We start from the raw sequence: 116,279 nt of genomic DNA, 5'->3' as shown, positions 1-116,279 counted from the left end.
ATTTGAGCTCCAATTTAATTGCTTTAGCCACATATGGATATAAAAAATTGCTAATCATATTGCAAATCATCGGGAAAAACTACAATGTATTTTCTACATGCATCTGCATGCAACAAACTATAATCATTGTATTCTCAAAGAAAAACCAAAAAAAAGGTCTACTTACTCGCTTTTTCTGCAACTTTCAGCTGCATCACAGATTTTGCCCAGTGTGAGCAAATTCCATCCTCTGGGGAAGACTGAGAGATGTGTGAAATCTCTCCAGAAAAGCAAATAGGAGGATTTTTTTTTTTTTTTTTTTCAAGGTCTTGATATTGTACTTTGTGTTTTTTTTTATTTAGTTTTTCTACTGTGAATGTGTGTGTGTGTGTGTGTGTGTGTGTGTGTGTGTGTGTGTGTGTGTGTGTGTGTGTGTGTGTGTGTGTGTGTGTGTGTGTGTGTGTGTGTGTGTGTGTGTGTGTGTGTGTGTTTTTCCATATATGCTGTCACATTTACATCAAGCAGCCTGGTCACTCATTGTCACATTCAACAGTGGAGAAACACTTCTATTTTCTTGTATTATATCATTCCTGCTTATAAGCAGCAGAATAGGTCACTCTGTTGAGCACACTGTCAGTGAATACCACACACTTTTAGGTTTGCACAGATTCCAATAATATCCACTATTTTAAGTGTTGCAGGACCCTTTAATATTCTAATTTTTTGCCCCTTCAAGCCAACTCTGTGTTTTCACAGCTTATCATATATGGATGAATATATGACTCACGACAAATACCTTGCAAATGGAAAAATAGCTTTTGGCAACATGTGCAGGACCTCTAACTCAAAACACAGGTGGACATATTGGGATGTTTCCAGACACTGCAAATAAAATATATACTGATTTTGTAAGTGCTAAAAATCTTTCTACCTTTAATATACTGTCAACTGCTTGTAGACTTTTGTATTTTACCACTCTGTGATTTTAAAGCTTCCATACTTTTGTGGTATTTGTGCAGTTGTTTTTATGATTATGATATTTGGATGAGGTCACTGATTATCCACTATCTAAGTGGTAATTAAATTGGAGAACAGGCTGCCATAGGCAGCTGTTATTGTTCCACACCTTCTGAAATGTTGCCCCTTCTTCTCCCCCAGACCCTACTGTTTTTTGTCAGGCTTAATTTGCAAACAGGGCCCTGGCTCGAGGCTGGAGATGGAGATGGAGGAGGAGGCCGCTGGCAGTTATGGCAGGGGCCCCCGAAGGGGCAAAAAACGGTTCCTAAAGAGTGGGAGGCAGGAATTCCACAATCCCAGCCGGCCTGACTGAGGGATCTGCCTGTTAAACATTCAGCTTTTTCTGCTGGCGAAGTGCCCTTTGAAATCCAGCTGCAACTGTGTTGGAAAAAAAAAGAAACAAGAGAAATAGGAGGGGAGGGGGTTGGAGAATGCAACAAAAAAGGGAGGGAAAGGGAAGATGAAGGAGAAGAGACAGAAGAGAAAGAGAGGAAGAGAGCGGTCGAAGGGTGTGCAGTGTCTGCTGAGAGTGTGAGAGAGCGTCTGAATGGGCGTGCTCCACCAGGGCCTCACCCCCCACTGCAAGGGACCTCCATAGATTATCCTTCATCTGAGCTTGTCCGTCTTGACCCCACCGACCCTGAGGCCCGCTCTCTGTCTTCCCCTCTCTCTCTCTTTCACACACACACACACACACACACACACACACACACACACACACACACACACACACACACACACACACACACACACACACACACACACACACACACACACACACACACACACACTTTGCCTCATTCGCTCATTAGTTTCTCCACACACCCTCATTGTTTCCCCCGTGTCACTCGCTCTTTCTCTCTTACCTCTCTGCCACTCACTAACATCGAACACACCAACACTGCTGACCCTCCAGCTCCAACCCCGCCTGACACCGCCACACACATTCCCCAAACACACACACACACACACACACACACACACACACACACACACACACACACACACACACACACACACACACACACACACACACACACACACACACACACACACACAAACCTGGATCCTAATGCAAAAGAGGGGGTCCCAATAGAAAAAAATCCAGGCTGATGTGCAGGACAAATGAGGAGGGGAAGAAAGAAGAAAAGGGGAGAAAGAAAGAAAGCGCGCTTTTCACTAACACTGGCATAAAATAAAAAGGGGGGGGGGTGAATGCAACACGGTGTATATACAGTACTGCAGGTGTTTTGCTCAAAGGATTCAGAGTCAGTTGTTGATTCTGATCAAATATGTGACATTATGTACAAGTTACACTCATCTTTTAATGATCTCTCATCTTTCTCTGCACTGTAAAACTGCAAAATCATGTTTAAAGATGTGAACAGCAGGGTAAAAATGTGAGATTTTTTTTCTGTTTGTAGATTAAAACAGCTATATGTTTACTTTTTTATGTATTCATTGCAGTTTTTCTGAAAAATGGATTAAATTCCTGATATTAGCACTTTCACTTTCCATAACGTCTTTTGAAACCAGCATGATTGGCCCGGGCAGCACAAAGGACGACATTTTACATGGTGGTCCCTCTCTGTGAAATTAATTTGCTCTTCAATGTATCCAGTAACTTTCCTCTTGCTGAAAACTGTATTTCACATCCTAACTGAGCTCCGTAATGATACATATAAACTTCTTCCGCAAACAAAAACATGGGAAAATCCATGTTGTGCGTGCCTACGTGGAAGATCCCTTATTTGCCCACGTGGAGGTAAAAAATGGAAAAGCAAGTAGCACGCTGGATAAACTGTGAGCGTGAATATGTTAGTGCTCCTTAAGTTTTATTTGCGAAGCTGCAGGTGGATGTCTGAATGACATGACACTGTTTTTCTTGGCTCGGCTGCTGGCTGCACTTTGTAGATGTGACCTACCTTCTTGTTTTGATGTAAAGGCAATATCATCTGGAAAATATGACAAACATGAGGAGACACCCTATATTTCTATGCTAGACTTCTAATATTCTTTGAATATTAAAGAAAGAATCTGTGATTTTTTTTTTGTCAGTATGCAGCAAGGTACATTTAATCCCTGATATATATTTAATCTAAGGGTAGTTAAAACTCAAAATAGATATAAGGTGATATTTGCATATTATCCACATAGTGCTATCCGTTTTTTTTTTTTTTTTTTATATATATATATATATATATTGGCCTCGTATTGTATTTGAGTGGACACAACTAATGGTAGTATTTGTATTAATGTGACATTATAATCAGATATGTTTTTGTTTATCTCAAGTGAAATTTTCAGTGGATCATTTGGCCTGCATGCAGCCAAATCAGAAAAAACTGAATAGATACAAAGGTGGTTTCAGTCTATGTGTGACCAGAAAATTGCAACATACCATGCAAAATGCCTTCATCTATGTTTTTCTACGCTGCTGTGTTTCTTTTTGTGTGTTGACTTAGTTTGGCTGTCGGAGATTTGAGTTGTTGAATTGGACATATGATCTAATATTAACTCAAAAATGCAGTGGATTTTTCAAAGATTTTAACAGCATCATGAGCAGGTGTGGTTGACAGTTTTAAAAAGCCTTTATTTGTACCTTTGATTAAAGATTATTGTGTCACAAAAAAGAGGAAGAAGACAAAGAAGAACATATTTGCTCCCAATTCCATTATCCAGTTTACTTGGGCCTGCATGAGAGGGAGTGTTAATTACTGTTACGTGACCTCACAATTTTGTACAGATGTTTCAAAAAATAAGACAAACGTAGAAAGTCACTTAATAAAGTACCATAATGGGGAAATAACACTACTTGACTATACTTTACTTGACTATTGCTGTGCATTTTTATTTACTGTGCATTTTTATATTTAATATTTTTTACTGTTATTTTATTTCTTTCCTGTATCTATAAATGCTGCTGTAGCAAAAATAATTTCCCCTTGGGGATTAATAAAGTAACTATCTATCTATCTATAGCAGTTGTTTCCTTAAAAAAAAAAAAAAAAAAAGGAATTCGTTGTTTTCTGGTCCTAATTTTAGTTCTGATTATCTTTAATACTTCTAAATAAATCAGGAATTTGGACAAAAGGAAGTAAAACTGTAATGGAGACTTAGAAACACCGACTGAAACACATTGACAGCGATTGTATTTTCCGCTGGTGCCATTTCCACCAGTGCACTTAAACTCCTTCTCGCTAGGGGGCAGTAGTTAAAAGCCGGAAGGACAACGGCTCCCTGGGTAATCGAGGAAACTCAAGAGATTTCTCTCCGTAGCTAACAGTAGCTAGCCGGCTAATCTCCTGGACAACGCAGTCGCTGATATTTTGTTGTCCGTTTCAATGTTCGTGTCTGTTTGCAATTTATAATCCAGCGAGTTTGCAACACGCCGTCAGTTACAAACGTGAGGCGAACACCGACGGACAACCTTAAAAACGCCGGATGTTTGGCCACTGTGCCTTTCGCCCAGGATGCTAACGCACAAGCAAACCCGCTAAAGCCGCCGACGAGCAGCGCTGTCCGGATGCTCTGAGCAGCGACGCAGCGGATTTCGGGGAGTTTCTCGTCGGCCTCGCATGATGTCGGGCAACCGGCCGCAGCTCGGCGCTGGCGGGGCGAGTTCAGTGCCCAGCACGAGTAGCAGCAGCACGGGGAACACCAACGGCGGCGGCGGGAGCAACGCCGTCACGAGCAACGGGAACAACTCGGGGAACGTGGTGCCCTCCCGGACCCTGGCGGCAGCCGGCGAGGGCGGCTTGTCGGCGCCAACTCTGGCCGCCGTAGCCTCGTCCCGGGGCGGCTTCCCCTCTCTGAGCAGACCCTCCGCGTCCTCAGGCAGCAGGAAGAAGTCCCTCCACCAAGCGCCTTTATACAACGGCCTCCTGAACTCGTACGAAGATAAAAGCAACGATTTCGTCTGGTTAGTTTTCTCTGGACTGAAAACCTGATTGTTGTTGTTTTTTTCCTTGTGACTGTTGTAAAAGTTTGAGAGCTGAATTGTGACGACTTTCTGTCTGTTTTTCAGTCCCATCTGCTTCGAAATGATAGAGGAGGCACATATGACGAAGTGTGGCCACAGTTTCTGGTAAGTGTTGATGTGTGGGACGGAGGCTGGAGGCTGGAGGCTGGGGTCAAGTTTGACTGACAACAATGACAAACCTGTTGAGAAGCTGTTTAGGCCCCGAAACAAGTCTACAACCAAAACCACACACGTGTGAAATGTTCAGTCGTGGATGAATTTGTTGGCACGTTAACAGCTCACTTAAAAAAAACTTAATTCAAGAGTAATGAAATAAAAAGCACATTTCCCATCTATACTATGCATGTCTTTGGTATGTAAAAGAGTAAATCAAATAAAGGAGATACATTATTATTTCTTCTATAAAGATTCATCTAAAATGACCTCAATAGAGTTGTTGGTACCCCCAGAAATAGAGTTAGAAATAGTTGGGTTTTAGTGATATTTTAAACTAACCGTTATCTTTTAATTAGTATCACACATCTTCAATCTTCTGATCAGTCATTCAGTCTATTTACAGTGCATCCGGAAAGTATTCACAGCGCTTCACTTTTTACACATTTTGTTATATTACAGCTTTATTCCAAAATGGATTAAATTCAATTTTTTCCTCAAAATCCTACACGCAATATCCCGTAATGACAAAGTGAAAATAGTTTGTTTAAAACTTTTTGCAAATATATTAAAAAATAAAGAATGGAAATATAACACGTACATAAGTATTCACAGCCTTTGCTCAATACTTTGTTGGACCACCTTTGGCAGAAATTACAGCCTCAAGTCTTTTTGAGTATGATGCTACAAGCTTGGCTCCTGTTCTTGGGCAGTTTCTCCCGTTCTTCTTTGCAGGACCTCTCAAGCTCCATCAGGTTGGATGGGGAGCGTTGGTGCACAGACATCTTCAGATCTCTCCAGAGATGTTCAATCAGGTTCACGTCTGGGCTCTGCCTGGGCCTCTCAAAGACATTCACAGAGTTGTCCTGAAGACACTCCTTTGTTATCTTGGCTGTGTGCTTCGGGTCGTTGTCCTGTTGGAAGATGAACCTTCGCCCCAGTCTGAGGTCCAGAGCGCTCTGGAGCAGGTTTTCATCAAGGATGTCTCTGTACATTGCTGCATTCATCTTTCCCTCCATCCTGACTAGTCTCCCAGTTCCTGCCGCTGAAAAACATCCCCACAGCATGATACTGCCACCACCATGCTTCACCGTAGAGATGGTATTGGCCAGGTGATGAGCGGTGCCTGGTTTGTGCTCTGACATGCACTGTCAACTGTGGGACCTTATATAGATGGTGTGTGTCTTTCCAAATCATGTCCGATCAACTGAATTTACCAGGTGGACTCCAATCAAGTTGTAGAAACATCTCAAGGATGATCAGTGGAAACAGGATGCACCTGAGCTCAATTATGAGTGTAATGGCAAAGGCTGTGAATACTTATGTACATGTGATTTTTTTCGTTTTTGATTTTTAATAGATTTGCAAAAATTTCTATTTTTTTTATTTCACGTTGTCATTATGGGGTATTGTGTGTAGAATTCTGAGGGAAAACAATTAATTTAATCCATTTTGGAATAAGGCTGTAATATAAGAAAAAGTGAAGCGCTGTGAATACTTTCCGGATGCACTGTATATGGGAAAGTTGTAGCTAACAGCCTTCCCCATAACACAGTAGCTAAGTGTTAAAGGTAACGACTAAAAGACCGTCTCCAAACGGCTTCATTGTTGAAGCGGTGTGAGGTCTGTCAGACTGTAGTCAAACTGCTTGAATGTGGCTGCAAAAGGGAAACTGACCCCAGATTAAACAGAAGGATGGCAGACAAAGAACCGAGGAAAACTTCCAAGTAGATATAGAGTGACTTCCGCGGTCCAGGTACGTCACTGTCTGAGTGCGGCTTACATCACCTTTTTTTTAGCGCAGTGGGCTCCATGGAAGACAACCCAGGAGGACTCCACTGTTGAAGGAAACACAACAACAAAAAGTGACCAGAATGTGCTAAACTTCATATTGACAAGTCACAATGCTTCTGGGAGAATATCCTTCAGACCGTTTAGACAAAACTGGAGCTTTTTGGTAAGATACGTCAGCTCTGTGTTCATAGAGGAAGTATTCCAAGAAAAGAACACCACACCTGTGGTGAAACTTGGAAGAGGTTCAGTCCTGTTTTTAGGGCTGCTTTGCTGTTTCTGATACGGGGTGCCTTCAATCTGCGGAGCACAATGCAATCTCTGTCTGAGTCACAGGTCATGGGTCCTTCAACAGGATAATGACCCAAAACATACAACTTAAATCACCCCAGAATAACTACGAACAAAACATTGGACTACTCTGAAGTGTCCCTCAATGGGTCCTGAGCAGAATCAGAACATTTACGGAGAGAGCTGAAATGGGTAGTCTGGAGATGGCACCCGCCGAAGTCTCACTGAGAGCTCCACAAGTCCGTTGTTTGCAGTGATTTCCTCTGAAGGTTGTGCAACAAAATATCAAGTCAAGAATCCCATCAATTTCGTCATTGCCATTTTCATTTGTGTTATCCTATAAAATACTCTGTTAAATCAAAGATCAAAATTTAAGTTTGATTTTTTTTTTTTTAATACGGAAAAAAACAATGATGGAGGCCGATTTTACTTTTTTCAGTTTCAAATTACTTCAGAGAAAATGGTGGGGATTTCTTTTTTTCATGGGGTTCAGATACATAAAGGGGTTCTGCTCTAGAAAACAAATGTCAGATTTATAGTGTCCTACTTCAAAAGAAACAATACTTTTTGCATCGCTGATTAGAGCTATTGTTTTGTCTTTGGAAATTATTCTGCCGTATTTATTAGATGGTTTGGACTGAAAAATTATCACTAAAAGAGCCGACTCTGCGTATGTATTGTAGGTGGCATGATTACCAGTGTCAAACAGGAACGGTGTTTGAGCACATGCTGAAAACAATTCTAGCAAAAATAGTGCAACAAAAGGATGAACCGGTTTGTGAAGACAGAAAACCTGCAAAGCATTATGAGAATAGAGCAGTCAAACATGTCTGTACTTGACGAGGCACTTTCAGCACATTTATGGTTCGGCTGAACTTAATTACTGGTAAACCCGACTCGCATTGTTCTTTTTATCCTGCCGTCTTTGCACCGTTTCAGTTATTCCCACTATATTTTTTCTCTCCTCTGTCCTGCAGTTTTAAGTGTATCCGTCAGAGCTTGGAGGACAGCAACAGATGTCCTAAGTGTAACTACATCATTGATAATGTGGATCAGCTCTACCCCAACTTTCTTGGTAGGTATCTTGAGTCTAAAGCTTGTGGTCTTAACTGTTGATCAGAAAACAACTCTGGAACCGGTGTTGTTTTCACAGTGCCGGTCCCTTTAACTTGCATGTTTACACAGTTATTTTGTCTTTTTATTTTACGACATCATGATTTTAAAATCAAATTAAAACATTCAAATAAAAGGAAAATCTTTACAGAACTATTTGTGTCATCAGGACCTATTTGATCAAACACCTAAACAGCGACAGACACATGACGAACGTCAGCGTGTGTTTGGATGTGCAGCAGGTGAAGCTGGAAACGATATCTTCGCCAGCTCTTGTTTTTTATACTGCAAGTAAACTTTGTCACGATTATTACAATATCGTCCGATGGCACTTATTGGAGCTGAACACAATCGTTTCGTATAATCGTAAACATTTATTCCTTCATCTGGGTGGAACTAACAGAAATGTCATATTTCCTTCACTATTTTAACCATGCTTTCCACCTTCCGAGGTTTGACGCTCTTTAAATGACGTCATGTCGCTTCTGTAGTTTAATGGAGAATCAGCGCCACCAACTTTTCATCTTGAGGTGTTTAAATTCTGATGTTCAACTGACCACATTTCAGTGAACATCTTTTGACATTGAGAGCAATGGATTTAGTTTCAAAGCCAAACGCTGCAGCACTGGCTCTTCCTCTTCATAAGGTGTATGTATTATTATACTATGATTAGGTGCGTACAATAATAGTTGCTTAAAATTAAGAGAAAACAGCAATTAGATTGTAAATCAAAATGATTTGTGTGACTATTAATCTTCAGCTAACATTTAAAAATGTTGACATTATTAACTGCAAGTAAACTGACTTAGCCGAGGTGTCATTGCTTTACTGTTGAAGTCACACTCTGGTCATGTTTTTGTCATGTACTGTACTTACAAAGAAAGCTTCTCCACCTCTCATTTACCTGTCCCCCCCACCACCACCACCACCACCATCCCACCCCATCGTGTTCCAGTCAATGAACTGATCCTTAAACAGAAGCAAAGGTCAGAGGAGAAGAGGCTAAAATTAGATCATCCTGTAAGTACAACACCACACGAATATAATAAATATATATATATATGTATTTTATTTTATTTTTTTCTCTGCATGTGAATCTCTCCATCTCTTGTTTTCATCCTCACATTATTGAAGCAAATCTGTAACTGATCGTTGTCTCTGGCCCCCAGAACGGATCCAGGTGGCAGGTCTTCCAGGACGTTCTGAGTCCTGATCAGGAGAACTTGGACCTGGCGAATGTCAATCTGATGCTGGAGCTCCTGGTTCAGAAGAAGAAGCAGCTGGAGGCGGTGAGTACAGATCTGAGGATGATCATCTTTATAATCTAGTTTTTTTGCAAAGCATTTCTTGCTTTTTGCATCTGCTTTTTGGCTGTTTAGCTTCATCTGAGGTCGATGATCACTCAAGTCACAGATGACTCATAACTTCCACAGTAAAGGAGGAAGATACAGAACGGTCCTGAATATTTCGTCTTCACTGCTGCACCAGTGGATTGTGCTCAAACAGTGACATCAGACCTGCAGCAAAGTACAGCAGCTGCTCATAACTGGCAAGAGTGTCAATTTAAATTTAAATACAATTTTAAGTGATAACATATATTCTATATAATATTCTATATAATCGTATGGTTACGATTATATACAACTGGATAATACTGACACAAATGTGATATAAATGTCAGTAATAATTGGGAGCCTTACTGTTGTTTGGTCTTATGTCATTCTGCTACAAGTATGACAGTGGAAAAAGTATTAGACTGCATTTTATGTGGTAGTAAAAGGTTTATAAAAGTGCTCATTTTCGGATGTTTAGAACAATAATCACTTATCTTGACATCAGCGGATGAAAATACATGAAATAATACAAAAGATAAAATTATCAAACATGTTTAATAGTCACTGATCTGGAAGGACAACAAAGGGACGATAAAAATCAGAGTTACCTGATAATGGTTTTGTGGACATGATAGCAGGCGCTGCTTCTTTTACAGTGTGAGGAGGAGTAGGTTACTTTGAGATGAACAGCTACTGTTGAGAGGTGTTTCTTGTTTTTTTGTTTTCTCTTTTTATTTATTCTGGGAGAAAAGAATATTGGAAACTCTCGCAGTATAATGCAGTCGATTAGAAGACTCACTGCCAAGGAAATGATCTGCATCATAAAGTTAGACATCATGGCAGACGGGTGTAATGGATTGGAATAGACTGTACAGTCGTACCTATTAAACTGTCCACTGAGTGTTTACGGCCTCTTCAGAATGTCTAAAGTTGCTGAATATGGTATATTTCCGTGATGTTCGGCATGTCAGCGTCAGAGACTGGCACTGAGTAAAGTCACTGAAACCTGGTGTGCAGCTCCGTCTCTGAACACTCGGCCACATTTCCTTTTAATTGTTTTCATCAGTCTGGGCGACACGAAAAGAGAAGTAGGAGCCACAACCTATCCTGTTAACTTGTATTCTGTCACATCAGCACTGTCTTACACTCACAGTGGGCGTGAGTTCAAAAATCACAACCTGTTGAGGAAATTACGTGTTTCTGCTTTTAATTTGCAATTATGGTCACTACAAGATCAATAATGAGCAGTGTGTCATTCACGTGTATTAAGATCACTGGATGGAGCGACACAACTGTGACACATGCTCATCTCTGTTCCTCTCCTTCACACACACACACACACACACACACACACACACACGCACATACACACACATGCACACATGCAGTGTCTCTGATTGGCTGTCCTATAAATAGTAACACACAAAGAGCATCGCTGATAAAACTGAGGTCTTATCTGTGAATATGTTCAGTCATGTGAAGCTGCAGGATTGAGCAACATTTGTAAGCACTACATAGGTTGTCCACTAGAGAGCAGTGAAAAGTTTAGATTTCCAATGTAAAGAGGAGATGCTGCATTTAACATTTCAATGATTGGGAGTGTGTCAGATTTGTGGCTGCTTTACTGGTGCTGAGTGTTTGAGGAACTCATGCAGGACCCTTACAATGTGTTGTTTCTTTTGGCAGCAGCTGTCAAAGTTCCCTGCTGCCAGATATAGCCTAGTTACATCTTGTATAGATTCATTTTTCCACTTTCTTTTCTTTTAATGCTTGTGGTTTCACTGGGCCTGCATCACTCAAGAGAGCCAGCCAATCAGAAGAAAGGGTTTTTAATATCCATGTGCCTTAAAGACAAAGGCACAAAACAGCCTGCTGTCGATAGACCTTCAGGGAGATGTAAAACTATAGAGAAATATCTTCTCGTGGATATCAAACACCAGAAAAGTGTGCTACATTGAGATTTAACGAGGACAGCTTTTTACCCGTCTTAACACTCTCTCAACAACACTCGCCAAGATTGTCTAATGACTTGTCAAAGATGTAGCGTAGGTCTGCGGGACTGTCCATCATGGTTTCGGTGCTGTCTCACTGCTCGTGGTTCTGCCTACGATGCCCTCCAGATCCTCAGCTCTCTGACATGGGTAGAAATGTTGTGCTGTCAGACAGTGTTTGCAAAGAGAGCGATCACGGTTTGACCGGACCAGTGAGGTCCATCGGTGACTCGGCGACTGACTGAGTGATGAACGTTCACCGTCGGTCGGCCGAACGCTGCGTGAGTTTCTTCAAATTAAAAGCCCTCTTGTGTTTCATGCAAGGTCCAGCCATGTACTAGCTTATGAACCAGTCTTGTTCTTGGGGTCTAGAATCTGACAATAAATATAATTCTTAAAAATATTTCTGAAAGTTTATTCCTGATTCTTAATTAGTCTTAACTGTCAATGGATCTTTATTCAGCGGTCTCATCGCTCTTTTTAACAACAGCCTACTTTTACACCATGCAGGATTTTACATTTTGACTTAAAGCAACAAAGCCAGACCTCATTTCTGACTGAGTAGTCTATCTACCAGACTTCTGGTACCACCACGCCTCGCTGGTACGACCCTCCACTTCTCCAGCTTCATGTCACTCCAGGTCATCTTTCTGGTGGATTGTTCATCTTGGCGGCTGGCTGAGTTTAACAGCTGCTTTTTTCCCTGATTCATCGTGAGCGTGCGTGTTCTCACATTTCTCCGATGATTTGCCTCTGGACATGTTTAATTTCACTCTTTTTATCTGATTGGACTTGTGTTTGTTTAGCCACTCTTTATTTTTACTTAATTAATTGTGAATTATCCGTGTTAGATCCCGTTGCGATAATTGACTTGATTACTGAATCAAGGAATGCAGATGTTTTTCCAGATGTGGTAGTCTCAACAACCTTAAGGCCTCATGTATTTCTGACCATGTAAATAGCAGGAGGAGTCTATATGTTTTGAATTACTGGCCTTTATTACACCCGTATTTACAATCATTATCATTATCTAAACAAACCTTCACTATCATCCAAAATACCTTAAGAGCTTTCATTGGATTCTTTTACAGAGTCAGTCTCTGTGTTGAGCAACCCGTCAATCAATGCGAGCGTGATACCAGGTTTCAATCCTGCCTTTGAACTGCTGGGGGTGAGCCTGCTCTTTGGTGGTCATCAAGGATTGTAGCTTGAAGCAAATCTTAATGGAGAAAGACTTTCAAGAAATGACCAAATGTGGGCTGCAATTAAAACTCTTATTGTGTCATGATACGCATTTAAAGAAGCTTTGGGCATTTTAAACCAAAATACTTTTCGATATTCTTGGCTCAACGAATGCCATCAAACATCCAAAACCCTCCCCTTGGACAGGGCTGACAGAAGGATGTCTGTCGCTTCATCTTTGAGTTGAGGGTCTTCACTTCACCTGCTGACGAAGCTAATCATTGATTACTAAACTATGGACGGACCGTCTGCGCTGTGCTTCGCTCTTGTGTGACTCTGCATACACGTGCCAGACTTATGATATGCTCACTTTACCTGCACCTCGTTTTGTGTATTTTTCTACGGATTCAGTTATGCTTGTGTTTGATTATGTCTGATGTCTACATCTCCACCAGGAATCCCAAGCAGCCCAGAGACAGATTCTCATGGAGTTCCTTAAAGAAGCCAGGAGAAACAAGAGAGAGGTGCTGCTGTTTTTCTAGATGTAAAGATTTGACTTCCAGACTTCTTGTACTGCTGGACATAGACTGACATTTGTGATGGAGAAAACTCAGCCGTGTACAAAGAAGGCATAAACGAAAGAATGAGCTTAAATATGTGTTAAAAACAGTATATCAGTATATTTAAATAAAGAATATCCACATGCATTTTTATTTGTGTTTGTCTCTGTCAACAGCAACTAGAGCAACTGCAGAAAGAGCTCAACTTTCTTGAAGAGGACATTAAGCGCGTTGAGGTAAGCAAGCCGAACTTATCAACACCTGCCGTCGTCTAAAGATGGCTTTTATTGTGAAATCACAACAACTGGTGTCACTGAGACAAACGAGTGATTTTGGTGTCATTTTCCAGGAAATGAGCGGGCTGTACTCACCGATGATGGAGGCCGAGTGCACGGTGCCGAATGTGGAGGCTCCCTCTCCAGCTCCCAGGTACGGCTGACCTCTGCGCTCCAATACATTATATCTGTACAGGAAAACCAGTCATCATCACACAATAACACCTTCAGCTTGGTGGTTTACCTCAGTAATTTACTGAGGAAAATGTTTTTCCTTTTGCTCTATAATAACCAGTGAATTGCTATAAAGCCCTAACATATAGTCAGGATGTATTACGGTACAATCTACCTGACTGTATGTCTGCTTGTATGTTTTCTTTGTTGAGTAGCTGCAGCAGTATCATCGAGCCACCAGACTACAGCCAGCCTCCAGGATTTGGTGGAACAACCCAGGTATGTCAGGAAAGCTCATTTAAATAACTTCAAACCCTGAATGAAAGTCATATCTGTCATTTTCATGCTCTTGCTAGATATCTTGCTTGTTTGTGTTATGATATAGATGCAGGCCACTGGTTTTGCCTCCAGGGGACTACCAAAAAAAAGTTCCTTATCTATCCCTAAAACCTCTCCACGTTTATGACGGATAGTAATCACAATGGATGTTAATGCCAAGTTCAGATGGATATTTTGATGTAAACATGAGCTTTGACAGTTGAGTTTTGCACTGACTTGACAAACCCTACTTTTGGGATTGTGTGTGCAGGGAAAGCGACAGACCTGGTACAACAGCACCCTGGCATCCAGAAGAAAGAGGCTGACGGCTCATTTTGAGGATCTAGAGCAGTGCTACTTCTCCAACAAAATGTCGCGCATCACAGGTACTCGTCACAGGTTGTTATTGTTTATCTGCAGTCAGTTAAACACACAGTAAGTTGTTTTAATGTTGGACATCAGTGGTGAAACTGGACTACACCTGCATGGAGGAAGGACATGAGTCCCTTGTTTGTCTCATCTCCGTGTTACTGCTGAAGTTACTGTTTCTTAATACTTAAATATTTACCACAAACGTCCCTGCTCGCTGGCACAAAATGGATGTTTCTTGTTAAAAGTCTCAGCTCGTAGCATTGGAAGAACAACAGTGATCTTATTTACTTTTAGTCTAATATATTAATGTTGAAATGGGACTTGAAGCTTCTTCAACGTTCAGTTTGGTTATATTTGGACTTTTTTCACGACATGTAGTTCACATAGTATGGGTGCATTGACGTTGTGTGTCGGGTGTTTTCAGACGAGGGCAGGAACCTGAACCAGCTGGATGACTTCATGGAGTGTTTGTCGAAGTTCACCCGCTACAACTCCGTGCGGCCCTTGGCCACCCTCTCCTACGCCAGCGACCTCTATAACGGCTCCAGTATTGTCTCAAGGTATGAAAAGCAAATGCCTGTTACTGTTTGCAGCAACGATCTGTGATGAGTCAGGATGGTTTTAACCAGCAAAAACTCAAATAATGAATAATTCAATTCAGATTTTACGTGCAAAATCCCGCTGCAGCATGGTGCCATTACAGAAGGCCAAAACTGTGTCATCCATTATATCTGAGATTTGATAAACACTTTCTAAGACGTTTAAGGCCAGAGTGATGCAATCGTTAATTGATGCCAAAATACAGAATAAGTGATCAGAACTTTGGGCCAAAACACAAAATTCACAATTATTTTGTATTTTATGTCAATTTATGTTTGCATCACTGAATGCGCCTTCAATAGGTAAATCTGTTTACTCATTTTCATCTTAATCACATCATATGTCAACATTTTACCTCGTGCGGTTCACCACATATTTTTTTGTCCGTGTAGTCTTGATCACGACTCGCTCTCTGACATCTTCTCATCTGTGTTTCAGTATTGAGTTTGACCGTGACTGTGACTACTTCGCCATCGCGGGTGTGACCAAGAAGATCAAGGTGTTTGAGTACGGCACTGTGATCCAGGATGCAGTGGATATTCACTACCCTGTCAACGAAATGACCTGCAACTCCAAAATCAGGTGAGGGAAACACCTTCCAACAGGAGCACGGTGTTCCTCCATCTTTCACCTCTTAAAAACCACACCACCAAATCTTATTAAGCAACTCTGATCTTCTTGTAATCCATGTGAGAGAATGACTGAACACACATGTTCATTCTTTTACAATATGCTTATGAAGGTAAAATGCACTTGGGGTGACAAAGATCACCAGACATCACCTGGTGTCCACTTATTTTAGAACCTTCAAAGACTAATCATGTTCCCATATTGTAATTGGACCCGAGTCTGAGCAGCAGTGTCATGCAGGTCTACACAAGCCAAACTTAAGTTATTTGAACTCTCTTTGTGTTAAAAACAATTACAAAGACAGTACCAAAATAAGTCATGATAATATTCACAATTTGTCAATATGCATGTAATATGTGTGATGAACTTGAATGTTAATGTGAAAGTGATCCCGACCTTGTTCTGTGCAGCTGTATCAGCTGGAGCAGTTACCACAAGAACCTTCTGGCCAGCAGTGACTACGAGGGGACGGTCATTCTGTGGGACGGATTCACTGGCCAGAGGTCCAAAGTCTACCAGGTGGGAGAGTCGAAGCAGAGCTGTTTGTAAAGAGGGGGACAATTTCTGCTCGTCAGCTTTGGCCAGGAACTAAAAAGTATCGATAATTCAAATGAGGAGCAGAATTATCGATAGTTTTTAGTTCCTGGCCAATGTTAGGGAGTGAAAACAGAAACACCATCAACATATCAGCTGACTGGTTATGAAACAGTTGGGACAACGCTGTCTAATGGAGGCTGAATATTTTAGTTTGTCCAAAATGACATCAGTGCGCTGAAACAATCAACCTCACCTGATGTGTAATAGTTGTATATCATTTTAAATTAAAAAAATAAATAAATATATGGAACAATTTATACATTTCTGTTCTTTAAAAACAATTCACATTGGACAACATAAACCCTGATAAGATATATCTGTGACAGGCTAATATCAGATCATAATATCAATAATAAGTTTATCAACATATTTATGATGACACCTTCTAAGAGTTCCTCTGCTGTCTTTGCAGGAACATGAAAAAAGGTGTTGGAGCGTTGACTTCAATCTGATGGACCCCAAGCTCTTAGCGTCTGGTTCTGATGACGCTAAAGGTACCTGAGGAACACCGTGTTTGCCAAGATTACCGACACAAATCATCTTCCAGCTCTCCGGCTTCTGTTACACCATAGTTTTACCCATTGTCAAATATTGTGTTCTTCTTCTTCAGTGAAGTTGTGGTCAACCAATCTTGACAACTCGGTGGCGAGCATCGAGGCTAAGGCCAACGTCTGCTGTGTTAAATTCAGCCCGACCTCCAGATATCACCTGGCCTTCGGTTGTGCAGGTAAGATCAGGACCGCTTTTAAGTTTAGTGTCTTCAATTTGCCTTGTCTTTGTCCTCACTGTATTGTTGGTTGTGGGCAAAAGTTGTTTTGGTTTGTTTGTTTGTGTTTTTTGCTGTAAAATAACAGCAATTAGCAAAAATTTGCGAGTCAAGTAAAAAAAAAAAAAAAATGTTAATGACTACTTCATAAATAAAGTCATATGTAATCACTTTCTTTAATAATAAGCACAATACACATCACAGAAATATTATATATAGCATTTTTTTTTTGGTATTATTTGTTTAGAACTTGGAGAACAGTGTGGCTCAAAGTTACAAACGTGATGTAACTTTACAAAACAGACAATCTGGGACTAGTTTTCACAAAAGTAACATCTGCTGTGGAAACAAGGGCTTTAAATGTTTTTTTAAATAATATTAATTCAACACATGCTGTATACACAAAAACAGAGTACTCTCACTCCCAGGTGGAAGTGTGTATAAAACGAATTAACACATTCCTCATTACCAAGGAAACACCACATTTCCCATAAACCCGTCTCCTCGGTTTTTGGTGTTTTTTCCGGTTATTCTTGTTTTCCTGGTCAGCCAGCATGTGTTCTTATTTTAATAAAGAGAGCAGAGGTTGAAGAGCCTGGCTGACTGTTGCTGTTGTTGTCGATAAAGTGAGTTTTGTGCAGAATAATCAAGCTTAGACAAATATTGGGGAGATTGCTTGAATTTGTATTAATTACTGCAACTTGATTTCCTTGAGTGACTTGAGTTCAGTTACCTTCAGATGTTAGAAGTTTGTACTAAACTGAAAGAAAAGAGATGAGAAAGTCGTCAGTGCACGATCTGTCTTGCTTAAGAATCGCATGCAAAAAAAACCTTGTTTTTCTCGTATTGTGATGAATTATCATTGTTCTCAGCTCACCGCTGCAGTTTCTCCTTGTAGACTACTAAATTTTGTGTGTGGTCACACAAACTCCGGTGGTCCAAACAAACTTCTGAAAACTTCATTTATTACTCCCCCAGAGGAGAAAAAAGAATTATAAGAAATGCTGGGTCATGCACAGAAACAGTCGTGCCTGTAACAAACTTTGGATGAATAGAGCTCCAAACTAGCGGAGCAGAAACTCGGTGTTATCCAGCGGGGAATGGCCCTGGCTTATTTACCTCATTCCCTGTGTCTCTGAGGTCCAAGTCCACTAAGCCTGGAAAAGGAAACCGCTCCTTCACCTTGGAGTTGTTGCTTTTCTGTCTGGAGCAAAGCTGGGACGTTGGCAAACGCAAGCAGGCATAGTGCAGTATTTATTCCCCAACAGCACTGATGGAGAACTTTTTCTTTTTTTTTTGTCAGAAACACACATTTCAGCAAAAGTCAACAAAGACATTGCTCCATCTTTTCCCCGTGGCCGCTGGACACCGTTTGTTTTCAGCCATGAATGATGTGTAACAACCTCTATTCTCTCATGCTGAATGCATGCTATTTTTTTTTTCCCCTTTCGCTCACAGACCACTGTGTCCACTACTATGATCTACGCAACACTAAGCAGCCAATCATGGTGTTCAAAGGCCACAGGAAGGCCGTGTCCTACGCCAAGTTTGTCAACGGAGAGGAGATTGTTTCCGCGTAAGTCCGTTTAGCCTTATTTTCAGCAGTAGAGTTCTACGTATCCGAGTTTTCAGTGTAAATCCTGCATTTATGTACTTCATGCTTTTTTTTTTTTTTTTAATTTTTGGTCCCTAAACAAACTGCCGAACTAGGCATGACTAACATTTTTATGCCATGATATATTTTTGGCTCAATTTTTATTTTCTTTTTCTTCTTTTTCTTTTTTACTAATTCAAGTATAAAACTAACCAGATTTCATGACAACTGGTGAGAATGTTCAATCAAAAGGTTTCTGTTTGTCACCTGAGGCTTTGGGCTTCAAGTTTAAAGAAACCATACGCACCTGCAAAGTTTGTGTTGAAAGTTTTATTTTTTTTTAGTGTTAGAAATTCAGATGTTCAGTTATTTTTTTTACTAGCTCTTATATTTGTTTTAGCAGCAGACTTATTCAAATAGCTGAAAAAAGAATCGCACAGTATTGGATTTATGTACTTTTTGTGTATAGAGATCTGATACGGGTGATATTAAAGTATCGAGACACCTGACGAGGGTCAACATGTCACATATCACCAAATGCCCTGCAGTTCTTGACTCTTGATGTCTGCAGTTCTTGACTCTTGATGACTCTAAACTGTATTTTCACTGTGATTGGCAGTTCGACAGACAGCCAGCTGAAGCTGTGGAACGTCAACAAGCCTCACTGTCTGCGCTCCTTTAAGGGTCACATCAATGAGAAGAACTTTGTGGGCCTGGCGTCCAATGGAGACTACGTTGCCTGTGGTGAGCAGTGACTCTGAGTAACACTGTAACGACCACACCTCCGAATAATCTGCACTTTAACTCTCTAAGTTAAAGACCAATATGGAAATTCTCCAAATGACCTTTTGTTTGTGTGTGTTTGTAGGCAGTGAGAACAACTCCCTGTATCTATACTACAAAGGACTTTCCAAGACACTGTTAACATTCAAGTTTGACACGGTGAAGAGTGTCCTGGACAAAGACAAGAAGGAAGACGACACCAACGAGTTTGTCAGCGCTGTGTGCTGGAGGGCGCTGCCGGACGGAGTGAGTGACCCAACAATCAATCAAACACATCAACTAGTTTAAACTCCGATCTCCATGCTTTTGGAAGGAAGGAGAGTTGGGAGCCATGACAGATACGTCATGAGATTCACAAGCAACCTTGTTTAAGACGGGGAATAGTACTCCCATATCAATAATAACTTCTCATATTAAATTATAAAGGTCATTTAGTCTGGAACTGTCTCGTCTTTTAATAATGATGCTTTGTTTTTCAGGAGTCAAACGTACTGATTGCTGCGAACAGTCAAGGAACAATCAAGGTTTGTGTTTTGAAACTTGTACATAAAAACCGCAGGCTCCAGTCAAAGTATTCTGCCCAGGTGAAGCTCAGGCAGTTGCTTAATTGACAGAAAATATTTGTGTTTAAGAAATATCATGTAATTATTCATAAGAAACGGTGACTAGTTAAGTCTCTGTCAGTTGACTGGTCCTTTTAGATCGAATATTATAAAAACCTGCTTTGCAGGGTAGCTTTTGAAACCTGCTGCTCTGTGAAGCTTTAAAGGCAAATTAATAATCCAGATGTAATGCCTTTGTCATTTTGAAGCAGTCAAATCAATCCATAAGTATGCATGTCATCACCACATCAAATCAAAACGATGTGCATGGCTGGATGCCGGACCATTGGAAAGCATATCTGGGAGAAATGTACCTTTTGAATTGTTTCATAATTTCTTATTATAGAGTCTAAAATGGTAACTATGAAGTAGAATTTTTTTTGTTGTGCTGTCCTCCGATGTTATTAATTCATTTTTTGATTTAATAGATAAAAATGTCTTGACGTTAAAACTCAACTTCTAAACCATTTTAATACCCTCAGCCACACAGATCTAGTTTTCATTTGTTAGATATGGAGTCAAATCCTTGACTTTGATCATGTTATTGTTTCTGACTCTTTGTTTTCCGGAACAAGCCGATAATATCCGTCGTGTATCTTTTCTCTCCGCAGGTGCTCGAGCTCGTCTGACGACCCGCCGCAGCTTCTTCTTCTTCTTCTTCGAAGGCTTCTGAACTACCGTCAGCGTCTCTTTGTTTGGTGGTAGGATCAGTCTGATGCAGGGAGACCCCGGGCCGCCTGCTGAGCACCACACAGCCCAAATAAACTCAACCCGTATTATTTTTAATGAGATACACGTTTTAGGACAGCAGGAACGACTCTGGATCAGCACGTCGACGTCGCAGGAGAAAACCTGCTGCCGTTTAAAGCATCAAAACGAGGACCGAGCGTGGGCACAAAATGGAACGAGACTTTACACAGCAGTTTCGTTTCTTCTCGGTAAAGTTATATCAGCTACAGTAGAACACCTCTTTAAGGTTTTAAGGTCAAATCAGAACGTGTTCCTTTTATTCCTGTTTTTTTTTTTTTTTATATATATATATATATATATATATATATATATAAATGAAGCTGTCAAGTGTACATCCAGCCAAACGCTATGAGTAGGAAGCATTTCTCTTTTAAAGGCCAAAGCACAAGACAAAATGACTTGATTTCACATGAAGCTTTCAGTATCCCCTCGTTGTTTGTCAACTTCCTGTTTTTCCCCCTTTATATGTAGCTTTTGTGTTCTTCAGTTTGGGAGAAAAATGTTTTAATGACTTGAATTTCATTCTGTCAAGTGTATCATCCGTTCCGTAAGAGTGCAGGATGTGAATTAGTGCCCACGAGTCCCAAAGATCACTGACCAACAATGAAACTGATGAGAACCTCCTGTCACCTGATCTCTCTGTTACCGTCAGAACAAAATGGGACTCGACATATTTGTCTGTAATCACAGCAATTCTAATGCAACTTTAACGCACACACACAACTGGACTTCTTTCTTTGTTTTTGGTCATGTATGTGAGCTGTTTTGTTGCTTGTTGGAGAGACGAGAACCTCGCAGAATCACTTTTAGTTTGTTTAAAGTAGCAACGGAATTCCTCCTCACATACTGTAGGTTTGAAACGCATCATCTGAACTGAGCTGCGTTGTAACTTCAGGCAAACTGCTGTCAGTTTCTGTGGGGTGGTGATCCGTGATGACACATCGAGAGGAGACGCCACCAACACCTGCCTATTTTATGATAAATGAGTGAGAGACGTGTTTTGTATTTGTATAACTGAATAAATTATTTCGAAACAACTCTGTCGTGATTGTTCATTTTGATTTGATCGTTTCTTTCTTTTTAAGCCCTTTGAATGAACTTCGGTTGATTTAAGTTCTGTGTTTAAGATTATGATGAATGTGTGGATGATGGAGAGATTGTCAGAGACATTGTTTAAAGTGCACCAGATATTTTTCAGGTCAAATTCCAGACAGTCTCGCACCTAAATTTGATCCAAAGAAGGGGTTCATAAGAAGCCATTAAAGAGTGCTAGAAAGCAGAGAGGTGTTGATTAAAAAAGAAAGGAAGCAATGGCAGGTTTAATACAGATAGGTTATCAAACATCATCACCATTAATGTAATATTAAATAATGAATGTTTCAGTTCAGACAGTATGAGGGATGAATTGATCTTCCTCCAATTAGAATCCCTAAATTATGAAAAACACAATTTTTCAATATTTTGGGGTATTTTATTTCGTGAACATTTACTTGTGAAAGAAACACGTCAGATGTATTGATGATAGAAATAAAGGTTGTTGGCAACCTTACAGTTTAAGACGATAAACAGATTTTTACTGTATAGAGAAGAACCAAACAAAGTGTGTGCAGTGAATAGCGTCTAATTTGACTTCCCTCCACACCGGCTGATTAAAACCTCCTGTGTGGAGACAATGTGAGGTCACAGAAACACTTATTAATAACCCTTTTTTTTTCCTTTTTTTTTTATAGCATACATGAATAGAATTAACGATGGCTCAGCTCAGTTCTGTGAAAGTGTCCCAGTGAGCCAGCATGAGCAGCAGGACCTCCCCTAAGAGGAATACACCTGTGCTCTCCCCACTGTGACAAGGTCACATATCTGCTGCGAAAAAGGTGTGTTGGAAAGGTGTAAATAGCAAACACAAATAGAGCAGCTAAATGGAATTCAGTCACCTTCCTTTTTAATGTTTGCACGGAGACATTCCAACATATCTTCTGTAAAAAGGGCCTTTTGTCTGAGATCACAATAGGAATGCGTGCGTCAGTTCGGGCACACCTGCACATCGCTGAGCTCTAATCAGGAAACATAAGTGAACACACCTGTGTGGATGGAGCATGACTGTAGGAATGTCAAATCTTCACACAGTCTCATCGCTTTATTGGGAACCACACTAATACAGGCTCGGGCCTCCCTTTGATCTCAAACAGCCTCAGTTCTTGCTGTCATGGATTCCACAACACGTTCCTTCCTTTGAGATTCTTCTCCGTTTTGACATGATTCATCTCATCATCTCTGCAGATTTGTCAGCTGCACATTCACGCTGCCAATCTCCCGTTCTACCACGATCCAAAGGTTTCCTACAGGATTCAGATGTGGTGACTGAGGAGGCAACTGAAGTCCACAGAACCATCATGTTCAATGACAACAGCCTGAGATGTCTGCTTGCTTTTTTAATCTGGTGCATTATTCTGCTGGAAGGAGCCATTAGAAGATGGTAAATTGTAAATTGATGGTAAAGGGACGCACATGGTCATAAACAATATTCAGATGGGCTTTGGCATTCACTGATTGGTTGGAAGAGGCCTGAAGTGACCAAGAGTACCGCATCATTACACCACCAGCAGCAGCTGGGAATGTTGAAACGAGGCAGGTTGGATCCATAGGTTGATGCAGTTGAGGCCAAAGTCTGATTCCACCATCTGGAGCCTCAGCAGAACTTGATATTGATCAGACTAGGCTTCGTTTTTCCAGCCTTAAACTGTCTGTTTTGGTAAACCTGTGCTCGCTTCAGCCTCAGTTTTCTGTTCTTGGCTGACAAGAGGGGAACACATCCACATTAAGGTTGGAAGATTTAATCAATCTGAGATGCTTTTCTGCTCAGCACAGATGTGATCACACATCAGGGAAGTCTGGTAAACGTTCTGTAGGTTCCAGCGCATGTAGGGGTGAGTGGGAACGAGAAGGTGGATGTGCTGGCAAAGAGCACTTTAAAAAAAAAAAAAAGATAGAAATGAAAATTAGCATCAGTAAATCATAGGTCAAATGTATTATATGGGGGGGGGGAATCTATCAAATGTGGCAAGAAAGGTCGGACAGAGAGGAAAAAGGGAGACACCTGTATCGAGTACAAAATAGTATTAAAGGTACAAGGGTAAGTGGTGGGTGGGCACAGGACAGTGGAAATCATATTAAGAAGGTTAAGGTTGGGGCACTGTGCACTAAACAAAACACTAAAACTGGTAGGGAAGCACCAGACATGGCGATGTGGGGGATGTAGTTATGAGGTGTAGGAAAAATAGAGCACAGATAGAGGTGATGAAGGCAAATCTGAAAGGGTTATATATATATATATATGGTGTACATATTTGTTTCTTTCTTTCTTAGCTGTATACATGTCTATTTATGTTTTATATGTCTGTTTGTTGTTGTTTTTGCACCTTGAGAGAACAAGTTATAACCGCAGTCAAATTCCTTGTATGTGTTAACATACCTGGCCAATAAAGCTGATTCTGATTATTGAGCATGGGGGGGGAAGAGGTCAGGTCAAGGTCCCGTTTCCTCTTTTAATGAATACCGTTTTTTTTGTTTTTTTTATAGGATATGATGGGGTATTGTTTATTTATTTTCATTCGTTTTGTTTTTTTCTCTCGGGATTAGAGTGTAAACTTACTGTCTGATCCGCACTCCGGAGCAGAAGGGGGCGCTAATGCACCAAAAAAAACGCCGTATGCTAACCTCCGTAAAACAAGAAGAGAAAGCGCACAATTCATAGGAAACAAAAGTGGCGCTATTGTTTCCCCGGCAGCGGCGGAATGTTTTAGCAGACGGACGAGGGACAACTAGCTCGTTAGCGGCCGTTGGAAACCAAACCCGGGACTCCGCGTCCAGCGCTCATGTTGCCCAGCTGAAGCTGCTCGGCTGTACTCGGTCACACACACGGATACAACGTCGCCTTTCACCGTTCACCGTCTGCTGTTTTGATCCCTTAGTTGAACATTTCGCGGCGGAGATGGGAGTACCGAAGTTCTACCGCTGGATATCGGAGCGCTACCCGTGTCTCAGCGAGGTGGTGAAGGAGCACCAGGTAGGGGACGAGCCGCCGGGACCAGCTAGCTGCAGCGTTAGCGCAGCTAGCATGGAGCTAAAACAAATAGCGGGCCGGGTGGGACTTGTCCTCCGCGGAGCTGACCGATGTTTTCCCGGGAAATGGAAACTCCGTCTGTTCGTCTCGTTCTGTGATGAAACGCGGTGGAGACGTGACGTCAGCGAACGCGTTAGAACGAGCTCGCTGTTTTTCGGTCTTCTGTACGCGCGTCTCCGTTAAACGGTGGACACCGGCGATGTGCTGCCGCTGCGGACTTCACTCCTTCAGACAAGAACTTTCTGAACAACAATACAAATATAAAAACAACCCTCACAGTCAGCTCGTTAACGAACGACGTGGAGAAGAGCTGTTTCACATGTCTGGATGATGTCGTCAGCCCGTCGGTGAAACGGTTGGACCTCACGTTACTGTCGGTAGTCGGGTCGGTTCCCTGGATCGTAGTGAAGCTCGTGTTTCAGCGGCTGAGCGGTTGTTTCATCAGCTGGACGACTTTGAACCAAATGTCCCCCTGATTGCGTGAGGCGGCTTCAGCATGTGTGTCGAAGCAAGACCGAAAGCCCGGCAGCTTTCTGCCCGGTCCCACCGGTACGGTGTCCGCCCGACCTGAGCTCACTCCTCAGGAACCGTTTTCAGACATAAACGGAGCCCTTTCACAGGTTGTTGTTGTTGTTGTTGTTGTTGTGTTGAGGTTGGAGGAACACACTAGATTGCTTTTGACGGCTGACAAATGTAAATGGAGCCTTTCGCTCATTATCCCCCCAAAAAACGTAGGAAAAACTGCACTCAGGAGGCTTTTCATTTTTAAGACATGTATTTCAGACATTAAAAAAAATAATAATGAGTCCTCGCATGAATTTGTTATATTCAATAAATATTGCGCACTGTATTTTTTTTTTTACAATCTATTTTTGGATTTGCTTTCACTATTATCAAAATATTTGTCTGAAATGTGTCTTGCATCCCAAGCCTTGCACTGTCCCACAGAAATAACAAAAACAGAACATTTAACACAACAAAACAATTTACATGAACATGTATTACATCAGACGTTATAAATGAGGTTCTGGGTTGAAACTTCTGCCGGGTTTTCTGCAGGTGCTCTGGTTTCCTCCAACAATCCAAAGACATGCATGGTAGTTTGATTAGTGATTCTAGATTTGCAGGTATGAATGTGATAGTCTGTCTTTCTGCGTTGGCCCTGTGGTGGACTGGTGACCTGTCTGAGGCTGCCTTTGCCCAAAGTCAGCTGGGATAGTCCCCCCCCCCCCCCACACACACACCCTGTAAATCTGTTCAGGATCAAACGTAATAAATGGATGGATTGTAAATAAAAGGCTGCAGTGCATCAATTTCATCAGGAAAACTGAAGCCTGTTTTTATTTTTTTCTCACTTCAGATTCCAGAATTTGACAACCTCTACCTGGACATGAATGGCATCATCCACCAGTGCTCTCACCCGAATGATGAGGATGTCCACTTTCGAATCTCGGAGGAAAAGATTTTCGCTGACATCTTCCATTACCTGGAGGTGCTCTTCAGGATCATCAAGCCTCGCAAGGTCTTCTTCATGGCTGTGGACGGTGTGGCGCCGAGGGCAAAGATGAACCAGCAGAGAGGACGGAGATTCAGGTAGAGAGGGATCAAATGCTAAATGTCTGTCTGGCTTTGTTTTGTTTTGTTTTTGTTGACTGCCTTGATATTAAGTTAAAGATTTTAACCTTTGTAACCATTGTAGACATAAGCAAATAATATTTTATCTTCCATTAATTCTGCTCCTACTACATTTGATTGTTGAATTTCAGATGTTAGCAGTAGCTTTTCTTGGGATGACCAAATAAATACATGGAATTTTATTAACATGCCTGCACCATGATGTTGAATCTAAAGTGTAATAATGTCTACATTCTCTTCTAGTTATCTGACCAGCGTGTCAACTCTCCTCACAAATACATTTACACAACATCTGGTATAACTGTAATGTTTGTGAGGCATCAGTTTTAAACCCACGTTTTACATGAGCGGCCGAACTAATGTAGAAAAGCCCAAACAGACCTACCGCTGTGTGCAACATTTTCTGCTTGGTTTAAAAAGACTGAAGAAACCAGACGGCAGGCTGAGACTGTGAGTTGACCTGCTCTCTTTCATATCTTCCTGTGTGTGTGTGGGTGTCTAGGTCCGCCAAAGAAGCAGAGGACAAGATCAAAAAAGCTCTGGATAAAGGAGAGGTGCTTCCCACAGAGGCTCGCTTCGACTCCAACTGTATCACTCCTGGTGGGGATGATCTGAAGCTTTTCATCACATGAACATCACATTAAAGCGCATATCAGTGCATCCTACACTGAGACCCGGCCTCTGGTCTGGGCCTGGTTATTTAGTCCTCTGCATCTCAGTTTGATTGACAGCTTTCTCATTAACCAAAATAAACTGAACCAAGCAGGCAAACAGACCAGAGATCCAAACAGTTTAGGTGTGAAAGCACGCAAACACACTTTAATTATCACGTGTCTCCACATGCGTCTTTGTGTTCGCATCTCACTCCCTTGCTTTTTTTTTTTTTTGTCAAAGCAACAGGTATTATCGCAAAATGAAACATTCTTGCTCACTCGGCCCTCATCTTAATGAGCCATAACCGAGAAATACTTGACATACATCACATTTGTAAATGGTTGAACACAAGACTTTGTAATTTACAACCTGAACCGTCAGGTGCCGTCTGATCACATTGGTTCAGGCTTAGATTATTTAGCGGACCAGTTCAGTTTGCAAAAAAAAAATCTCTTCTACTTTTTTGTACAGTTCAGCTGCACTCAGCAGATGATTTGTTCTGTTGAATATTATTTCTTTGTCTGCTGGTTCATCAATACGGCCCACGACACATTTGAATTCACATTGATAAAACAATCTCCCGAATGCACCACGAGTTTGTTCACACCTGTACTTAAACGTGTCCACATGTGATCAGATCCTCCGGGTGCATGTTAATGCCAGCTGTGAACACGGCCAATGTGGCAACAGCATTTTTTTCTTGTTTACTGGAACTATTACTATTAGTAAACCCACAATGTTTTTAGCATGGACATATTTTTTGTTTTATCATACTAACATCAGATATAAGTATGTATTTTATGAGAAAGTTTGCAGTAAGTCCTTCAATCACTTCTCTGTGTTTCAGGCACTGATTTCATGGCACGACTTCAGGAACAGCTCAAGTATTTTGTCCACAACAAGCTCTCCACTGACAAGCTGTGGCAGAACGTCAACGTCTACCTGTCTGGTCACGAGGTGTGTGTCTGTCTGTCTGTGTGTGTGTGTGTGTGTGTGTGTGTCAATTGTTTTTGCCAACATTTGGCAACTGTGATTCTGTAACAGCTTCAGCCATTTCTGCTTGTGCGAACTCATTTTTTCTCTGGCTTATAGACACCAGGGGAGGGAGAACATAAGATCATGGAGTTTATTCGGTCTGAGAACACCAGGCCGGGTCACAACCCCAACACCCGGCACTGCCTGTACGGCCTGGATGCTGACCTGGTATGTATACACCGATGTACGTAACGGCTCAAACTGTCCGTGGATGCTCACGCTGTCTTCCCCTCTGTGTCGTAGATTATGTTGGGTTTGACCAGCCACGAGCCAAATTTCTCCCTCCTCAGGGAGGAAGTGCGCTTTGGAGGGAAGAAATCACAGAAAAGGTTCACTTGTCTGATTTTGTTTCTTTGATATCTATATTCTGTCTGTCCTGTCAAACTCTTTTCTACCGCTTACATCTCTTCTCTTCCAGGATAACAGCTCCAGAGGAAACAACTTTTCACTTGCTTCACTTGTCTTTGATGAGGGAGTACATAGACTACGAGTTCTCTGAGCTCAAGGTGAGGTGCACGCACGCACACACACACGCACGCACACACACTTGCCTATATCTAATTTTGACAAATCCCAGAAAAATAAAAGCTACACAAGTTTTGGTTTAGAAATGTATTTTACTTGACTATATGACAAGTAATGTGTATTCTTATGATGTTTATGGATGTTTTTCAGAATCACATGGGTTCTGATTATGACTTGGAGCGAGTAATAGACGACTGGATTCTAATGGGCTTCCTGGTAGGAAACGATTTCATCCCTCACCTCCCTCACCTTCACATCAATCATGATGCTCTGCCGCTACTGTACAAGACCTACATCAGTGTACTACCCAGACTGGGGGGTGAGAGACGCGCGCACACACACACACACACACACACACACACACACACACACACACACACACACACACACACACACACACACACACACACAAATACAAATTAGCAGCATTTCAAGATATTTATTTTGGAGCATGTGCAATAATTTCTTGTAGTTTTGAAATGTTGTTTCAAAAGTGAGTTTTAACTATTGTTTTTCTCAATGAGCTGTTTGAATACTTTGTGATGATGTTGAAATATGTTTTGATTCTTTAATGTTGATAACACTCATAAAAAAAAAAAAGTCTAACCTGAATTTTTTTTTCTGACGCAGGTTATCTGAATGAGAACGGCCACTTAAACCTCAGAAACTTTGAGAAATACCTTGAGAAGCTTGCTGAGGTGAAACATTGAGTTTCAGAGAGGTTTTGTTATCACTTGATCACCTAAAATAATAACATAATATCCTACCGTTACTATCGAATGTTGATTGATTTTAAAAGCAAATACTTTTATTTATTGATTGATTCTGATGTACAGTTTGCAAACCAAAATAAATGTATCAGACCAGAAATAGTTGGCCACTTACTTCCAACTATTTCTAAATAGTTCGCAATAAGTGGCTTAGGGAATAATTATAGCAAAAAAAAATGTAATATGTAAAAAAATAGAGTAAGTTGTTTGTGATCTCCTTCATTTTTGGTTTTTCTTGCTACACATAATCTTTTTTCTGTTGTTTTGTCATAATTTATTTTTTAATTGTCCTCCTCTGCATCCTTTCAGTTTGACCGGGAACATTTTAGCGAGGTGTTTGTGGACTTGAAGTGGTTTGAGAGTAAAGTTGGTAACAAATATCTGAACGAGGCGGCCGGACTGGCAGCAGAGAAGGAAGCTGCCATCAAAGAAGGCAACAAGAACGAGGTTGGGATGCAGTAACTGAAAGAAACGACAATCTTTAATTATTTACAGGGACAATTTCCATCACGTCTCTCCTGTAATGAATAACTTCCATCCTTTGATTGGGCCTGTGTGCAGGACTCTGCCCTCGGCCTGGCGGCTCTCACCTCGTCACAAAAAGTGACCGGAGAAGGAAAAGGAGCAGCGGCAGACGATGAAGAGGAGGAGGACGACATGTTTGAAACCGAGTTCAGACAGTACAAACGCATGTACTATATGACCAAGATGGACGTGGACGTGGTGTCTGAGTGAGTGGACGGACACAAACGCACACAAAAAAAGGAATTACAGTGTGAAATACAGAACATTGAAGTTAATTTTGTGTACCTCGTATGTACAAATAGAAAATGCACAAGCGATTCCAGAAAAAGTCTTTGCACGCAGTCTGTGGGTGTTTTCAAGTGCACCTTTTATTGTATTTCATGTAGTTGCAGCAGCACAAAATGCCAAAGGGCTGGGTAAAATAGAAAATAGACTTTAATAAACACTGTCAGCCAATCACATCAGTGCACACAAAGATGGGCAAAGTGAAATTCAAGGTTGAGAAATTGTGGTCTGTGTGCTGCCATGCCTCTGAAATGACGCCCATCCTCACATCAAATTGCATGCGAGTGAACTCAAACTACGTTTTCTTTCTCCCATTTGCAGCGAGTTTCTAGCCAAGCAAGCCAAGTGTTATGTGGAAGGTATCCAGTGGATTCTCCACTACTATTACCACGGAGTTCAGTCCTGGAGCTGGTGAGTGTTTCTCTCTTCCACATGAGTTTCTCTCTTTCATTGTAGGAGAGTGGCAGGTCATTTTAATGCAGGAATACATGATACCGTTTTCAAATGCGTAGCTACACACAGAAAACTCCACACATTTCTGGACAGCAAGCCGAGGTTCAGCGAGTGCTACAGTGTTCCAGGACCGTGGCAAACTAAAACAGGAAAGAGAGGAATGCTGTGAGCCATTGAAGCTCTGACTTTTAGAAAACCATGTATTGATTTTTCACAAGGTTTTTAATCTGCTCTCCTCATTTTGTTCCACTTTTAAAACCAGTCTTTAACATCTCTCCAGGTACTACCCCTACCACTACGCTCCCTTCCTGTCTGACATCAGGAATATATCGGGGTTAAAGTTGACCTTTGACTTTGCGAAACCCTTCATGCCCTTCCAGCAGTTGTTGGCGGTCCTTCCTGCTGCCAGTATGGAACTGCTCCCCGAGTGCTACAGGGTAAAACACTCGTATCCAAGTGCACACTCACACACGTATGAAATGGATCTGTGAACTCATTCTTTGCTGTTTGGATGTACAAGATGAAACTAAACTAAAACCTTTTTTTGTTATATATTACAAATAGTCCTTTAAGGGCAGCTCTCGCATAGCTGCTTAAATGTGGAAACCTGTATGCCAAGAGAGTAAAATTCGCAAATAATAATATTGAGACAGAGCTCTTACATGAAATTATGTAGATGTTAATATATTGTTTTGATATTTCAGCACCTGATGACCAGTGAAAACTCTCCCATTATTGAGTACTACCCTCTTGACTTCAAAACCGACCTCAATGGGAAGCAGCAGGAGTGGGAAGCTGTGGTCCTCATTCCGTTCATAGATGAGGTACACACACACACACACACACACACACACACACACACACACACACACACACACACACACACACACACACACACACACACACACACACACACACACACACACACACACACACACACACACACGGTGGGCAATAATAACAGTAGTGTGTGTGTGTGTGTTGAACAGAGGTGCCTGCTAGCAGCCATGGAGCCGCTCAATCCCAAGCTGACCAAAGGAGAGGCGGCCAGGAATCGGCACACAGAGTGTGCAGTCTACTCATATGACCACGAAAAAGACTTCATGTTCTCCTCCACTCTGCCTCATCTGTTCCCTGACATCATCCACTGCCATGTCAGGTAGATATATACACACTATGACCGCACTGTCTTTCTTTAATGATCCTTACTCTGTCCCTCGAGGAAATCAAGATCTTGTGATTGTAATTTTTGTGCAGATTTAACCAATCTGCACAATATTTGTGGTAGATTGCAATTTAGCAAAATTCCTGTAATATCTGTGCAATTGCAGGTATTTAATAGAAGCTCTGCAGAAGGTAATACAGCACAAAATAAGCCTTTCCCCATGAAATCTGCTTCATCAACAAAAATAACTCACTCAGCAGGGCTCTTCAACCTCTGCTCTGATCACTCAAACCGTGGTCAACCAGAAAACCAGAAGTGACACGCCGTAAAACTCTTTCTTCATTCGGTAGCAATTTAAAAAGATTGTTTTTTATTTTTTTCCCTTGATAATACATTTGTATTGATGCCTATTTATTTGTCTCTGACTTGCTGCAGCATTATTGTATTATCTCTGTTTGAAGTTGTGCAGCACTTTGGGCCACTCTTGTATTCAAAATGTGCCGTAAACATAAAGTTGACTTGACTGACTGGTTGGACTGTTACAGGGTGGTAAACATCCCCATGGACGCCTGGTATGTGAAGTTAGACCACGTCAGCCGGCACACCGACTGCTCAGCTCTGTACTTCTGTGGCTTCCCCACTTTGCAACACATCAGACACAAGGTGGGTCTTTCTGTAGGAACACTGTACAGTAGGCTGTATTTTATATTTAAAGTTTGAAGCTAAAATAGGATTGAGGTTACTTTTGGTCTGAACCTTTCTATAGTGAAGCAATCCGTTAAGTTGAAAACACACTTGATGTCCAGCTGCTGAAGTCCCTCTGTTACAGCTTCTATTGTTTACTGCAGTAAATAAAGAAACATCAACAAGTATAGAAAGTAAATAAAAGTTAAACTGATAATGCTCTCTCTCTCTTTCTCCCTCTCTGTCTCCCTCTTTCTTTCTTTCTTTCTTTCTTTCTTTCTTTCTTTCTTTCTTTCTTTCTTTCTTTCTTTCTTTCTTTCTTTCTTTCTTTCTTTCTTTCTTTCTTTCTTTCTTTCTTTCTTTCTTTCTTTCTTTCTTTCTTTCTTTCTTTCTTTCTGTCTCCCTCTGTCTCCCTCTCTCTTTCTCTGTCTCTCTCTCTGTCTCTCTCTCTCTCTCTCTCTCCTCTCATTCTGGGTTCTCTGTCTTTAGTTTTATAAGAAGAAGACCGGAGTGGTTGTGTTCCAGCAGAGTAGCAGAGGGGAGAACACGATACTGGAGATCCTCCCCAGCCAGGAAGTGGAAACGGTGAGCTTTCTTATGTGTGTGTAGATCTGCTGTTATAATCCTGGTGGTTATTCTCCTACAGAAATCCTTTAAAGAAAGAACTGGAATGAACCCGTGACTTATTCAAGTGACTCAATGAAAAGTCTCAGGAGCTCTAAAATGGATAGAGTTGACTAAAGTACGACTATTTCATGTTTTTAATGTGCAAATTGTTGCAAAACATGTTCTGAACTACTTCTCTGGAGAACAAGTTGGTTCGTCTCTTAAATAAGGTTTCATATTTGTCCATTTTAAATCTGAAATGGGAAGAAAAAAAAAAAGTGAATAAGATTTGGTGTCCACACTTGTCTTATCATCTTCCTCACTGTCTTTGTTTTTTCTGAATCTCTAGAGATATGATGATGTCGCTGTACAAGTACTAGGGAAGTCTGTGTTTGTCAACTGGCCTCATCTGGAGGAAGCTCGGATCATTGCCGTGTCAGACGGAGAAACCAAGTAAGAATCAGTAACAGGCTTTTGGCAGTAATGATGTCTGAGTGTGCGTAGACGAAGTGAGCTTTGATTTTTACACGAGACTCAAACTGTTCCCATTGCTGCTTCGCTTTCTTGATCATTTAGTCAGAAATGAATATGTTGATTGAAAGAGACACACCGACACAACAGCTCAAAGTGCAAAGCATGGCTCGGCTAATACCAGTGACACACTCTGCACCGTGATCTGCAGGTTCTGTCTCGAGGAGCCTCCTGGTGTCCAGCAGGTGTACGACAGGCCGTCCACTCCTCCTCCCACCAAAGTCACCTGCCTGTCTGACAAGGAGTACAAAGACTGGGTGAAAGACGTCCAGGGCATCACTGAACAGTGAGGCCCACAAAGCAAATACACAAAAGTCCTTTAGGAGTTCATAAAGAAAATACAGCTGCTTTCACGTGACATTATTGTATATCATTTAAAGCCATTGTAACAGGGACTTTTTACTTGCTAGTTCTTTCCCCAAATCATTGTTATCTCAGGTTCATTTTGATATTCATTCACGATATCTTTGTGTTTATTGATTTTACTTTTCTTTTTCATTCTCAGTTACCTGAAGAGGAAAGGCATCGTGGTGAATGAAACCGGGGTGGTTCTGTATGGCCAGCTGCTCACAGGAAGGAAGTATGTCCCCAAAGCCAACGGGGTGGTGGAGCTGGAGAAACAGTGGGCCAAGCAGGTTCTCCCCTTCGCCTACCAGACTGTGGTGAAGGTACCTGAACACAAACATGACAGAACAATAGACAGAATTTCCCAGAAACGGGCATTCACACCGACTCGAGCTGAGACTTTGTGCTGAGCTGTGGTGGTTTTCAGCAGCGCCACACAGCTGCAGAAAAACCTGCCAAGATGAATATCAAATAAACCTTTCAAATGTCATTCATGTTTCTGTTTATTGGGTGAGCAGTATTTGGGGAAACTTAGCAAATATGCTGCATGTGACTTTGTGTTGTTTATCACAGGAATGTGATTGTCGTCAGCATCTTTTGAAAACTTGAAATATTTAAAGTGGAGATTCTGGTATTGACACGCGATAGAGAAGCACACTGACATCATCCCCATTTTCCAACTGATAATCCTGAAGACACGACTGCACCACTGTCACACTCACCTGCATATTCTGTGTCCTCTCAGGACATCGAGGCCTTTTACTCGTCCCTAACCTGCTTCAAGAGCTTAGACGAGCTCTTCCCTCCGTCTACCACCGTCTTCATGGTGGGCAACCCGTACTACAGCGCCATGGGAGAGGTATGCTATCACTTCTCTGTTTCTTGACACCAAGGATCGCTAATCTCCAAACTTAAATCACTGCCCCATAGAGGTGTGCCATATCACAGTTCACCATAATACCGGTTACATTTTTTAGAAGATATTAAAAAAAAAAAAATGTTGTAATAAAGGCGATTTTCCGACCTGTTGACAGTGTAACCGTATGACGTGTCTGCAGCTTATCGAGCAACAAGCATGATATTATTTTTGGGCCATATCGCCGACCCCTACTGCCCCATTTCATTTTTTATATTCTTTTTATCGTTTTAAGGTTTTGTGCTACGTCAGTAGCAGGGTATGTTCAACTGAACATTTCTCAATACTTCCGATAAGACATTATGCTCTCTGAACACTGAGAATGTGTGGGTCAGACACTTTACTGTTGTCTGAGCAGCACTGCTCTCCTCGAAAGAAGAGTGGAAAAACCAGAGCAGAAGGTCTAGTTGGGACTGGGACCGTGTTTGTCTTTGCTGGGACGCAGCCAGCACAATTGGATCATCATTATTGCTGTTAAGTTGACTTCAGGACACATGATGGATAATTTCTCTTTAGAACGGGAACTCTGTAGACTCTTAAATTTATTAAATGTGTGATGGAAATGTAAATAGAGAGATAAGCTTTGGCTTCAGACTGCTCTCCACACTCGGTTCAGTCTTTCTTAATATGGTCCTCTGCTTCAGGCGCTGCACGCCATGAAGTTCAGGGAGGCGGCCGTCCATCCACCCACTCCGTCTACAATATCAAAAGCAGTTATGCTCAAGTGAAGATATTCAAAGCCAAAAGCCTGTCAAAAAACAGTTTAGTGCATTTCCCATACGTACGTGTATCTGTAGGGACATGTATAGAATAAGCTTGTGATTTGTACATTTGTGAATCCACTGTTATGTCACATAATAGGCAGGAAGTGAGTGTAATATTTGCCAAACACCCTGCTGTAGTCTTTGTCACTATGGATGTTTGTACTGTCCACTTGAATATTGTGGATCAGATTTGTGACTGGCCATTATCTTCATAGGTTTAGAATTTTATTTTCCCCACAAGCATGAAGACGAGGCCGGGATCACATGCTTCTTAGAAGTTAGCCAATGAGAAAACAACCGGGAGCTGAAACGGCTCGTTTCAGACAGCGGCCAATTTAAGATAAATAAGGAACTTTTTTTTAAACTGTAAATCATACAAAGCTTCTCTAGCAAAGTCTCAGAATAAGATAAAAAAAAAAAAAAAAAAAAAGAAAAGATAAATAATCAGTTTACTGGAAAGCTGAGGGAGAGCTCCAATTTTTCTGGGAAAAGGTGTTGAGTTGATGACAGAAATGCAACCAGGATGTAAAGTATTAAATATTAGTTAAGAAGTAAAAAGAACAGAGGAAGCGCCGTGCCATCTCTGTTTTTGGACCCCTGCAGGTGGACTTCTCCACGTCAATCTGATAAATCACTAAAGTTTTTTTTAGATTGAAAACCAGCTCATTTCAAAATGGGTGCAGAGATTTATGCAGTATTGTCACTTCTGTATAGAATTAATCCCATATACGTTTTTTTAAATTGTCCGAACAGGTGCAAGACTCTCAAGACGTCATCAAAGACGGTCGGGTACGCGTTGTCTTCAACGTGCCACATGAGCCGCAGCTGGAGCCCTTAATCCAGAATCAACATGTAAGACACACACTTCTGAATCTTTAGTTAAGATGTCGGTTCATCTCTGAGAGTTTTCCGTCCTCACCCGTGTGTGCGCCTCGTGTTTGTGTGCACTGAATAGAAATACCGTGTGAAGTACAGTCCCGGATACGTTCTGGCCTCTCGTCTCGGCGTCACCAGTTACCTCGTCTCCCGCTTCTCTGGAAGCATCTTCATCGGCAGAGGCTCCAAGAAGAAGTGAGTATCACACATTTAGATTTATTGTTGAGATCAAATTAACAAGGTTTTTGTTGTTGTTGTTTGTTTTCTTCCACTGGTTCAAAGAATTTGAAGTACAATGTTTTTTCCTGCTGTCTCTTCTTCACTGTGTGCAGTCCCTGTGGGGAGCAGAAGGCGAATGTCGGCCTGAACCTGAAGTTCAACAAGAAGAACGAGGAGGTTCCTGGATACACCAGGAGAACAGAGAAGGAGTGGCTCTACTCTGCTGCTGTGGAGGAGCTGCTCGCTGAATACCTGGACAGGTAACACATCCAACTGCCCTCTAACGTATTCATGTGTAGCGAGGCATAGTCGGTTCAGCTATGATTTGTTGCACTCTGTGTGTGTGTGGTAGAGAAAGAGAACATAAATGAATGAACACTAACACATTTCTTAATAATGATGTTTTGGTAGATTTTCGGAGGTGTTTGACTTGGTGTCCAGAAACAGTCACGATGATGTTTTCTATGAGGATGACATCTGGCCTGGAGAGGACCAGAACGGGTAAAACGCAGATATATTACTTACATACACTATGCAGTATTAATCATTTGTTAATGTCTTGTTGAAAAAGCTAAACATGTGTGTTGCCTTCATGCACTCTGAGAACAACCTAAATAACATCTCAGATTTTACTACCAATTTCTATGTTTGAGTGTTTTTGCTTTTCATCATTCCAGTTCAGGGATTCAGCTGCAGTTGACTTATTTTAGGACTCTATAAACGACATAGCTGTTTTAAAGAAGCTCAAGAGCGAGGCTGAGAGTTGTTATCCTTTTTCAGCCTCCTCTTGTTCTTGCAGTACGAGCTGTAGACCAAAAGTTCCCAAACCTTTCAGACCAAAATTCACACCAAGTGCAATTTCCCACCGCACTTGCAGCACAAAGAGCTTCTGTCCTCTGAATTGATGAAATTAATTGATGATATTATTGTGTCGCCCCACAGAGCAGAGAAGGTGGCTGAAATCAGCTCGTGGCTGAAAGGCCACCCGGTCAGCTCCATCAGCAGGACATCATGTGACCTCCAGGTGCTCGACTCCGCCATCGTGGAAAAGATCGAGGAAGCAGTGGACAAGACCAAAGTGAGTCTGACACGCAGCTTCAAACTACGGAACACCTCCACCTGTTCCCAACATCAGAACTTCTCTCTGTATTCACTTTACCTCCATTCACACACCTCTGTCTTCATCCCGTCTCTCGTACCGTCCCTCTCGTAGGTGAAGAAGAGCACCAAGAAAGTCCGTGTGACCGTGAAGCCTCATCTCCTCTTCAGGGTGAGCGAGTTTCACTTCACCTCGGCTACTGTGGAGTTTAATTCACATTTCATGAGACCCATCAAACCCGATTGTGTTTCTGGTGTTAGTTTTAGTCCAGGTCCAGTACCAAAAGAGACGAATGACAAACACAATTATTTATTTAATTAGTATTTAATCATTTTGATGACTTTTTTTTTTTTTTTAAGTTGCACACAATGCTTTGAAAAAGCATGTAAATATATTTTATTATAATACCCATCATACTCCTTGATTTTATAAAGAACTTGTGTTCCTTTGTCAGTGTAACTAAACTGATGAGTGACTATTAGTTTTTATATTAAATGATTAGCAGTAAAAAAAATCAAAATGGTATAAGAATACTGCTGATTAGATTGTTATTGATTGAATGAGTTTTGCTTTTTTATTTAAGTATTTGGACATTTAAGTTACTTTTCAAAATCATTTTTCTGTCTCAAACGTTCTCTAGTTGGAGCTTCTCAGCTGCGGGAGTTTGTTTAATTTTTTTGTCATATGTCGTAATAACTACACTCAGCAGAAGTAGTTGGACAGTGACGCAGTTTTATCTTTGGTTCAGAACCGTCAGTTTGAAATCAAACGATAGCTCCGACAGGAAAGTGCCGTCTCAGCGTTAACTTGACAACGTTTGCGTCAACGTAGAAAAAACTGAAGTCGAAGAGTTTCCGCATATTTAATAACTTGTGGAACATCTTTTGCAATCATTGACTGAAGTGTTTAACTCGTGGACAACAGCAGATGCTTTTGATCTTCCCCGGTGACGATCCTCCAGGCCGCCATCATTTTGACTTTCAACTTCGTTGTATTAAACCCGTTGTAACTCTGAGCCGTGTGGGAGCTCTTTGTTCATCAACTGATGTTGCTTTTGATCCCTTGTAATTTAGCCTCTGTGTTCAAGGGGCTGTACCATTACTTTAGTTTATATAACTTCTGTGTGTGTGTGTGTGTGTGTGTATATGTGTGTATGTGTATATATATATATAGCCCTTGGAGCAGCAGCAGGGTGTGGTTCCAGACCCGGAAGCAGAGTATCGCCTGTTTGACAGAGTCGTCAACATCAGGGAGAGCTTCACCGTCCCGCTGGGACTCAGAGGGACGATCATCGGCATTAAAGGAGGTCAGCATTTCTCTCGTCCACCGATATCTTCATATAGTTCCCATAAGTCACATTGCAATAGTAACATAAAGGGACCTGATTAATTGTGTGTTTTCAGCGGATCGTGAGGCAGAGGTTCTCTATGAAGTGCTGTTTGATGAAGAATTCGCAGGAGGTCTCAACATCAGGTAATAAAACAAAAAAATGTATCTCAATGTGCAATTTACTGTTTCTAATCGCAACATGAAAAAGATCTTTTCTTGGAATCACACGCTTCCATAAAAATCATAGTCGTGTAAAAAATAGAAAACACAACTTTAGCATATAATTTACAAATGTGGAAAATATACACGTCAGCTGTTGCCTGATGTTGATGAAATTGTAAATCGATGTCCACAACGGCACACATTTACTGTCGTAGTTTGAAGCCTCCTGCTCCACACCTGACAGACCTCTTCGCAGACATGTGACATCTGTGTTTCCCGCCCGTGTGTTTGCTCAGGTGTACGTCTCCTCGTGGTTACCGCCTCCCTCCCTGCGCTCTGATTAATCTTTCCCACGGAGGCCGGATGGATCACAGCTCCCACAAACTCACAGCCATCGTCAAACCTCAGCCCGTCGCTGGCGCCAACTTCAACTCCCAGCGCCAGCTGGCGGGCCTCAACCACTCGCCACGCTCCCCCTTCGTACCCACGCAGGTAAGATGGGAGAGGACGCACGCAATACAGACACGCAGCTTTTTTCTTTTTTTTGGGGGGGTGAAAAATGATTCGCTCATCTGAGATCTTTTCACCCAAATCCCTCCTCTCACTCCTCCCTCTGCTCCACCTCTTCCCTCCTTAATTGTAGCATAACAACAAACATGGCGTGGTGAAAGCCGTCTCCCAGGGCAACAGGAGCTCTCCCTCTACAGGTCTCATCCAGAAGCAGCAGGGCAAGGTAAATGCAGCGCCGGCTAGACTTGGATCCTTCTCACTTTTATAGGCTCCTTTTATAGGCTGAATGGACATTTAAGGTGACGGCGCTCCACCAGGTGTGTAACGTGTTCTGTCTCCACCTCCATCCAGAATAAAGAGGAGTACACCAATGTGTGGCAGTCTCTGCAGAACGCAGGTCCTCCTAACAAACCTCCTGCTCACTGGCACAATAATGTAAGTGTGTGTGAAAGGAAAGAATAAAATGGCACCAGAGTACAGTTAGTGATGTTTTTGGGCTTTTCATAACGTATCTTTATCTTTATTAAGACCTTTAAATCACCGAGTGTCAGATTTTGTACATCAGCAGCTTTAGGAGGAGACATCACTGGGCCTCTGCTGCATATCTCGGCACGTTACTGTCACCTTTGATCAGTGTCACAAACTTGGTACGACTATCATGATACCCGCATTGATGACTTTAATAAAGAAGCTCCATAGTGCTGCTGGAGGTCTATAAACTCCACAGGGAACTTTGAAGCAGTACGAAGTGTCAGGGGAATATTCAGTTAATTCTTCAAACACTCATTGGAAGTTACTCTGTATAATAGAAAACAAAAACTGTTGTGTTTCCAACTGTAGGAAGGACCTTCCCAACAGGAATGGAACCAGGACAACAAAGCTGTGAGTGCACACACACACCTGAAGGCTCCTCCAGCAACCAGACAGCATACAAGTAGCCAGCTGGAGAGCTGATGAGCTGGCAGTGTGTGTCAGTTTGTAATGATGAGTGGTTTCATTAATTGGAGCCTGAATAATACTGGATTTTTGTGGCCATTGTCATTTTTAGGACTTAAAACAATTCCAATATAAACCAGCTGAAATGTGGTTTTCAATCACTTAAAGATTTGTAACGGAGGTCGTCTCATTTTACAGTTTGACACTTTATTGTCCGAATTGATATCAGTACACTGAAACTTTGAGCTTTCCTGGCAACGTAATAATTATACAGAGCTATAAATTAGTAAAAACAATTAGAACAGTTTCTAAATGACCCAAAGTTTCTTTTTCTGTTATGTTTTGTAAAAACAACATTTTCTTATGAGATAACATCTACTCTGATACCAGTATATCTGTGATTGGCTAATATTGGCCGATAAAATCGTCCCACAGATGAACTGGTCAGGCTGTAGTTTTAGTGTTACATTCATACATCTCTGTACTGTGTACATTATATGTGGCCAGAATGGTGCTGATGTGTGTCGTTTGCAGACTCCGGCTGGTGGTATCAGACTGTTGAAGAAAAATGAAGATGTCGGCTCCCTGTTCTCCTCACAGAGCTCAGCTAATAAGGTGCCGACTTCTCATTACCTGTAATTCCTGTTTGTGGGACTGTTTTGTTCGAGAGCCTTCACGAATACCTTTTTGGTTGCTTTCAGGAACAGTTGACTTCGAACAGAATCGTGTTTGAACATGAAGTCAAATTAAAGTAACATCTTCTGACTCTGTTGTCTCAATGTTTATTTTATTTTTTCTCTCTCGCTCAGGCTATGACTGAATTTGAGGACCTTATTGCCAGTTTAAAGATCTCCCAGGGTAGCCAACAAACCCCGCCCCCTCCTGCACCTCAACAAGCCCCCAGCAGCCAGTCAGATGGTCCCTTGTCTCCACAGTCCTTTGCCATGGTGAGTATCGGAGGTGCAGATTGGTTGAGCTGACAGCGGTCTTATTGTAGGTGATATTTGTGACATGACATATAGAACCTGGGGCTGAACAATGTGGTTTTTTGTGTTGGGCTTTGTTGCAGAAGGGAACCCTGGTTCTGAAGGAGATGCTTAAGATTGACGGAGCTGGAACAGGAAGTCCTTCTCCTCATGAAATGGCGAACGCAGCCCCCTCTGCTGGCCAGCAGCAGAGCAGGAGACGGTCGTCGAAGAAACTCGGTATATAACCGACGACGTCGCCGCAGACTAATTTCATTACTTGATCGGCGTTCGTCTCCTTTTCATCACTTCCTTTCTCCCTCCAGCTGCCAAGATGAACAACGACACGGCCGCGTCACCGTCTCCAGCATCAGCTGCCTCGGCCAACGCCGTGCTGAGCAGTAAGGTGTCGGAGCTGGCCCTCGTGTGCGTGGGGCTGGGCATGGCGCCGCCCGACTTCAGCTACATCGGCAACAGACAGGTAACGCCGTGTACACACTGTTTGTCTGGCGCCGCGCGCTACTTTACACTCGTCGGCCTCAGAGGTCACAGCCTGATTCCTTTTCTCTGCTCCATCAGGGTCTGGTCGTGTGTCAGGTGAAGCTGTCCAACGGGCTGATGGTTCACGGTCCGCAGTGCCAATCAGAAAACGATGCCATGGAGAAAGCGGCCTTCTTTGCCCTACAGAGACTGGTACACACACACACACACACACACACACACACACACACACACACACACACACACACACACACACACACACACACACACACACACACACACACACACACACACACACACACACACACACACACACACACACACACACACACACACACACACACCACACACACACACACACACACACACACACACACACACACACACACACACACACCACACACACACACACACACCACACACACACACACACACACACACCACACACACACACACACACACACACACACACCACACACACACACACACACCGGCCACTTCATTAGCTACACCTTGACAGTAGCAGGTCTGAACTCTATTTTACTCTCAGAGCTGCTCTGATTCTCGGAGGAACAAACACAACAAGGTGCTGAAAACATTTCTGAGAGATTTTGACACGACCGTTTGTTCGGCAGCACCTTCGTGATGTAAACCTCCCGTTGCACCACAGAACAAAGGCGCTCTGTTGGATCGAGATGTGGTGAAAGTGGAGGCGTTTTTAACTCCGTGAACTCTGAATCATTTGTAGCCATGTGTGAATATTTCATCAGAATTCATTAATATAGAAATATTGAACAACTGTTTTCTAGCAGAAGTGGAAGTATTTGATTTATATATATCAATAGTTTGGTTTAAAGACTTCTTGATGTTCAGAGCTGGTAAAGGATACCTCATACATAAGGATTTACATAAGGCATCTCTCAAAGTAAACATTTGTATCCAAGGCGATTTCATACTTCCTAGAAACAGAGATGTTATTGACGTACCGTCCGTCTGTCTCCATCCTCCTGTTCCTCTGTAGAACTCAGTGGGCTCGGGCTTCCCCCTCCCCCCTCCTCTGTACCCAGGAGTTGGTCCGATCCGAGCTCCACCTATGGGAGCCATGACGCCTGTCTTCAACCAGCAAGGTCAGTGTGTCCGACAGTTGACTGTACGATGTTTGTTGGCGTGTTAATGAAGTGTGCGACAGATGTTTGCAGCTGCTCCTCCTTCGGGTCGGTAGTAACGGAACATGTGAGGTTCAGCAGGGAGCAGCTGCACCTCAATATTACTGTCAACATCATTCCTCATATCTACAATTCTACACCAATTGTTTTTCAGTCAGGACTTTTCATGACAGATTTTAGAATCAATTGAGATTTTCTTGAGATGAGGAGCTCCTGAAGGGAATAAGTTGGATGATTAACATGTTATCTCCTGTGTACGCTCTGGTCTTCCAGGGGGTTTGCTGTTGCCCCCTCAGGGTTACGGCCCCGCCCCTCTGTGGGGAATGACGCTGCCTCCCCACCACCAGAACCAGTCGTTCTTTGGAGCAGCAGGGACCTTCCCCGGTGCCGCCCGCCCCCCGCCTACAACAACAGTGCCCATCGGCTCACACAACCAGTTCATCCCGTTACAGGTCAGGTTACTCACGAGGAGGCGGAGAATTTATATTTGATTCAATATTTTTTAGTGGCGTTGTTTATTCCTTTTGTATTTTTTATTCTGCTAAAGTCCAGCCTGGTAATCCGGCTCTCTGTTTGTCCTCCGACAGGTGACGAAGAAGCGAGTGTCAGCCAACAAAAAGAACCAAGAAACTCGAGAGTTTTACAGCGCTGCCCAAATTGTTGCCAAGAACCAATCACAGAGAGCCCAGAACCAGCCCTTTGGCCAATCACAAGCTCAGAGCGGAAATCTCGACCCCTCCTCATCCAGCCCCGGTCTAGCAGATGCCGTTTCCACGACGACGGCAGACCCGCACACGCCCCCTCGACAGAGCATGCCAGCATCAGGCCACACCCCCGGCTCCGCCTCCAAGAGGAAGCACAGGAAGTTGGCTGTCAACTTCGAGGCGACTAAAGTCTCAGAGTGAGGAGCCAGTGTGTGTGTGTGTGTGTGTGTGTGTGTGTGTGTGTGTGTGTGTGTGTGTGTGTGTGTGTGTGTGTGTGTGTCTCTCTCTCTCTCTCTCTCTCTCTCTCTCTCTCTCTCTCTCTGTGTGTGGTGTGTTTAAGTTTCTGTTTTGTAGCCTGACTGTTGTCATGTGTCTTCAAACATTTCAGAAGAGAGAGCAGCTTCAGTCTAAACTAAATGAATCCCTCCTCAAAACAAAACTCAAACACATCAAACACACCAGATCAGATCAGATCAGATCAGATCAGATCAGATCAGATCTGTCAGTGTGACAGAGTCTCCTCAACCAGGCTAACGATGTGATCGTTCCCTCTGTTCGAGCCCACAGGATCTACAGTTAGGTTACCGGTGTGGACGAGTGAGGTGCATTCTGGGATGCGGTCATAGCTTTCTCTCTCTTTTTTTTTGGTCCTTTGCATCTTCCTGAAAGCAGATTGGTTTTCCGGTCCTACTCTTCCTCTCAGGACATTAGTGCCCTTCAGCAGAGATCTTCATTCATTCTATCAGTTCATGTCAACGCTGAAGTCTCCAAGTCATCGCTGAGGTCACAGAACCTGGTAATGTTTAAAAGTCTGGAGATTACACTGGTGCTAACGAAACGCCGGGCTAGTCAAATGATTATGATTATTTTTGTTGTTTCTTTGTCATTAAATGTAAAAAACAACAACTTTAAAATGTCAGTTTAACAATTTCCACGGCTCAAATTGTTTAGTTCTGAACTGTTGGTTCAGTTTACCATCAAACAATGTAAACAATGTACTAAAAGATTATGTCAAAAAAAAGCTGCAGATAAATCTTCTTTTAATTGATTAATCAACTAATTGTTGTGCGTCTAAAAACTCTTACTATTGTAAACATCCAGCGACACAATGCTGGCTGTGGAGCAGTGACAGATCATCGAGATCTCTTTTATAGATCCGAGTCAGCTGACCAACTGACCGTCTAACTGACTGTTTGCTGCCTCTTTGGACTTATTTTGGGATGTTGCTGTGTTTCTAGACCTCAGCAGTGACCGTGGCGAGTCCAGTCTTCTCCGAGCTGACAGAACTGACGGCAAGAGTTACAAAAATAATACGCAAATAGGAAGAAAGCAGCGTTGAAACATTAGTTTCCCCAGAGGAGAAGATTTGGAAACAATCTTCTGACTAAATTTGAGTTAAAGTGTTTAAAATGCCCAGAAATGAAGACGATGTAGTGAAGTGAAACGCTGCCTTAAAGTGCATCGTCTTCATTAGATATGCATTGTAGAGAAAACTCCTCCAACTGAACACAGGAACTCCCGAAACACGAACCGCCTGAGTCGCATCTATACAGCGTCAGTCCTACGGAGCCTGCAGAGATCTTTGATCTCGGGGACTCTGGATTTGGATCCTGTTTCTCGGGGACTGTGCTGGAAGCCCTCCCCACATCCCGGCCTCAGAGCTGCAGCTCACTAATACACAAGTTATTTACATGTACGTCTTTTAGAAAACTAGTTTGAACGCATGTGATGATGTGTTGGCCTTTTTTTTTTTTTCTTTTTTTTTTTTTTAGGAGGTGTTGGTGTATCAATTATGCAGAAATATGGTTCTTCTATTACTCAACCAGATCAGTGATGTTGCTCCAACACTGAACACTTGTTTTAATGTTTCTCTTCTCATCTGCAGCCTTTTACTTTATTTTTTTAAGACGCGTTTTACGGTTTGTTAACGGCACCTCCCAAAGTACAAAATTGAATGCACACATCAGCAAAGTTACGTGGACATTACAAACCACACACACAGTTTAACATCTGCATACAACCCTCAGTCAGACCCCCACCACCACCACCCACACACACACACACACACACACACACACACACACACACACACACACACACACACACACACACACACACACACAGGGACTTTGTCCATTTTTTTAGTAGTTTTATTTTAGTTCCCTTGAACTAAAGGAAGAACATCCTCACTGCCACGTTCAGTTTCCAAAAGCATCTCGACAGCGAGAGACGCTGGGACGGATTTTACACGTGCAAAAGAAAAAGAAAAGATTTGAACGTGTTTTGTTTTCTGTCTTCGGACTTGTGATGTTTGATGTGAGCGTCGACTTTGACAGCATTGTGATGTGGCCCGATGAAGACTTTTTTTCCTTTATTTATTTTTTTTAAATGAGGCTGCAGCTTTTTGATTAATCAGCCCATTATTTTTTAAATTATAATCAATCGGTCTGAAAACAGTCCGGTGACGCCTTTAAATGTTTAAAAAAAACAACAACTCCATTTTGAATCCGAGTTGAAGCTGCAGCTGGTGAATTTTTTGACTTTTAACTCGTCTTTAACTATTAATCAGTTATTAAAATAGTTTCCACTCTGTCCTAATACAGGAACATGGTGACGGATTTTATTTGTCCAGTTATGGAAATGATAGAAGAATTTTGGAAACATGGAAAATGAATGCTTTCATAGATTTTATGGGTTTCTGGGCGACATCGCTGACTGATGCAGCTTGGATTCGGTTATTCTAATAACCTTTGAGTGTGGGGAGGCGGAGGACTTAAGAACCTCTTCCTTTACAACACGAGTTATTATTTTGTTTAGGAAAAATAAATACCTAAAAATAACTTCTTTTCGTATCGGTCTAAATGCAAATTAAATGGGAAACTTTGCAAATGTAGTGAATCAGGTCTGAGATGCTTTTGGGAACATAAAGTCTGACCTTTCTCATCCAGCTCCGCACACCAGGACTGAATCACACACACACACACACACACACACACACACACACACACACACACACACACACACACACACACACACACACACACACACACACACACACACACACACACACACACACACACACACACAAGGTCTCGTCAATGTAAACATTTTTCCTTTTCAAACTATGGATTTTATAGAGACCCTTTTTAAAGACAGACTGTGTCTTTTTGTCAGGAATCTTATTATCGTTTCAATAATGTTCGTGGTGAAGCTCCAGTGATGGACGCCGTCAACGTCGAATGAAATTGTGATTGGTCCTCGTTTTGAGGAACACTGGGTGACATTGAGTTTGTTCTTTTTTGTTGTTTTGTTTTTAAGGCTGTCAGTGTATCAGTCACCCTGGGACTGAAGTCGACTCGGCTCTGGTGCAATAAGGGGAGGTTTGAAAACTGAAGCACACCTGTTGTAAACTCTGTCTGAAAAAATAGTTTTGCTGTTGCTGTTTTGATTGAGGAATGTGCTGTACATATCCATTTAATAAAAGTGAATCTTTTGTTACATGGTTTGTCCGTGCTTCTTTTTTTTATTTAAGGACTCAGTTATCATGTTTTTCAGATTGTTTCGGTGTCTTTTCCTTTCTTATGAATACTTTGAGGAAATGTCTTCAAACCTGGTAAAACATTCACTTGAACTTCATGATGAACTGATTCGGGGTCAAAGGTCACTTTGACCTCACAGGACACATTTGTGGCCATAACACGAATTAATTCACTCATTATGACACAATTGCACACAAATGTCTAATAGAATAAAATGAAGTGATGGTCTTTCATATCCCAAAGGTCAAAGGTCAGCTTCACTGTGACATCAAAATGTTCTGTAAAAACACTGTAATTCAACACCATACCTAAGGAAAAGAAGAGCTCATGGTTGGATACTAAACTGGTGCCTACTCTTGAGTGTGTGGATCTTCTGTGCTGTCGGGATGAAGATGTGTGAAGCCTCTACGTTTTAGAATTTTGAGGTGATATCTCCTGTCATGGCTGCAGCTTCGTGTTCAATCAGAATCAGCTTTAGTGGACAAATTCCTTTTCTACATGTATTATTTGAGTCTACAGACATCAATGTCAACTGCAGCTTGTCTGGTTGGTGGAGGCAGAAAAACACAATTTCTTTTTGTGTACTTTTTTGTTTATAGTTTTAAGGATTTTTTTATTTTTAAAAAAAAAAAAATTTTTTTTTTACTTTGACCAAAAATATGTGTGAACAGACATTGTCAGAACATTAGACCTATTTTTCAAAATGTTGTCAGTAAAATAAAAAAAATAAAAAATAAATACAAAAATTCCAGAATGTTATTTTAGTGGAGGATAACGTGCTTTAAAAACTATAAAATTGTTTTGTGGAAACATTTTCAGAAGTATTTTTGAATAAATCTTAGAGAGAACGTTATTCTTTCGTGAAAAAGAACATTCTGGGAGCAACAAAATCAACTTTGAAGCTTTTCTGTGAACCCTGACTTTCATCAAGATTCAGTTTGGATCTTTTCTGTTTGTATTTAGAGGCTAAAAGAGGAGAGTTACCAGAAATGTACATGACAGATTCTGCATAATTAATAATGTCATAATTATTATAAATGAAGTTGCAATAGTTCTGCATTATGCTTTTTAAAACTGAAAACATAAGGTCAAACCAAATTTAAAACAGCTTTGGAATAACACTTTGGATGTGGAGGACATTAAAGGAGGCACCACTTAAAAAAACACACAAAACAAGACATTTTATTCAGTGAGCACCAGTCAATCAGTACAAACCTTCTTTTTCCTCAGAAGCTCAAGTTTTGTTGGAACAGAAACATAAAGAGACACAGAAACACTGATCTTTACAAGCAGAGCAATCAGAGCGCGGTGAGAGGAAGTCCTCCGTCTTTTAGTGTGCTTCATACGAAACCTACTTCTACAGAGTAAAAAACATCTGGACAACAACAACAACACACATATATTTATATACATGTTCCGACTTCATCAAATGTGACTGGCTACCGTTTGTTCTCACACTAGGTCCTGCTACCGTATAAATTAATGAAAATCACACATTGATTTCATCTCTATTACTAATGTTATAAATCAGAAGTGTTAAAAGTGAAACTGGTTCAAACGACTTCATTACAAGCAGCAGAACTAAAGTTCAGCAGAAAACAGGAACAAATTCCCAAGTTACCCTTGAAATTGACATGAATTTGTAAAAGGTTTTCAACCGTTGCCTCGCTTCTCTATTTGTAGCTTAAGCAAGCTGAGCTTCTTGGGAAACGATGTGCCGCGGGGGCATTCATTTGTTTCACTCCTTAAGGTTTTCAGTATTGGGTTTAATATCTGATTAGAGAGAAGATCGTAGTGGTCAAATGTTTCGGATAAATTACAGACGGTTTTTTGTCTTTTTGGGAGTCAAGGAAAAACATGAGGTGTGATTGGACGGTTTTACAACACATACAGTGTATTTACATTTAAGATATGGACGTAATAGATGGACACTTGTCCCACTGTTTATTGACATTAGACATCAGTCATGCTGATAAAAAAAAGCCAATAATTCATGAAAAACCCAAACCAGCGATGAAATAATAGACGAATGTGAATTATGTGTAATTTGCTTCATTTTGTCGCTGGCGTCACAGTGATATGTACAAGTCACCCTTTGCATTGACCACCCAGGTCAAAGAAGGTTCCTGACATACTGTTACCTATGTAACGTTAAGGTAGCATCACTTACATAAAATGACTTCTAACCCAAACCATGATCTTTCCCTGAACCTCCCGTCATGGTTTTTGGTGGCTCAACCTAAGGCACCTTGTGCATACGTTGGTCTGAGACGCCAGCGAGCTGAGACTTTGACCGCTGGGATGAGAACAGATTTGTCCTGCTGCTGCTGCTCACCAAAACATCACATGTGGATCCGCAACAGAAAATAGTCCTCAACAGAAGAGCCACCTCCTCCGATTTGAGTAACGTTTGCTCGAAACAACAGTGTGTTTTAGCAAATTAGAAACGCATATTTATTTTTCAAAAGTATGTATTTGTGACCAGATTTTGATTTAAATCTCTCCATCTTGAGAAGGGCTGAACTCCCCACACAGAGTAGGAAAGTCTGGAGGTGTTTACGTAGACATGGTTGGTTTCAGTCTTGTCATTTTTTGAGAATAATAAAAATACTGACTATTGCCAGAAATCATCATTGTACTCGACTCACATCTCATTATTTGACTTCCTTTATAACTGATGACTGTAGCCTTGTTGTGCACGGCTCCAACCTGCAACACTGTTATGATCTTAGACACGAGGTTGAAATTTGTTCCACAAATAATATAAAAAGGACATACCAGTGATTTTGCTAGTTTTAGCCCGTTCACTACAAACTCCTGGCTGCTGTTGCTTGAATAGCTAGCTAGCTGTACACCGTGATGTATAAACTTTTTTTTTTTTTCTAAACTCAACCTACGACTGCCTGGTTCCTTCAAAAATAAAAACAGAAAAGTATAATAAAAGTACAAAGCGCGCGGTGCAAAACACTGGTATGGTCCTTTAAGGAACTCAGATCGACAGTCAATGAACCCCACAGTTGTCGGCGATGACATGTTGTGCTGTTACGCGTTTACAGTGACGACATAGAACTCGAATCTAGACGTGGACGGACGCTCGCCAGCAGTATGAGCTGCTGGATCACAGCTGGGAGCGAGACGTCAATCAAATACGGAGTGAAATCTAAACGTGTGTGTGCGTGTCGCGTCGGCTTTTGCTGCTTCTGCGTGTTAATGTGTGTTTTTATGTGCACGTTTGCGCGCGTGGACAGAAGTGCCCTCTGCGTGTGCAAACGGTGTCGTGATCTGTGCGTGTGCGTGTGCGTGTGTGTGTGTTTCCCCGTTCGTGCGGATGTGCGTTTGCTCCGTCTCGTCAGTTCCTCCTCGGATGCGTGTTCCCCACGTACGTGTTCTCTATACACAGCACGATGTAGTGGTTGGAGCAGGACCGGGCGTGCTGCCCCAGCAGCCGGCCGGTCTGCAGCAGGGCGGTGTGGCCCGTCACCGCCATGTCGGCCGTCCTCCACGCCTCGCAGTAGTTGCTGGTCAGACGGATGCCCACGGTGCTGGAGCCGTGCCACACCATCTTCTCTGGCCTGTGGGAAGAAAGAGAGACACTCGCTGAAGGGTTTCCACGGAGTCTGGAAAGGAAAGGTGGAGGATGAGAGATGGAGAGAGGAAATTCCGAGAAAGAATGAAAGATAAAAAGAGACACACTTAAAGGTCCCATATTTTATACTTTCCCGTGCTGTATTTGCAGTCTTGATATCCATAAAAAGATGTTTCGGGGATTTTAAGAACCACAAACCATCAAGAACATGCTGTTCTGTGTCCGTGTCTTTAACAGGCATCGGTATCAGTGATCCTTGCTTCTGATTGGCTGACTCTTTTCTAAGTGACACAAGTTGAGGACAACCACAGGCTTTCTGTCTTGTACCTTTCAACCTGCCCAACAGAATTACCTCTCACTGTTTTCTTCTGCATAAAAGGTTGGACAGTGGTCTGTGCTGAAGGTGGACTCGTGACGTGAGCTTGAGTTTGTGACATCGCAAACTTACAGAAGTCCAAACTGCACAGTTGTTGAATCTGGATTGTGTACATTTCTCAGTGGACTGAGGGTTTCACAGTATTTATACAGCCCCTGGAACTGATTTATAATCAAAAATTACATTATAACTAAAATGTATACAATATGGGACCTTTAAGTCCAGTTCAAGGGATGAAGGTCATGATATGAAGTGTGGAGACGGGCCCCTCCTGCTCCTTCAGATCAGCACGTACTTTAGTCTTACCAATACTTGTGCGTCACAAAAAAAAAAAGAAACACTGCACTTTCTTCACCCTGACATTTATCTGCCAGCTCAACTTATACCTTTCTTGACAGATTACATTATGATGAGCTGACAAAATATCATGCACTGTTGTACATTATGTTGCGCTATAGTACATAAAATAGTTCAACCTAGCTTCACCTAATTTTACCTCCACTATAATTCATCACTAGTAATATCACAATATAATAGTATGATACTCACAGGGTTCATTTTCTGACAGAAAACATATTCTAAGTACATCTTTCTGATGCTTTTACTTGTAATGGTGTATTTTATATTTCTGTGCTCCTACTTTTTAAATCAGAATTCTTCCATCAGCACACCTCCACTCGTCTGTCAGTGTAATGTTGTTATCTAACATTAGTCAGTTGTATTATAGTGATTCCTGGATGTTTGTCTCCCTCTGGCTCTCAGCAGTTATCACTGGAAATGTTGGCAGTTTTTTTTGTTTTTTTTCTTGACAAATTTGTGTCCGTTGTGAAGCTAATGAGTTAAAGAACAACAAGGTGTTCCTCTTTGACTTGGTGCAGTTTTACTGATTTTATGTACTTGGAGCTGCCTTAAAGACAGAAGTCACAAAAGTCTCAGTCAACACTACAGAATACACAAAAACCTTTTTCTATCACTGATAGATAACTGTGACTATTTTCAGGTAAGTAGACAGTAAAATTGAACCTCGACCATATTCGTGTTATTAAGGCCCAACTGAACTAAAGAGCTACTTTTATAAGATTAAAACCTGAGAACCAAAGCCAGATTGTTGCTTTATGTCATCCATTAAAGACTGTTAAGCTTCCAGTGCAACACATTAATTATACTCTGTCTCTCCTCTGTTGTCCTCTGAGGGGTTTTGTACAAACTGCTACACATGGCAGTCATGACATGAATGATTAGAGCAGTCAGAGCCACAAAAACAACAAAAGTACAATTTTATACCACTCTAGTGCACGAGTGAGTAAAACAAAGGACATACATGTGAGAACTAATCAAAATGCTAATTTGAAAATGATAAAACTACAACTTGTGCTGAGTTTGTTGATTGGCAGAACTTCATAAAAACTAAAAGGTGTTTGTCTTTTATGCTTGTGGTACACGCTTTAGGATATACAGTATACCCTGTCTGTCACCAAATGCATGCTGGGAAATATTCAAAACCCTGACCTAGAAAATAGTGGAGATTATATGTAGATATTGACATAAAGCTTTCTATCACCAACACCTAGTTTATGTTTGAGAGGCTTTTCATACTGACGTAGCAACATTTCACTGATCGAACTGCCGAACTGACAGACAGAAGATCTGTTGGCTCTGTTTCTCCTCTAAGAAGCTGCCTCCTCCATCTCGCTCTCCTCTGCTGGATTACAGTTGATAAATCCAAATGTGCCAGCACCACCACTGTTCATTTCAGCGAGACTTCCACATCAACATGAAATGTATGGCCCATCTGAAGTCAAAGTGTTCTACTGGTGTGGATAAATGAGCATTTGAAACCCAACTGGAACTCGGAGCACTGACGTTTCTTTTCATTGTTTCTGTCCCTGGCCTACAAGTACTTTCACCTGCTTTCTTGAACCCACTCACCATGCTGAGTCAGTCATCACGTTGCGTCCGTCAAAGGAATAAATGGGGGTGGACGGGTCAAACATGCCTCCGTTCCCAGAGAAGATGGACATCCAGCTGCTGAACAGCACTTCACCCTGAGAGCAGGGGAGAAGATAAAACAATCCAACACTTCATTAATCCCAAAAGGAAAAGAGAGGGAATTTAATAAAAAATAAACAGTACACATCATCCATCATGAAAGTCAACTGATGAAAAATCTGGATTATTTTAAACTATCGAGGACTGACTGCAAAATAAAATGATAATGAAAAAAAAATGTTATTCTGGCTTTATTGTCCAACTTTTATTTAATAAAATAAAATAGGAGCTGTCAGAGAATTGTGCAATTTGTTGTTTTTATTTTGACAGAGTCCACAGTGGCATGACTGTTTCTTTTAGTTTTTGCAATCTTATTTTGAGTTATAGAATGCAGGTTTAGCAGTTTATCTCTGTGTGACTCCTGCCACAGTGAAATATTTGACTTCCAATATTAGTGAGGATATTCCGTTATACTTAAAGAAATCAGTAAGTGTAAATCTCTCCTCACCCTCAGATTGACCACAGGCATGTTGTTGTGGTCCGCCTTCCTCACAATGGTTGCCAGGTCCTGGAGATGTGAGGACAGGAAGGCCCTGTAGGTGGTGGTGAGGCCCATGGCGCGTGCCTGCTGGTAACACTGGAAGTCTGCCCCGCGGATGCCGCGCATATCTCCTTTGAGCGGGGCGTTCAGTGCAACCAGATGGAGCTGGAAGAGAGACAATATACTTGAGTCTTGTCCAAATCTGACACGTTGTTCATCACAGATCTGACATGAAGTCAGGCTGCGGCTCAGCCAAGTCATTTCAGCTGTCTGGTTCTGGTACAGAGTTGAAGATGTATGTTCATGTGTTCATTACACTCACCCCTGGTACAGCGTTGAAGGTCTGTGGTAGCACGTTATAGCTGGGCTGATATCCTCTGATGCCCTCCTGCAGCTCCTGCAGGTCAGCGGAAATGCAATTACTTTGTTGTTTTTTTAATGTTTTTATGAGCTCTTAATTAAAACCATTTTTTTGAAAGTGCTTTCAAACGTTCCCTCGGGCGTATCACAGATCCTGTTCACAGCTGGTAAGGTGTGTGTCCTGGGTGATCAGGTCACAGTTCGACAGCTCTTAGCACAGGTGTGAACACAACAAGGATGCACTGAGGTCCGATCTGCTCAGACTACATTATGAGGAGGTCTCGGTCTGGCCAAAATCTTTTCGAAGTGTAAATGTGATCTGGGCAATATTGAAAGACTGACTTACGTCCTCTGTGTAAAATAAATGGTATTCAAAGCAAAACTGATCCTGCATGATGCAGTCGAGCACAGATGAACTGTACAGAAAGTACTTCCTTCTTCTGGCAGCTATAAAGCTGTTTAGTGAATAAAAACAAAGGTTGCCCACTTGCCGCTGTTTCAACAAAGTCCTCTCTGTTTTTTTTTAGTTGACCATGTCTGTAATTTGTGACAAATATTAGACCCATGATTGAGGAAGAGCCCCGCCCACTTTTACATTCAAATTACACTTTGTTATTTCCCCATTGCACTGCAAACCTGCCATGATAATGAAATAATCCTAAACTGAACGGACGTGATTAGATCAGGTTGAAAATTACAAACTCTTGTGTTCACACGTTTATATTTTCCCACCGTGAGGAAATTCATCATAAATAGGCTAATTGATGGCGCATTAAAATGAGGCTCGAATGAGCAAAGATGTCTTGTGTTTCATACCTGTTGCTTTAAATCCTTTCTCCTCATGTTTCTCTGTGTTTATTTACTTGTTTATTTATGGGATGTTTGCTTTCATTTGCATATGGTGTAGGGGAATGAGATCCGATCACAAGTGGCACGAAAGACACGGAGACGTATGATAATACCAGGTGTGAACAAGGATACAGTTTCCTGCCGATGCTCTTCTGTCTGTGCATTTACATGTGTGTGTGTGTGTGTGTGTGTGTGTGTGTGTGTGTGTGTGTGTGTGTGTGTGTGTGTGTGTGTGTGTGTGTGTGTGTGTGTGTGTGTGTGTGTGTGTGTGTGTGTGTGTGTGTGTGTGTGTGTGTGTGTGTGTGCGCACCTGGCTATGGATCCTGTGCGGTCTGCTCCGTTCTCTGCTGAGGGCCTGAGATGACTCGGACGGGGAAGGTCCATGATGAATCAATTCTCCAAGCTGGAAGAGAGCGGACATGTACTGTGAAGTCTGGATACGTTTGGATCTGATTATGAATAAAAGATGAACTGACATCAAAGTTATGATACTGATGATACCCAGAGAGCAGAACACTGTTGTATCCATATGTAATATCTTATGTATACAGTCATCTGTATCACATTTCAAGAATATAAATATTAATCATCTTTATTCATATGGAACTTTATTGTAAAGTGCTTTAAGAACAGAGTTTTGATCAAATAGTAAAAACAAAGAAGAAAAAACACATTTATATGTACATTCTCTCATATATTAACAAATACACTACGTAATATATACACAGACATACACATACACATACACTCATAACTTCACACACATTCCCATTAAACTGATTGTTTTGACTGCGTATTGAATTAAAACTATAAGTTGGATGTTTTCAAACCTTTTTAAAGGAAAAGTCCAACAGCTGCTCTGTCAACTGGAACTCCATTTCCATTCGTTGCTTTTTTTACAATGTATTTAGTTGACATATTTATAGTTTTTGAAAATAAAAATTGAATGAACTTGTCAAAACTCAGCTGATGAATATATTTTGGTGTGTTTTTTTTCAACTATTTTTTTTTTTTTTTTTTTTCATAGAACAAATAATATATTTCAGGCTTCTGAGTTGATAATCTGTATACTGATAAAAAGAGGAAATGTAAATCAAACATGTCACATGTCACACCTGGATCTTGCGCCAGCCGTTGCGCGCTCTGACGTACAGCTCGCCTCCCCTCTCAGACACGTAAGCCAAAGTTCCCTCAGCAGTGCGGAGCAACTCTCTGGAGAGAGCGTTAGTCGTCTTATAGGTGGTTACCTGAATGTCAGCATCAAAGCATCAGTGCTACTCAGTTCTGCATCCATTATTTTAACAGAGTTACACTTCAGGTGTTTTTTTTTAATTTTTATTTTTTTATTGTGGCGAGTTTCTTACCGCGTTGGAATATCCTGCAGATCCTGGTGGACCGGGAGGACCAGGTGGGCCGGGGATACTGTCAGCTGAAGACCACACATATAAATCGCATTCAACTGATAATACTAACAATACTAACTGACCAACTCCACCTGTACACATTGTTAAACAGGGAGTTTGATCTACAGTTTTATTAATTGAAGCTAAGGCTGATTTTTTTTCTTAATTTCTCTTATTCTCAGATTCACACATACTTGATCCATATGCAGGTGCAGGTCCTGGGGGCCCAGCAGGTCCGGGGGGTCCCCGGGGTCCTGGTCGTCCAAACCCAGTGGATCCAGGCTGGCCGGGAGGACCTGCGGGACCTGAGGGACCAACGATGGACTCACCTTTTGGACCCTATAGGAACAATTAAACACAATAATTTATCTGGGAATCCCACACTGCACCAATAAGCACCCACAAAGATATTCAACAGCAATCAGCTTCCAATACTATTAAAGCTCGGGATATTTTCTGTAACTCTTAAATACTTCCAAAACGGATTGGAATAGTATTTTTATTATTTAGCGTATCTCACCACAAGTCCTGACCTCCCCGGCAGTCCTGGAGGACCGGGCAGGCCTGACTCTCCTTTTTCTCCCTGCTGACCCTTGTATCCCTGATCACCTCTGGCACCCTGAGAGAACCACCAAGAGAAAACAATAAGTTTAGAGGCATTGAAGTCCTTATTTCATTGTCAAAGTTGAGACTTTTTCTCTCTAAAAAATATTTGTTAACAAGTGAAAAGGAGAATTGTATAACGCTAACAGCTGGTTCGCCATATGTTGCATATTGGACCATGTTAAGGTGTTATTGCTATCAAGATAGCTGTTAAAATACAGTAGCTGCCAATTTATACACCCAGCAGACACAGATCAACATAAGCTTTACTTTAGACTAATGATCTGGCCACACAAAATATCTGAGTCCAATACTGAGTCTTTTTTTTTTTTTTTAATCTCTGTTTTGATCTCCACCAACAATTGTGTTCAGAAGCCAGATGTTCATTTTGTTATGTCTGCTTTTTGGTACTGAGTGGGTAGAGCACAAAGGGGTTGTTAGGCCTTTCTTTTTTGCTCTAATCAAGGTTGATGAGAGCAATGAGAGAGAATCATTAAGTTTCAGGCCACCAACTAAAGCACAGCAGAGCTGTGGGGAACCGCAGAGAGTTTTGTGATAATTCCCTCTGACTTTGTCACTGAGCAACATGAAAGCTTTCAAAGTCATTTAATCCATTGTTTATGTATAATACTGATTTGTGCCGTTTTAAATTCCTCTCATGTACCATTGCACTTTACATCTTTACTCTAAGATGCTGGTGTTATGTCTGTTCCTCAATCACCCTGTTGGCTTTAGATACAACATGCTGTGTAATAAATGAGAGCTCACCACAACTCCATCTGGAAGCCTGGGCGCTGAGAAGAAGGATAACGCAACATACATGATTTGCAGTTATTACCATCACATCATTATTATCATTTAAACAAATTAGTTTTTAAGTAAATCAGTTGAAGGTCTTACCGGATGTCCCCGGCTCACCAGGTAGTCCCTCATCTCCTTTTTCTCCTTTAGGTCCAAATGAACCTACCCTTGTCGGCGCCTCCTACACACACATACACACTCTTTAACATAACATATGTGACAGCAGGTAAACACAAGTGCATAACAGAACAGGCTGCTGAGGATGTAGATTAATACATTTGAGGAGGTCAAAAAGTCACATTTAAAGACCATGTTAAACACAATAATAGGTTGGATTATTATAATAAATAAGACAAAGAGGTCAAAGATGAACACATCGCTGTCAGCAACAGGGGATGCATGCTACAGACAGCAGCACGTACAGCCCTCACTCGACTGTTAAAGTTAAAACACAGGGATTGAGCTTAAAGCAAAAGGAACCTGAGTCAATACAATTATGGTTATTTGAAACTAGCTCTGTGGAGGTGGTTTGAGGACCTGAGGCCAGACCCCACCTCCACAGTTAAAGCGACGGCTCCCACTAAATCTATACAATAAACTCACACAACGTTCTGTTACTGCACATTATCTACCCGTAATCCCTTTCAGTGCCCTCCACCAGTTTATTAGAAAAGCAGTCATCATGGTGTCTCCAGTCTGCCATGTGTCCACAGAGGAAACTTCTAACAGGAGGTTGAACAGTGAAACAGAACCCGCACACACCCAGCACCGCGGAAGGAAGGACTGTAGGTAGGAGTGAAATGTTTTGATTTCAAGCACAACCGCCAAAACAAATGACACGTTTTTAGATCACAACCGATTGCAGTGAAGGAAAACTTTTCCCATAACCTGAAACCAAGTGTACATTCAGGTCGACTCCAGGCTGAGCGACGTTAGAGCTATCAACACGACTGAGTACTAAATATCTCTTCGTCGTATCTGACAATATGGCCAACCGCCTTGGACTGGTTGCTTACACTTATGCCCATTGATTTAATTGGCAGACGAGAGGCGGTGTGAATTCAAATGAGAGAACCAATCAAAAACAAGCTGATACTGTAAAATGAATGGAGCCTGTCTAGACTGAGACTGGCAGAAAGATTCAAAGCAACAGATTGAATATTATATTGAGATTTTTACCAAAACAATTATATTCACGTGTAAAACCTCTGTAATCACCAATATCTTAAATAGTAACTGTTATTTAATTATATATATACTTTTTCTACTGTATCACAATTACTTTTATTTTATAATTGAATTGTTACTAGTTACTCCCCAGCACCGTGATACAGTAAAGGGATGAGTATCAAAAGTGTCTGCTTTTCCTTCTCCCTGTCTGTTCAGTCAGCTTCATCTTCCCTGAGACGATGTGAAGGAAAAACAGATGAGAGAAGCAGAGTTCAGACTCAGATCTCCTTTAACACCTGACATTAACAATTGTCCTGAGTGGTCAGATTGGATATAACAGATAAATACAAAATCCAGAGTAGGTGTACATGCAGTGAAGTTCATGAAATACATAGGGTACACTTGTTTGTTTAGTGACTTGTGGAATGGAAATTTGTAAGAAAATGTAGTTTTTTTCAAGTTGCTTGTGATTAATATCCAATCTGCGTACAAGACAAACGTTAAAGCCTGATGAAATGAGGCCAGATCCACAGACACGAAGCCTTTTCAAAGCCCATTAGGAGAACAAAGAGGGAGGAAATTAAGGGAGGTAACGGGGAACTGTTTGTAGCCCAGACCAGCGAGCAGCCATGCTGTGACACCCACACACCAACAAAACCACCAGTTGGTCCGATTTCCACCTGAAACGGACCAATCAGATGGTCCGACTCAGACTTACTCGTCCCTTTTTGCAGTGCGGTCTTGGTCGCACCGGGAACACTGTCTTTAAGATTCAGAGAAGAGCAGGGGAGTCAGACTAAATACTTCAACTTTATATCAACCATCACCTCAAAAACTTTAGATGAGCACCTGCGAATGGTGTTTGTAAGTAACATTAATGAATGCTGTCCCTAAATACTGTTTGTAAAGACAGACAACTGCATCTCATGGGCTTTTCATCATCATTTTTCTTTGAAATTTGCTGTTCTAGACTCAAATGCTGTTATTCCACAACATACTGTATGCCTTACACTGTATAACTATGTATAACTATGACAGTTATAACTCATCCAATACTTCTTTACTTTACTATAGCAGGACTTTAAATGCAGGAGTTTTACTTGTAATGGAGTATTTCAATATTCTAATATTTGTGTTTTTACTTAAATAAAAGATCTGATTATTAACCTGAGCATTTGAGAAGATCTGAATAGATTAAAATAGGAACATCATTTGAGATTAGTAAAAGAAATTGTTCTGGACAATTTGGCAAACCTCAACATTATAGAGCAATGGTGTGAGTATTTCCTGTATTTTCTACTTTGTAATAAATGGGCTACTAGAATGACTACTTAGTACTAAGTACTTTTAATACCAAAGTATTTGGAGGTGAACAAGGCATGCAATATTTCAACTAGGCACATTTCTCAACTGTAGGAGCAGAGCTGCGTCTGTAGATCTGTTACACAATACAATCAGATCAGAACAGGTCTCATGGCCAGTCATTACTTTCACGGTTTCATACTCAGGCTCTGACAGAAAAATACTGGTTGTGATATGAGCAATGTCATTATACAGCTGACAACTTTTGGTGTTGGATTGGAGTCCAGAACAACATATTTTGAGGAATAACTCAGATTTTCTGTGGTGTTGCTGCTTTGCAGCTAAGCTCTGCACATCGGACATAATTACTGACTGAAATTCTATTATTCACAAAAAAACCCAAAAACTTTTTGTTTTACTTCCTGGACAAAAATATACCAATCTAATTCGTACTTACTCCGTTCAGTCCGAGAACTCTTCCTGGAAGCCCAGGTGGACCGGGAGGACCTGGAGGCCCCTGAGACGGAGAGAGAAAGAATATTTATTATGCACATGAACGGCTGAATCCATGGATGGTATAGAGAGGAAAACACATGCAGAATATACAATCAAAATAGAAAGGCTGGATTTTCTGTCCTTTTAAACAGGTAACAGAATGAAGGCAGAATGAAGGAACACAAAGTTGACTTGATCAAGTTGATTTGGTGATTCTGGAGATTCTTACCATTTATGATATAAATTTTTTTTCAAATATGTATTTTTACTTATAAAATATACTCAAATGAAGAAAATAGTCCAGAACAGTTGAAGACTTACTTTAAAGCAAATTCACAGGTTCACTCCTACTCTACCCGTCAAGTCTCAGATCTTCATCCGCCTAAATTTCTCACCTGCAGAGGTCAATTTTCAATTTGATACAGAAGCACCACATTATGGAATGGCCTCTCCCATCTGATAAAAAGCTGTTCTGATATTAAATACTTGAAAAGGTGCTTAAAAAAATATTTAACTTCTGTTTCGTAACTGCAACATACGCATGTATACTCTCATCCATCACCATACTCATATCTTTTTGCTTTTAAATTGACTTTATTGTTTTTGCTTCGATTACTATAGCTTAGGGCGGCAAAGTGGTGCAGTGGTTAGCGCTGTCGCCTCACAGCAAGGCGGCCCTGGGTTTGATCCCGGCCTGGGAACCTTCTGTGTGGGGGCTTGCATGTTCTCCCTGTGCCTGCATGGGTTCTTTCTGGGTACCCCAGCTTCCTCACACCATCTAAATACATGCATTTTAGGTGAATTGGTGATTCTACAAAATTGCCCTTAGAGGTTAATGGTCTTTGTTTCTGTCTGTCTCTACGTGTTGGTCCTGTGATAGTAAGCTGGGATAGGCTCCAGCCCCACCGCAACCCTGTTCAGGATAAAGCAGGTATAGATAATGGATGGATGTTATAATCTATATTCTGTTGTTATTTGTTTCCGTTATTCTTATGTAGCGTTACTATCATCTTTGTATTTTCTATAACTGTACATTTCTAACATTATCGGGTGGAGGCTTCAAATAAGCCCACTGGGTTTTTGCCTCTCACTGCACTGCACTGATTTTTTTTATTTTTTTTTATTCTGTAAAAAACGTGTTTTTAATTTGTGCAAAATCAAATCAAATCAAATCAAATCAAATCAAATCAAATCAAATCAAATCAAATCAAATCAAATCAAATCAAATCAAATCAAATCAAATCAAATCAAATCAAACTAAAATTAGCATTCATTTAAACTTGTGTTTGTGTTCAAGTTTGAGGTCAATATTCACTCTTATAGCACTGATTAGCTTTCTATAACCACTGAGTTAAATGTGTTTGTTTAGCTGCTAAATCCTCCACCGTGTTCACCAACTACTTGTTCAGCTGTTGTATTGTGGGTTTTCTGAAAGTTTCCACCAAACAGCCGTCTGTCTCGATAGAAACAAGGCGGATGAGAGCTTGTGGGCTGGAAAACCCAAAACATTGAGCATATAGAGTATTTTCATTTTGATGACAACTAAACCGTCAGCGCTGATTCTCAATGGGATCATCACTACAAATGCAAAAGCAATCAGGTGATTCAATGTTAATATAACAATTTTAAGTATAGCCAAGCTCAGACAACCGCAGAATAGTTTGTCTGGTGGTAAAATATTTCACTTTATATGTAAATAATCTGTGGTTTATAATAGTTAAATGCAGTGGTATAATATACATTATATTAATTGATGCTTTAAGTGGATAACAGTGATGCTTGCATTCCCTCCTCGGCTGGTTCGTCTTACCGGTTGGCCAACAGAATCTCCTCTGTCACCTTTCCTGCCAGGCATACCAGGTCGGCCCTACAGGAGGAGACAGAAATACCTGTTTGTTACCTGTACAAATTTAATACAAATGAACACAAGTTACTTTTAAATATACATGTAAATGAATGAAAAGAAAAAAAACTAAAGACAAATAAATGCATCTTCGATATTTTGTTGTTGTACATGACAGATATGCTACACAGTGGCTCTATGGCTTGTCTCACTGACTTTTGTGCACCACCTCAGTAGGTTCTCAGCCCACAGAGCAGGTGTTTATATCCTGACGCCTCACAGTGTGATCAAATAAAAGTTCTCACCGATCGCCCAGGGAAACCATATTCTCCTTTTTGTCCAGAAGGTCCTATTGGTCCCTGAAATAAACAGACACACATTTATGTTCTGTGCACATCAACATCCAAGACAAGTTGATTAATTAACTTGTCAAGAATTTAATAACAAAAGGAGAAATAAATATATTCTAAGCTTTTCCTTACAAAGTTGATGTTTCAGAGAATCTAACATTTGTAGATGTCAATGTTCTATTTCATATAAACTCACCATGAGTCCAGCAGCTCCTGTGAAGCCACGATCTCCCTGTGAAAATAAAAAGCAGGAGAACAAACTGTGAGATGAGAAAACAGCTAAATGTGGTATGTAGATATTATATATCTGGGGTAATAAATGTGTTAAGTAAGTAAGGTACGAGACAGTCAAGTAGAGGTGAAAGGTCACTTGTCTGGTACCTTTATGCCTTTGAGCCCTTGAGGGCCTCTGGGTGCAGATAAGAGAGTTCCATCTGCAGCAATAGTCACCCCTGGTTCTCCTTTTTCTCCCTGGTGGAGCAGATAACGAGAAATTAACATATTGATATTCTTATACATAATAGGTGTTTCATTTTATGTATGATATTTATTCAAATGCATCTTTTTCTTTGTAGTTCCATCACGTCCAATGTGAAGTTCTCACCTTCAGTCCCTCTGGCCCCTGGATACCTGAAGGTCCTACGTCTCCCTTTGGTCCCCTGGGGCCCTGGGAGGGGGGTGAAAATGATGGTCAAGCAAAGTTAGGATATTTACCAAAAATGGCCATGAAGCTATAAATAAAAATTTGTTTCAGGCATCAAAATTTAGTGTCAAGTAACACAAAAAGTAACTGTAACATTTGCAGAGCTTGAGGTACCTACCCTGTGTCGCCCAAAGACAGCAAAAGAATTGAAGAAAATACAATTACATTGTTTTCATTCCAAAACCCATTTACTTCCAGCTTTCTCTGAATTCAGGGAACAGGTGACACGCATGCGCAGCATAATGAGGTGTAGCAAAGTTCTCTTACTGGAAATCCAGCTCTGCCAGGCAAGCCTTCGGGGCCCTGCAACACGCACACAAACACACACATGCACACACACATATGCATGCACAGACATAAGCACACATACAGGCAAAAGCAATAGAGCTGGGTTATTGACCTGTTGTAACAAAGCCAGAGATGATATGCTCACACACAGCATCATCAAACACAACTGCAGCGACAGCAACTCAAATTTATGTCAATAATCCCAGAGAATGTCAGGAAGAGGAGATGAAAGGATTCAAGAGCTGTTTTCAAACTACATATTCTGTAAAGTAGGTCCTGTGTTTTGTAGTTGGAATGTTTATATCAGTAAATAAATTATGCGTTTGCAGCTGTAATCCATTCATCATTCTTCTTCTGTCCTAACTGTTGCTAAAATGTTCCATTTGTATTAAAAACCAAATAAAAGCAGCAGAAAACATTTTAACACAGAGAGTTTTTATTATTAGCTCAAAGCTACATACCATCAGCCCTGGTGGTCCTCTGATCTCTGTGAAGTTGAAGATGCCTTCAGTAACATTGAGGAGCAGCTGCAGACAAAACACAGAATCGGTAAGATGGGGAACTGTTTAACTGCCTGTTTAACATATTCAGAGATTTGTAAAAAGTAGCATCTCTACCCGCTGACTCTGCAGTCAATATTACTATATTTATAGATCTATATATAAATGGCCTACTTAGAACTGTGTAGTCAATACATTTTGGTTTTGTAATGCGCAGACAATGTTTTTAATTATGTTTAAGAGTGTTTTTTGCACCACTTTAAAAAAAAGCTAAACTTAAGGATAAGAAGTATATAACGCTCAAAACTGCAGATCTTTTATTTGTAGTAAACTTTGCAGCTAGTGCAGCGAGTTAGAAAGGAAACATTTTGTTCATCTTTTTTTTAGCATATTTTGGTGGAATTATTTGAATATTTGATTAAATGTCACCATTTGATTTTTTTTTTAGCAACTTTCTCTACAGGCAAAGGAAAACAAAACTATCAAAACATTTAAGTGTTAGAAAATATACATACTTACACTAAGTATTATTTCAAAACAAAGACTAGTGGCAAATCATTTCTTGAAAACATTATTTTGTTTGTACGTTATTCAGCGTCAACCCTGTGTTTCAATTATTCATTCAACTAAATGTAATGGTGTGTGTGTGTGTGTGTGTGTGTGTGTGTGTGTGTGTGTGTGTGTGTGTGTGTGTGTGTGTGTGTGTGTGTGTGTGTGTGTGTGTGTGTGTGTGTGTGTGTGTGTGTGTGTGTGTGTGTGTGTGTGCGTGTGCGTGTGCGCGTGTGCGTGTGCGTGTGCGTACATCCTGTAAATTAACAACAGGTCCTGGTGGTCCAGGAGGCCCAGGTTGTCCTGGGATGTTGAGGCCATCAGCGCCTCGATCCCCCTGCAGTACACATTATAGAGAATAATCAGACCTTTATCAACATATACATGTATACACAGTATTTGGAAGACACAGGAAGGGCCGCAAAAAAGGATATGATTTTTATGATACAACTAAGAATACAACATCCAGCATTAAACAGTGTCAATAGAGGGGAGAAAACTACGGATGTAACGTAATATCCACAGATAATATTTCGTTTTGAAGCCGTACCTTGTGTCCTGGACTGCCTTTCTCTCCTTTGGCTCCCTGTTTGTACAGAGACATACAACAGTAATCAATATGTACTAGTTAGCGTTATCTGGAAACCATATTATCTGAATTATGACGTCTTGACAGATTATCCGACTCAGCCTGGAGCAGGAGTATTCATTCTACACAGTTCATTGCAGACGGTTTAGTTCTGTAATTACCGAGCAGGATGCACCATTCAAACATTTACCTGTTTCTGGCAAACTTGTTAGCAAATAGCTGCCTATTTATTCTGGCTGTTACAGGGAGACATGAGCCCCTGTTTGAATTGGTATTTCTGTCTACCTGATGAATGCAATTTGATTATGCAATGAAACTCTTAGCTTTGGTTTTGGGCTCTACCAACTCTCTTAAGCTGCTGAGTGTTCCACTGTGTTTACCAGCTAGTTATGAACTGTGAACTATCTGCTGTTTGGTGCTGCATACAAAGGGTTTATCAGATTTTTCAGTGATTACAGCTTCCTGAGGCTGTAAACAATGCAATTAGAGCAGGGAGAGGAAACCAGAGGGTTAAAGTTATAGGTCGGCCAGCTAAACATGTAAATATCTAATATAACTGCATCCTCTGTGGTTTAACAAGCATTACACATTGGGACTAGTTACTGACCTTTAACATTTTACCTTATTCCAATCACTTGACACTACAGACAGTAGTACTGTCTAGTTGTCATTTTTACAGACTTTCCTGGCACACAAATACACAACTGACTGGCTAGTACAGCACAGCCAACATTTAAGTCCTCGTAAAACAGTGAACAATCTTAATTTTCAAAATATCAAAGTAAAAGAACATTATTTGGATTTGGATTAACACTGATGTAATTTAACATTATAATCCCTCACAGTGTGCATGAGTAAAAAACAATATATCTTAACCACCCAACACTGCTTGGTACATTTAATTATCATTTGATTTTAAACATTGACCCTGATTATAGCTGTATCAACAGTGATCTATGAACACCTGCTCCTTACCCGAGCACCTGGAAGTCCAGCAAGACCCTGATGACCCTCTGGTCCTTGGTCCCCTGTTTCACCCTGCAATCAGAGACAGCACAGACAGAGCAATACAAATGTAGCACAGAGAAGATGTGATTTTACTATAACGTGTTTAACTGTACCAGCACACATAATATGTATTTCATTGTTTACTATTGTTTAAATGGAAATGAACAGGGTATTTTCAAGAATGGTAGGAAATGCTTTTTAGGGACGCTTTGGCCCAATCAGAGTACAGTAAACTGTAAAGTACAGTGATCATAAAAAGACATGAAATAGCACAAAAAATATCTAAGTTTGACACGTCGACCACAAAAAAGAAAAGATGGGGACTGAGAATCAGGGAGAGTTGATAAGCACATGAACTGTGTAAATATGCCTGGTATCCTTTCAAAAAGAACTTACCTTGACAGAGAGCCCTGGAGCTCCTGGGACTCCATCCTCACCCTGCACACAGAGGAAACACACACACATTAGCTAGTAAGACACAGCACAGGCGACATTCCTCAAACATAATGTGTACATTTAATTAATAATCCTAAATAGATTACCTGTGGTCCTTGTGGGCCAGGTAGACCCTGGTAAGTATAAACAAGAATACTGTATATGAAACCATATATACAGTATACATAAACACATACACAGTCACACACACAAAAATAAGCACATACAGGTACTTAGATATTCACTTTAGGTTCAGTTACAACGGGTTCATCAAGTGGATTATGTTTGTTCTGTAATCAGTCGGTCGCTGCATTTCCTATGAAGCCTCAGGGTCCATGGAGAGGAGAGAAGCCTTATGTCATTGTTCTACAGGGCAGTCACTCAATCAAACAACTTGGTATGATAACCTGTCTGTCTCATCACAACTCCAAAACCTGTTCAGAAAGGTTGGGGACTAGCTTCCCCCATCTTCTCTCCAGGAGATATTTGAAGAGTTGGTGAGGAGGCGGGGCTTTAAATGATTATCCTTCACAAAGAGGACGAGCTGATGCCTTCAGGCAGCAGATACACAGCAAGGCCCCAAACTGTAAGCTGAACAAGTGTAATGTCAATCCAACTACAAAACTTTAAGGTGTGTGTGTGTGTGTGTGTGTGTGTGTGTGTGTGTGTGTGTGTGTGTGTGTGTGTGTGTGTGTGTGTGTGTGTGTGTGTGTGTGTGTGTGTGTGTGTGTGTGTGTGTTATGGCTCTTATTGAAGGGGAATGAGTAATATCCCTGAGTAGACCTTCTGTGCAAAATCTCAGTTTAGAGAATGGAACAATGTTCTTGCTGTGTATGCTCTGGTGTATATGGACCCGTGTGTGATCCTGTATGTTTGATAGTACGTGTACAGGGAAATATTGTGTGTATATGGCGAGGCTGTGTGTTGCTACGTCACGTGTTCTCTCACACGCCTGATAATTTCCTCCTAAGGGAGACAATAAACACGGATCTAATCTAATCACTGACCTGTGGGCCTCTGACTCCAGCTCCAATGAGCATGTCACTCTTTCCAGATCCTTCCATATCCTGAAAACAAAAACACAGTCTGTCACGCATTGATCTGAAATGTTGAGGACCCTGTGGAGAGGAAGATGTCACCTTCTCCTCTTTTCGACTCTAAATCCAACAATTATCGCTTTTTCAGTTAATTAATTAAAACGTAATTCTAAGTAGGAGCAATTATGTGTGTTGCAGGTATTTGATATAAAATAATGTCACCTCTACAAAGAATTTGGTTCCCGGAAGGCCAGGTGGGCCGGGGGATCCTGGGGGACCTGCTGGGCCCCTCCTTCCTTGAGGACCTGTGGGCCCTTGTGGTCCTGTGGTTCCTGCTCCACCCACAGACCCACATTCACCCTGCAAAGACAAACAGGACACAAACAGGTCATCAGCTGCCTCCTAAACAGTAATCAATTTCTTCAGTATAGAACAAGAAATGCATTTTTTGGGGGGGTAAAGCATATGATGCAGATGTTTTTTGGCTCACTCAGTTTTAAATAGTATAACTGACCTTTGGTCCAGGTGGCCCAGGTATCCCTCGGTCTCCCTGAGGATGTAAAGAAGGAGTAAAGAAACAACAATGACTTCTTTAGTGTTTCCTTCTTGGCTTTTTTAGAGGTGGAGATCAAAACAGTGGTGTTGGAGAGAGTCCATAACATGACATACTGTGACGTGTGTATAGAATAGTATCAGAAAAGTCAGTATCAATATGACTAATTTCTCTTCTTACATTTAACAAAATCATGGTCATTTGTCTTTGTCCACTGATGCCCAGAAATCGTAAATCAAAAACTATCCAGCAGATTAAAAATGATTTTTATTTTCTGAGAACATAGCATCACCACTGATGCTGAACCACATAAAGCAGAATCAGGATGCTCTATGTGACTTTGATTTCGCCCACTGAGCTCCGAGGCTAAGACACAACCATCCTGGATGATCCTACCTTCCCTCCCACAGGTCCAAGTGGCCCCGGATCCCCATCTTTTCCTGCTGGACCCTGGACAGACGAAGATAGACAAGGTAAGCAGAGTGAGAACAAACAAAGCCGTGATCAGTCAGAGAAACGGAAATAAAGCAGCTGCGTTGACCCTTTAGCCATTCCAACAGGGACCAACACCAAGTCTGAAGGTGACTGTCGGTCACTTTAAAGGAATAATCACATTTTGGGGAAACTGGCTCATTAGCCAGCTTCCCGAAGTGATGACATCATCCATGCCAACGTTGTTCTGTGTCACCACTGCACTGTTAACATGAGTACAACATGTCCACACTTAAGTATAGACCATGTTGAGCATTTGCTGACTGGTGTCATTGTCAAAATGAACTCTGTTTAACTTTCATTTTACCAGCTGACAAAACTGGCTGCACACAAATGAATGAAATGTCTCCCATTCTGTCTGAATGCAGTGGTGTCAGAAACAGCAGAGGTGAAGATGATTTTACTGTCTATTTTCTCATCACTTAACAGGAAAGCTGAAGCTATTAAAATTGCAATACATTCCTTAACCAAGTAGCACCAGTAAATGTTGGTACATGTTCAGCACAAACACCAGGTACCACTGACCTCCGACGTTTTCCAGGAGACAACTGAATTCCAAGGCACACTGACTTCATTCTGCATAACTCACTATAGATTACCTGCTGCTACAGTCTGTGACCACTGAATCTACTCGTGTGGCATCAGGATGTCTGTTCATTTATCGCACACTTGCCGGATATTTCAAGAAATACTTCAAAGCTCATTATTAAATGTTATGTGCTTTTAAAAAACTAAATAAAGTGTAGAGTCTTTATTAAATCTTTATTTCACCAATTGTTCATGTGGAAATTGTCACTAATATAAAATACCATATTTACTTTTCTGATTCCTGTTGTGCTATTTTTCGGCCAAAATGTCAGCAGGCAGGTTATGGTAACATTTGCTAAACCCAATTATGCTCCAAAGAGAACAAACCACTCATTGGCTTCCCAGAGGTTCGCTCTGAGGACTAACGTGACATTTTTAGGTCTTTTAATAACAAAACTGCTATTATGCTATTTTGTTCCATCCACGACTTTCACACAGAGAAGCAGCCTCCTACATGATTCTCAGGACTTTGCAGTTGTGCTTTTATCATAACCAGGAAACACATTATTACAGACCCAGTGAATGGGATACATATTCTAACTATTAGACATAATTAGACATAGCCATGAAACTTCCCCAGTTGATTACTTATATTAAGAAAATACTTTTTTGTATTACAGGTTTTCTGACGTTTTATGCTTTAAAAGCAAATGGGGCATCATGTACTGAGACAAAATATGTACTGTAAAAGTAAAGGCAGCTCTCTAAATTTCTTTTTTCTTTTTTTTCTCACACTGAGCCAGAAACCCTCCAGTTTTATTACAATCTATATTTTTAAGTTTTTACACAGGGATTCATTCATTAGTTCTTAACAGCCTGATTCATATAACATTTTATGTTTGCTGATTTTTTTTTCATGAATTTTGCAAGAAATCTACAAATAAAAAACAATGAATTGGTGGTATTTTGGTTGTTCTCTTTCCACTTGTTTTTGGCCACAGTCTCGCTTTAAGATTAGTTCTTACACATTAAAGTTATTATGTTGATGTGTGAGCAATCAGTATGCCTTGGTACATCTGAGAACAGCTGATATACAAAACATAACAAGAATATTAAACCGGCCAGTGCAAAGAAGTCAGAAATGTTCCTTTACCATGTTGGATGAAACAAGCATTAGTCAGGTGGCACTGAGGTTTTAAGCAAATACAGTAAGTTTGTGGTCAGCTCCTTTCAGTTCAATTCAGTCACTTGTCATCACTTAAAGTAAAACATCGTGCTGAAATGTTTCATCTGGTCATGACAAGGTTGAACTGAAAGTAAATGAACCAAAACTATTAGGTCATAAGCAGTAATTCTTGATGCCACAGGAATTATATATCTCTCACACACACACCCACCCACCCACCCACATCCCCCCCCCACACACACACACACCATTTAGCCAATATAGATATACATAATCTCAGTTTAGGCAGCTGTCAGCCAGCGGTTAAGACAACATGGTTGGAGATAATGTACAGTCATTGTAGCCGTAGCACTGAGGCAGTGAGATGAGGCTGGTCTTAATCAATGGTCTCACTGTTTCAACATGAAGGAAGAATGACTGACTGACAGTAAATTTAGCACTAAATCTACATCTATTATCATCCCTTCACAGCGGATGAGTGCCGCTACCTCAGTGCTCTGGCTTATGACTGTAATTCTCTTTAGTTGTTTGCTGGTTTCCCAAACAAACCAGGAAAGTATACCTCGCCTGAACCCAAAGCAGACCCGAAGTCAAGCCCAGAACCAGAACCAAAACTGAATTCAGAACTGAAACCAGAACTGAAACCAGAGCCGAGATCTGAGCTGAAGACAGAGGAGACCTCCAAACTCAAACCTGAGCCGTCAGACCCAGAACCACTAAACCAATCCTCAAACATCTGAAACAGAGAAGGAGAGATGGTGGGAACGGAGCAGAGAGTGGATGAGAAAAATAAGGAAGTGGCAGAATAAAGGTTGGTGATGGAGGTCATCTCCCTCCGTCATGGAGGACGAAATGGATGAGTGACAGTTAAAGAGGGGGTCTCATAAGAGGACAGAGGCAGAGGGAGGACACAGGTCATTGGCTCAGAAATACACAAATACAAATCACCACAATATGATTAAAGAAAAAAAGAACAAAGTACAGAAGCATTTTAATTGAAACCAAATAAAAAGTTTTAACCAAATTAAACAAATCCCTCAGAGACCGGAAGGTGGAACAAAAGAAACACTGACAACTTTCAATGGTAATAAAATGACAGATATATGGCAACAGTACAACTAACACGTAAGAAAGGAAAAACATTAGAAAACACATAGTTTATGGAAATGTGAAAACGTTTGACAGGACTTAAAACGTTCTCATTTCTATCTAAATATCCAAACTGGTATCACGCCGAAGTGTGTAATACACATAACAGTCCACCAGAGGATATCGTGACAGTATCAAGTTTTTCCTAACTGTTAAAAGTAAGATTATCATTTAGGTAAATCATTTCACCTAAGTAACGTTACGTCTCGTAAGTTGAATACGTTATATTATGTTCATAAATTACGTTGACTTTTGCTTTCTCATGTACTCGAACATTAGTATAATAACCATGATGTCTGTCCCGTGTCTAAGATGGATGTCTACACAGTTACCTCGCTAAATGTTTGGAAAAACAAACAGACTCAAAGGCAGATCTTACGTACGCATATTTGTAAAAAAAAAAAAAGAAAAAAAAAGAAGCTATTTAAATTGAAGTGAACTTACTGGTATTCCATGTTTGCCTGGGAGTCCGTCTCTGCCAGGTACACCAGGTGGTCCAGACTTCCCTGAAGAGAGTCCTTCAGAGGTGTCAGACGATGACAGGTGGGGTCCAGAGGAACCGGGAGGTCCTGGGGGTCCTGGTGGACCAGGGGGACCCTGATGGAAAGAAAATTTTCATTTTTTTGTCACTGCATATATCAAATTATGTCAGATGTTTGTATCTGTTTCAGTGGTGTTTCTCTTACCCTGATGAGTTCAGTATCACTGTCCAGGTCTTCAAACCCAGAACCCAGGGCGTCTGGTCCGTACTAAAACACATACAGAGTTTGTTTGTCACTCAGGCTTTCATCACTTAAATGCTGGATAATACATACTATTTTGTGCAAACAAAAACACAAGTAGAAAACCATAAAGCATGTTACTCACAGGTACACTGCGAGATCTGGGGGGTCCAGGAGGTCCAGGGAGGCCTGGGGGGCCTGGTACACCAACTCCTTGGTCTCCCTGAACAGAACAAGAGAGAGGAAAGGAGAAAAAGACCCTCCTTTTACTGTTTGTTTTGTTTCACACAATAGAAATATATTTGGAATAAAGAGTCAAAGATTTGTCGCAGGTTATTAATTGTGACATGGGTGCTTCAGCTGTACCTTCTCTCCTTTAGCTCCAGCTTCTCCATTCAAACCTGGAAATCCTTGAGGGCCTCTTTGACCCTGAAGGTGAAAATACAATTATGTCAAAGCATCTGATAAAAAGCACCTGAAAAAAGAAGAAATGACAAACAAAACAACAACAACAACAAAATGAATAATGAACTCACTGGGTCTCCTTCATCACCCTTGGTTCCCTGTGAAGAGATATTGTGGAAGGATGAAAGTGAGCGGCACAAGAAGATTTGTGTAGGATTCAGGATTAGTAACTGAAAAATTTGCTTCCATTTGACAAACACATCTTGCTTCCAAAGATCAAAAACTCATACGTTCATTATAAAATGGCAACACACACACACACACACACACACACACACACACACACACACACACACACACACACACACACACACACACACACACACACACACACACACACACACACACACACACTCTCTCTCTCTCTCTCTCTCTGTCTTCCTTTGTCACACAAACCTTCTGTCCATCTCTTCCTGGTTGTCCAGCAGCTCCAGGGCTTCCTGGAGGTCCTTGAGGCCCAAATGGTCCAAGCTTAGAATCCCCTTGGGTTGGTCCCGGGGGACCAGCTGGGCCAGGTGGTCCGGGATCACCAGGCTCTCCTTTTTGTCCAGGCTTGACATGACCCTGCAAAAATCAAAAGAAACTGTAATGTCACATGCTGTTTTCATTGATATTTAAATGATAGTGTAACGCTTTGACTGACACCAACATCAGTACAAGAGAGACAAACTTACGCCTCGCTCTCCTGGCTCCTCTGTTTGGTGTGGCCCTGCACACAGCAGATGACATCATCAAGTTTCACCAATCACATTCTCATGTGCTGACTCTGACCACAATGTAACTATCTACTTAGTAAACATCCTGGGTGACCAGATTCATTTACAAACACATGCAGTGACACCAAAAGACTCACACTGAAAGGTGCCACAATTGTTGGCGGCATCATATTTTCACCCTCCACTCTATGTTTTAAACCTATTTATGCAAATACATGTATTTTTTTTTTTACATAATGCAATCATATTTTTTATCTACCTATAAACAGCAAACATTTACAAAAATAAAAATCATAAAGATCCAGTTAATTACTAAAATATTGTGGCTGACAGTTATTTAAAACAGTGCATGAAGGGTCATTCTGACCTCTTTGCAGTTCTTCATTGGCTCCCGTTGGTCTCATGTGACCAGAATACTCATCAAGCTCCACCTCTGGAGCCTCAGTGGGCGGAGCTCTAACAGGAACACTGCCCCCCCCCTACAAGAAACAAAACGGATCAGTGTGAAGGTGAGTTTGTGAGTCGATCAGCAAAATGAAAAGGTTCTTCACATTTTCTTATCGACGATCTTTACAACTGTTCCACAGAGGAACCAAAGTCCAACGATTCTTTCTTCATGGACCATGAATTCTGTACGGTGATTATTCAACTTTGTAGATTTTTTTAATGAATATTATGAACCAAGTTTTATGAAAATTTGTTAAGGTATTATCTCAAAAAGAATTTGAAAAACTTGAGTCATGAATAAGCAGAAAAAAAGAGCTTTCTGTGGCTATAATAAACTTGGGTCAACTACAGTCACAGTGATTTATTGTCTGGAGAACAAGAATGTGTGATGGATGAGCCAATCAAATGATCAATAGACTCATGGACTGACAGACCTTCAGGTCAACATCTCCATCTCTAGAGCCATAACACCAGTATGGCCTACAACAGACTCTCATAGTTAAAATGAGGTTAAAAGCGTCCCATTAAAGTGAAAACTTCCTCTAAATTAATTCTCTGAAATAAAAACTGTTGCATCACACAGTTAACAAGCTGTCTGTTCTGTTTTTCTACTCTGAAGGTCTCCAGATCAGAAAGGAGAGCATCCATCATGACTTAAATATTTGCTAATAGTTAATCAGCTTGTGAAGGACAGTTTCCTTTGAAGCTTCTCTGAGTCACTGTTGATTCCAAGATGTTTGGGGTCAGACTGACTTCCAGTTAGTGGGAGGATGAAAGAGGGTACAGAAACAGAAAAAAAAAAAAACAGACCTACACATACAGTACATGTTATTTTAGTGCCATTCACAGAGTTCCTGACAGTTATGTTCGCAACTGTAACTTTTCACAACTGTCAGCAATAGTTTTGTATGCCTATACATCATCCTGCTATAGGAGAAAAAAAACACACAGGCTTGTTTGTATTTCTATCAACCAATCACAATCATCTTGGGGATCCTTGAATCCTGGATGCAGTGATGGTGCCTTTGTAAAATAGAGTTGTTTTGGTGGAACTTTTACATGTGGTGAGGTGACCTTTCCCATAAATCCCTGCAAAAGATTGAAGAAACCAAGCAGGTGTCTTACTTCCCAAAACCAAATCTTCATAGAAATGTGCCATTTTTAGCATGTATGTTCCTGCTCGCAGGTTGTTGTTTTTTTTTTTTTCCTGTTGCAAATAAGGTTTTGAAAATGGTAACTCTCAGGTAGTGGAGAAGGAGGAGGATGTCGCCTGAAATATTCAGCCAATGGCAGGTGTATAGATAGATGTGACTGACGGTGGACATTTAACTGTTTCAGATTATTTCAGCTTTTTAGCCTCATTCAATTGTAGTTGGAGAACGGGATGAGTTGAGCCACCCCTTGTTTCTTGGCAACTGTAAACAAAATCAGTCATGTGACCACACATTTCTGAGGAGTCATCCATTTTACTCACCCCGTGATGGACACAAGCCCACGGAATAGATATGGAGCACATTTAGGTTCAAAAGCTATTTTTTGCTGCATAAAGTGAATTTTTGATGTTCAATGAGTCATGATTCTATTTTCTGAACAATCACAGACAACTTTGAACAAATCATCCATGTGTCAGTACCTTAGTGAGTTACAATGTAAGCCTATTTGAGGTGAAAATCTTTAGTTTTACTTCGACATAATCAGTAGCAGAATTTACTCCCATGTGGCTCAACTTATCCTCTGCCTACTGACTACTCACAAGGGGCAAGTTGAGCCAAGAGACCATTTTTTCTTGGAACATGGGTCATATTTTGACACACCGCACCATGAAATATTTGGGCATATTTTAGTTGGAGGCCATACTGTTATTGTCTCACTTTAAAGATGCCTCAAGTAAAACCTCAATCAACTTCACCTATTCTCCCCAACTGTATAGCCATGGTTCAACTGATAAATCTAGTGGAAATGCCAAACCTTTCAAAGTCCTCCAACTTGTTGGGGACATCATTTCAGGAAAATCTAGAATGTTTTTTGATGGGATGGTGCATCTGTAAAAAGTACCTCATGTAGCCACTCGTTATCCCACCTGTTTTCTCCTGTGTGTGTTCTTCATCGTGTCCTCCTCTGTCTCTCTGTCATCCAGAGCATCATCTCCACTGGCGTACCCCGAGGCCTTTATCAAAACAGGACAATATGTCTTGGTTGGAGAAAAACAAACTTATGGACAGTTAAATGGTGTCCAACAATTATGATGTATAGTAGTGTTCAGTTACTGATATCAAATACAAACTCTCTTGAAAATCCAATTATATGTTGAAGTGTTAACCACAAGGGGGTGCTGTTGCTTCATGTGTAACTATTACTAACGCTCTCATGTCTGATCGTGTGTCAGCCACCTCTGATCTATGAATACACTGATGATGACCATGTTAATGTTTGAGTCTCACATAAGGATCGTCGTCCTCACACTGCTCCTCGGCTGCTCTGGGATCATCCCTTATGACCAGCTGCTGAATAGACCCCTGCAGAGAGAGAGAAAGAGAAAGAATGAGGAAAAGATGTAATCTGAACAACCATAATGACTCAGTTTATAGAACTGAGTTAGCATTCACAGCTAAATGAGCTGTGTGCATGTAAACATACTGAGAGGAAGGTTTGTGCCGGCTGAGATGACAGGAGCGGAGTTTTGTTTGTTCACGACCAACTCGACCAGTTAAAACTATAGTTTAAACTATGAAAGTTTAAACAACCCAAAACTTAATTTCCATTCGGTCACTGTGTTGATGAACATGCAGCTTATTTGAAGAGTGACTGACTGTGTTATAACCCCTTTCTCTTTATACATATATGAGCAAAGGAAAAACAGAAACACCACATACACAAAGAAGTACAGTGCACTTGATATCACCATAGAAACCAGATTTCCAAAGACTCACAGACAGACACACACACACACACACACACACACACACACACACACACACACACACACACACACACACACACACACACACACACACACACACACACACACACACACACACATGGTGACCCAGAAAGACATGCCTGGATGTGACTGCTGAGCATGCACATATTCTGTGGTCATGCTTCAGATAACCCGTTCACAAAGTCAGGCCACACTGAACAAAGCAGAATGAAGTGAGGATGACCGCGTTGTCTCACCATGGCAACAGCGATTGACTACCAACTCGTATTTTTCTTTTGTGGGCTTCGTTGAGCGGGAAGAGGACTGACAGTGATTCTTTTAGTAATGTCAGTGACAAGATTTTTTTGTAGCTTCCTCTCTTGGTCTTCAACAGTATGATGTCATTCCTTTTGACCAAAGAACATCACTTATTCAGCCTGGGAGACTCCGGAGAACCGTTTTGCACACCTTTCGTTTAATTATAAACATACAAATATGTGTTTAACTTTTAGAAAATTCTTCCAAGTTTTACTTTACCGCCCCACGTGGCAGCACACTCCGAGGACTGAGTGCAGCCTTTGATCACCACAACTAAGTCATGCTGACATATTCAACTTCTTCATCTGCCTTCGATTTACCTCCCACCACCCTCTCCTCCTGTCCACATCTCACCCCTCTCACTGCTTCCTTCACCCCCTCGGTCTCTGATCTTCACAAACATGTAGAACAGAGCCAGCTCAGGATGTAGTACCAGAAGTGACCATGACATGTGACTCTGGCTGTATGTTAGAAAAGCCTTGTAATCGGTTTCACTTTGCTCATGCCGTGTGGCCAGGCTCAGTGAGTTATAAACAATCTTCCTTACAGGAGCAGCTGCTCAGAAGATGATTAAATCTTAAGAAAAAAATGTACTATCATAAATCATTTTGCAGTCAACATCATTCGTTTCAGAATCATGCTTTAACCCTCCTGTTGTCCTTGGGTCAAAATGACCCGCAGTTGTGTTCAACCAAGTTCTATTTATTTTTTTTATATTTTTGGGGATCATTGGTGACAAGGAAGCTGTTTCTTTAAAGAAACCCTCACAGCCTCCTATAAAAATAAAAATGAAAAATATAAAAATAAAATAAAATAAAATAGAACTTGGTTGAACACAGCTGCGGGTCATTTTGACCCGAGGACAACGGGAGGGTTAACTTTAGTCATTTTAGCCGTACTCATTGTCATCATCAGCTCCCTTCTATAATCTCTTCTCACTGTTCCAGCACTGAGCGGAGAGAGCTGATTGGTCATCATTTCTGCTGTTTCATATTTTTAAGAAAACTTGATCAAGTTATAAAAACAATGAGGAGGATGTGCAGTGCCTTTATTTTTATTATGTTCGTGGCCAATGTGTTCACTGATTTGGCCTTATTTCTGCATCCGGCTGTGTATTTTAAGCCTTTGTCGACCTATTAAGATAAAACCGATTGGCCCTTTGTGCTTTTACTGCAGCTGTCTGGCATTTATGCACCTTCAACCCCTTAAAATTAAGACCGGAACATGGAGTTAACATTCACATGAAGATTTTCTGGTAGCTTTTGTTTGTCATTTATGAACACATTATAGAATTTACTTAAAAAAATGCCACAATGTTTTAACGTTATTTTTCCCTGTTGCATGAGTTTAAACTACACAGAGCTGTTTCTGTGTAGAGTCATGGTTGAGCATTTGGTCAAGACACAAACAGCTCCATTGGACTGAATGCTGGGAAGTTTCCAGAGGAGACAGACTGAGAGCAGACGATATTTCAACTCTTTTACATGTTAATGAGAGGCCAAAACCCACACATCCTCAGACACACACACAGACAAGTGGAACCCTGACACCATCTACACACTGATGTTGACACAAGCAGCCTCTCGCTCTTTCTCATTTTTGTTTCTTTGTGTTTTCTTTAACTTGTCCTCCCACAGATACAAACAGTGCCAACTACATATTCCACTGATGTTTTCACTCACCACAAAGTTGTCGAGCCCAGTGCTTCCTGCATTGGCAACAAAAATGCCTGAGTTGTGTGAGAAGCTGAGTTTGTCTGGCCTCCGGTGGAAGGTCGTCCTCTCGGCCTCTCCACAGTCCATGTAGAGACGCACCTCATCGTGCTCCACCACCACCTGACAGGCAGAGCAAACACACCCATCAGTGATATGTCTAAATCCCTGTTGTAACCTTTACAACGTACATGTTGACTTTAGAATACAAGGTGCCATACATTTGATGCCTTTGTGTAGATGGAAAAATCCTTCCTTAAGAGAAATTCTCTTTTTAAGGCACTTCTGCAACCAAGATGTATGCTCCGATCACACTGTGCTGTTATTCAGCCTTGATTTTATACTTGTCTCTAATAACTCTGTGATGATAAAGTAAATAAACACTTTAAATCATTTTGCCCTTTGAATGCATTGTAATGATCAAATAATTAAAAAGTTATACACTGCACAAGGGTTTTTGCACATTTTGTTCAGTGTGCAGAATAGTTACCATGCGTTATTTATATTTGTACACACATTAAAAAAAATATTTTAACTGTTATTGACATATCAATAAGTGCGGCTGATATGTCTTGGTAGAAACCAAAAGCTAATATTGTGAATGGCTCTATTTAAAAAACTTCCAATGTTATGTTAAAAGTCAGGAAGAAGGAATTATAGCATCTGAAAAAAGCACTTCATATTCCTCTTCAAAAATAGTTGACTTGCACTGGAATCTATTGAGATAATTTTGCTATGACGTTGAAAGACACCAATGATTTGATGAGATGATCACAGGCTTCACCATTTTGATTTTCTGAACAAGCAGTTAAACCGTATGTGTCATTCTGATTTAGGTATGTTTTCAAATTGGTAGAATTTACTGCATTGATTCTGACTGTGGAGCACAAGAAGATTTAATAAAAATCTAGCATCAACTGAATGTTTTGTAACTGCAAAATTGATGTGAAGCTCACAGTGAATCGTGACCACTGGTCGGTCATGTCTGGGACACTGAAGGCAGCAGCTTTGTGGCTGTGTGAAGCCTGTTCTCTGTCTGTGTAGTACAGTAAGATGCTCTGGAGACCCCCAAGAACTGGAGTCAGGGCCAGGCCCAGCTCCACCACCTTCTGACGGGCGTCTGTGATGGCAAAGAGCACGCCTCCTCTCTGGTTGGCTGGGCGCACCTGGAAGAACGGACAGGTAGAGGACTTCAAATATCACTAAAGACGATGGCTTCAAATTAAGAAGTCATATCATCAGACATATAAATATATTTATATTAAATGGAAAGTCCCAAAGATATACGACTACGAATTAAATCAATACATTCCTTTCTGTGTTTACTTTGACCAGAGTGTCGATTCATATATTTATGACTGTAAACACACACGTATGTGTATCATCTGGCATTACCATCAGAGTTCCACTAGGTGGTGACACATTGAGGAATTAACTGACTATTAGGTGCTTTATATTACAGTTCAAGTTATTTAATTAATTCAGCTGTGAAGCACCACTTTACCCCTTTAAAAACCTTAATAACAGCCTGAAGGAGGTTTACAAGGTCGTCGGGTTCAGCTCTGTACCGTGACAATGATGGCAAAGTCCTGGTAGAAGGACCCTGGCACAAAGGTCTTGGTGAGTCGGCCGATGTTGGCTTCAGGCCCGAAGTTGTAGGCCGGAAAACCCTCATAGCCAGGATTGAAGGAGACAGAGGGAGGGAGGGGGACGCCAATTAACTCCATCAGGTCCAGTTGGCTTCCTGAGCCTCGCTCTGACAAGGACACAGAGGGACAATGGAAAAAGAAACAGGTGAGCATGGGGAGAGAGGGACAGACTGATGGTGACAGAGAAAGACTTCCCTTTCCATCCACCAGAATCCTGCTCAGAGGTAGGCAGACATGCATTTAGTGCAAGATGTTTAGTATTTATTATAGTACATAACATTTACAGGCCAATGATTTGAACTACTAAATAAAGTCAGTGGCTAGAATACAAGAATCTTTTAATTTTGCACTTATGACAGGATTGCTTTGTTTCCTCAAAGGTGGAATAACATACAATATTCATCTATATGTGCAGTTAATCAGACCTAGATTACAGATATCTTCTGTTAATGATGTACAGACTTGTCTGAACTCCCGTCCGCCTGTCTGCTACCTGTGTTACTAGTCCGTCTACCACATGGCAGTCAGGAGGAGTAAGTTGTGAATCATCCTGACACTGCTTTAATTTGACTTGATTTGATCCAGACTCTGCCCACGTCTCACTGCGCTGCCTCGCGTCGACACAATCCTCCAAAAACAGAAATACACACACAATGGGATGACAATTAGCGTATTTAGTGTGTATGTGAAGGGATGGCTTCACATTCTCTTGATTCCCATCGCTATGGAGCCTGTCCCCCTCAGCGACAACCTCGCACCTCGGCACTCCCTGCACATCCTCTGCTACCTTTATCTCTGTCGTGCACATACACACACACCAAGAGATTTGCATACACATCAAACAGATATGTCGCCCACGTGAACACACACAGAAACTTCGGACCAGACCAGACCAGACAGGCCAACGTTTGGGGGTCTCTAATTCAACAGCCTGACCAACTGGAAACATACCTAATTGGAGGGTTTGATGTGGGTCAGTGTGTGTGGATGGGTGTGCACCACTCACACCACGACGAGTGGACCCCTGCACATTTACACAGTTATTGATGCAAACACAGGCGGTCAGGTGGGCAAACAAAATACACAGACACACACACACACACACACACACACACACACACACACACACACACACACACACACACACACACACACACACACACACACACACACACACACACACACACACACACACACACACACACACACACACACACACACACACACACACACACACACCAAAGCCCAACACTCTGAGAGAACTAAAGTCACGACCGGCATGTTTGACCGGTTGCCACCTCAAAAAGGTTTAACTTCATTCCTAAATTCATTCATGCAAAAAATGTCCAGTCTTACTCTTGGACCGGTCAGAGGCTGACTTGGCAGAAGAGACGTGGTGGTGATTACCAGTCATAATTTGGATGTCAGCCATGTTAAGATACAGAAGGACCTCGGTCACACTCTTACTGCTGTGAAGAGTTCTCAAGGTCCAGGCTAGCCAAGAAGGAAGGATAGAAAATTGTCAGATATACAAGTTTGTAAGAAGATGCAGCAAATAATTGTCTCAGTTTTGGGGAAGTCAGTCCACTGATTGAAAATAGACTCAACGGTCTTGTTTCATCTCATTATAAAAAATTTAAAAAAAAAAGTGTATGACGTAAAATATGTATGACTATGTGTAATGTCAAAGAGTTTATTCATAATTATGAACTCATAGGGAAATATTGCCTAATTGTAAAGTTCTACACAGGATTTTAACTCAAACCCCACAATTTAAGCCTTTTTTTTTAGGTGTTTTCTTTTTACTTTGCATCCCACAAACTCTAATCTCATCAACATTGTCTCCAGCAACACTGACATACAAGGCAGCAGAGAGGGTGTGGAAAAGCTGAAACTGAGTAAAAGCACAATGAAGTTTTCAGGCTGAACAGTGTAACAAATAAATGGATATACTGTTTTAATTTGATATCTTCTAAATCGTGTTCTTTCATTTTTCTACATTTGTTAATGGTTACCTTAGAGATCTGGTATGATATGAAACTTTTTCTGCTCTAAGATGTCTATAAATAAAAGAGTCCCTCGAATCAGTTGATTGAAAACAGTGCTCAATCCCACTGACTGAACTGAAGCACAGCTGAACTGTGTTTATTCTTCATGATTCCACAACCAGAAGTCGTGTCACTTTGACAAATACATTCAGCCACCAAAAAGCCTGACATTTCCTTCAAGACACAGTGAAAATGAGAGTAAAGGACTTACATCCATTGGACTCTAAGTAAATGCTATTATTGCTCTATGTCTGATGGATGCAAAAATAATCTGTTCTTGCTAAATGTAAAATCAACTTTATAATGCTTTACAATGCTGCATTTTCAGCTTCTATTACTGCCTCAGAGGAGAAAAAACATCAATGGACCTTCAACCGAAAGATAACAGCACGTGTTAAAAATGTTTAAGTGGAAGTTCAACAAGTCCAATGTGAAATCACAAAAGTAATACATTGAAAATATCTGTGTAAAATCTTACTCTGCAATGTAACTTGTAGCCAACAGTACTACTTCTGTTTGTGCTAATGTGCTTTGATGCTTTTCACCACTGGTTAGGGAACACACACACCTTGATACACACAAATGTGTCGCAATACCTTTAAGGGCTCCTGTGGACAAATCCTAACCTAATTGCATCATGTGATATAGATTAAAAAGTAGATACAACAACAAAATTCACATTGACATCAATTGAGAATAATTATTATTATTTTACTGATTTAACATTCCCATTGCCAGGTCCAAGTCCTCATTCATTCATTCATTCATTCATTCTCCAAGACAATGGCCAATCAGATGGCTCTGTTACTGAGGTCTCAGTTAAAATTCATGCCAATTAAACATACTTAATTATTTCATAGAGTCAATTTCATTCATTGTTTTCTTCAAACAAAGCAGTCGGCCACTCCACTAATCACTCAGTCATTTTGCGTCACATTTTCCCCACGTTATTCTCTCCTAAAGCTAATCCTCGTTATGTTGGCCGCATGGATGCTTGATCAGATTGTGAAGACTTATAAAACCAATTATTATCAACTCCCCCTACCACGTATAACCTTTTAAAACCCACTTCGACCTCTGCATGCCACACAACAGCTTCCCGCTGCTCAGTCCACTCCCTCGAGATTTCTCAAGAGTCCACAGACTTAAAGCGGGGCACATCAGGGCAAGACTGCATCACGTGTCAGCACGCAACAATACCCAGGGATTCTGGGACAGGAGTATCGGAAATTCAACATAAAGGATGTAATTTAAAGACAACGTAGTGTGGATCTATTGACCGATCAATATGACCTATACTAATAAAGAGAATCTTCCCTTAGTAAATGTGGTGGATTTATAAAACTTAAAAAAATCCTAATAATCAAGTGTTAACAGCTGCAATCCGCTTACATTTAAATGTAATTACCTGCTTGATGGTGGAAAGCAGCATTGCCTCTGCAGTCATTTGACAGCAGACAGAGGCTCAGTGTCCTGGTTAAAGCTGCACTCATCAACATTTTTCATATTAATAATTGATTAAATGAATATGTGTAATGAGAAAGTAGCTGTTGGTAGGCAAGTCCACAGGTCACCCAACTCAGATCATCTCTTTTGCTCTTTGTTTTGATTGTTTTGCTTCACCACCCTGGGTAGATATGATGGTGACTAAATCCAGTCACTGATGCTTTAATGCAACTTTTATGTTTTGGTACAGAAATCCCTTTTCACTGTGTTCCCAGCAGCTGACCGCATGCAAATTAAATATTTCAAGTAGATAACAAAAATTAACAATACATCTTTAAGGACATATTTAAAAAAAATCAATTAACCTTTGTATGGACAGAATATGTTAGTTACACAATGGTTTAATCTACTCTTTTCCTAACCTGGGAGACAATGTACAAGATAGAATATGGGTAAAAATTGTATTATAATAGTAGCATAATTGCGTATTATATTCTTCTGACCTTTCATTCATCTTTGATTTTTTTTTTTTTTTGTATTATGAAATACTGGAACGCTTACACCAGATAACATCTCTTTTAACTGCTTGCAACGTAGACAACTTTACTTAAAAGGGTCTTAACCCAAAATGATTTGGAGCTACTTGTCCAACCACAGTGGAAATCTAACTCACCTAATGCCAAATACAGAATACATGAAGCACCTGCAACCCACGCTGAGCTCAATTTCTGCCAAAGAGAGATATTGGTTCTCTTCAACACTCACCACACTTCCAGTGTTTCAGAGGTTTGTACTGTGACCTGCTTTTAGTGCCTCCACCTGCATTGTGCTCGGGAGGTATCGTCCCGGGTTCTACAGTACCATGAGCAGAGACTGTCACTCCTGAGCCAGATGGAGTAGGAGCCAGAACAGACCAGTCTGTCTGAGTGCCCTGCAAAGATTTCTCCGCCACCCCGTTCTCCTTCCCCACCCACTGTGTCCCCTGGGTGTCAGGAGGGCTGGTGGAGGTGATGGACGGTAAGGTGACAGAAGGAGGGCTGGAGGGAGGAGGAGAGGTGGTTGTTTTCGGGTCTGCCCAGAGCAAACTCCACCACTGGGCTCGTACAGGAGAAGAGAGGAGGAAGAAGAATGTGAGAGAGACACGAATGGCTCCCATCTTCTGTCTGCGTCTCACACACTGACCTCCTCTGATCTGTTTAACTGCACCTCCAAAATACTACACATGTGCAAGCAGAGAGGCAGGTGCTAAGTTTCCAGCTATGAGAGTTTAGTTGCACATGTAGTCCTGTAAAAGTGTAAAAATAGTCCAGGGAGATCCAGTCACATAAAAATCTTCAAAAATCAGCCTCTCACTGCCCCGGTCTTGTTTTGTCCTCTTTCTCTCTTCTTTTCCTCTTCGTTATGACCTCCCTGTCTCACCAGTCACTGTCCCCCGCTCTGATTGTAACTCCCTGACGCCCCCCCCCCCACACACACACACACACCAGCCCCCCCCCTCTCCCTCTCTGTAATTATTGACTCCCCTCCTCTGAAGGGGGCACTCTACACCACAGCTGACTCGCCTTTCTCTCTCCTATTTTCTCTGAAACGGGAAGATTAGAGAGTTAGTTAGTCGACCACTCCTTCCTCCTCCCCCTATTCTATCTATACTTGTGTATCAAGAAGCAAACTCTTTGCATTGAAATGTTCATGCAAGTGGTGTTGCACAATCCATATGGTAGAGTAATATACAACCACGTTTCTGAAAAAATTGGGATGCTGTGGAAAATGTAAATAAAATCAAAATGCAATGATTTGCAAATATCATAAACCCAAATTCAAATGTAAATAGAACAAAGACAACACATCAAGTGTTGAAATGGAAACATTTTATTGTTTTGTGAAAAATATGTGCTCTTTTGAATTTGATGGCAGCAACACGTCTCAAAAAAGTTGGGACAGAGGCAACCACAGTCTGGAAAAGTTGTGTAACGCTAAACAAAAACAAAACCTGGTCGAATATCTCACGTAATCAGGTTAACTGCCAACAGATCAGTAACAAAGTAATAAAAAGAGCATTTCAGTGAGGTAGAGTCTCTCAACAGAAAAGATGGTGAGAGGTTCATCATTCTGTGGGGAAATAGTGCAACAATTTAAAAATAATGTTCCTCAATGTAAAATTGCAAAGAATTTGGGGATTCCATCGTCTATGATACTTAATATTATTAATAGTTCAGAGAATCTGTAGAAATCTCTGTACACAAGGGACAAAGCTGAAAACCATTATTGGATGGCAGTGATCTTTGGGCTCTCAGGCAGCACTGCATTAAAAACAGACACAATTCAGTCATGGAAATCATTGTCTGGGATAGAAACACTTTTGAAAACATTGTCCGTGAACACAGTTCATCGCTGCATCCACAGATGCTGGTTAAAACTCTACCATGCAAAGAAGAAACCATTCATAAACATGATCCAGAAGTGCCACCGCCTTCTCCGAGCTCATTTAAGATGGACTGAGGCGAAGTGGAAAACTGTCCTATGGTCTGACGAATCAGAATTTGAGATTCTTTTAGGGACTAATGGACGCTGCATTCTCCAGGTTAAAGACGGAGGGATGTCCCAGCTTAGTATGAGCACTCAGTTTAAAAGACAGCATCTGTGATGGCACAGGGATGCACCAGTGCACATGGTATGGGTAGCTTGCTTGAGAAGGAACAATTAAAGTTGAATGATGTATTCAGGTTTTGGAGCAACATATGCTGCCATCCAGACAACATCTCTTTCAGAAGGCCTTGCTGATTTAAGCAATACAATGTCTGCATGGGTCTCCAGTGGAAGAGTCTGGGCGGTAAACTGGCCTGCTTGCAGTCCAAATGTGTCACTCATTTGGCGCATCATGATACAAACAATATGACAAAGAAGACCCTGAACTGTTGAGCAGCTTAAATCGTATATTAGGCAAGAATGGGACATTTCACTTCAAAAACTCCATTATTCACTTTTCTTGTTTTATCTTTTTATTTTGCGCACCGTGGGACTGAGAAACAATATTTTGATCTCTCTGTATGTCTTGTATATATGATGGATTGATAATAAAGCTGACTTTGACTTTAAAAAAAAAAAAAAAAAAAAAAGATTGGTCTCCTCAGTTCCCAAAAGTTTAATAGTGTTAAAATAATAAAAAAGCAAACCGGTGGTAAACAAGCCCCTGTACCAACTTGGTACCAACTTGGTACAGGGTACAACTTTGAGACATGTTGCTGGCATCAAATTTGAAAAGAGCATATATCTTTAATAAAACAATAAAATGTCTCAGTTTCAACACTTTATATATTGTCTTTGGTCTATTTGCAATCAAATATTGGTTCATAAGTTTTGCAAACAATAGCATTTTTTTTTTTAATTAAAAACTATCACCCCGAAAAATGTGTGTTATTCTTGCAAATATTATTTCATGGTTTAACTGCTGAAAATGCTGTTTCATAATACTTTTTCGATACACTTTGCCACCTATAGCAGAAACCTGACTGCACCACAACCCTGAAACAGACACGCCCCCAAACATACCTTTTTTTTTTAAGCCTAATTTCTAATTAATGATGGATTATTTTCAGGTGGATCACCAAGCCAGGAGTGACAGATTTTTTTCAGACGTACGTCCACTTTCACATGGTTATGTAACAAAACACGAGATGATGGCGCTGCAGCTCATTCATTATCTGTTGCTGTTCCTCAAAGCAAAGGCATGAGCTTCATTCATCAGCAGGCTAACGTTTGGCTTTAGTAGCTATTAGCTACATTGCCATGTTACTACATTTTGAAATCCTGCTAGAAAGCAAGACTGGTAACAACTTCCAACTCAGATTCTGTCCACATTAAAGTTCTTTTGAAAGATGACATAGAAGTGGATTTTAAGTCTTCACCATCAGTATCCACTTTGAAACTTTTTTTGTCCACCCTCATGCATGGGTGGCCTAAAGCATTAGAGGGCCCCTAAAGAGCTTTAATACTCTTCAAGACATAATCTTTCAAACTATAACGTGGTAACTCAGCTCCACCATTCCCTTCACTAGTGTTTAACATAATACAAACATATATACATGACAGATACATAGATGATGCAGTATTTTCTTACTTTTTGACTTGTTTGATTGTGCACTTATTTTTCGATTGATCTTAGAGAGATTTTAATCCTCCTAAATTTCCCTTTATTAGTTTTACAGTTGAGGCAACTTTACTCACACAGCGGCCTGCTCCTTATGACAAATGATGCCAACATCCGACAGCTACCGTAACCAACGCAACAATCAGGTTGATGCGGGCAAAGCTTGGGGTTGGTGCTGTGGACCAATCATTAGGTTCATTTCCGTAAACAAGAAGTAGACTTTCACAAAAAATGTTCCCGGCATGATACCTGTAAATGAATGTCTCCTAAAGGAAAGTGTGGATGTTAGCAAGGTTTCCTTAATCCTTAAATGCTCTTCTGAAATCCAGATAATGTATCAACAAATGGCTTTTCCATTAAAAAAACAACAACATTTGTTGGTCACCTAACTTAAACTAAGATGATTGTTTTTTAATTGCAGATGGTTGAATGGGAGCATTTATGAAGTGTGGACTGTCTCTGCTGCAGCTCACTGATTATGGAGCCAGAACAGGGGCCCCATGTTGCTGGTGACAAAGGGAGGCCTGTTCAGTGTTATTGTGCATCTCTAAATGTTTGGTGAGGTCCGGGTTGAGGGCTGGAGTGCTGTTGAAGATGGGGCTGGGTGGTTGTGTTTGTTGTAGACAGACACTTTATTCAAAACATGTTTTATTGGGTTTCATTTTAATACTAGATGATGTGAGGAAAACTGTGGTGGCATAATCTCTGAAAAATCTCCATCCTCTTCCATTTAAGGTTTGTTTGTGGTTAAAATATGACCTGAACTAAATACGAGAAACAACCCTAAAATGTATGGGGTTTATGGGTGCAAAGATAGAAATGATGATGGAGACATCAGCACAACCTGCTCAGACAATGTAATGTACAACATAAGAGAAAAGCAGGAGACTTTTTTTTTTTATCATCATTGGATCATGTAAGGGCAGTCATCCAACCTTTCACCACTTTAAAGTCATTTTATGATCTTTATGATCCACGTCTTTACTGTACAGGTCAGTCTTTGTCAAAGACAGACAGAAACAGACATGCACGCTTGCTTTCACACCTACAGGCAATTCAGAAACATCAATTTACCTAACATGCATGTTTTTGGATGGTGGGAGGAAGCCGGAGTACCCAGACAGAACCCATACAGGTATAGGGAGAACATGCAAACTCCACACAGAAAGGCCCATGCCCCAGCTTCATTTCAAACCAAGCCTCAGCCTCGGTTCGAACCCAGATTCTTCTTGTGAGGTGACAGTTTTAACCACTGCGCCACCATGCTGCCAACTTTCACAAGGTACTGAAATTACTGCTCCTTTATACAAATTAAAATGATTGTAAATTGGCACAGTTTATGTTTACATTTAGCAATGAGCATAAAACCAAAACCTTTAAGACTGGGAAACACATTGCTACTGCAAGTATACAGTATGTTCACAAGTATAGAACATGTGTGATTGTTGTTGATGTCTGGCCAGTCAAAGAGCTTGCAGTCATTGTTTGCCTTTTCATAATAGTGATATAAACAGGAACCTAATTCAACCACTCAAAGCTTTATTTCAATTCCATTTGGATAGGCTGTCTTCATCATAATATTCAATATCCTTTTTCAGTTACTGCTAAACAGTTTAACTCTGATTGAATGGTGGCAGCATTTCCCAAATAAAATGCGACATTGTTTTTTTCAGGACTTGTTGATTGTATTTACTTTTCAGTTCCATGTGTTGAAATCCCAAAGTTCTTACTTTTACTTCCAGTAACCTCACCCTCCACCCTCTTCTCCCTTCTCCTGACTGCCTCACCTGTTGCTTGTTGGTTACAGGTCCAATGTTGATAGATTTCATGAGACCCTGAGAGTCATGCTGCTCAGAACACACCAAAGCATGAATAAGTGTGTGAGAAAATGGGTGGGATGTTCTCTAATGGAGCAGATGATGGGTTTAGGATTTAAAGAGAGGGTAAAGTAGCAAACCCCCCAGGTGCAGAGGCTTGATTAGTCAGGGATGAGGTGGTGTGGAATGTGATGGGGTGAGGATGGTTAGGGGGGGTTCAGGAGAGGAGGCATACTGGCAACCCTGATACTTCACTGCAATTAAACCTGGCATGTACTACCAACACACAAGCACACATATTGTACACAGCATCCAAGGTACGTTCTGTATAATCACAGCCCCTTGACCCCCTACCAACCACTCTTCCTTCTCCAACCCAATTAAACTGAGGTGTTCCGACTGATGCTCAGCAATTGCAGGTCATATTCAACAACAGGATTTGTCTTTAAAGCAGTATTAATTGAGTTTGTTGCCACTTTAACCATGAAAGCTTGACTATTTTCAGGGTAATTTCACTGCATCCACTATTAAGCTCGTATCTTGGTTATTACAAAAGCCAGCCATACATGCTATATCTTGTTTTGTTCAGTACAGTCTTGGCTTTCAGATCTTTCATCATTTGATGTGATAATAATTAGATTTTTTTTTTTGTTTTTTTGTATTAGTCTTAATATCAAATGTGTCTTGTGAAGTTCTATGTATTTCACCATAATTGTGTTGTGGATATTGTCTAGAATTTAGCAATATTGGAACTATAATGGCAGAGATACTCTGTGAACTAGCAATTAAAAAAAAAAAAAAAAAAAAGGGCTTAGTGCCTAATGGACATGAATGACTTTTGACCACAACTTTTGAATCATAACAATGCCAGCAAAGGTGAAAACACACTCAGGAAGCATTGAGCTCAGATTAGAGATCAATGCTTCCTGAGTGTGTTTCCACCTGTACTTTTGATGGCCACTTGTGGTCCGATTACAGCCAGATCATTTATGTCCGGATTGAAGTAGCCAAATAGAAACATGGTCGCAGTGGTCAACACACCCCTGCCCACACTTTTTTTTTTTTTTTTTTTTTTAAATGTGTTGCTGCTTTCAAATTCAAAGTGAGCATATATTTATTTTTTTATTAAACAATAACATCTTTCAATATCAACATCTGATATGTTGTTTACGTTGAAATAAATATAGGTCAACTGGCTGCATTCAAGCAATAAATGAAATGAATGTAGATAGATGTGAGAGACTGTTAGCATGAGTTTGAATCAACTAAACTTTAAAAAGTTAAAAAAAAAAATAATAAGTGGCCACTTTCATCTGCAATGGGAGGCGAAACACTCCCACATTCTTATGAGTATTTTCAATCCTTCTTTTTTTTCTATACATGGTGACCCCATTTAGGGCTTCTGGATTCCAGGAAGAGTAAACCTGTCACCCTTCACCTCTCTCACTACCCTAGTAACCACTCTAACATTAAAGTCTAATTGGTTTACTGTCACAGCCAATCCCATGGGGGATGCTATGAATTTATTCACAAAAATAACAATTTCAGTGGCTGCAGGAGACAGAAGGGAAATCACAACATCAGGAGACATACTGTATGTCCGGGTGGAATTATGTGTCAGATGCAATGAATTCTGCCGCATTTTTAATCATTTAAAAAAAAAAAAAAAATTCATGTCACTTTAAAACTAAAATATTAGTCATCAAAAATGAAGCAATGTATAAACACAAAAAGGCCAAATAAGTAGAAATACGATATATCAGCATATGAGCCAATTTCGAATATCAATAACCTCAAAATCAACACAACAGAGGAAACAGTAAAAACAACACATTAACACGTGGCCATAAAAATCAACCAGATCACAGCGTTGTTCTCACATGCTGACACTCTGCCACCACCTCGTGGTCAAAAACGGTAAAACACAAACTGGAGAGATGACACAACACTTAATGTCTGTAAATCACATCCACTTTACACAAATACAAATTATGATTTGGAATGTCATAAATTTGTTTTAGACAAAAACATACAGGATTACACATTTAGGTTCTCAGTGAAATTATTCTCATTATTACTTATATTACCCGCTACAACAGAGTGAGTTGCCTACCACCACCCCGAGTTAGTAGCAAGCGAGAAGGAGAGCTGAGTTAAATTAGATTGATAAAATCATGTGTAAATAAATCGGGGATAAATGTTTGGAATGATGAAAGTTAATCTCCAAGTGAAAATGCAAAAATACCCAATACAGTTTGCATAAATCCCTGAAAGGAACACATTACACGATGAAGAGATACTTGGAGTTACCCAATGAGGCTGTGAGGGTACAGACACAAATTATTTGGAACAAATGTGCCAGGCACACACCTAAATTAATATATTTCACTTCTATCAAAAGGCAGATCGGTTGGAAAAATAAATACATTGTGGCAGATTAAACAAAAATGCTTGATTCAATTTGCTGTCACAGTTTGTGAGTGTTTATAAATCGTACGTGTGCGTGGGTTTGAATGTACAAGTACTTTGCCAATTAGAGCGAAAGAGGTTTTGGCTCACTGACCTGTGTTTTGTGCCAGATCAACACATCAACATCAACACAAACCTGGGACATTTATTGGGCACCAACAATGTTTTTTTTTTTTCCCTTTTATTTAAAAAACAACAACTTTTAAAACATTTTTGCGCTTTTCTAATAACATTTATTGGACACTTATCATAATACATTTCTAACTGGTTCTCTCTGTCAGACAAGGACAACATTTGCTGTGCCACTCAAAAGGGCTTTATGTGTTATTTTTCTTTTGTTTATGTGTGTGTGTGTGTGTGTGTGTGTGTGTGTGTGTGTGTGTGTGTGTGTGTGTGTGTGTGTGTGTGTGTGTGTGTGTGTGTGTGTGTGTGTGTGTGTGTGTGTGTGTGACTGTATATTTTACTAAACCCTGGTAAGGTCTGACTGACACTTCCTCCAAACCAACCATAAAGCAGATAGCTGGGTGGGCGGGCTGCAAAGGTCAACAGAGAGGACCTGTTCTCAGGTAACGATATGCCACACATACACATTTCCAGACACTCAAACACATGCACGCACTGTAGCCACCGGCCAAGTAGTCAATGAAGCCTGTGTTGGGAAGCTGTTTTTTTCTCATGCACCTCCCCTCCCTCCCCGCTCTTCCGCTCCTCCTACGATGTGTTTTCATTTCATATTTCGGGGTCGTTTTCAGTCAGGAAATGTTGTGCCACATTTACGAGCTCCTATTTGAAAGAGTGGCCGAGAAAGGCTGCTCAGACACTAAAAACTAACGTTGTCAATAAGAGTTGTGAGTCCTCACCCACATTAAACCTCTCAGCAGCTTATCCGTGGCCAGTAGAGCCGCCGACAAGCATCAGTAACATGACTAATAAAGTCAGTTCACTGGCCAAAAATAAACCTGGGACAGAACAAAGTCATCTAGTCGCCAAACTGCTTCAGGAAAGAGCTGCAAATCTAGATGTTATGTGTGACGGCTGCTACAACAAATACATGCTTGGAGAAAAATAATTGAGGATGCAAACAAATATCCAAAATTCTGTGACAACGCATTTACATATTTGCAATTTATAGCATGTATTTTACCTAAGATGCTGCGCTCCATGGCTGAGCATTTGTGGCACCACTAAGCAATAACATGGACAGATCATAGCAGCATTTAAAATCTGGGGGGGCATACTGAGCATGATGAAGTCAGGGATGAAGTCAGTTTTTCTTCAGGCTGACCTAAACCATTATTAGGGACATTCAGATCATAACTCAATGGGAAAAAAAGCAGGTAACTGCCACTCAAGTTAAATATTGAAGAAATTTGTCAGTTTGTACTATTTTGTGTAACAGTTTGATAATGTGGAGAATATGGAGATCTTAATTTACCCGTAATTTACAACTACATCAATGAGCAGCAGCAACACTTTCATGCTGTTGTAATGCACTCAGTTAAGGTTCAGTGGTGATTGAACGAGGGGACAGCGTCTGTACCTCCCGTTAGATCTCCTTTGTGTCGAGGACGGCAGGTGGGAGACGAAGAACGTCTGGAATGTGAGAGATGAGGGTAGACGTGCACACGCATAGACATACTCAGTGACAGACAAACACACACACACACACACACACACACACACACACACACACACACACACACACACACACACACACACACACACACACACACACACACACACACACACACACACACACACACACACACACACACACACACACACACACACACACACACACACACACACACACACACATTCTCACAGTCTTTGAACCTCCAACTTAAGCTCCTACCTCAGAGAAGACAAAGGGAAACTACCTGCAGGCAAAAGCGGCTGTGTGGCCTGGGAAAGGGTTAAAATCTATCTGTCTCTATCATCCTCCTCTGAACTGGTTCAAACAACAGATTACAGCCACAACAAAGCAGAAAGGGGTAATGGTTGCTGAACTGTTCTTTATTAGTAGGAAAAGTGTTAATCATCATTAATATTCGATTTATTATCTGAAATAATGAATACATAATTCACTCCTAGATTCATGCAGGGTCTTGGAGGACAGAGACAGATGTGCTAATTGAAAGAGTCTGGACCTATAATGTAGCTTCACATTTATCTGCAGAAAGTCTGGAGAAAACCCTCCTTTTCACATCTGAATTTTATTTTGCTCAATTGTGTTGTATTTTTGGAGTCAAAAGAATTGAGAGGGATCTTCAAAAACTACACCACAAGGTAAATTATAACCAGAGAATAGTATATGGTGAAGGACAGAACCTTGAGGCACTCCAGAGGTAAACTAAAGGAAGTTCTGGCCAGACAAAGTTTATAATGAGAGAGATGGGAACAAAACATTCTACAGCTGTACCTGATCCATAGAAATAGATGTTTCGCCACAGTCAGTGGTTAAAAGATGAAAAAGAAATCACCAAGGCCCTCTTAAAATCCAACTAAAGTCTATCCAAATGCCTATTGAGATTCATGTAGTCAATGATTTGCTCAGCATTTTTTTTTTTCCAAGACCAGGGCCAAGAAGAGAGGTTTAGATATTGCACAGAATTTATTCAAAATGGGTAGGTCTCGAATTGGCTTTTTGATGAGAATGAACTGATCGGTTTGAGGAAAAAAATGGAGAGATTGAATGAATTCTGTTAATATTATTAGTAGAATTGTAGTTTTAAAGTATACCTATTACAATCTTTTGTGATGAATTCTTCTTAAGCATGGGAAACGAGGGGGAGAGGGATTAGAGAAGGGGAGGGACAGAAGGAGAGAAAAGAAGCAGACACACAGGGGTCCTTAAGAATGGAGGATAAGAAAAGAAAACAGGAAAGATAAAAAGAGGAAAGAAAATGGGAGGGAATTGGGAGCCAGAGAGGTTATCAGAAGAAAAGTCTGACCCCAGGGTAGGATTAACTCAAACAGCCAACCTGCCCCACACAGACACCAAAGAGGAACCAAAGACACAGGAGTGATGGACCAAAAGTTTGATTTCAACAGTATGTTTTCTTGTATTTGAGTATACAAAAAAATTCTAATAATAATAATCTGTCTGACATTTTGAGTTCCCATTCAGAGCCATGTGTAAACAGAATCTAGACTGCATTGTGCTGAGTGACAAATCATGTTGTACTTGGTGCTGGCTTGATCCTATCAAATACACAAATGAAAAAGGCATGTCTGGGTTAGCTGATGATAGATAACTATGAGCCTCTGCTGCAGAAACCTGGTACAGTCCTTATAATATTTCATCTGCTTGTTGTACATATGATATTGGCAGTAGAGCACGCTTGAACTGGCTCTGTCATTCAAAAGCATATCCGGGATCTATCTGAAAGAAAAGTGGCACCAACAACTCCCCAGTTTGTCCAACTTTTAAACTGAACCTATGTGCTTCTGATGAAAGGCTGTATCAGTACTGTTGAGATAATTTATATAATGACCGGGGCAAGCATCCAGCCAATCACATTAGAGAAGTCATGGGGCTAACATAACATAGTCTCAGTTAGAGACAGAGTTGACTCGACAAATCAGGAATGTGGTCGAGGGTAAATTTAGTTTATATAACTTTCATTATTTTAAAAGGTTCCCTCCATGTTTAAGTGGTCTAACTCTTACAGAGCGGGTGGAATGTGTGGTTTCATCAGATCACTCAAAGCTGAGGTTAAAAGGCCTTGTGTTGTAAACTAACCACCTTACTGAGGTGCCCTTCAGCAAAAATCCCTATAAAGCTCAAGTTTTTGTCCTGTATGTAACCTCTGACCTCAAAATGTAGACAGGTTTTAAGAGACACCAATATACATACACAATGCTCCGTTTAGTACATATCTAATGATTTACAAGCTTTTAGTTACTGGAATTACTTTTACATACTTTTACCTTATAATTTGAAACTCTGGCCACATTTAAAAGGAACATTCAACATTGTAACATTAAATGTGTGACAGAAAAAACTAAAAACAGGCTCTCCTTAATGCTACGTTTACAACATCGTCCACTGACCCCATGCCATCCTTCACATAAATTAACAGCGCTTTAAAAGATGAAAATGGACCAAGTAATGGCTTTACAACAAATTCTATAAAAAGTTTACAAACATTAGCCTCCAAAAGATGTAGCAGCAAATCACCTAAGTGAATTCAAGTTTTCACTTGTAAGAATAAACATTTGTTAATCTTCTAATAACAATTAATTTTTTTACTTGAATTTCATCAAAATTAACTTCAATGTGTAAATTGCTGTGAAACCAAAATAATTAACTGAAAGACATGCATATTTTGTTGGTTTGTCACTGGGAGCGACACTTTTCACATAATGTAGTAATTTGATTAAATTTAACAAAAAAAATATAGATAAGTGCAGCTTTAAAGTATACACTTTGTTAGGTTTAGTGTGCTATTTTCCATTTAATAAAATGTCATAAAATTAAGTTAGATTAGTCTTACGATAAGTGGCATGTGATTGCAGCATGCGCTCTGTAACAAGGAAGCTGATTGGTTTAACGGTTTACAGGTTGTCTGCGGAGTCACGGATTATTAAGACATTAACGAACTGACTCGGACTGACTAATGCTGCGGATGAACTTCTGACTTCGAACACACACAGTCGCAGACATTACACACGAGCCCACTGAATGGCACACTGTACAGCCTACAGCATATTTCAGATAGAGGAATGCATTGTTTCGATTTGTTACGAGATCAGAGGTGAACATCTGCAGATGGACAGTTTCCATTACATCAAGTGTCCATGGTCATGCCCCCCCCCCCCCTCCCCCCACTACACCCTGACATCCTCTCACCCTGATTTCACCTCCGGAAACACACAGTCAAACAGAGACAGAGAAGCAGAGAAAGACTGGAGGTCACCAGTGTGAAGCTCTGATGTTTTTTCATGTGCGTGCTGAGATCAGTGGGACAGCTGGATAAAGGGGAGCAGAGAGACAAGATCAACAGGTAGACATGAAGTGATGCCAGCTGCAAAAGTTGACCCAATTTCCTCTTTTTCTTTGGTGTTTGTTTTGCATGTCATCGACCTGTAAAATCACCAATCATATATCCTAAGGCTCATTTAGCATATTTGATTATCATGAATATTAATACTTGTAGACGTTTTCCACAAAAGAACAAAAGTTCCCTCCTTAAACTTCTTTACATACAATAACATTAAATAAGCTACAAAAAAATATTTGCAATAAATGGATATATTCTGAGCTATTCATAACCGCTTATTTCCTGCTAATACATGAGTAAGGCACCGAGCAATTAAATATGAGACTATCGCATGTGTGTGTGTGTTGCGATGTTTGCTCAGCTGCAAGTGTTGTTCTCGGAGAGCCTCTCACATCGGCTCATCTCCTCCAATCCGAATGTTAATGAAACACAAGGGAGGCTCAGTAAAGGGGATTTCTTTTGCACATACAGTCATCTAGAATGTGTCATTATCACATTATCACAGCATACGGTGTAAAGTGTGAATCCAACTGGGCAACCCTGTTACTAAAAATAGATGAAGGTGTTTTGGACGAGTGAAGTCCTTCAGGTCAATGACGTCATCCCTGCTTGTATTCTGGAAGTGCTCTGCATTGTGTATTGTGGCAGATATTTGCGGTGAACTGTGTGGAATGAAAGATAACCTTCAGAGAAATGTGACAGGAAAATATTATCTCATGTTTGCTCCCTAGTCCCTCTGGCAGCATCCCATCTATTGCCCTGCGCCCACCGAATGTGTATCACACAAATCCCTATTGTTCGGAGCTGCATGAGTAAAAAGCTGGAGAGTGTGGTGTTTTCTCCCTTCTGTTCTTCTGTCTGTCTATCTGCTGCCACAGATGTGGGTTAGGTGTAGTCAACACCAGACTGAGGACTTCTTCCCTCTACTTGAAACATGTTTACATGCAAGGAATAATATTCCTTGGCATATTCCTGTTGAGCCATGTGATCAAATTCATTGATATCTGCTGCAGGCAAATTTCTTCTGAAAACAGGGTGCTTTTTGTATCTTGTTTGTTTCGGGCCTTTGGGACTTCTGAGTTTGGTCTGAAACAGAATAGAAGGTGTGAAAGGTGCCTCGGATATATTCCAGACTGGAATTAAAACATAACCCACCTTCATTTTTCAGAGGTTGCTGAGTGTGGCACATTAACTGAAGAGGCCGAAATACACACATACATGATCATGCCTCGAGGGTATATCTTTTATGCTAGCTAGCTGTGCAAACTGACAAATGGTAGGAAGCTCACATATTTTACACAGCCACTGAAAGAAACATGGCTATAATCATTTAAAATCATAGCTGGCCAGGTGCCCATCCCGTTGTATGGAAGAGGAGAGCTCATATTGTGTATGACAGAGTTCACCTGAAAACCCCGACTCAGGGACAGCTATCCTGTTTCCTGACTCACTGTTGTATGGCTGTTATTTATGCTTTAACTCACAGTTTGATTTGGTGGCAGTACATATTTTTGTGGGACTTCTCAGATCTCACTGTGGCCTGGTGATGGTGACAAAGAAATTGTATCTCTGTTTCAAAGAGCCCAAGGTTGCTAATATTTTCAGTTGTCAAGCTGTTTCTGACTGAATGTGGGGATCTTTTGTAGAAAATGTCAAAAAATAGCCTGAAGCTAAAGGGCGAATCGCACGAAATACAATCAATATATACTGAATCAAATTCATACAGTGTTCAAAAAAAGAAGTTTTTATACATATTCTTGCTCATGGGTCATTTAATTTTGTTTATCCAGCTTCAAATACTGTAATCATTCTCAAATTCCACAATATGTATAAATCTATCTAACTGCTCCAAAAAAAATATGTATTAGTTTAGGTTTTAATGTTGTAAATTGAATAGACTTTGTAATGTTGGATGAGTACGAGAGACATTTCTTTGTGCTGTTATTGAAGAACTGCTTCATAAAGATGAATGTTTTTTACAAAAAAGATGACTGATTTGTGATCAGATCGTTCTCTGGCATATGACTGTTTTTAAAAAAAATAATCAGACCACTACAGCCCTGAGTGCACATAGATACACATTTGCATACATCTTCCTCACTAACTGTGTTTTTCACTCACTCATCAGGAGCACCGGCAACCAAAACAAAGACTAAAGGGCAGACACTGAGCTGCACATCTACCCTGCCTCAGGGAACGGCAGAGACTAAGTGAAGGAGAAGTGTCTGAGCAGCCGTGTCTAATCCAAAGGCAAGCAGTAAACAGTTAGCTGTGGAGCAAAATGTTACAACACAGCATCTGTGGACGAGCTGATCAGCAAAGGGCTTCTTTCAAAGTAAAAGCCTCTTGTCTGAGGAAGGAAAATCATGATTACATGATTTGGATTCATGTAACTGCATTCAAAGGATTTTTACTGCAATAAAATTCAACAAAAAAAGGAACGAAATAAATTTTTACTGACCCGTGAGTAAGTTAACGGTGGATTTCCTGATGGGGTTTGTGTTTCTAGTAATTTGCAGATTTGTCCTTAAATTGTGAGAGCGTGTGTGTTTATGTAACACTCCATCTGCAAACAGCAAAAATGGGCATAATTTCTGAAGCCACAGACTCAGACGCAAATATGCAAAAGCATGCCTCAGCATAAACACACACGCAGACAGAAGAACAGTGTACTTTTATGCTTTCCCTTTAAACTTTCAGTCCCTTTAAACAAGCAGTTGTTGGAAGTTTACTAGTAATGAAGGCGTGAACGGGATGTTGCATGTTGGCTGAGCAGTTTGTCACATCAAGTCCAAAAGACGGGAACTTTAAAGAAAGCTGAGAAAAGACAATCACTTATTTCTGTGGTTTTTCAGGATGCTGTTGATGAAGCAGTTTTATGGCCAATTTAGTTTAATAAAACTTTGAGAAATTCTTTTGACATCAATCTATGATCCAAACGTTAGGGGGGATGTTTTCATGAAACAAGAGTCCCATTTTGTTTAAGTGGTGACAAAATGTGCAATATAGTAAAATCAAATATAGCCTACTATGTGGCGGCTCGGTACATGGACAGCAGTGGACGAGTTGTTTTTCTATCTTAGGGGACGTGTATCACACATGAATGGTAATATAGATTTTCAAACCATGGGGAAGTTAAAAATCTTTGTTATTATACGGTGGACAGAATATTTTTCCATCAAGATGTTTAGCAAAGTGGACATTTTGGACTGTTGTTAGATGTTGTCTCCAGTCACAATCACAGTGACAGCATCATCCATAACCAGATAAATCCCATGGCTACAGGCATGGTCACAGCTGTTTCCTGTCTCCATAGATCTTTTCCCTGGCAGACATTTTGACTTGTCACATTAGGGAAAGCACAGGTGTATTCATGACGGTTGCATTTGACTGTACTTCAGGTTGTGGAGATAGCATTTTCATGTTAATGGGACAGGCAGCCATTTCATCCTTAAGGCCAAGTGAATAATTTGTGCTATGTTTGAAAGAAATTTTCTTAATCGGTTCCAGAGCTACTTTGTTTACGAGCATGGGTTGATCTGGGGTCACAGGGACCTTGACCTTTGATCCCTGAATCTAATCAGTTCATCCTTGGGACCAAGTGAGCATGTGTGCCAAATTTGAAGAAATTCACCCAAGTGGTTCTTGAGATATCGCTTTCAAAAGAATGCGAACAAATCATGCTTACAGGCATAATGAAAGCAAGAACAGCAATTGTTACTGCAGTTCTAAATTGAACATCCAAATGTCTATTTGAATTGATTTAATTTGTCCTTTGTCATTATCTTCTTGGTTATGCAAAGGCAGGCCAAGACAGTGTAATATCCGGCTGTTCCAGTTTTTAGTCAAAATACTCTGTTCATGTGTAAGTCAGGAAATAAAGGTGCTGAATGACAACGATTAAATGTGCACATCAACAAAATATTAACAGTCTCCATAGCTACATTTTAGTTTTAGATTTTCTCTGTTGGTAAAAGACTTTCTTTGTGTGCTTCGTGCCCGAAAGCATAGACACACAGAGCAGATACACAATGATAATAATTCATCGGCGACCTTTTGAAGAGAAACCATAGAAACTGTGTACACAAACAACAACAGTCAGCCAGTGACATTTAGGTGTTTGCTTTCTAAAAACTTTACAGTAAGAGCTGTAAATCTGAGTTTTCACCTTAAAACTTCATCAGGTACATGCTGCTAATATTCTTTTCATTTTGTCTGCAACAATACAACTCATTCTTCTCTCCTCATTTTGAACCTAAGCACACACTGTTTTCCTCTAAATGTGAATGGGTATTGAAGTTAGAGAACTACATCATCGGTTGGAGCATCACATCATGGAAAATATGAAAGAAAGACCATTTCTAACGGAAAGGCACAAGACCCCAAAAGAAAACACCCATTCTTATTTTCAACTTTCCAGTGAGAGATTTGTTTCCCATCAAAAGCCCACAGAGCAGACCGTTACACACATACAGCAATGACACCTTTTACAGTTGGTCCATTGTACCCAACTGTGTTCAAATCAAAGTCACTGTGGCTGAATGAGCACATTCCAGACAGGACGCCGCTGCAGTGAGGGCGTCCAGTCCTCTAATGTACTGAAGACATTTAGGTTCTATGACCTGCTTGCTTGCCAGGTTTTAGAGTCATAAAACACTAAAGGGAGTTTAGAGAGAGTTTTATTCCAGAAACATCAGAGACCAAATAAGGTCAGGAGTCCTCGAAAGGCTCATAGGTAAAACTGTTAAATATAGGGTGGGAAGGGTGGGGGTAACTGAATGTGGGGGAAACGATGGTTTTGACAGCAGAAAAAATTGCATCTGACATGTGGCTGTAATTGAGGATTTCAGTTCTGAGACTGTCAACAATAAAATAATGTGACTTGGTTTTACTGTAGAGAGGAAAGTTGTCAAGAACAGACTCCTACTGGGCTCACCTCACAATCATTTATATTGGCTAAACATGGAATCCTTTCAGAGCAACTCAACCAACGGCAAATGGAAAGTGAAGGTTCTTTATTTTTTTTTGGGGGGAGGGGAGGGGGAGGGATGGGGGTGGCAGGGTTGAGTTGAAAGTGTGGAAAACACTTTATGCTTGCGTTTTGTGATTTTCTGTGTAAAGATTTCAGCCAACACCACGATGGCAAAACTGGGGGAAAATGTCTTTAATGAAGGCTAATGATTTCAGATTTCTTAACTCTGGAGACTGTTTTCCAGGAGCTGAGAAATACAAGTAAAATGCAGCTTGTCTGATTTAGAGTGGATGTAGTCTGAGAGTCACAAACAGAGGTTAGTTAGATCAATCAGGCAATCGAAGAAGGTGCTTACATGCACTGTTGATTACTGTGAAGCTGAAATTAATGGTCAATGCAATTGGTTACATTGCAGCTGCTGCAAACACGTACAGGGTCGATTTTGATTTATACTTAAGCGTGTACTTTCCTAGTTTACAAAGTACTATATCATGTAGTCTCATTTTGGCATGTTCGATGGCCACTAGTGATCCCCACACGCAGGAACTGTGTTTGCATTTGGTCACTTAAATCTAGTCTAGTTTACTTCATGAGAAATTCAGTTTTGTCTTCTGTTACCAAGAAAAAGTAGGCGACAGAGATGGTGTGTGAGATTGGTAAAGGTTTTGAAGGAAAGGATTTATTAAGATACCAGATTAAAAGATGGTGCCTCGCTCATTTGAATTAGGTGCACAAATGTTCTGCCGACTTTTGCAGTCTTGGGTCCATACAGCAAGCTTTTTGGCGTCCTTCTCTGTCGAGTAGAGATCATACATTAACTCACGCAGGCTGAGCCGGCTCACTTCCTATTGGCCCAACACACACAGGAATAGGATACACTAGAATAATAATATATATCTTTGAGACTTGGGCCTAAAGGATTAAACTCTGGTGATACAATTTGGCAGCATTTATGCCTATTCTAACTGTTGTGTATGAGAAAAAGGCTTTTTGGGCACATATTTGCAACTGTAACATACAGGAGGTCTTACAGTTAGTCATGTGGTCTCTGTGTTGACGCTGTAGTTCAGATGTTTTGAATGAGGCGGGTGTTTTTTCTATGTGTGCCGGAGCAGACTGACAGATGGTAAAAGGACAAACAGACATACAGACTGAGTAGAGCTTTTCCTCAGAGCACGAAAGTGTTAAATGTTCAGATATTCACCATCAGAAACTCTGCATTGAAATGAATATATCTGCAGACTAGGATATCTTCTTGCATGATGTTTAAGAAATCTTCCATCATAATACCAACCTTTATAAGGTTACGTACCGTAAGTTGTTGTAAACACAATATCTTTGAGGTCAGGAATAGATTATGGTTTTGGGTTAAAATAACTATTTTAATACGTGTCGTAAGTAGGTTACTCGTGTAAGTTAAATACGTTATGTTGTTAACCTAATTCACGTAAATCAAAAGAAATCCAGCACAACTTTTGCTGTCTCATGGACTTTTACTGTTTGCTCCATTCAAGCACTTCTGACCTCCTCCCTACTTGGACTATGTCACTCTTTGTACTTCGCCGCATGACCTCCATCACATGACCTTCCTCTTCAACCATGGTAATACATGCGTGTACTTTTCATGCAGATTTCATGTAAATTACAAGCTTTGGTGTGATATGGCGCAGTTCGTAGGATACTGGACTGAATCAAACATCGAAAAAGGTCCGAAAAATGTCTAAGGTGTTTGATGATGCAGCTAAAAATGAACAATGATTTGCTTAAGACTACACTGGCATTGATAAATACCTAACTCTCTGATTCGCAGATGTTTCTATATTTTTAAATTGAACATGTGATTTCTGTCACAAGACAGCCTCTCTGACCGTCATGCCTTTGGCTTCCAACTTTGTCATGGGCTGTGTTTAGTGTGTGAATAATAAAAAAAAAAAAACTCAGGCAAGACAACACACGTTTCCATGACAACACATGGATATGTACAGCCCCAGTTATTTCCCCCCGTTCCGTAAATGTTAAAAATCATATGTAATTTCCGTCAATCCCCTGCACTTGCTGACATTAAATTGGCACAGGGTCGAGTGTGTTGCCAACATCCCACTTCAAAGCCCAGTGTGAACCCCCTCCCCAACGCAAATATCTCCAACACTCAAACAGCCAGTGCAGAGCAGAGGAAACCACCTCACACCATTACCATATAAACTAAACACTTCACTTCTCACCCTGGTGCAGCGTTTGACTTGACTGCCACTTCCAGCCACCTCATGATGCCCAGTCACACGAACACACATAGGATAAAGAGGTCAGAGGAAGCCTAGTCGATTGGCAAACAAACAAACTATCAGTCTCCTGCACAGCTGTATAAGAAGAGCCTCACAGCAGGGAGTCACTGAATAGAAATCATAACAGCAGACAGAGGTGTGAAACTGGAACTGGGAAGGGGCTGAGCCATATTATGTGTCTTGTAATGGCAATGAGCAATGGCTGTGGGTCCAGACTCCTTTGTTGTCATTAAAGACTGCTGATAGATAATGTTGAAGAAATTGGTAGTTCAGTAATCACTACATTCATTTTAAAGGGACAATCTGTTGATTTAAATGAAATGCACTATAAACTGAGGACTAAAAGTCTGAGAACTAAAAGTCAGGATATTTTCTGCTGCTATCTACTATCATGATTAGCATATTTTTATGAATGAACGTCAATTTAGCTCTCCTTTGGAATCATGGCAGCGTTTGGATGTTCTAAAATAATGTGTGTAGTAAAAATTGAATTAAACAAAAACACAGCGGGATAAGTCTCTCCGTACATATCCTTGTAGTCCACTAAGTCAAGTAAAGACCAAGAAAAAGCAGACAAACTCACTTATAAGTCCACAACTTTTTGCTCTAAATAAACTAATAAAATATGGCACCATTCAAACTTTCAACATCAGAGTATCATTCCTCCCACACACTGCCTCAGCAATACATTGTACACTTTCTGCTGTAAAGCAGTTTAAATCTGCACTTAAAAGCAAACCAGCAATTCCCCAAAGGAGTCTAACCTTGTGACACACAATGACACCCTGGTTGTAAGTCTTCATGTTCAGATAAATTTTCTAAAGAATTAAGGAAATACATGACACATTATAGTTAGTGATTTAGTCTTCATAATAAAACACATTATTCAGACTTTCCCTGAAATGTTCCCTCTATCTTCTATTGCTTCTATCTATCATTGAAGTACAACTTGCAACCTGTATTAAACATGTGATCACAGCACCTAAAATGATTGAACCTGAGGTCACATGAAGAACTAAAGGCTCATCTGCAAGCATATGTCACCAATGTAACCTTCATATTTAACATTTCTTCTTAATCTTACTAACTCATGATGTGCTGATCTACAGAAAACATATTTGCCATCTGTAGTTATCATTCAGTGGGACTATTGTACATATAATCAACATAAGGGAAGGCTTCATTTCACTCTTTCAATAAAGTGTCTGTTGGGTCAGTTCCCTCCTTTTCTCCATTCAAAGATCCATCTCAGCTGTATATTTCTTTACAGTGACGATGTTGAGAAAAAGCTGCAGCAGCAAGAATCTTACCTTCCATAACCTGCAGGGCAGCGGCCAGCCAGCACAGCAGGACGAGATGCAGGGCAAGAGAGCACCTGAGGAGACACATCAGTCATGAAAGTTGCTTTGGGTGAAGCTCTAGGTAGACTTAAAATCATTTGAAATAAAAACACGTTAAAAAAAAAAGGTCATAACAACTTAAAATATCTCATATTGCTGATTGTTCACATGGAAATAGCAGCGCAAAGAAAAATGAAATCACAGGTCTGCTCTGAGGTGAAGCTGAAGTACTTTGTGAAGATATTCCATGTTTATTAAAATTCAGTTAAAATCCACTCTGCTTTCTTTTCATGCTGGAAATACTGAGGTTATATTATTCTTACCCTTTTTTAAACATTTTAACTAGTAAGACAATAAAAATCCAGCTTTGAAAGTGAAGTCCAAGAAGTACATGTGTGTGATGAAACTCCGGCAAACTCCGTGGTCCCTCTGCCTCTGAGCAGACCTGAAGTCCCTCTGCTGCTCTCTCTCCCCCTCTCTTTCTCGCTTCCCCTCCGCCCCCCCATCTCTCTCTCTCTCTCCTCTCTCTCTCTCTCTCTCTCTCTCTCTCTCTCTCTCTCTGCACAAAGGCTCTCTCAGTTTTGAGCTCAGTGACTCTCAGGACCCACAGAGGTGGGAAATGTGACTCCCTTGAAGGAAAAAAAAAAAACCTCGCCCCTTACTCACTCAGTAGACCAACTCTCTAAACCTGCTGCTTAAGACAATTTCCTTCCATTAAGGAAAATAAGAAGCACAATCTATCTATACATCTATATTAAAACCTAATGCTTTTTCAATTCTGTTGTTTAATGGTAGCTAGCTAACATTAGTGTACTATTAACAAATAAACTGGAAGTTAAGGATTTCCAAATATTCTTAATGAATGAATGATATAATAATGAATGCTAACAGCATGGCCGGATTTACCTGTCAGATGGCCCTAGGGCAAATATTTGCTGTTGGACCCGTGCTGACCCTCCCTTTGCCCACCCTCTTTTCATTGTGTATGCACCCACCCTGTAATCATCAAGCTCCCATTAAGCAGAGTGCAAACAGCAGATCACACATGGGAGTTGTGATGACACAAAACAACCTGGAGGCCTACTCTTGTACCTCGTCCCAGGTTATCTATGTATCAGCTAGTTTGTGGTAATTTGATTATCATATTTATTGCAGGCACCAAAGAAATATACAGATTAAATAATTTACATACAACTTCATAAAATAAATAAGTCTTACACACATTTGCATGAGTTAATTGCTTTCTGTTTAACTTTAAAGGTGCTATATTTTTGCAATAGCGTTATACAACAATGTATCGAAGAGTGTGAAGTCTAGATCCTCAGGCTTTTGTGATGACCCTTATTTCATCAAAAGACTAAAGTTCAAAATGTATATGCTGAAATTATAAAGTCACAGAGTTGTGAGAAAAAAAAACCTCAGCTATTCTCTGAAAATGATGTTGTTTTTGTTGGATAAACCTTACACCACAGATGCCACCACTTGCCATCTATTGTGCCAGCAAAGGATGATTACGAGGGTGGATCGAGACATTTCGACACTGCTCCTGTTTCACATGTATGGTGCGCAGCAAAGAGACGTGCACAAAGGAGAAGGATGTCTTAGCCCTCCTGTTTCTGTATGGAAAACTTGCCTGTTTTCAAAGCACTGTAGGCAGGCGTGTTGTCTTGCTGGAGAACAGTGCTATTGCGTCACAGTTCAGGTCGTTTCCCCCAAATGTTTTCCCTCAGATGCCTCAGGACAGCACAGTTAAACTCAGCATTGGCAGCCTGAGCCTGTGGGACGAATTCATGATGCACAACCCCTCGAATGTCAAAGAAAACCCACCCAGTTGTGCTCGTGACCGAATGCACCTTTTTTGGTTTTAGACAATGTCCTGCACTCTTTAAAAGCAAAAGTCACTTAAAACACCTTGCCCGGTCATTCCTTCATTGCTCTACGCTCTCAAAAGTATTTCTTCACACAAAATTTGATGTGTTCTCTTTGCTCATGGCCGTGGCGATAATTAATGTTCGCTCACAAAAACCTGTGTAACTTGGGTGTGGATTTAAATCAAGCGACGAAACTTGAACTACATACTCGCAAAGGTTTCAGCTTCCTCCTGCTCCGTGCACCTCAGGATGCTGTGCACCGTTCACACACAACAGGAGCAGTCTTGGAACTTCTTGATCCACCCAGGTATGACCAAATTATACTTTATAATCCAATTTGGTAAGAAGAAAATACTCCAGATTCATATTGTTCTAAGCATCCGGACTTTAAAGAGATATTACAGTGAATTTAGCTTATTCAGAAAAAAGAAAAAAATTTGGACTTTATAATCTTAGAGAATGTGTGACTTTTTTCCCATTTTTTTTGTCATTTAGGGAAAATATTTACCTATTTTAATTACGTAAATTAATCTTGGAAATTGAGTATTTTCTCAGAATATTTACTTCCATTCCCTGACTACTTAATTCTTTTTTTTTCTTTTTTTTTTCTTGAAGTTGGGCACATCGTCATACAAACTTTGCTTTCTGGCCATGAATTTAATTAAAATTTTTAAAATTTTAAATACTCTTCACTGTTTTTTCTGAAATTAATCTGAATCTTCCCAGATTTTGTCTTCTTTCCAAAAACTCAGCAATGCATGAGCTGTAGAGTTTGAACAGTGTTATTGAGTTTTTTTTAATAACACCCAAAAAAATTGGAATTAGTGTCAGTTGCAGTTTAAGAATTTTTTTTATTACAAATTAAGAGGTTGTGTAGACTGGTCCGTGTACTCAACTTCAAGCAGATGTTAAACTGGTGGCAGCAATCTAACAAATAGCAATCATCAGATTAATCTGTGGCCTCAAGCTAAACTGACTTTAAGATCATTTCAAAAAGATTTTCAAATTATAGACACTCAAATATTGCATACAGACATTACATGAATTGAAGCAGCAACAGTTGATCTAGTGCAGTAGTATTGTTGTTGTGGAAATTGTACATTTTTAATTCAATATCATTTGAGACTTTTTTTTCCCCAAGCCAACTGAAACAAAGCTTCAGGAGTCAAGAAGGTCACTAGGACTCTGTGAAATAATCCTTGTTGTGATGTTAACACCCTGCCATTAGTAGATGCTGGAATGATAATGGCTCTGAGAGAAAGAAAGGTTTTCCTCCTTTCCCCTCCTTCACAGAGTACATTCCCTTCCTAAGCCACTTGCGTTTTCCCTCTTCTGCTCTTCTGCCAGACAAAATATACTGTGTTTAAGTTCAGGGAACAACTGCTGTCATGATTAAAAGAAACCAGAGTTGACTGAACAGTGTTGACTCAACCATCGACCCCAACCTCCTCCCTGTGTCACTCTGGAATAACATGACTTCTTTCGTTGTCTTTAGATTGACAGGAGTCATCTCTTTTTTTTTTTTTTTTTTTTTACAGCTGCTAGAAGGTTTTGTCATTTGATTATAAAGAGTTTTTGGTCTGGGATGTCTTGAAACAAGTGAATGATCTGTTCACTGATACTCTCCTAATCGCCTACAGTCACTAACCTTGCCTGTGTGCTGTTTGGTACTGGGCAGGAGTTGTACAGTGGGGTTGTGGATCATTGTGGAAAACAATGCTTATTAGAGTCTGGTTGTGGAGGGCTTTGTGGATGAGGAGAAGGACTTTGAACTGGATCTGTTGATGGACGGGAAGCCAGTGGAGGTTCTGGACAACAGTAGTGATGTGATCATGTGAGTGGGAGTGTGTAAGCAGGCGTGTAGCTGAGTTTTGGATGTACTGGAGTTTGTTCAGGACTTTGGATGGTGTTCTGTAGATAATGCTATTGCAGTAATCGAGTCTGGATGTGATGAAGGCATGGATCAGGGTTTCGGCAGCAGAGAAGAAGCGTGAGGGACGGAGGTGGGTGATGTTCTTGAGATGAAAGAAGGCAGTTCTGGTGATCTGTTTGATGTTGTGTTCGAAGGAGAGGTTGCTGTCAAAAATAACTCCAAAGTTGCGGATGTGTGGGGGCAGAGTAGAGTTGTCGATAATGAGAGAGAAGTTATTAGTGGATTTGGGGCCGATGATGATAATTTCTGATTTGTCACAGTTCAGTTGGAGAAAGTTGGCTGGCATCCAGGATTTTGTTTCAGTGAGAAAGGTGGTCAGGGTAGAAAGAGTAGCAGTGGTGATGGATTTAGTGGAGATGTACAGCTGGGCGTCGTCTGCATAGCAGTGGAAGTGGAGACTGTGGTGATGGATGATGTTACCAAGGGGGAGCATGTACAGGATGAACAGGAGAGGACCAAGCACCGAATTCTGGGGGACACCTTGGGACACAGGAGCGGGGGAGGAGGTGCAGTTGTTGATGTTGATGAACTGTTGTCTGTCTGTGAGGAATGACCTTAGCCAGGAGAGGGCACTGTTGGTGATGTTGAGGGATTTGAGGCGTGACAGAAGAATGGACTGGTTGATACTGTCGAAAGCTGCAGTGAGGTCGAGGAGGATGAGGATGAGGATGCAGAGGTGACCAGAGTCTGAGAAGAGGAGGAGATCGTTAGTGAGTTTGAGGAGGCCTGTTTCTGTCCTGTGGTTTGAGCGGGAGCTGGATTGAAATGGTTCGAATGGGTCGTTGGTCTGAGTTGGTCTGAGTTGATTTGAGGTTTCTGAAGGATATGTTGCATTTTCATTGGGATGGTTGTGGGGATGTCGATGTCCAGGGTGATTGAGGTTGAGGTTGAAGCTGGAGAGTTGGTGGATACTGAGACCAGAGGAGTAGACCAGATCCAGGATGTGACCACGGCTGTGGGTGAGGAAGTTAACATGTTGCGTGAGGTTGAAACAGTGAAACAGATCCAGGAATTCAGTGGCGGATTTACAGTCAGTGTTGTCGATGTGGATGTTGAAATCACCTAGGGGGAGAACGGATGGTGAGATGGTACAGAGCTGGCCACTGAGGCAAGTTTCAGGTGACGTTGCTTTCTGATTGGTTGTGAGGACTGAGGGATGGGACGGCTTTTTGTTGTGATGATGTAGTGTGGAAATTGGAGTGCAACACAACCACAGTGATGGAATGGAGTTTTTGATTGAGAAGTTGTAGCTGAATGAGTGGCCAGAGCTTCTGTGTGGAGGACGGCGTCTGTAGAGTGAACCGGCTTCTGTGAGAGTGTCCGTGCAGTCCGGGTGAAAGTGGTTGTAGCTTGTACAGAGATCTGAGGTGGAGTGCAGCAGCGGCATGGTCCGGTTGGAGAGCGCTAGCATGAAGCCTGGTGCCCAGAGGAGGAGAAGCGGTGTGTATCCCAGGAGTAGCCACGGAATAACAATTACCACATCCACAGCAGAACATCCAAAGTCCAGTGAGGAAGAAAGACAGTAACCACAACAGAGAGCTGAAAGATGCTAAAAGGCTTCGTGACAGCTGAGAAAAACGGCAGAGATAAATGTTTTTGGGTTCATCTCTGTGAGCAAACCATTAGGCCGGAGATATACTTGCTTTAAACTCTGCGTTCAAGTGTGCATGATGGCTGCATCACGTATCTGTTGGCTGTTCATGTCCCCAAAAATTAACGCAATTCATTCGCAAGATGCAATATACACATGACTGGTAAGGGCGATGTAGGGCCAGCATGGAGATGTGACCAGGTCAGGGACCTCCAAAACTTAATGGAGGACAGTCTGAGACCATTACGACCATGCATGTCTGAAAATAGAAAAACGGAGTGACAGTGGTGGCGTTTTTTGTTCACCTGTGCTCTCAGCAAAGACCACTCAACATATTTATAGTTTACATCAGGCAAATCCGGATGTTGTAATTATATCGTTTCTCTGGCAGTCCTTCAGTAACACATCGAGTACAGAGAAGTATGTGAGCAATAACATTCACAACGCAAACGGTTGTCAACGCAAACTCATGGTTTAAATGAAAGTGTATCTTCTGCCTTAAATGTACACTACAGCCATGTGAACCATAGTTAACATGAAAATATTGATTAAAGCAGCTTTAAGTCATTTATGGAGGTAAAATGCTTAAATAAGCTCAAATTCAGCTCAAGCAATTTGAAGACAAAAGAAGACAGATTAATGGATAAAGAAAAATAATCATTTGTTAATATAGATGAGTTGGCCTGCTTTCTATACAATGAGATTCAACACATTAATTACATCTGAATTATTGTTTTAACTCTGACCTCTGGTTTTACTGTAACTCACTGACATGTAAGCACTCCATTAACAGCCCTGTAACTGCTGACTGTAAGGAACACTGAACATGAACCTACCTCAGAGTGGTTACTGACACATATTTAGTGTGTTTGTGCACAGTTCTATTAAACAGTTCATGAACCACTCCAGTCAAAGAGCCTCTGTGCAGAGCTGGTCAGGAGGCTCGTCTCATGTTGATGATGTCACTTGTAGAGCCCCCTGAAGTCAGATAATGGCACAGTTTACAGTTTCATTCTTTAAATAAAACTTTGAATTTCAATCTGTTTTACCCCTGCAATGCCAATGCACAACATAAACTACATGCATGGTATGTATTGGACATTCCACTTGCAGGACTGTAGACCACTTAATTGCAACTCAAATGTATGAAACAGAAACAAGAAGTTCTAGATGGAAGAAACATCATTTACTTGCAAAACAGCACCCTTTGTGAACCCATCATGTCCCCCTTTTGTTTTTCATGAGCTCTGAGAATTGCTTCACACAGTGACACTTATGGTCATTGTGTTTTTGTATGTGGAGCCTGACCAGCAGACAAGATTCTCATTGGGGAAACAATAAAGTGTCAAATTAGGTTAATAGTTCTGAGTCGTAGCGAGGGACAGCCTGCACTTTAAACTGAGCAAAGCATGAGGGATACAGACAGCAGACAGTGGAGCAGAGTTGTAATTCAGACAGTGATCAGAGCATCAGACCGGGTAGGTTGTTATTGTTGTTCTCTGCATGCTGACCCAGCTAACCACTCTCTCGGATAAACAGGAAGCCATTTATCCAGGGCCAAGTTTCCCGACAGCTTTCTTACTGCAGCTCCAAGATTGTCTTTTGTTCTTTTGTGAAACAAGAAACAATGATAATTTCAGGATTAAATAGGTTTTTGGAAACTGAGCCCAGCCTGATTATGTAAGAGATGACAATATTATGCTCGAGCCTGTTCTGGGTTTGGTCTGGGTCAGACAAGAATATATGACCTTCTAGATGGATGTTGTAACAAACAAACAGTGATTTTTAGGAAGTGAAGATATTTTATAATTAATGCAAAACAAAAATGCAAAAGGATGGCAACTGGATTGGGATTGTCATACGTTAAAATTAGAATTTATAAAGCAGAGTGTTAAAAACAAAACAAAAAAACTCTTTCTGTTGGCACTCATTTCAAAGTGGATTGAAAAACAGGAAGAAAACTCAAACTGAGATGAGTAGAATGTAATCAGAGAAATCACAATGTGTCTATATCAGACCAACCAACTCATTCAGCTTCATTTCCTTTGTATACCAACCTCGTGCTTTGATGTTTCCTGCCTTTTGGCTGTATGCGTGTTTTGAGTCATTGTTATGGGAGGTTCCTTCCAAGTCTTCACAAAACCTTCTCACGGTGGATAAACTCATTATGTGGGTTATAATTTATAGACACGAATCCCATGTCCCTAAAGCTCTGACACTGAGACAAACAATACTGTTTCATCTCCACTGATTCTGACCTCAGTGGTTTCAAGTTCCACAGACAGTCAAACTAAAAGTGTTTACAGCGATTCACTTCTTGATTGTGCCGTTCGTCTACTGAGTCTTTCACACCTGAGGCCTGTATGAAGCAGGTTTAACATATGTTTCTGTTATCTGGCTTCAGCCTAACAATTGTGTCCGCACTAACTGGTCACACAGAGGTTATCAATTTGGTTAGTCAAAGTCAGGGTTTCCTAATATTAGTGCGTTCACCTAAAAAGGGGCAGGGTTTGCAGCATCTGATCAATCACAAAACTGTACAAGTGTACTGGCAGCAGAGCGGCATGTTTTACAAATGAAGAGAAAGACTATAATTTTAGAAAACAGTTGCAGTTGCCAACGCAAGAAGGAAAGACTCTTGTGAATGCGTAAATCAAAAGCAATAAATTGGCTTACTGTCTTATGGAGAACGAGGCTTCATTCAGTCTCTGTTGTAGGATGATATCGGTGTACAAAAGCACCATGAATTATTGTATTAAGATTGTTAGGGAAAGCCAAAGAGGTTTCCAGGTATCTGAACACTCTGCTCTCCATAGAGACCCTTTCACTATCTGCTAACCAAGCTCCACGGGATCTTCTGATTGGTGATGCCATTTTAGTGCTTTTATACATTGTGATCTGTTATCCAAACATAACCTGATCAGGAGCAGATTAGATCTGCAGCATCAACTCCCATGGCGATGTATCCCAGTAAAAATGAACCATCTATGTAGTACTGAAAACCTGGAGTTAAATCTGAAGTTACTTTACTAACCCCTAAGCTTGCTTCGTAGTAGAGGCCAGTCTACTCTGGTCTGTGAAGAGTTGGGATAATCTGTCTAAGTATAGACAGATTATATGACACCATTATTTATTTTAAAGGTAAAGGAAAATATAATTGAGTCTGAGCAGATCAGGACAGCAATGGGTGTGTCGGTAAAGATGCAGTGCAATTTTGATGCCTGCGTTATTTACACACGGCAGCTTTGGCCATTTAATTCATGACTGTCAATTAAATTGCGCACACTCAAAACTCTCGATGTAATCAATTCATTAACACCACAACATCAGTGATGTTTTAAGCACATCCGTCCTCATCAGTGTTGTTAATAAATGAATTGCATTGGGAGCTTAAAGTGAACATAATTTACTTAACACTCACTCCTCAACATTGTTCCAGCACCTGATTTCAATATATTGGATGAGTGTTCTGTGTTCACTTTGACATTTAATTAATGCCAATGCTTGGTGTCTAAAAGAAGCTGTTTTTTTTGTCTTATATCATTAAACTGTTTCCTATACTGGGCAGCAGTTCTCATAATACCAGGGGAGTAGGCATTTATGTTATTAGTTACCTCTTCCCAAGCCAATTTAACATCATCAGCCCATTAAGGCTGACTTGCAGTACCATAGATTTGATGAGTAAGAGCCTAAAAATCCAGACAAGTATGTCCTTCCCCTGCTATGTAAAATTTGGATGGCGGTGCTGTTCTGCTCCTTCTTCAGCCATCAGAAACTGACGGTCTGCTGCACCACAGCGGTTTTAAAGGGAAAGGAGAGGAGCTGATTTGATTGACCATTATTGAAG

At 40.8% G+C, this 116,279-nt stretch overlaps 3 protein-coding genes across 5 annotated transcripts; 2 read left to right on the top strand and 1 right to left on the bottom strand.

The window, feature by feature from the left end:
• Positions 1-4,230: 4,230 nt before the first annotated feature.
• cop1 (COP1 E3 ubiquitin ligase) lies at positions 4,231-21,891 on the top strand. Its single transcript, XM_069709797.1, has 20 exons — positions 4,231-4,918; positions 5,024-5,083; positions 8,191-8,288; positions 9,282-9,346; positions 9,496-9,615; positions 13,289-13,357; positions 13,570-13,629; positions 13,743-13,822; positions 14,058-14,121; positions 14,432-14,546; positions 14,957-15,092; positions 15,571-15,714; positions 16,173-16,281; positions 16,772-16,853; positions 16,970-17,086; positions 18,584-18,701; positions 19,339-19,463; positions 19,588-19,748; positions 19,982-20,026; positions 20,716-21,891. The coding sequence occupies exons 1-20, from the start codon at positions 4,575-4,577 to the stop codon at positions 20,731-20,733; spliced, it is 2,130 nt and encodes a 709-aa protein (XP_069565898.1). The 5' UTR covers positions 4,231-4,574; the 3' UTR covers positions 20,734-21,891.
• A 2,719-nt stretch (positions 21,892-24,610) lies between these two features.
• Positions 24,611-47,835, top strand: xrn1 (5'-3' exoribonuclease 1). Its single transcript, XM_069709780.1, has 41 exons — positions 24,611-24,920; positions 26,338-26,570; positions 27,115-27,212; positions 28,114-28,223; positions 28,359-28,469; positions 28,545-28,630; positions 28,720-28,807; positions 28,977-29,145; positions 29,457-29,524; positions 29,906-30,043; positions 30,158-30,327; positions 30,728-30,817; positions 31,140-31,296; positions 31,564-31,683; positions 31,849-32,018; positions 32,570-32,687; positions 33,198-33,293; positions 33,664-33,767; positions 33,997-34,131; positions 34,351-34,513; positions 34,936-35,049; positions 36,624-36,722; positions 36,826-36,941; positions 37,079-37,225; positions 37,377-37,466; positions 37,908-38,043; positions 38,179-38,235; positions 39,238-39,370; positions 39,468-39,537; positions 39,852-40,047; positions 40,199-40,288; positions 40,417-40,500; positions 40,906-40,947; positions 41,536-41,616; positions 41,811-41,948; positions 42,071-42,206; positions 42,293-42,447; positions 42,546-42,659; positions 43,489-43,594; positions 43,907-44,085; positions 44,221-47,835. Exons 1-41 carry the CDS (start codon positions 24,846-24,848, stop codon positions 44,536-44,538), a joined length of 5,100 nt encoding a protein of 1,699 aa, XP_069565881.1. The 5' UTR covers positions 24,611-24,845; the 3' UTR covers positions 44,539-47,835.
• Positions 47,836-49,042: 1,207 nt separating this feature from the next.
• Positions 49,043-107,067, bottom strand: col15a1b (collagen, type XV, alpha 1b). Of its 3 annotated transcripts, XM_069709806.1 has the most exons (43): positions 107,008-107,067; positions 81,430-81,617; positions 80,818-81,027; positions 79,832-79,984; positions 77,353-77,427; positions 76,992-77,078; positions 74,832-74,943; positions 74,423-74,457; positions 74,145-74,312; positions 73,820-73,846; positions 73,650-73,712; positions 73,429-73,506; positions 73,248-73,310; positions 73,006-73,158; positions 69,603-69,656; positions 69,168-69,203; positions 68,876-69,013; positions 68,624-68,683; positions 67,724-67,750; positions 67,578-67,619; positions 67,149-67,211; positions 66,135-66,170; positions 65,838-65,921; positions 64,997-65,062; positions 64,515-64,550; positions 64,149-64,211; positions 63,926-64,015; positions 63,741-63,776; positions 63,500-63,553; positions 63,162-63,218; positions 61,314-61,373; positions 60,273-60,317; positions 58,484-58,565; positions 58,352-58,377; positions 57,501-57,599; positions 57,175-57,319; positions 56,942-57,006; positions 56,693-56,824; positions 55,888-55,980; positions 54,691-54,765; positions 54,336-54,533; positions 53,768-53,883; positions 49,043-51,448 (listed from the first exon to the last, which is right to left on the bottom strand). In XM_069709806.1, exons 1-43 carry the CDS (start codon positions 107,012-107,014, stop codon positions 51,226-51,228), a joined length of 3,720 nt encoding a protein of 1,239 aa, XP_069565907.1. In that variant the 5' UTR covers positions 107,015-107,067; the 3' UTR covers positions 49,043-51,225. The 3 variants fall into 3 exon arrangements, with proteins under 3 accessions (XP_069565907.1, XP_069565910.1, XP_069565909.1); XM_069709809.1 differs by lacking the exon at positions 60,273-60,317; XM_069709808.1 differs by lacking the exon at positions 64,515-64,550.
• Between the last annotated feature and the right edge of the window lie 9,212 nt (positions 107,068-116,279).

Source organism: Brachyistius frenatus, unplaced genomic scaffold (assembly GCF_029030835.1).
Source record: "Brachyistius frenatus isolate BFR_SWC_R1_liver_20210118 unplaced genomic scaffold, ASM2903083v1 Contig_85, whole genome shotgun sequence".
Classification (NCBI taxonomy): Eukaryota; Metazoa; Chordata; class Actinopteri; family Embiotocidae; genus Brachyistius; species Brachyistius frenatus.
This window is presented reverse-complemented; position numbering and strand designations above follow the sequence as displayed.

Coding starts and splice junctions, on each gene's coding strand:
- cop1 (XM_069709797.1), top strand. CDS start 4,575: ATGATGTCGGGCAACCGGCCGCAGCTCGGCGCTGGCGGGGCGAGTTCA. Junction 14,122..14,431: donor GATTTGGTGGAACAACCCAG/GTATGTCAGGAA, acceptor TTGTGTGTGCAG/GGAAAGCGACAGACCTGGTA. Junction 17,087..18,583: donor CCTGGCCTTCGGTTGTGCAG/GTAAGATCAGGA, acceptor TTTCGCTCACAG/ACCACTGTGTCCACTACTAT.
- xrn1 (XM_069709780.1), top strand. CDS start 24,846: ATGGGAGTACCGAAGTTCTACCGCTGGATATCGGAGCGCTACCCGTGT. Junction 30,818..31,139: donor GGAGTTCAGTCCTGGAGCTG/GTGAGTGTTTCT, acceptor ACATCTCTCCAG/GTACTACCCCTACCACTACG. Junction 42,660..43,488: donor TCTTTGCCCTACAGAGACTG/GTACACACACAC, acceptor GTTCCTCTGTAG/AACTCAGTGGGCTCGGGCTT.
- col15a1b (XM_069709806.1), bottom strand. Junction 69,204..69,602: donor TTGGACCTGTGGGAGGGAAG/GTAGGATCATCC, acceptor TTACATCCTCAG/GGAGACCGAGGGATACCTGG. Junction 53,884..54,335: donor TGCCTGTGGTCAATCTGAGG/GTGAGGAGAGAT, acceptor CCCTGCTCTCAG/GGTGAAGTGCTGTTCAGCAG.